At 38.5% G+C, this 144,179-nt stretch overlaps 9 protein-coding genes across 17 annotated transcripts in view; 4 read left to right on the top strand and 5 right to left on the bottom strand.

The window, feature by feature from the left end:
- LOC135466141 (serine/arginine-rich splicing factor 4-like) overlaps positions 1-1,570 on the bottom strand; it is a 5,435-nt gene extending 3,865 nt beyond the window's left edge. For all 4 annotated transcript variants that reach the window (XM_064743508.1, XM_064743509.1, XM_064743510.1 and 1 more), the window contains exons 1-3: positions 1,472-1,570; positions 581-723; positions 310-380 (exon numbers count right to left, since the gene is read on the bottom strand). In XM_064743508.1, the coding sequence (XP_064599578.1) occupies positions 310-380; positions 581-703 (194 nt within the window). In that variant the 5' untranslated portion in view covers positions 704-723; positions 1,472-1,570. The remainder of the gene's footprint in view (positions 1-309; positions 381-580; positions 724-1,471) is intronic.
- Positions 1,571-7,838: 6,268 nt separating this feature from the next.
- Positions 7,839-11,198, top strand: LOC135468633 (uncharacterized). Its single transcript, XM_064746997.1, has 2 exons — positions 7,839-8,573; positions 9,851-11,198. Exons 1-2 carry the CDS (start codon positions 8,296-8,298, stop codon positions 10,137-10,139), a joined length of 567 nt encoding a protein of 188 aa, XP_064603067.1. The 5' UTR covers positions 7,839-8,295; the 3' UTR covers positions 10,140-11,198.
- A 37,466-nt stretch (positions 11,199-48,664) lies between these two features.
- LOC135469243 (uncharacterized) lies at positions 48,665-67,707 on the bottom strand. Its single transcript, XM_064747840.1, has 4 exons — positions 67,617-67,707; positions 63,056-63,237; positions 51,030-51,167; positions 48,665-49,715 (listed from the first exon to the last, which is right to left on the bottom strand). The coding sequence occupies exons 1-4, from the start codon at positions 67,678-67,680 to the stop codon at positions 49,557-49,559; spliced, it is 543 nt and encodes a 180-aa protein (XP_064603910.1). The 5' UTR covers positions 67,681-67,707; the 3' UTR covers positions 48,665-49,556.
- A 3,976-nt stretch (positions 67,708-71,683) lies between these two features.
- Positions 71,684-88,997, top strand: LOC135466194 (glycogen [starch] synthase-like). 2 transcript variants are annotated; one of them, XM_064743581.1, is made up of 15 exons: positions 71,698-71,837; positions 72,741-72,922; positions 73,231-73,422; positions 73,720-73,905; positions 74,958-74,996; positions 77,112-77,256; positions 77,712-77,829; positions 78,437-78,557; positions 79,661-79,827; positions 81,261-81,453; positions 82,350-82,476; positions 83,008-83,165; positions 84,136-84,237; positions 84,956-85,027; positions 85,441-88,997. In XM_064743581.1, exons 1-15 carry the CDS (start codon positions 71,699-71,701, stop codon positions 85,603-85,605), a joined length of 2,106 nt encoding a protein of 701 aa, XP_064599651.1. In that variant the 5' UTR covers position 71,698; the 3' UTR covers positions 85,606-88,997. The 2 variants fall into 2 exon arrangements, with proteins under 2 accessions (XP_064599653.1, XP_064599651.1); XM_064743583.1 differs by lacking the exon at positions 74,958-74,996 and having other exon boundaries at positions 71,684-71,837.
- Positions 88,998-93,625: 4,628 nt separating this feature from the next.
- Positions 93,626-98,581, bottom strand: LOC135469093 (uncharacterized). Of its 2 annotated transcripts, none has more exons than XM_064747621.1 (6): positions 98,353-98,581; positions 98,103-98,185; positions 96,685-96,745; positions 95,873-95,919; positions 95,114-95,295; positions 93,626-94,333 (listed from the first exon to the last, which is right to left on the bottom strand). In XM_064747621.1, coding segments are annotated over exons 1-6 (471 nt in total). In that variant the 5' UTR covers positions 98,450-98,581; the 3' UTR covers positions 93,626-94,332. The 2 variants fall into 2 exon arrangements, with proteins under 2 accessions (XP_064603691.1, XP_064603692.1); XM_064747622.1 differs by having other exon boundaries at positions 96,685-96,709.
- A 5,636-nt stretch (positions 98,582-104,217) lies between these two features.
- LOC135469207 (APOBEC1 complementation factor-like) lies at positions 104,218-114,460 on the top strand. 4 transcript variants are annotated; one of them, XM_064747760.1, is made up of 12 exons: positions 104,218-104,940; positions 105,470-105,650; positions 106,683-106,789; positions 108,746-108,819; positions 109,845-109,989; positions 110,224-110,313; positions 110,856-110,963; positions 111,248-111,383; positions 112,150-112,329; positions 112,683-112,797; positions 113,292-113,320; positions 113,608-114,459. In XM_064747760.1, exons 1-10 carry the CDS (start codon positions 104,251-104,253, stop codon positions 112,775-112,777), a joined length of 1,806 nt encoding a protein of 601 aa, XP_064603830.1. In that variant the 5' UTR covers positions 104,218-104,250; the 3' UTR covers positions 112,778-112,797; positions 113,292-113,320; positions 113,608-114,459. The 4 variants fall into 4 exon arrangements, with proteins under 4 accessions (XP_064603830.1, XP_064603831.1, XP_064603829.1 ...); XM_064747761.1 differs by having other exon boundaries at positions 109,848-109,989; positions 112,683-114,459; XM_064747759.1 differs by having other exon boundaries at positions 112,683-114,459.
- A 3,495-nt stretch (positions 114,461-117,955) lies between these two features.
- LOC135469208 (zinc finger CCHC domain-containing protein 17-like) lies at positions 117,956-125,073 on the bottom strand. The gene is made up of 8 exons (XM_064747763.1): positions 124,738-125,073; positions 123,942-123,999; positions 123,265-123,363; positions 122,137-122,218; positions 121,101-121,201; positions 120,497-120,627; positions 120,003-120,113; positions 117,956-119,726 (listed from the first exon to the last, which is right to left on the bottom strand). Exons 1-8 carry the CDS (start codon positions 124,831-124,833, stop codon positions 119,664-119,666), a joined length of 741 nt encoding a protein of 246 aa, XP_064603833.1. The 5' UTR covers positions 124,834-125,073; the 3' UTR covers positions 117,956-119,663.
- An 800-nt stretch (positions 125,074-125,873) lies between these two features.
- Positions 125,874-132,301, bottom strand: LOC135468647 (integrator complex subunit 12-like). Its single transcript, XM_064747013.1, has 8 exons — positions 132,264-132,301; positions 131,272-131,451; positions 130,863-130,967; positions 130,130-130,464; positions 129,021-129,087; positions 128,552-128,644; positions 127,863-127,991; positions 125,874-126,986 (listed from the first exon to the last, which is right to left on the bottom strand). The coding sequence occupies exons 2-8, from the start codon at positions 131,404-131,406 to the stop codon at positions 126,597-126,599; spliced, it is 1,254 nt and encodes a 417-aa protein (XP_064603083.1). The 5' UTR covers positions 131,407-131,451; positions 132,264-132,301; the 3' UTR covers positions 125,874-126,596.
- A 71-nt stretch (positions 132,302-132,372) lies between these two features.
- Positions 132,373-135,227, top strand: LOC135468599 (protein OPI10 homolog). The gene is made up of 4 exons (XM_064746940.1): positions 132,373-132,501; positions 133,136-133,265; positions 133,858-133,968; positions 134,630-135,227. The coding sequence occupies exons 1-4, from the start codon at positions 132,472-132,474 to the stop codon at positions 134,968-134,970; spliced, it is 612 nt and encodes a 203-aa protein (XP_064603010.1). The 5' UTR covers positions 132,373-132,471; the 3' UTR covers positions 134,971-135,227.
- Positions 135,228-144,179: the final 8,952 nt, after the last annotated feature.

Raw genomic sequence — 144,179 nt, 5'->3', positions numbered from 1 at the left:
TGTGATGCAATATCCCCCACCCTGTACAGATTACCTCGTGTAATTTAATATTATACTGTAAATGTCCAAACAATCATGTTAAATGTGCTGTTATGGAAACGCTTTGCTGATTTTACCCTTATACAAATATGTACTTGTCAAAAAAAAGTCATGATGCTTCACTATGTATTTCAACACAACAGAGCTGACCAGTTTTTACAATATCAGTATCTAAAACAATTATTTCTCCTCTCTTAAAACAATACTCTTATGCACCATAAGGTTCAATTGGGTGTGGCTGTCAGTCTATCCATCTGCAGCCAAACTTACCTCTCCCCACACAACTCTTTTCCATTTAACTCGTACACAGCATCATCAGCATCTCTGTAATCTTCGAACTCCTGTAAAAATACAAATGCATCATTTGGAAAATTTACGGCATATTCTTTTTGTAAGAACATTACTTTGCTGGAAAAGACATTTGTTACCACTACAGCTTTAATATGTTTGGTCCATTTCCTGGTCTTGTGAAATTCACCATCCACACTTTGTGATTCACGTTTAATTTGTAACAATTTCAAGGATTCAGAATTACACTCACCACAAACCCATAACCATTTTTCAACATCAAATCACGGATCTTTCCGTAATGTCTGAAGAATCTTTCCACATCTTTCTCTCTGGCCTGATAAGGTATGCGACCTATATAAACTCTTGTTCCCATGATTTGTCAATATTCTGATCCTGCAAATACAAAAATAAAAGAAATTAATGTTAAAAAGAAAAAAAAAAATGATAGTAACATATTCCCAAAATATCACTTCAAACACCATGGGACAGGCTTCGGTCTGCAATATGAAGAAACTTATCTCTGTGTGACGCCTCTGAAACGCATGATGTACATGTAGGCCTACGTAAAATATTCGAAACAGATACTCTCGACCTCCAATTCAGTCTAATTCACTATGGTTTAAATGTTGCACATCCTTAAAGTTAAAGAGGTCGAAATATCACTGTTAATGTATATATAAATATACAAATAAATAATCCTGAACGAAAAAACGACCGTAAGTACGTGGACATGTCTGTTTCTAACAAAAGAGATGTCGGTACTCCGGCCACGTGATCAGACCAACGGCCAAGTCCACAAATTTTACATCAATATACGGCAACATCTGAATATGCAATTTTGTTAACTTCCACTGAGCATTTTATTTGGTAATTTCCTGGGGATAGTGTAACTCATCTTCCAGTCGTAAACTTCATCTGAAGGGCAGCATGTTAAAAAATTCGCTCCGATCCGACGCAGGGGGCTCAACTAAATTGGACTTCCCGATTGAGGCGTAGATTTTCGAAACACGCACCTCAAGTCCTTTCTGGGCATTAAAACAAGACGCACAAAGAACATCTGTACTAAAGAAGTATATTTTTCACATCTTAACAAGTTTATCAACATAATTTGTCCCACAAAAATAGCTCTTACAATACTTACGATGTAAATAGCACTGCTCCTTCGATGAGTGTGGGCTTCTACTCACAAATCTTTAAAATGGCGACGTAAGGGGTGCGTGACCAGACTCGCTCAGAATTCTCATTGGTTGAGACTCGTATCTTTCTCAATAGTAATTTATAATGACATCCGGAAGATCTGATGAGAACCAACCAACATACAATTTACCAATGGTCAATCAGACTATAAAGGCTATAGATATCTAGCCCAGGGCATAGAAAGTGTGGATAGTTATATCATTCACTGAATAAATAATCTCTCTACATTTCAGTCTTATGCAAAATGTTAATATATAACGGACCATTTTCCCCTGTTCACTTGCTTTGCCACCTTTGCTGAATCGGCTTATTCATTCCTTCAACTAATTAATCCACCAATCACCAATTAGCCGTAATCTGTTTACGCTCCAATCTCTCCAAGCTATATGATTGTCACGCTAAATATAAAAATAAAACTTACAATTAATAGCCAGATATGAACTTATTTTTATTTTTTGATTGATACATCGTGATTTAGAAGTTGAGTGTTGATCACGTTATTAAAACGAAAACCTTAAGCATACATTTTGAGTAAATTGGTAATTAAAGTAATTCGGGCCAAAACTATGCAGTGTACTGTTCATACCTGCCTTGGTGATGACGATTTGTGGACAAACTGATCAGGTAGTGTCCATCTACTCAGAATTGCACAAGAGAACATACAACCACCAGCTATGGCCCAGCTAGGACCAGAGTTGCCACTGCGCGGGAAAAAGTGTATATTTGTTTTTGGTATCGCTTAGCTCACATCGAATAAAGGCAGAAATTGTTAATCCATAAGTAATTTAAGCATGTCTTAGTATTATGTGATATAAATGTTCTTCTTGAAGACATTCGTTATGCATATATAGGCGTACCAGGTGGCATATCACTTAATTCAGGAAGTTAAAGTTAGAGAAAACATAAACATTACATATAAGTTCAGATGTGTGTTTCATATTTAATTGATATACTAGATTTTGATTTTTTTCAGCTAACAAATGTGTTCAGCCTGGATTTTGATCATATTTGTATTTTTATATATTAATAAATATTATCATAATTCAGATAAAATGCACATGTTAAGATATAAACATAAAATTTACATTCAAATAAATGTATTAGCCATGCACCACATCCTTATTTAGAACATTATTATGCAACGACGATAAGAACCAAAGGGTGGGCCCAAATACCCATCATACAAAAATATTTTCAAATAACCTTTTCTTCTGAGCAAAACATCAAAAAAATGTTAGACTATATTTGTAAATAAGTTTTGACGCTCTTTCAGCTGACTTTGGCTTCATCTTTATGTTTTCTTCTTCTTTAACTTTATACCTCCTTAATTCTGACATACCTGTACATGAAGGCTCTATGTCGAAAAGCTACGTAGATGTTGCATGATCGGGGAAGGAGATTTTCTCTCTGACAGTAAAGTAGCTCAGTTTTTTCAATATTTGCTACAAAGGTATCCAATATGTCCCTTCCCACCCCCCTACGTCTAGACTCTATGTCGAAAAGCTGTACAGATGCTCACTCCAACAGTAACGTGGCTCATCCGATCTCTGCTTTCCATTACTTGCTGCACAAGTACCCATATGCCCCCCAACCCCACCCCAACCCACCTCACCCCACCCTTACACACACACACATGCAGTGACATTTCCATCTGACTGACATGTCTAAACGAATCTGAGGATGAATTTTGATTAAGGCCATTAAGATCATTTCTTTATCTTTGGAAAAGATAAAAATTTCAAGAACCTAATTTCTTGGATAATTAATGCATGCCGTTCCTTAACACTAAAGGCATACTAAAAATGTTATGAAGATAATCTTGTACCATAATCTAAATAATTATAAACTACCTGTACCACAGTAGCTGATAAATAAGTATACTGAGTATTATGCGTTATACTACCATACAAGTACATGCATGGATTTTATTTAATCGAAGGTAATTAAAAGCATATGTGGGTTTTTTTAGTATATCTTATAATGAATGCAAATGTTTTAAAAAAAACTACCGGTACTAGGAAATAAACAATATATTTCAAACAACATTTTAAAATTTATCAAATGGTATCGCTAAGAAATACGCAAAGCATATATTTCAAAAATACCTAATTAATCGACAAAGTTCACATAAAGCAAATTATTTACAGATGTCGAGATTAAGTTATATTCTCATCAGGGTCTAAAACATACTTGCGTGAGTGTTTAAAAATGGTTTTTAAATAAATATAACCTCTATTTAATTACTTAAATATTTACAAAAAAGACATCATGAAAAGATCGTATTTTTCAGATACATCTCAATTGAAAAAAAAACATTGACGAAACGCAAATATATATATAGTACCAATCGATGCAGCACGTAACTGGGACTTCACTGTGGAGACTCATGGAGTTTCAACCTGGGACTGGTCGTCGCTTACACCAATCAAAAATCCGCGAAATATCACCTTTGTGTGCACAACTTCATATTAAAACGGTCGTTTTAATATGAAACAGCCACGGTCGAAAACAGTACGTAGTGTATATGTTACATATACAGCTATTGGGCAAATTGATTTATCATCTACATTTAGGCCTATAACAATACTAGCTGAAACAGCAGAGAAAGAATTTTTAATATAGGTCTCTATGTCTGTGTTACAGCATGTGGTGTGTAAATCTGGTATGTATTTAAGCGCTGTATGGATGAGTATAGGCCTAAGTACTGTCTCACACACTGGGTTCTATAGTAGGGATAATAGTAACGCATAATAATGTGGTGAACAGGGGAAAAATAGTAATTTACGAACAAAAATAAGTATTTTTTTTGTTGAACATCATTTATTGCGTTTAACAAGTACACGTTAAGTCGAAGGCTTATACTGTATACATATTCATGGTACAAATGACAACAAGTATCTTATGCAATTACCCTAAGCCCAAATTTTTGTCACATTTAATTATAAGTACATGTAATTTTTAAATCACTTTGTTGATGGTCGCCGAGTCCGCGCCAATATGGTTGTTGCTCTGCCGGAGAGTATATGGCGCCACAGCTACATCGAGGAGAATCAGAGACAAATTTGTTCAACAAATCATCATTTAGGCTACTGCAACCATTTCGTCAGCCACACAAACATGTAGGCCTACTAAAAAGTCTATTGCCTGTATAATGCCAGGTTCGGAGTCTGACTTTTTTAATTCAGTCTGATCAGTTATCTGTTTGATCGATTCGTGTAAGGTATTCCAGTCTCTGGTAGTTGAGAGCAAGAATGATTTGCTGAAAGCTGCGGTTTTGCACACGTATAAGAAGTTAGGGGATTACCTGAACGGAGGGTGTACGGATTTCTCGAGGAGGCTGTCTGGGACAGGATCTGGTGAAGAGAAGAATTTGACTGATCGTGGATAATTTTATGAAAGAAAAACAGACAGTGTATTCGACGACGTTGTCTTAGTTTGAGAAAACTGGACTCTTCATAAAGCAATCTGGTTGCAGTCTGTTCTGAGTAAGTCCTTTTGCAAAGATCCGATAGCAGCAACTTAATGTTGGTGGAGACTGTCCCGGACCACGTCTGGGAATTCTAAACTTGGGCAGATGAAATTTGTATGCATGTTTTCCAAGATTTTGCGCGGCTAAGACGATATATCAGACCGCGACACATTGATAACTTAAAGTATCTATGTGAGTGTTCCGATTCGCTTGTGTATTTAAGATTACACCTAGATGTTGATGTGTACTACAAGGTTCAATATAATTTCCCGAGAAGGATAGTCTCAGTTGGGAAAGTTGTCTTTACGCCGTGAACACAGTAATGATTTTGTTTTTTACAAATTAAAGTTTACAAGCCAGGGATGGGCCAATTGTTCTGTTGAGTATAAGTCAGATAATATTGACTGCGTCACAATGTCTCAAAGAATGTTTTCTGAGATTACATAAAAACACGTGTCGTCTGTAAATAATCTAACACCGTTAGTAAAGCTTGGCAGATCGTGTACCAGAAAGAGGAGGGTCTCAAAACGGAGCTCCGTGGAACCCCGGCAACACCTTGAGTAGGTCAGGCTGTTGTCCGTGAGTTACGACTCATTGTTGTCTATTTTCCAGATAACTCATGAACCGATTGAGTAGTTTTCCATTAATACCCCGGAACTGCAGTTTTGCGGGTAAGCCTACGAGTAAGTCTATCGAACGCTTTCGAAATATCAAAAAATATGCACAGTACCTATCTGGCAAAAAAAAAAAAAACCCCAAAAAGATGGTGGTATGAGATAATTAGTGTGTGTAAACAGTGAAAAACCGGCGTGAAGATCACATGCTCAAAAACCTTGCTCAGACATCTGAACAAAGAAACTGGTCTCCATAGTTTTTGTCATTGATGCATCTCCAGACTTGAAAAATGGCTGTGACATTGGCATGTTTCCAGGCAGAAGGGAAAAATTTTCGTTTATAACGAAAGGTTGAAAAGGCTAGTTAAAACTGGAGCGATCTGGTTTGTGGCTTCGTACAGGATATTGGGACTGATTCCTTCTGAACCTACAGTTTTATTTGTGTCTAAAGAATTGACTACGTTCAGCACACTAGAAGCTTCGATACTTATTGTGGACAGGTTTGGGCTGTTTTCAGCAGGAAGACGCGGGGGTTCAACATTTGTGTTGTTCATATTGCAGATGTAAGAAAAACATTCATTAAAATGGTTTGTTTTTTTTAATTTCGTCGTTTTCGAAGCCGTTGTTTTGAGTGTCTAAGAGAGTAGAGATGAACTTGTTGTGTATGAGGAAGGACTTACACAACTTCCACCAGAACTTGTTTCCCATATTACCAGAGTTTATTTCATTTGTATTTCTGTCGTTGTAATTCTGCTCTGTCGCCCTTATTAGTGAGCTAATTTGATTCCGTTTATTTTTGTATGCTTTAACATTACTTTCTGAGATTTTTACGAGATCTTTTAAACAGTCTATCTCTTTCATTTCTGTTTTTATTTTGCTAGTAATCCAGGCTTTGTCATCAGGGTGATTAATACAACTCAGTTAGGAATTCCCTTCTGTGCAGCTTGGATCAAATGACCGTGCACATATTTAGAAATAACGCCTACGTTATCGGTATATATTATAACATCCCAGCGTGAATTATGATACTGACATGAATCTCTCCACAGGCTTAGACCATATTAAAAGTATTATCCAAAACCATTTCTAAAAACCCCTAGGTTAGGCCTGGCAGATTCTTTGTTGGTAGGACTACGACATTTAAACCGCCTCGTCCATCGGGACAGGTATATACTACCGTGCGTATTTCCATAATTTTGCAGTCCACGGATAAATGTATCCTTTTTCCAAGATTTCCTCCCAGTTAACAACAAACTTAGCTCTCAAAAATGTCCACCTGTAACTTAACTTATGTTTAGGGGCTGACGTTTAGTTACAGTTTTATTACCGCCAGCATACAGTTGGGTGACATAGACATACATGTATGCTAGCTACAGCGCGGAAGGCTATAAGTTGAGTCTAGACCAAGATGGCATACAATATGTCAGAACCTAGCTAAGGCATCCATAGCATTCATAAAAAAAACATAAAATGAGCATTAGATACACCAAAAACTGTATAGCACAGTTTATAATATTAACACTTATCATAAAAAAGAAATAATGACAGCGCGATTTGGGGGCACTTTGGTTTGATGTTGGCGATAACCAGTCCCAGCGTGGAGTAGTCCCAGTGTGGAGGTGCACTATTGGATCGAGGGAAAGAGAGAATGAGGAAAGGTACAAGTCAATTCCGCGAAAGTCCATAACATACTAAATACTGACGCCGGCACGATGATGCCCCTACTATGTGCTCGGACTAGCTGCCGCATACACCAACCAAAATAACCCCAGAATGATCGTTTTACACAAATGAACAGGTAGTCTCACGATTTTGTTTCCATGAATTTGTTTCACAACTGAACTGGTTCAATTTATTCCTTCATCTGTGAAAAATATTACACGGGTACACATTGCTCAGCTCAATATTTACTTGTGACAGGAACAACAACTCTGGAAAAGTTACATGTACTTGGAAAAGCCTCATGGACATCATCAATCGCTGCAAGCCTTCCATCAAAAATGTGTACTTATCTTGTGTCAACCCTAGTTTATGTAATATTAAATGTGTGAGCAAATAAGAGTTATTATTATTATATTTAATAACCCATTGTTTTGGCTTGCCTTGGTTGATGTATGCGGTGAACAATCCTAGTCGGGCCCACAGTCCCCACTAACGCCGGTCCCACAGACGAAACGCAGCGCAGGACCCTTGATTTTTTTTTTTTTAACGGATTACGATTTAGAGAACATAACGTTCAAGGAACAATCTGTCAGTGCTCTCCATGATAACATCCGATATCCTGGTGAAATATTTACAAGTGCCGTTCACTCGTGAGATGACGCAAGAGTTAAAACTGTTGATACAGTCTTGGAGCGAACATCAGATTTGTTTCTACCCCTTTTGCGGTGGCGCGGGATATTTTTCTGACGATGTCTGAAAGTTGTTAGGCCTCTACCATGTAGACATCTTGCGAAAGATTGTATGTAAGAGGATGTTGTAGAAATAGAAGAAGACTAAGTTGTTGTACGCGCCTCCTGACCTGACTCACCCTGTTTATGACTTTACTAGCGTGATCAGGACAAAGCTCAAAGTGTTCAAGCCTGTGGTAACTTGTATACTGACCTGTTATGACCTTGATGAATTTCTTTAGTTGATATTTATAAACCATTTTGAACATCTGGGGTCTTTTGTTGTCGAACAAAGATGAGCGCAAGAGCATTGGTAGATGCTACCTCCTTGGTTCATTTGTGCCGAAAAAAGGGCATTGAACTGCTGGCCTGTGACTTTGACAGCACCTTGATCTCCATTCACACAGGTGGTATGTGGGGAGATGGTGCTAAAAAGCTGAGCGAGTTTTTCCGTCCATGTTTTAAGCAGCTGCTGTCTGCTGCTCTGTCAGGTGATATGAACGTTGCTGTGGTAACGTATTCATCCCAACCCTGGTTGATCAAAGAAGTGCTGAAGATAACTCTAAACAAATGGTAATAATTTAGTCATTCTGTCATTCAGAATATCATGGGTAACCATTAATATGTAGGTCATTTGTTTTATTTGGTTGGGGCTTTACACCCTAGTTAAGAATATTTCACTTGTATTAATCTGTTCAGATCAGTTGATCGAGGAAACCAGACTGACTCTGAGTCCAGAGACAAAGCTCAGGCCTACTGGATATTTTCATGAAGGCTGCATGTCTTTAATAAAGTCATGTCTTGCGCTGCATTTTATAGTATACTTATCCACTATCGCTTATGTATTGGTCTTATGTTTACATAAACGAGGTACGCAAACGAGGTTCCCCACACCCCACTCTAACTGAAGTTCGGTATACTGCCTTATAGGATTTCTGCTGTCGCAGGACGTGTCAAGTTTCACTAGTTCTTACTTTAGCTCTTTGTCAAAATGCATATCAGCATCAGAAGGAGAGCTGCAGTACTGTACCTACTGTTGAAGACTTTTGGCAAGAAAGTGGATGTATCATTATTTGTGGTTGAATTTTTATAAGGGGTAGCATGATTGACATCTGTAGCTGCTCATCAAAGATTTTTTTTTATAGAATGTTATGTATTCTACAGACCAGTTATATTTTACAAGAGACAGATTGAATTTTGTTTGCACCTGGTTGAATTAAATTATGTGGAAATGATGCCAAGTGCACCATTCTCTTCAGTACTGTTGCAACTGCATGTAGATATGTATGTTTGTGTATAAGTTATATACCCGTTCTCACATCCTTATTGATAATTCTTCGTGACCTTCCACAGTGGTACATAAATGAAGAAATCTGAAACCATGTAACCAGCAAGATTTCATAGTTATTTCTTACTGTCCTGTCCAAAGTAATAGTAAATGGCATTTTATTCCAGATCCAAAACTTGAAAATGTATTTGTTAGATACATTGCAAGAAACAAGTGGGGATAACTTTACAGATGATGACATGTAGACAAACAGAAATTCTCAGATTTTAACATTTGTTGGTTGTCTCCCCTTATTTCTTTACATTGGCATTTTTTGAAAAAGTCATGCTATTGTTTCTTTAACTTCAGTTGTAAACTGTTTTACTCTACATAAGAACACATTTATATTAGCCTTGAAATGGATGTAATACTATACTATCAGCAGAATTAGATTATGGCATACTGCTTTTTGTACCTTTTACAGCATATTTTACTGTAAAGAAAGAAAACTAGGAGCATGTTAGGATGGTTGTTGATACTTAAGGCTGAAGACTATTAAGTGAAGCCTTTTTTGTGATTTCAGTGACACCAGTAAAGTGATAATCCGTGGCAACACCCCCGAGTTCATGGAAAAGACCAGGTTCTCGGCCATGGGAAAAGAGGATCATATTGCATATGTCATCAACGAGCTGTATACAAAGATGAAGAAAGTTGTTCATCCCCAGGAAGTTCTTTTGTTGGATGATGATCGGGAAAACGTTGAGCTTGCAATTAAATTTGGCCACCGGGCTTTTGAAGTCAAGGACAATATAACGCTAGAAGATCTGCAAAGATTTTTGAACTCTTTACCAGACAAGCCCAAGGAAAGTTAAAAGTAAATTTACATGGAAATCCAATGAGTTATAAGGCTTCCTTTGAGATTTTGTATTTGTTAAGAGTTTTATTTAAAGCTGAAAGGCAGAAACTGGGCATATTGGGGAGTGAATGTCAGGGAATATGATACCAGCCTTAAGATGCGCACATTTTACCCCATATTAAGGTCATTGTTCAAGGTATAAATACTGTTGTTTTTTTTTTGTTCTTTCTTTTTTATTTTTTTGATCATTATTTATTTACTTCAAACATTTTAAAAATTTATCTGGGCATTTTTATGTACACCATATGAATGGTTTATCCATATGTAATAAAAGCTTAAGCTGTTAGACATTTTAGAAATAGAAAAGAAATAGCATTTACTGCTTTATGCATGGACATGTAACTTTATGTGGTCTTGGAATATACTGTGCAGATATTGCTTTTGTTACGTTTTTCCTTTATATTAATGTTTGTTTTAACTTTATGCTGTATTTGTAAAAGGATGAAATATTAAATTAGTTGATTTTCTGTTGAAAATTTTTTTATTTTAGCACTGTAACATTTGATTACACATAAGTTTATAATTTACCAGGCAGGAGTTCTTGGTTTTAGAGACTTAATATAGTGCTATGCAATTTTATTAAAAAAAAACAAGGTAGGAAAATAAGTTTAAAATGTTCACTGAAGTGGTGTCTTCTACTACATGTTGAAAAGTAGCTGTTTTTTTTTTTTTACATAATTAAACCCAAAACAATTTAAAGATTAAAACTTTCAATAGCGTACTAGTTAGTAAGGACAACACCGCCATTGTGGGCATATTCTCTCCAATCGTACTTGGGAAGGTCTGCTAGCAACCTGAGGATGGTCGTGGGTTTCTTCCCAGGCTTAGCATGGTTTCCACTCACCATAATGCTGGCTGCCGTCATGTAAATGAAATATTCTTAAGTGCAACGTAAAACACCAATGGAATAAATAAATGGATACATAAACTGTGGATGTATTCATATTCATGTGTATAAGTTAGACTCGTAAATGGCAGAACAAGCACATCACTGATGATTGATGTTGTCCTTGCCTGACAAAGGTACATTTTACTCTGTGTATACACACACACACACACACATATATATATATATATATATATATATATATATATATATATATATATATATATATATACAGAGTAAAATGTTTATATATTTATAAACATGTACTTGGCCTAGACAATTTGCATGTGATACCTGATATGGTTGTGTGTAAACCAAAGTGTACTTTGTTTTTGTGTTCTGATCAGATATTACTGTGGAAACAGTATTTTGTTTAAGTAAATTTTAATATGTTGTTAAACAAAAAAGTGTATATGTATAAAAACAAAACACAAAACCAAAAAAAAAAAAAACAATTCAGGAAAAGATGTTAACTCCAATGTTTTACCTACATTTATAATACACATGTATTTGTTACTTCATGCAAAACTGTGGTACTGTCTATTGTCTGAGTTAAGTTATTTGATTGGATGTGTAAAGATGTCTTTGACAATAAGTTGGCTTAAGTATTCCAGTGTTACATTCTAATGTCCAATGACCAAGTGGCAATGATGTCTTGAGGGTGGTAATCCATAGTTAACATCAGTATGAAATCACATTTCAGAGTAACCTTTTGCATTGTATTATGTTAAATTGAATAACAGATCTAATGAAGCCACCTTACTTGAGCATAGCTGGGTCAGATAGCTGCTTAACAACCCAATTTACAGACCATTCAAACATGGCCAGGTTATGATGGCATGCTGTGTTAAATGTATGGAATCTACTGGTATTAAGAGTTTTTGAAGAACTGAACGTCGGCCACCATTCACACCTTCAGCAGGAGACTTAAATTCAATAACAAATCACAATCTCAGGATATGGTTAATACATGTATTTTAACATTTGTAGTCTGGGTAGTACTTTTGTACTCTCTTTGTGTTCAGTTTAACAATATACTGGTAGGCCAACTAATGTTTTCCTTGGTAGTCATATACTGTTAAATGGGGAAGGTGTCTATTCTTATGTCTTTGACCTGATGGTCCAGTGAGGCAGCTCTGCTAATATGTCAGAGGTTACAAACAATGTTGAAAGCCATGTAAAAACAAACGTCCACCATTTTGATAATTTTGTAACACTGTTGCATGTCCATTGCTTACCCTAATTCTTCAGGTTTTTGGGACAACAGGCCTGCCCTTTGTAGCTAATATACATGAAATTGTAGCAGGAATGTTTAGTGAACAAGATATTCAAAACTGGGAGAAAAATACAGTTCTTTGTTTTCGGCACTACTTATATGTGTCATGAAAATTAGAAGAATTAGGGTAGGTATATCATGATGTATTTTGCCCAACTGGTCAGATATGTTACCTGTTCATTACTTTTTGTTGACTTTTAAACTGTGAATAACATAACCTAGGTTTTCATATACTCCTGTTAATTTGCAGTTATATAATTGAAATGTTTGTCAATCTTGTTTCTTCTTGCCGGCAGCGTTGTCACATTCAGCTCTATCAGATTGTCATGACTTGTCTATATTTATAAATTGATTTTCAAGAAATTGTGTATTTGTTGTTGAAATTATGGACTGCTCATAAGTCATAACAACTGAACAGACCAAACAGATTATCTGAACAAAGAGTTTACCCTTATTATCTGGCCTACCAGAACATATAGATGATCCTGTAACCACTGCTGGTCTTACCCTGAAGAAAGGACAGCGTTATGAAAAGCACGAGGTCATGCACAGAGTTTCCAACTTCAGCACCCAGTTGTTTGAAAGTCATATTTTCACTTCAAAATTTTAGCCAAACCCAGCAACTAATACAGTTGTCCAAAGTATAAGGGTAGTAGATTTACGTCATATTTAAAGTACTGTTAGCCTTTTATTTTTGGGCTGAGGACAAGGTTGAACACTTAAAGTTAAATCTGGTACTAAGTCTTCAAACAGTTTTGAACAACCGGGCTCTGAGCTCTTTAATTAGGATCAGTTATTTCTCTACAACCCTGTATGGAAGGTCACTTAGAGTGTGATGTAAGGACGGGTGTATTTCTGTATGTTCAACCAATCCGGTGTGTGAGGGTCCATCTTTCCATTAGATTGAGTAAATGAGCGATAGTGCCTTAATGTAAGGTCGGTAATACTTCAGCTTTCATATAGTGGCAAGACCATCTAAACAAGGGAACGGTCTTCCCAGTAGAAAAAGTCGATAACAATGAGCCTGTACTAGCGCTTCTTCAGATGTTAAGTGACAGGTATATGTAGGTATATGTATCATTCAGTGGCAGTTGTGCTTGTCGTAGTTAAGATGATTTTTATATTTAACCTTTTTAGGCTGGAGAGATTCACCTCATTCTGAGATTATTTTCAGAGAATGTTGACTTCGTAAAACCCTGAATTTTCACCCCCGAAGTATAAGGAAAAGAAGGTCAACTGAAAATATTTAGTATAAGTTGTGCTTTGATGGTGTATTCCGCATTTTTTCTAAAGCACTTGTGGACACAATTTCTCCAAAGATGCCATTTATCTATCAGAGACGAACTTATGTGTTTCACTTTCAGAAGAAGTTTTATTATTCAGTTATGCATTATTTTTTTCAAAATCATGTCGCTTTATACGGTTTTAACGAAGCCTGCATCATTTACGAAAAAAAGTAAAGGAAAAAAACAGAGACATGAGAGAAAATCTTCTAATATGTAATATCAGAAGGTATTTGAGCCTCCGAGCATGGAGAAACCTTGTATTCATATGTTCTGTTGTCACAATATCCTAGCTAGCATTGCGATCTCACAAGAGTGTATCAAAAAAGCTCTCCAAAATCTAGCGTCCTGCTCTTCCCAGGCCTCTGTCAGATCTGGTCCGGACGTGGTGTGGTGATCTGGATTGACTAGGTGGCATGATACCCTATCATTGGCTGAAATGCCCCAACTTAAACAAGGCAGTGTTCTGTGGAAACAATATTAGGTAGAGCTGTGCACGATTTATTTGCATCTTGTTTTTTTCCCGATTGTGTACTGCGTAAACAAATTTTTCTATAAACTAGAACCTGTTACATGTCTAGAACCTATCTGTAATATGTCCAACAGCTGATCTGATATATCTAATAAAGCCGTGCATTTTCCACGCTTTGTAAGTTGTGAATGGAACATAGGCCTAAACAATTTTATTTGAAATTCAAAGAAAATATAGGTTTGGAATGTGTTTAGGTTTTGTGAAAACATCTGCGGCTGTGTCCTTTGTAAATGGCAGCTGGACAACACATGTACGTGTTCGCAAGGTAAAATATGTTTTCTTGCCATACAAAGAGTTTTGTTTTCCTTGGTTAACGATTTATACACACTGTTGGTTGTGAAAACTGTGAATTTGTTGCACTGCCCCCTTATTACATATTTCTTGTCTCACAATGTTTGTTAAGGCTTATGCTCAAATTGTTTGTTTATTATTGTTATTATTATTCACCGGTACCATATGCTTATTACTATTATGACTTTATTTACGTTCTTGTCTACGCCTTGTGAAAATGGTGAATGCAATGAGGTTCGATTGAATTAAAAGCTTTTACAGTCACTGTTGTTCATGTTGTGAAATACTGTTCGTAATACAATATGTTTTTGTCCAGGCCATCTTTGTAATAGCAGTGTTTACGCGATAGTGAAATACACCACAGCACACTGAATGTTTACATTCTGGCATCGTACAGCTGAGTCAGTGCGAACCTCAGCATTGAGGCCTCCTTTGTTCGCAACACATCTTGGCTTGAAGATGAGAGTATTATTAAGTGTGGTCGTGGGATTATTGACATGGGACGACCATCTTTGTGATATACGAATGTGTCTTTCGACGCAAAGATTCTATGTAATTCTAATGTTGAAATAGCTTGGGTCTGTAACAAATGAATTACATGGCCCACTGAACATAATAAATGTGGAATTCTTTCGTAAGAGATCCAACATGGCCCCAAGGGCAGGTAATCTGTATGATCTTTGTGAAACTCGGGCCTTGCGTTGTTTGAAATGGTGCTTTATCTATGTTAATACGTGGGAAACGCGTCCGGTTTGCGTATGCCATTTAACTTCCAGTTAAAATGCCTTCAGGTGGTGAACGAAGCATCCCCATGGCTTGTTCCCTTTATATTGTTTCAATGCTTTTGTAATTTAAATGTGATCGTATTACAGTTGAGTAGTTTTAGACCAATGAGGTGTTATATATTGGAATTAACATAACGTTTTTTTTTTACCTAATTCAGCATGAGTCATGGTGCTAGTGTGTGTACATGAACTGTCAGAATAAAACCGGAACTAAGGTAAATTGACAAGAGGCCGTATTTCACTGATTACGTGTGACCATTTACAGCATATCACAATGTCTTCCCTGCACACCAGGTGTATGGTTTATAGGAAACCTGAGTACGCAGAGTAAACCACCGCACTTCCTCAGGTATACCCTGTATACCTCATGACTCACTACCAGAGAACTGAATTCGAGCATACCACCTCAATGGTTAGGGGCCGATCACTTCGAACAAACCAACGTCTTATTGTTGGAAGGAACCTGGCTTTAGTGGCATTTCGAGAGAACCAGGGAGCATCCCCACCCCCACGTATCCATTTATATCGGTGACCAAGAAAAGGCTAACAGAAACTCGAAAAATGTCTTTCATAATTTTCTTTGTCAAATAAACGAATCAAGAAAAGACCTGAGTGACCAGCGGTTATGTCCGTTTAGATGGTGAAAGGTCCAATACGAGAGAGCCTTTCTCGTGATATTTTCGGATTCCCTGGGCCGAGTGCGTTGGTACTGCGCCCCTCTGTTCTGCCAACCCATGGTGGATTTGTCTGCGGATTTCATCAAGCCTTCTGTCTAGGTGCCCGGAGTTATGGGGGCAGAACGAACTGGGTAGTCTTCCCTGCATACTTCTGGGTGGTCGGCAGTCAAAATAGTCGGTGACACGATGTGTGGAATGGCCGCGGAAGATGCCTGGATCGTGCGGCCTGGAGGAAACATTGTCTGCGATGACGTGACTAGTGACACTTCCATGTCTGTCTGCATCTACCTCAGGGTTGTCACGGGTCTGGAATGCGTTCTTGTGGTGAGATGTGCGGTGGATTGAATCGTACTCTATGGACAGAGATGTTTGCGGTGAACCGCTCATGTTATATCTTTGGTTGGTGTAGTCCGACGATGGTAGCCTGGATCTATTGGTATAACGTAAGACTCGTCTCAAATTGCAATCTGAAGTCAGATGGGCATGATCCTGAAGGTACTGGCGCGAGAAATCTCCGGTGACTCTGCCAGAGGATCTCTTTTTGCTGCCTTGTGTCCTGTGTGGGTGGCTGAAAAGTCGGAACGATCTACTGCTGGCATGACCATGTTTCCTGTGACAACTTTGCTCTGTTGTTTGCCTTTGTCTGGCTGGGGACCCTGGCACTGATGTAGGGGCCCCTGACTCCCATCTGAGAGCATCAGACAATTCCGAACTGCTGCTCATGGAAGGGTCGCTGATATATCTGAGGCTTTTGCGTCGATATTCTTTGTTCATTTCATCACTGTAATCATAGTAACTGGATCCATCTTGTTCATGGCACCGCCTTTCGTTGGACAAGGTTGTATGCATACCCAGGTTATACGGGTCCACCTGGTGGATCTCATCTTGAGTTGGTTCCCTTTCAGCTGTGTCGAATTCTCCGCTTAGCCAAGCAGTTTTTTGTGCTGGAGAAAGGAAGGTGTTATAATCCACTAGAAGAGATCCTCCGCAGTACTCTGAAATGGAAAATGCCGAGGGAATTTCCGTGAAAGTATTCTATTTCTATATACATAGTTATATATCGAGGTAAAAAGGTCATAGATAAATACCGCTGTGTCTTACCTGGCTGATGTTGGCTTGGAAGAGATGGACATGACCTGTTGTCGGTCTGATCTCTGAGACACGTCGCCTGGGAGTATCTTTCCTGAAATTTCTCGAAAAGCTTAGATCGTATTTTGTTCCTCTCTTGTTGAGCTGAGACTTCGGTGCTGGATAAGTCAGCACCAATGGAATATGGGCACTTTCTAGCCATAGCTACGATCTCCTCCTCCGCGTCTTCCATGGCCTTAATCGCTAGGGCTCTGCCCATGGCTTGTATTAGGTATTGTTTTTCGTCCTCGCTCCAGGATTGGCGACGCCTGCCCGTTGGCAGGTCGCTGTTCATGCCGTCCTCGCTGGTGGAAGGGGTGATAGTGATAAAACGAAAATCCCGGTCAACGATAGCATGAATGTCAATGTCCGTGAAGGACCATTCCCGATCTGGATGCAGTTGCTGGGAATTTGACTCTGCTGGTTGCATGTTCATGCTCATTATAGAAACCAGGGACAGGATGCTAGAATGATCAGAACGATATCCCGGCGAAGTTCTGCCGGAAGTATACCCTGATAAGGCATTGTCTGAGTCACAGCCTGGTGCAGAACTGCATGAGGTGTTCCGTGGTGAGGTTCTGCCTGAAGTGTGCTCTGGTGAGGCTCTTCCTAAAGAGTGCTCTGGTGACGCTCTTCCTGAGGTGTACCCTGACGAGGCTCTGTCTGATGTATACCCTGGGGAAATTCGACTTGAAGCATGTCTCGGTGATGTTCTGCCTGAGGTTATGTCCTGCCCTGGCGAGTTTCCGCCTCGAGTGCGCCCGCGTGAAGTTCTGCCTGAGATGTATTTTGATAAACTGTTTGTGAGGCAATCGAGTGAAGCTCTGTCTGTATTGCGCCGGTTATAACCCCGAGCCTGGCTCGAATCAGAGCCGGACAACAGAGGCCCGATGTGATTAGTCGCCGTGAATCTTTGAGCCCTAGGCCTGTTGGGTCGGGTGGTGACCAACCGGTGTGTAATAACCCCATTTTCTCCCAGGGATAGTATTTGATCAGCAGATGTGTACTCCGGGGATGGTCGGATTGGACCTACCCACGGGACAAAGCAAGACCTGCGCCGACCCGCCATTCCTCCTACAACACAGGCAACTATGCTGTCAAATTGGTGTAACAGGAAATATTCTATATATGAGGTATTGGGTGAGAGAAATGGTATGTGGATTTTAGAAAAGTTTTAGTCGAGGGGAATCTGATGTGTCATATATCGTTCAAAAAAGGATAGAGCATCCCAACATATTTAGTTATAAACATTTCACAAACGACACTGAGGCATCTGGTAAAAAAAAAGCGGTATAAGGAAAATGCTGACTTAACTTTAAATAGTTTTGATTGCGCCCCAACCAAATTCACATGCATATTATGCCCAACACTTCCATTGTGACCTGTCGTGCACGGCCTAAATGCATCTATTCCTTATTCATTAACATTTATACAATGGTATTTCTAGTTTGGAAATTTCATTACGAACCAGATCTACTGGATCTACCGCTCCTACCGGTCCTACTTTTGTTTTTTGAGCAGTAACGATTGTTTCCAGAATCCATATCCTAAGGATATCTCCTCCCGCGCGATAGCGACTTATTCCACTCCGGACATATACTGTTATTTTCTTGCAATATATGAGTACAGTGTTTTCAGTTTGTTCACAAACCATCATTGCAAAAGCAGAAAAGAACAATAGAATACACAGCCTAGACTCGAATTACTTCAGACGGGAAAGTTTCTAATTTGCCCAAATAACACAAGCTGTAAAGAGAACGCAATAGGTTTTACGGATATACTCACCTAAGAAAACTACTGGTTTAAATTTGCACCCGCCTGAAAGCTGGAAGCGACACGCCGTGAAAAGGGAGACCACCTTACAACTGGCGGCAAAAGACCATCTATTGTTACGTCAGGGATTTACGCGTGGCAACTGAACGGGAACACTCGAAAAACACCGGATTTTAACGAACGTCATTGATTATGACGTTCCGTTATTACCCGTGTATTGTGACGTTATGTAATAATGACCTAATGCCTGCGTGATGAATCCATTTTTATTTATATATGGTTACCAAAGAAACATAAGGATGTTTTTGAAATATACTCTGATCATGTCACTATACTGACATGATTTGATTATCTTTGCTCTCAGTGGTATTATGTGAAATTCGTCATGAAAAGAAGAGAGTCTAAGCCATAAAATAAAAGACACAGATACAAACAAAGTTATTATCGTTTGCCTGAAATATGTGCTCTTTATCGCTCCCTTATTTTCCGCTCTAAACAGTGGGCATTTAGAACGGATTTTATTTCCATCAGACCTGGCGGCCAATTTTATCGTCAACCAGCTATTTTTTGCGGCTTCGTCTGTTTCATCGTGACTACAGAGGGCATGCTTCGTCATTCCGCACAACGAAAGAAAGGGAACCAATTTTTATTAAAATCTCATGAAACCGCCATTTATAAAACCTTCCCGCCATTTGCAATGACCAGGACCATGTAGCTGGTGACCCGTCACTTTGGATGCTGGCTATTCTGTTAAAGTTTTCAGGGCGTATCGCACTTTACAGCAGACTTCACTGAACCATCAGGAACAAGTGGTTAATTCCTAAACAAAAGGCATATTGCTGATGTCTAACTTCTGATGAACGTGAACTACCTAATTTGCAGCTGATCTCACATAGCTGAATCCAGTGCAATTGTGACAAAAGGCTAGATTCCTATACTTCATCATTATGATTGCCCACGATATCATTAGTGAAAAAACGACATACTGATAGCAACCATATATGCAGGCTAAGTGGGTGAATTCCCCGAATGTTTGTCCGCATGTAACAGGGACGAGGCCAGATCTTAAGTTCAGGACTGAGAATTGCAGACACGCACTAAACACGATGACCAATACAAAGGCTATACTTACTGGACAGCACGTCGGTTCTCTGGGGGGGTCTACGTTAAGATAAATGAGGTTTGGAAACGACCGGTTTTGTAATCTGTACAAATCCAGGCTGACAGACATGGCTGGTGTTACATTATAATTATTCATCACATGGCCTCCACAGTAGATCTTATTGTTACTGTCCCCAGTCACACGTCCATAATTAGAGATGGGTCCAAGAACTATCGTCACTTCAGAGTTTATACATACTAATATCCCGGAATATATATGGATATTTTAAGGGAGGATCAAGAACTATCGTCACTTCAGAGTTGTTGCATACTAATATTCCGGAATATATATGGATATTTTAAGGGAGGATCAAGAACTATCGTCACTTCAGAGTTGTTACATACTAATATCCCGGAATATATATGGATATTTTAAGGGAGGATCAAGAGCTATCGTTACTTCAGAGTTTATACATACTAATATCCCAGAATATATATGGATATTTTAAGGGAGGATCAAGAACTATCTGCACTTCAGAGTTGTTACATACTAATATCCCGGAATATAAATGGATATTTTAAGGGAGGACCAAGAATTATCGTCACTTCAGATTTTATACATACTAATATCCCGGAATATAAATGGATATTTTAAGAAATGATCCTTTAATGATTGTATTAAAGTCATATAATATAATTATTATCAAGTTGGTTAGCGCGCTAGCGAAGCGTAATGGCCCAGAAGCCTCTCACCAATGCGGTCGCTGTGAGTTCAAGCCCATCTCATCCTGGCTTCCTCTCCGGTCGTAAGTGGGAAAGTCTGTCAGCAGCCTGTGGATGGTCGTGGGTTTTCCCCGGGCACTGCCCGGTTTCCTCCCACCATAATGTTGGCCGCCGTCGCATATGTCAAATATTCTTGAGTACGGCGTAAAACATCAATCAAATGAATAAATAATTATTATCAAGAAATATAATAAGTTATTTTTCTTGAATTCTGGCAGATTTGTAACCATGTGCGGTATCTGAGACTAGGAATTGTCTTACCTTTGGGAAGGTATGTGTTTCATTCGGGAAATGTTGAAAAAATTTGTGTAACACAAATGTAGTCTTGTAACGACGAGGCTCTGGCTGGTGTCCATGTGTTTGGTTGGTAAGGACACTTTATGGTTGCAATGATTGGTATGCAAATCTTTTCAATATCTTCACATATGTTGTCATGTTCAGCGCACTGTAATGTGGACCAGGATTCCGTCGACTGCTCTGGGCATCTTTCTTGCTTCTTTCTTGTTGTTTGTTAGATATCTCGTTTTAGATGTCGGTTGCCTGTCTCTTTAATGTCTTTGGTCGAATATGAAATTTACAAAACGTTCTCTAATGGGGGTACCATGTATCTTTACTCAAGATGTCTTTGCTTTCTTAATTTACTTATGTTAAGCCAGCTACAGCAGTTATTTACTGTGTACACATACCACTGTTTAAAAATATTATGTTTGTTTTAAAAGTTGGATTTTAGAAACCTTAATTAGTGTTTGTCTGGAGGTCTCGCCAATCTTTGTCTTTGCCTTTACCGTTGTCATATATGTATTAAACATCTTTAAACTGTACAAAGAAAACACACAAAGTTCGAAAATCACGATTTACAAACTTCCTCATTAGGCTGAAAGTGGAAAATCTTGAAACATGTTTGACGTAACTTTTGTTAATGTGTCAAACAAAGTCTTTAATAGAAAACGTTTTCCCCTGTGTAAAAACTTATATACACCGGACACTTCATGCTATCACTTGCTTCTGTAATGGTTTCACAATAAGCTCGTGCTCCATAAAGGGCACGTATTTTATTTCATTTCATTTCACCCATATTTTACTTATACAGTATATAAACGTATAATACGGCGTAAAACACCAATCGAATAAATAAATAAATTAAAGTACATAGCGGGAATAACACTCAAAAAGCTTGTTTTTCTCTGAAATAGTAATAACAGATATAATCCATGTATAAAGGTTGCTAGACAAGTCATTTCATCTGTCGTGATAAGAACAAGTTTAATTTTAAGTGCAGTGCCCGTGTAAAACGTCCCTTCCTTATGTAATATATGCCAGAAGATGTTTTACTCTCGCTAGGTCATATTTTGCCGGGCCCTCATCATACACGCGACAGTAAAGAAGATAGGATAAAGTAGATCGGATAAAAGATTGCCGAGAAAATCGAAAAAGAAATATACAGACAGAGAGGGATGGAGATTCCTTCAGATAGATATACGTGCGGTTTTGAGGCTTTGCTTTATTATTTCAAAACTCGAACTTTGCAACACAATGTTTTTTTTTATAGAAATGCTTGTCGCGAAATAGTTAAAAGTATTACTGTTTACAAAAACATCCTCTACCGGGGCGGCCACACAAAGCGAGAGGAAAGAAAGGCATTATCAATAATAGGGTGCACATGTTTTAATGGAAAACAGCTAAGTGGTGATTTTAACCCTCCCTCGGTCGCAAACAATTAGCCAATGGTTCCCAAGATGCGGCGACATTTTCGCTTTAACATGTTAGTGGGTGAAGACGGCTCAAGCTGCTTTGGGCAGCATTTGTGTTATATACATAAATGGTAATATCCCGCTCTACATCAAATTATAATTCAAATGCATAAGTGGAAATGTGTATATAGGTTCATTAATGGTGTCCGCTTATGGACAGACGACTTCAGAATGGAGGTACATTTTTTTCTCCTCATAATATATCTATACATGTGAGAAATGAATATCAGGGCAGCTCACGTAATCGTTCCAAAAACATTTGTATTGGTGATTGTAACTTTAACAAATGAGAACAGATGGAACATATGTCTGCAATATACGACCTCGTATTAAACTATACCTTTGCCACACAGGAAGGTCTATATATCCCAGGTTATGAAGTATATATGGTTTGACACCTGTTCAACGTGGCCGGCAGCCATTATATTTTTGTAACGTTATTCCAGTATCAACCTCATTTGCGCCACAGAGGACTTGATAAGGTGTATGTCTGTAACAATCGGGCCTTAGATGTACATATTTAAAGGAAAAAGGAACTTTTATATTGTTCATGTATAGTACGCGAATATGTGTCAGCTGGTACAATCAGACTCCATGTCCATTCCTTCGCTGCGTACTTCTTCTGTCCACATTGCATACCCTATGAGCATAGTTCCTAGACTTACATGAGGCAAGACACGAGTCACAATCTGTTTGAAATGATTCGCCAAATTCACAACATGGTTCCAATTCCGGTGACTCGTAATCAGCCGCACCTAGCGTGGCCGGTGTTGATTAGTTCTCACGTATTGGAGGCATGAGGATCACTTGTCCAGCACTGAATACAATCGATAAACAGCGCTAACGTGTTTCTTGTAAACAAAACCCCTTGATAAAGCTACGCGCACTTGCGACTTGTATCAACTTTAAGGGAGGAATAAATTATTGATGGAAAGCTCGAGAATGAAGGAGTTATCGTGGACTGCAGTAAGAAAAATCGGGAAGGGAAATTGCCGTATGACCAATGCAACCAGGTCACTTCCTTTGCGTACAAAGCCATATGCCTATTCATAAAAATGCATCAGTAATAAAAACCCTAAAGGAAAACATGTCGAGAATTGATCTCCTTGTTTATAAGTTAGATCGAGTTTCTTTTTGGCAAATCGTCCATTAACTGATGCATCTGTTGAATCTGAACAGTTTTTAACCTCCGAATGACGAATATACAATGATTATACATGTATCACCTACTGCTATTTCTGTAAATGGCCGCTGTGACTATGGCTTTATTGTCACATTTTGGGGTTGCGCAAAACGAATTTCCAAGAAATTATTATCATTGTCACATGTTTAACTATTACAGAGTTAAACTGATATCAGTTATTATTAATCATCGTTATATATATTGGCGTTTCATTCTAAGATAAGATCGGTTGTTTACCCCTGACACTGCACTTTCCCTCCACACATAAACGTGAACCCCTTCATCAGAGTGAGAAATTATTGAACACGGCGTTAAACTCCAATCAGTGAATCAATCCATCAATAAATCACAAAATTCACGACAGTTTAAATAATGATCGTGTTGTACAAAGCATTGTTATGTGCAGCCAAAACGGTGTGGCCTTTACGTGTAACTCTCACTCAACTGAATTTGCTTCTTACAAATACATAAGTAACAAAGCGTTTGTTCGCGGTTAACTGCATGTGACAAATGTTCAGCATGTTCATCTTAGTTGCATCCGCCATATACTGAAAGACAATGTTCAAGGCAACCCGAGAGCTGAGATCCCGGCTTCAGGCCCGGGGATAACGAAGTATTTCTAGACTTAAGTCAAAACTTCAACTATTAAATTTGGTATACTCCTTTCCTTTATATTAGCTGAAATTTGTTGTGCAATAACTTACCTGGAGTTTAAGTTGTCCAGCAATATTTTGACTTTGTTACGTAAGAAATAACAATTTTAAAGGGGTTTGAATCTTTGAATAAGTCTAGGATCGTTTCGTAATCCCGCGGCCTGGTCTAGTGCATCATGAAGAACACATGAACTATAAGGGAACATAGGAGTGCGCCAAAGAGTTGTCACAGACACACTTGTCTTGTCTATGTGCATCAGTATTACACCACACAGAACACAGAAATATGTGTCACAGGCAATGCTAACCGATGTATAATAGCCTTGTACTGACTGACTGATTGATTACTGCATGGTTTTAATGCTGGTGGTGCAATAAAGCACTGCTTTATATTAACCTTTACAAATGTATTACCGGCGTTTACAATATACGTCATGGATTTGCTTTTTTTCGGAGATTTAATACAATTAATGGCACTAAACTAAACGGCAACGGAATTAAACTCCCTTTTCCGTTTACCCGAAATTGTTCCTTGGAGTTAATTCTGAGAGCTTTGCTACGGACACCTAAAATGCGTCTGAAAACATATTCAGGCTATAACCTGAATGGGGTGCGAGCCGTTGTGGCAGATAAAGAATTTGTGGAAGTCAGACTCTATCGATGAAACATCTGTACGTCAGGCTATATAGCCATGGGCGACAGCGAACGGGCCAAAAGTTAATATGTTCCCGATAAAGTCATTAAACCTAGATTCAGTCCGGAAAGAAAGAGGATTGGCCAGTCATTAAGAAAGCTGTGAATAAATGAGATTGTGCGGAAATGGTCTTGTGAAGCTGACTTGGAGGAAAGTCCATGATTTCGATAAGGCGGGTGTTGGTCGGTGCTAAGCTGGGTACATCACTGAATCCTTATGTCCCTGTAAGGATTAACTCCGGCATAAGATACTGTAACAGTAAACTAAGTTAACACAGGTTTAGAATGCCAAGGTGATATCAGGTGAGTGTATCAGAAGCCATCAGTAGTGACCCACATTATCTAATAAATGGAATATAATTTAAGACAAAGAAGTTTGGGGCATCGATAAGTCTTCAGATTGTTACAGCGGTTTGTATAAGTTTACTTATAATAGACGCCGCCATTTTGTTCTCGATTGTTATTTAAAGACAGGAGACGTGTACGAACATCAGCTTATATATGCTCTTAGGAAACTAGATTTCTAGTTTACAAAGAAATAGTGCCGACGTCACCCTATATTGTGTTATAAAACTAGATTTCAGGAAGAAATGATTTGGATCTAGCGCCATATTGCCTTTAGCATCATTTCAGTCATATTGTGGTCAAATTGGATTCTAGTATCTGGGTTTAAATAGTAATGGTCCTGACGTCAACCTATATGTCTTTATAAAGCTATAGATTTGGGTATCCTGGTTGCTTTGTAAGTATAATTATACTGCCGGTTAAAAAACTTATATATAAGTCGAGACAATGCAAAGGCTGAAGCCATTTGAATAATATGGTTCGTGTGAAAAGATTAATCAAACTTTATATACATCGAGACTGTGAGTAGTTCGTGCGTTGAATGACTACGTAAGAAATGGTTTCTCAGCCGAGTTCACCAGGTGGCAGTCGAAGATGAGAAAAAAACCGAGCTAGCTGGTATGCGACATATAGGAATACACAAACTTCAAGCACTCAGAACAAGTTCAATATTGAAGGTTTATCGCAAAAAGTTCCTTTCGTTCGTTTAAGAGTGATTATGCGCTTGACTGATACAGAAGGTAGGATGTGTCGGGGAGAACGCCCTATAAATTCGATCTGATTTAATTAGCACAGTTTGTCTTAACATGGGTCAGTGCGAAGCGCCGAGGGGTTAATACAGAAACTAGTCAGCTATGCTAAAGTACTCCCATGTAGTAACACGTTCGCCGGATACATTGTCTTAAATCAATTGTATCAGTGCCGTGGACGTCAAGGTTGTATATGGTCTCCGGCCCTTGGGTGACTAACGATCCAAGCAGCTGAGATAAGGCCATCCTAGTTTACAGACCCATGGGCAAATCTTATCCTTTTATGACCATAGGTGATCGATAATTGGTTGGTTTGACATTTGTCTTGAACTCAATGCCGAGTCTCTGGCGACTTGCGTCTCTACTCGGAACCAGCTTTCCACAGTTGTTTCTATTTCTCAGGAGACGGCTCCTCTTTGGAAGCTTCATGATGTTAGGGGTCCTCGATGACGAGGCTCAAAACAAGACCTTCAGTCTTACGAAGGCAGAAATTTCAGAAGACAATTTGAAAATGAACATAGATTGTACTGGTTTGGGGATCAACGCTCAGCGTTAGATGAATGAAAACTAAAGAGTGCAGGGACGTACCAGGGGATTAGCGCACCAGATCGGCGCGATGACCCAGGAGTCTCCCACCAATATGGTCGCTGTGAGTTCAAGTCCAGTTCATGCTGGCTTCCTCTCCGGCCGTACATGAGAAGGTCTTGCAGCAATCTGCGGATGGCCATGGGTTCCCCCAGGCTATATCCGGTTTCCTCCCAACATAATACTAGCGGTTTTCGAATAAGTGAAATTTTCTTGAGTACGGCGTAATTCCGTTGAAATAAATCAATATATGTTATACTGTAACCAAATTGACATGATGTGATTCAAATTACTCTCAGTGTTATTATACAAGGTCATTTCATTTAGCTTTAGGAGTTCCCTACCACTGCGGTCGGTGTGAGTCCAGCTCATGCTGGCTTCCTCTCCGGTCGTACGTGATCATTTATTTCTGCCAGCAATCTGCTCTGTCTTTCGGTCTATTGCCATTCCTAGCATTGTGGTTGGGTTTTCTCCAGCATAATGCTGGCCGCCGTTGGGTAAGTAAAATAGTCTTGAGTATGGCGTAAAAAACAAATCAAATCAAATAAATAAATCATTTAACTTCAACTTCCAAAAGAGACAAAAATGTGCCTTCTTGCCAAAGGCATGGGTACAAACATATTCGGAGTGTGCGTCTATGAGTTAACAACAGACTTCATCCCTATCTGCTTATCCATGTGTAACTTAAATACGACCACTTTCGCCTTTATTAATCATATCGAAGGGTTTCCTTTCCCAAGGCTCTGTACAGTCGTTGATATTGCATATGCAGAATTTGGTCATGCTTATAATTATGGTTCTGTTTGATGTCGGCTAACCGCGAGCAGATTACAGGGCTAAATGGCTTCCATATGGAGAAAAAATGGACGACATCAAAAATTTTCAGTCTTGTTATCGTTTGCCGGAAAGACACGCCCTTTACCTCCCCTTATTTGTTGTTCTCAACAGGCGTATGTAGAAGGGTTTTATTTCCATCCCTCCTGGCGGCCAATTCTATCCTCAACCATCTCTTTATTGCGACATCATCTGTTATCGTTGTGACTATTGAGGGCTTGCCTTTTATTAACAGGGGCCTCGTCATTCCGCACAACGAAAGAAAGGGAAAAAAAATCGCATGAAACCTTTATTGATTATACCGTGAAATTTCTGGGGGGCGCCTTCCAGTCATTTGTAATAAGCTGGATCATGTCCCTAGCTTGAAGCCCGACCCGTCACTCTGGATGCTGGTCATTCTGCTAGGATTTTCAGCCTGTATGTCGCATTCCTCAGGAGACTTCATTGAACCATCAAGAACCGGTGGCTAATGGAGAAACAAAAGGCATATTGCTGATGTCTAACTCCTGATGAACGTGAACAACCCAATTCAGAACATGTGTACTTCTACGACACATCTGGCTCTCTAGTAAAAAATTGAAAAATATTCATCTGAACTGTTTTTTATATATATAACCATAAATTGATCTAGAACTCTAGCTATAACTTTGTAAAATTGTAAATTTTCCACATGAGATACACCTCATTATGCTCAGCCATAGTTTTCATAAACAACCATGTATTTGGAGTGAGCAGTTCATCTTTTACTAATTACCTAATTTGTGTGATGTGACATAACTGAATCCAATTGTGACAAAAGGCTAGATTCCTATACGGCACTATTATGATTGCCTTCGATATCATAAGTGAAAAGAACGGCATACTGATATGAACCATATAAAGAGGTGAATTCCCGGAATGTTTGTCCAGCATGTAACAGGGACGAGGCCAGATCTTGAGTTCAGGTCTGAGAATTGCAGACAGGCACTATACACGACGACCAATACTAAGGCCATACTTATTGCACAGCACGTCGACTCTCTGGGGTCTACGTTAAGATAAATGAGGTTTGGAAACGGCCGGTTTTGTAATCTGTACAAACCCAGGCTGTCAGACATGGCTGGTGTTAGTTGATAGCTAGTCGTCACATGGCCTTCTCGGTAGATCTTATAGTTACTGTCCGTACTCTCACGTCCATAATTAGAGATAGGACCAAGAACCTATTGTCACTTCAGATTAATATGTACTAATACACCGGAATGTAAATGGATATTTTAAGAAATAATCCTCTAATGATTGTATAAAAGTTTTCATTACTAATCATTATTAAGAAGTTATTTTTCTTGCATTCTGGTAGATTTGTAACCATATCTGGTATCTGAGAGTTAGGATTTGTCTTAGCTTTGGAAAGGTATGTATCTCATTCGGGAAATGTTGAAAAATTTTGTGCAACACAAATGTAGTCTGGTAACGACGAGGCTCTGGCTGGCGTCCATGTGTTCGGTTGGTAAGGACTCTTAATGGTTGCAGTGATTGGTATGCAAATGTTTGCAATATCTTCATATATGTTGTCATGTTCAGCGCACTGTACTGTGGACCAGGATTCCACCGACTGCTCTGGGCATCTTTCTATAGATGTCGCACTAACCAACATGACTTTCTACGCTGAGCTGGCTTCTGAAGCATCAGCATGTTTACCGGATGCCTGTTCCTTCAATGCCTTTGATGGAATATGAAATTTACAAAACTTTCTCCGATGGGTGTACCATGTATCCATGCTTAAAAAAGTCTTGGCTTTCTTACTTTGCTTGTGTTAAGCCAGCTACAGCAGTTATTTACTGTGTGCACATACCACTGTTTAAAAACATTATATTTGTTTTAAAAATTTGATTCCAGAAACCTTAATTAGTGTTTGTTTGGGGCCTCGCCAATCTTTTCCTTTTTATTTTACCGTTGTCATATATAAGTTAAACATTTCTACGAAGAAAGCACACAAGTTTATAATCTTCGTCATTAGGCGGAAAGCGGAAAGTCTTGAAACATGTTTGACGTAACTTTTGTTAATGTGGAATGCATGGAATGGCAGACACTTAGCCATTTGCTGTTTTTGGGGACAGCAGATCTATTGCCATTTTCTCAGAGGGCTTCAGTTTTGGTAACAGTTGTCATAGCGAACAATGGCTTGGCTCTATCACCTGGGGAGATAAGGCGACGATGGTTTCAACGTTTATGATATTCTCCGTGATAAACGTGCCAGTAGGAATTGTTTTCAAGTCTTGTGTTACACGAAGTGGTTCCTGTATTATCATATACTGTTTAATATGTACATAGGTAACCAATATATGACACTATTACGGGTTATCACTTGCTCCTACAATGATTTCACAATGAGCTTGTGCTCCATTAAGAGCCCAAATTTTATTTCATTTCTTTTCACCCATGTTTTGATTATACAATATGTAAATATATAATACGGCATAAAACAACAATCGAATAAATAAATATATAAAATAAAAAACATAGGCGGGAATAAACCTCAAGCATCTTTTGTCTTGTCTGAAATAGTGATAATAGATATAATCTCTATATAAAGGTTGCTAGAGAAGTCATTTCATCTGCTGTAATAAGAACAAGTTTAATTTGAAGTACAGTGCCCGTGTGAAAAATTCCATCCTTATGTAATATATGCCAGAAAATGTTTTACTGTCGCCAGGTCCTTCTCAAAGTTGGTAGGTGTAGGATTTGTTCACAAATCCAGCATGTCGAAAACAGTATCCGTTGAAAATATTTGGGATGTCATAATTGCCTAATGACCACGTGCACAGAATTTATCGATGTTCCCCCACTGCGCGTCTGTGGGTCCTCAGTACACAAGCGACAAACGTATAATGCAGATCGGATAAAAGATTGCCGAGAAAATCGAGGACGAAATATACAGACAAACAGGGAGTGAGATTCCTACAGTTAGAGTTAGATATAGTTGTGAGGCTTTACTTCATTATTTCCCAAATCGAACTTTACAAAATAATCGTTTCTTATGGGAATGATTGGCGAGAAATAGTTAAAAGGATTGCTGTTTACAAAAACATCCTTTGACGGGGCGGCTATACAAAGCGCGGGGAAAGAAAGGGATTGGGAACAATAGTGTGCACAGGTTTTAATGGAAAAGAGCTCAGTAGAAATTTTAACCTTACTTAGGTGGCGAACAATTAGCCAATGGTCCCCAAAGTGCGGCGAAATCTCCAGCTTAACATGAGTCAAGAGGCTCAGGGTGAGGACGATACAAGCTGCTTTGGGCAGCATTTATGTGGTATACATAAATACTAATATGCCGCTGTACATCAAATTATAATTCAAATGCATAAGTGGAAATGTGTATATAGGTTCATTAATAGAGTCCTGTTATGGACAGACGACTTCAGAATGGAGGTACATTATTTTCTCATGATAATATATCTATACATGTGGGAAATGGATATCAACCTATTTCACGCGGACAGAGGACTTGATAAGATGTAGATCTATAAAGATCGGGCGCTTAGATGTACATATCGCTATAATTAACAAGCTTATTCAGCATGGGTTCTAGGAAAAAGGAACCTTTATATTGTTTATGTATAGTACGCGAAGTCTTTTATTGGTAGCAACAGTATAACATGTAACATTTTGGCGGTATTTCTCTGTTAGATGGACAATAGAACGTGACACGTCCCATCTGATACATTCAGACTCCATGTCAATTCCTTCGCCGCGTATTTCTTCTGTCCACATAGCATACCCGATGAGCAGAGTTCCTCGACTTACATGAGCAAGACACGAGTCACAGGCTGTTTGAAATGATTTCATCAAATTCACAACGTGGATCCAATTCCGGTGACTCGTAATCAGCCGCACCTAGCGTGGCCGGTGTTGATTAGTTCTCACGTATTGGAGGCATGAGGATCATTTGTCCAGCACTACAGACAATCGGTGGACAGCTCTAACGTGTTTCCTGTAAACAAAACCCCTTGATAAAACGCCCCGCATTTGCGACTTGTATCAAATCCAGAGAGCCAATTTTAGCAAATAAATTATTGATGGGAAGCTCGAGAATGAAGAAGTTATCGTTGACTGCAGTAAGCAAAATGGAGAAAGGACAATTGCCGTATGTCCCAGTGAAAACCATTGGCATATGTCTTTTCTTAAAAATGAATCAGTAATAATAAATCGTTTTACATCGAGTTTGTTTTTGGCAAATCGTCCATTAACTGATGTATCTGTTTTATTTTAATTTTGTCTGTATTTTGCGCATTTTTTGAAGGAACAGTAATAGTTTAACTATTACAGAGTTACACTGATATCAGTTATTATTAATCATCGTTATATATATTGGCGTTTCATTCTAAGATAAGATCGGTTGTTTATTCCCGACATTGGGCATTACTCCACCCATAAATCTGACCCTAGTCATATAAGCGAGAAATTACTGAACACGGAGTTAAGCACCAATCAGTGAATCAGTGAATCAATAAATCTGACATTTGAAAATTACAAAATTCACGAAAGTTTAAATGATGGTCATCTTGTCAGAACTAAGTGCAAACCAAACAGTGTGGCCTTTACGTGTAAACTGTAACCCAGCTGAATTCGTTTTTTACAAATACACAAGTAAGAAGGCATATTTTCACAGATTAACTGCATATGACAAACGTTCAGTGTGTTGTTCTTAGTTGCATCCGCAGTATACTTAAACACAATGTTCAAGGCAATCCCAGAACAAAAGTCCCCTACCACCTTTGCTGTACGACTTGACATTTTGCATATTTTGTATGTGACATTGGTTTGACTTCACAGACTCCTCATCTATTTTGTTTGTTTGGGGAATTGTGTTGGCTCGGTTATCACCTCTCAATACACTAAATACCAGGTCTACTGCATCATGAAAAACACACAGAATATAAGAGTAACATAGGAGTGGGCCATAGAGTTCTCACAGACACACTTGTCTTGTCTATGTGCATCAGTATTACTTCACACAGAATAAAGATATATGTGTCACAGGCAATACTAAGCGATGTATAATAGTCTTGTACTGACTGACTGATTGATTACTGCATGGTTTTAAAGCTGGTGGTGCAATAGAGCACTGCTTTATATTAACCTTTACAAATGTATTACCGGCGTTTACCACATGCGTCATGCATTTGTTTACTTTCGGACATTTAATATATTTAATCGCACTAAACGAAACGGCAAAGCAATTAAATTTCCTTTTCCGTTTACCCGAAATAATTCCTTGGAGTTAATTCTGAGAGCTTTGCTACGGACACCTAAAATGCGTCTGAAAACATATTCAGGCTATAACCTAAATGGTGAGCAAGCTGTATTGGTAGATAAAGACCGTGAATTTGTGGAAGTCAGACTCTATTGATGAAACATCACGCTACACAGCCGTGGGCAACAGCAAACGGATCAAAAGTTAATATGTTCCCGATAAAGACTTAAAACCTAGATTCAGCCCAGGAAGAAAGAGGATTGGCTCGTCATTAAGAAAGCTGGGAATTAGTGAGATTGTGCGGAAATGGTCCTGTCAAGCTGACTTGGGGGAAATGTTGGTTGTGTCGAGCTGCCTACAACACTGAATCCTGATGTCTCTGTGAGGATTAATTCCGGGATCAGATACAGTATTTTATTTCTTTATTTGATTGGCGTTTTACGCCGTACTTAAGAATATTTCACTTTTACCACATCGGTCAGCATTATGTTAGGGGGAAACCGGGCAGAGCCCGGGGAAACTCACGACCATACGCAAGTTGCTGCAGACCTTCTCACTTACGGCCGGAGAGGAATCAGACAATAAAATAGGTTAACACAGGCTTAGAATGCCAAGGTGATATCAGATGAGTTTATCAGAAGTCATCAACAGAGATCCACATTATGTAATTAATGGAATATAGATTAAAACAAACAAGTTTGGGGCACCGATGGATCTTCAGATTGTTACAGCGGTTTGGATAAGTTCACTTATAATAGACGCCGCCATTTTACATAGCGGAAATTAAAGTCACTCATTGTTTTTAATTATGTTATATAAAGAAAGGATACGTTTAGAAACACGACCCCAATATATGCTATTATGAAACTAGATTTCACTACCCTGCTTAAAATGAAACAGTGTCGACGTCATTCTATAATTTGTTATAAAATCAGATTTCAGGAAGAATGATTTGGGTTTACGGCCAAATTGGCACCATTTCAGTCATGTTGTGGCCAAATTGGATTCTAGTATCTAGGTTTAAATAGTAATGGTGCCGACGTCAACCTGTATGCTTTTATAAAGCTATAGATTTCGGTATCGTGGTCAGTTTATAAGTAGAATTATACTGCTAGTTAAACAATTTATGTATAAGTTGAGACAATATAAACGCTGAAGCTATTTGAGTAATATGGTTTGTGTTAAAAAAACGTCTCGATGTCAAACGTTATAGACATGGAGAATGTGAGTAATTCATGCGATCAGTGACTACATAAGGAATGGTTTCTCAGCCGAGTTCACCAGGTGGCAATCGAAGATGAGAAAGTGGATAGCTGAGCATGACGTGCGTGACAGAGAGGAAATTTACCGAACTAGCTGTTATGTGACATATAGGAATACACAAACTTCAAGCACTCCCATGTAGTAACACTTGTTCGCCGGATACATTGTCTTAAACCAATTTTATCAGTGCCGTGGACGTCAAGGTTGTATATGGTCTCTGGCCCTTGGGTGACTAAGGCTCCAAGCAGCTGAGATAAGGCCATCCTAGTTTACAGACCCATGGGCAAATCTCAGGCTTTTATGACCATAGGTGATCGATAATTGGTTGGTTTGACATTTGTCTTGAACTCAATGCCGAGTCTCTGGCGACTTGCGTCTCTACTCGGAACCAGCTTTCCACAGTTGTTTCTTTTTCTCAGGAGACGGCTCCTCTTTGGAAGCTTCATGATGTCAGGGGTCCTCGATGACGAGGCTCAAGACAAGACCTTCAGCGCAGGCAGTACGGTCGCTGTGAGTTCAAGTCCAGCTCATGCTGGCTTCCTCTCCGGCCGTACATGAAAAGGTCTTGCAGCAATCTGCGGATGGTCGTGGGTCCGGTTTTCTTCCACCATAATGCCTGCCGTTTTCGTATAAGTGAAATTTCTTGGGTACGGCGTAAATTCCAATCAAATGAATAACTATATCTTATCATGTAACCAAATTGGCGCGATGTGATTCAAATTACTCTCAGTGTTATTATACTAGGTCATTTCATTTAACTTTAGGGGCTTCCTTGAGGGGGTTTGCACTCCAGCAGGGCGTAATGACTCAGGAGCCTCCTATCACTGCGGTCGCTGTGAGTTCAAGTCCAACTCATGCTGGCCCCCTCTCCAGTCGTACGTGGGAAGGTCCTACGGATGGTCGTGGGTTTCCCCCGGGCTCTGTCTTTCGGTCAATTGCCATTCCTAGCATTGTGGTTGGGTTTCCTCCCAGCATAATCGTATCGTGTAAGTGAAATAGTCTTGAGTATGGCGTAAAAAAAACAATCAAATAAATAACTAAATAAATATTTATTATAAGAAATCATTTAACTTCATCTACCAAAAGAGGCAAAAATGTGCCTTCTTGCCAAAGGCATGGATACAAATATATTCGTAGTGTGCGTCTATGTTTTGACAACAGACTTCATCTGCTTATCCATGTGTAACATTAATACGACCACTTTCGCCTTCGATAATCACATCGAAGGGTTTCCTTTCCCAAGGCTCTGTACAGTCGTCGAAATTGCATATGTAGAAATTGGTCATGCTTATAATTATGGTTCTGTTTGATGTTGGCTAACCGCGAGCAGATTACAGGGCTAAATGGCTTCCATATGGAGAAGAAATTTACGACATCAAACATTTTCAGTCTTGTTATCGCTTGCCGGAAAAACATGTCCTTTACCTCCCCTTATTTGTCCGTCTCAACAGGCGTATTTAGACGGGTTTTTATTTCCATCCCTCCTGGCGGCCAATTCTATCCTCAACCATCTCTTTATTGCGACATCATCTGTTTCGTTGTGACTATTGAGGGCTTGCCTTTTGTTAACACGAACCTCGTCATTCCGCACAACGAAAGAAAGGGGAAAAAATCGCATGAAACCTTTATTGATTATACCGTGAAATTTCTGGGGGGCGCCTTCCAGTCATTTGTAATAAGCTGGATCATGTCCCTAGCTTAAAGCACTCTGGATGCTGGTCATTCTGCTAGAATTTTCAGCCTGTATGTCGCATTCCTCAGGAGACTTCATTGAACCATCAAGAACCGGTGGCTAATGGAGAAACAAAAGGCATATTGCTGATGTCTAACTCCTGATGAACGTGAACAACCCAATTCAGAGCATGTGTACTTCTACGACACATCTGGCTCTCTAGTAAAAATTGTTGATCTTGATATTTATCTGAACTACGTTCTATGTATATAAACAGAAATTGTTGTCAGAAATATAGCTATAACTTTACAAAATTGTACATTATCCACATGAGATACACCCCATTATGCTCAGCCATAGTTTTCATAAACAACCATGTATTTGGAGTGAGCAGTTCATCTTTCAATAATTACCTAATTTGTCACTGATGTGACATAACTGAATTCAATTGTGACAAAAGGCTAGATTCCTATACTTCATCATTATGATTGCCTTCGATATCATAAGTGAAAAGAACGGCATACTGATATGAACCATATAAAGAGGTGAATTCCCGGAATGTTTGTCCAGCATGTAACAGGGACGAGGCCAGATCTTGAGTTCAGGTCTGAGAATTGCAGACAGGCACTATACACGACGACCAATACTAAGGCTATACTTATTGGACAGCACGTCGACTCTCTGGGGTCTACGTTAAGATAAATGAGGTTTGGAAACCACCGGGTTTGTAATCTGTACAAAGTGTGTCCACATACCACTGCTTAAAAACATTATATTTGTTTGAATTAAATTTGATTCCAAAAGCCTTAAATAGTGTTTGTTTGGAGACCTCGCCAATCTTTTCTTTTGCTTTTACCGTTGTCATATATAAGTTAAACATCTGTACACTCTACAAAGAAAGCACACAAAGTACGAAAATCACGATTAGGGCGAAAGCGGAAAACCTTGAAACACGTTTGACGCAACTTTTTTTAATGTGTCAAACAATGTCGTTAACAGGAAACGTTTTCCCCTGTGTAAAAACGTATACACTGGGCATTTTTTGATGCATGGAGTGGCGCACACTTTGTTATTTGCTGTCTTTGGGGACAGCAACAGAGTTGATATATTGCCATTTTCTCAGACAGCTTCAGTTCTGGTAACAGTTGCATAGCGAACAATGCCTTGGCTCTATTACCTGAGGAGATCACGCGACAATGGTTTATGATATTCTCCGTGATAAACGTGCCAGTTGTCAGCGACATTTGGAATTGCGTTCTAGTCTTAAACAATGTCCTTCCTATATTATTATATATTGTTTAATATGTACATAGGTAACCAATATATGACACTATTACGTGCTATCACATGCTTCTATAATGATTTCACAATGAGATTGTGCTCCTTTTGTGATGTCATCATGGCCTAATGACCACATACACACAATTTATCCATGTTTGCCACTGCTCGTCTCTGGGTACTCATTACACACGCGACACGGGTATAAAGTAGATCGGATAAAAGATTGCCAAGAAAATCGAAGAAGAAATATACAGACAGACAGACAGAGGCTGAGATTTACTGTTTACAAAAACATCCTTTATCGGGGCGGCTATACAAAGCGTTGGGAAAGTAAGGCATTATCAAGATTAGGGTGTACATGTTTTGATGGAAAAGAGCTCAGCCATGATTTTAACCCTCCCTAGGTCGCGAACAATTAGCCAATGGTTCCCAAGATGAGGAGACATTTTCGGCTTAACATGTTACTGAGTCAAGAGGCTCAGGATGAAGACGGTTCTAGCTGCTTTGGGCAGCATTTGTGTTATATACATAAATGGTAATATCCCGCTGTACATCAAATTATAATTCAAATGCATAAGTGGAAATGTGTATATAGGTTCTGTTATGTCCTGTTATGGACAGAAGATTTCAGAATGGAGGTACATAATTTTCTCATGATAATATATCTATACATGTGAGAAATGGATATCAGGTCAGCCCACAGAATTGTGCTAAGTCAGTTGTATAAGTGATTGTAACTTTAACATATTAAACTATACCTTTGTCACTCAGGAAGGTGTAAATATCCTAACTGATAAAGTCATATATGCCCTGAAGCCGGCAGTATAATTGTACGCTATTAATATACAGTGAAAGCTCTACTTACCGTCACCTGTATTTAACGTCCGACTGTTTTGATTTTCTCTGCCGCAACCGATCGATTTCCTATGTTAGAAGACCTGTTTTATGCGGACACCTGTCCAACGCGGCCAACGGCCACTATATTTTCATAACGAAAATCCAATATCAACTTCTTTCACGCGGCCAGAGAACTTGATAAGATGTAGATCTATAAAGATCGGGCGCTTAGATGTACATATCGCTATAATCAACACGCTTATTCAGCATGGGTTCTAGGAAAAAGGAACCTTTATATTGTTTATGTATAGTACGCGAAGTCTTTTATTGGTAGCAACAGTATAACATGTAACATTTTGGCGGTATTTCTCTGTTAGATGGACAATAGAACGTGACACGTCCCATCTGGTACAATCAGACTCTATGCCAATTCCTTCGCCGCGTATTTCTTCTGTCCACATAGCATACCAGATGATCATAGTTCCTAGACTTACATGAGCAAGACACGAGTCACAGGCTGTTTGAAATGATTTCATCAAATTCACAACGTGGATCCAATTCCGGTGACTCGTAATCAGCCGCACCTGGCGTGGCCGGTGTTGATTAGTTCTCACGTATTGGAGGCATGAGGATCATTTGTCCAGCACTACAGACAATCGGTGGACAGCTCTAGCGTGTTTCTTGTAAACAAAACCCCTTGATAAAACGCCCCGCATTTGCGACTTGTATCAATTCCAGAGAGCCACTTTTAAAAATAAATTATTGATGGCAGGCTCGAGAATGAAGAAGTTATCGTCGACTGCAGTCAGAAAAAAGGAGAAGGACAATTTACGTAGGTTGCAATGAAAACCATTGCCTTCTTTTGTGTGTATGTCTTTTCTTAAAAATGCATCAGTAATAATAGATCGTGTTAAATCGAGTTCCTTTTTGGCAAATCGTCCATTAACTCATGTATCTGTTGAATTTCATCTGTATTTTGCGCATTTTTTGAAGGAACAGAGTTTTTAGCCTCCGAATGACGAATATACAATGATTATACATGTATGATCTACCGTTATTTTTGTACATGGCCTCTGTGACTATGGCTTTATTGTCACATTTTGGGGTTGCGCAAAACGAATTTCCAAGAAATTATTATCATTGTTACATGTTTAAGTATTACAGAGTTGAACTGATATCAGTTATTATTAATCATCGTTATATATATTGTTATGTTTTATGATAAGACTGGTTTTTACTCCCGGGCATTGCGCATTACCCCACCCATAAATCTGACCCCTGTAAATCCCCGTCGCCCGCAAAGGTGAGAAGGATGAACAGACGCCGATATTTCCAGCAATAGTTCCTTTATTGATGGCTGGCAGTTGGTTCGCACCGGGAACGCTTAATGTTCCTGCAAGCTCTCGTCCAGGATAGATTTCTCTCTCTCTCTGCCCAGACTCTTTCACAAAGCGCTTATATCTGTGTTGTCCGCTATAATAGGAATTTTGGAATGTTCCCGGTGCGGCCAATCTTACCTTCTAGCCGTTAGAACAAATTACCATGTTTTCGATACATGTACTAAAAATGCATTGCCTCCAAGCCATCTACCAAAAACAGTACAGTTCTTAATGTAAACTAGTTCGGGGTGCATACATCATTGTTTGACTTTGGGCACGCAGCCCAAGCGCGAGTGGCATTTCTAGAATTGACAACAAACAACGCACTGAGCGTTTGTATATCTACAAACATAGCGAGGCATGCAATGAACCTTATGCAGCTATAACAGTCACCATACATTTACAGATAAAACATACAGGATTGACGTGACACGCAATCCACATATTTTACACTCTGTCATATAAGTCAAAAATTCTAGAACACGGCGTTAAGCATCAATCAGTGATCCAGTCAATCAATAAATCCGACATCTGAAAATCACAAAATTTACGGAAGCTTAAACGACGGTCGTCTTGTCAGAAATAATACTACGTACAACCAAACAGTGTGCCCTTTACGCGTTGACTGTAACTCAACTGAATTCGTTTTTTTACTAATACACAAGTAAGAAGGCATATTTTCACAGGTTAACTGAATATGACAAACGTTCAGTGTGTTGTTCTTAGTTGCATCCGCAGTATGCTTAAACACAATGTTCAAGACAATCCCAGAACTGAAGCCCCTTACCACCTCTCCTGTAAGACGTGACACGGCTTTATATTAACCTTTACAAATGTATTACCGGCGTTTACAACATACATCATGGATTTGGACACTTTCTGAGATTTAATACATTTAATGGCACTAAAGAAAACGGCAACGGAATTAAACTCCCTTTTGCGTTTGCCCGAAATTGTTCCTTGGCGTTAATTCTGAGAGCTTTGCTACTGACACCTAAAATGCGTCTGAAAGAATATTCAGGCTATAACCTGAATGGGGTGCAAGCTGTATTGGTAGATAAAGACCGTGAATTTGTGGAAGTAAGATTATATCGATGAAACATCTGTACGTTATGCTATATAACCATGGGCGACAGCGAACGAACCCAAAGTTAATACGTTCCCGATAAAGACTTAAAACCTAGAAATCAACCCAGGAAGAAAGAGGACTGGCCCATCATTAAGAAAGCTGGGAATTAGTTTGATTGTGCGGAAATGGTCCTGCCAAGCTAACGTGGGGGACAGTCCAGGATTTCGATAAGACGGGTGTTGAGTTGCGTACAACACTGAATCCTGATGTCTCTGTGATGATTAACCTCGGCATCAGATGCAGTAATATACGGTATATATTAACACGGGCTTAGAATTTTAAGGTCATATCAGGTCAGTGAATAAGAAGTTATCAGCCGAGTTTCACATTATCTAATAAATGGAATATACTATTAAATTAACACAAACAAGTTTGGGGCACCGATGAATCTTCAGATTGTTACACTCATGTGGATAAATTCACTTATAATAGACGCCGCCATTTTACACAATGGTAAATTAAATCACTCATTGTTCTTGCTTGTATTGTATAAAGGAAGGATACGTTTACAAACGTCACCCTATATATGCTATCATGAAAATTAGGTTTCACTACCCTGTTTAAAAAGAAACAGTGTCGACCTCAATCTATACTGTGTTATAAAACTGGATTTGGGTTTACGGCCAAAATTAGCAATAATTCAGTCATATTGTGGTCAAATTGGATTCCAGTATCTGGGTTTAAATAGTAATGGTGCCGATGGCAAACTGTATGCTTTAATAAAGTTATAGATTTGTGTACCCTGGTGGGTTTATAAGTATACTTATTTTTCAGTCATATGACGACGAAAGAGTCCTTAGAGTGTATGTAATTTGCCGGACGGATTTCCAACGCTCTTTTATCTAGTCCTGCTTCACTGCACTGAGGCCAGTTACCGAAGGCAAGTAAGACGCCACGCCTGAGCCATTATACTGATACGGATCAACCAATCTTCCTTTCATGCTGAACGCCAAGAATCTTACGTGTGACTCGAACCAGGATTGAGCCTGGATCTACAGCTTCCGCCGCGGACGCTCTACCAACTGTGCCATCTGTCTGTGCTGGTCTGTCGGTGAAACAATTTATGTGTAAGTCGAGACAATATAAACGCTGAAGCCATCTGGATAATATGGTTCGTGTGAAAAAAAACCCCCATTAATCAAACGTTTTAGACATCGAGACAGAGTAATTCGTGCCTTCAATGACTAAATAAGAAATGGTTTCTCAGCCGAGTCCACCAGGTGGCACTCGAAGATGAGAAGGTGGATAGCTGAGCATGACGTGCGTGACAGAGAGGAAATAAACCGACCTAGCTGTTATGCGACATATAGGAATATACAAACTTCAAGCACTCAGGACAAGTTCAGTATTGAAGGTTTATCGCAAAAAGTACCCTTGACGCTTGACTGATACAGGAGGTAGGATGCCCCCGAGAGAAGGCCCTATAAATTCGATCTGATTTAATTAGCACAGTTTGTCTTAACATGGGTCAGTACGAAGCGCCAATGCGTTAATACAGAAACCAGTCAGCTATGCTAAAGTACTCCCATGTAGTAACACTTGTTCACCAGATAAGGCTGAGATAAGGTCATCCTAGTGTACAGACCCATGGGCAAATCTCAGGCTTTCATGACCATAGGTGATCGATAATTCGTTGGTTTGACATTTGTCTTGAACTCAATACAGAGTCTCTGGCGACTTGCGTCTCTACTCGGAACCAGCTTTCCACAGCTGTTTCTATTTCTCAGGAGACGGCTCCTCTTTGGAAGCTTCATGATGTTAGGGGTCCTCGATGACGAGGCTCAAGATAAGACCTTCAGCGAAGGCAGACTTTAGCTTAGACCAATTTAAAGATGAACACAGATTGCAGTGGTTACGAGATCAAAGCTCAGCGTTAGATGAATGGAAACTAAAGAGTACATATACTTACCAGGGGATTAGCACGCCAGGGCGGCGCAATGACCCAGGAGCCTCCCAGCAATGCGGTCGCTGTGAGTTCAAGTCCAGCTCATGCTGACTTCCTTTCCTGCCGTACGTGGAAAGTCTTCCAGCAGTCTGCAGATGATCGTGGGTATTCCCCTGGGGTCGGCTCGGTTTCCTCCCATCATACTGCTAGCCACCGTCGCATAAGTGAAATATTCTTTAATACGGCGTAAAACCCCCAAAGAAATAAAAAAATAAATCTACACCAGAAGGAATAAATGAATACATGCCTTAACTTCACTTTGTTAATATTTTAGCCTTCTTATGGTGACCTTTACACCAGAGTTAATCATGAAACTATTTTGTTATTACACGTCGTCTGAAAACTCAATATGGCATTGTAACATCTACTGTAAATACAAAGTACAGTGTATACAGGTTGTCGTAAGGGCATTTCAAAATCCAAGGCACGTGTATTGCAACAGTCACGTACTCCTTTCACCGGTAAAGACAATGCAATGTCCAACATGCACCTCTTGCAACAGGTTAAGATATTGCGTTGGTCAGCGTATACAATATACATGTTGCCTTGAAACTCACATGTATCCAAGGTATTACAATATACACATTCACTTATGACTGCATGGTAAATATCTGTTAAACATATAGCCAAGACATTACAATGCTTCGTGCAAGTATACCCACAAAGACCCACAAAGACATGTAAAATACCCAATATATTAATATATTATATTTTAAAATACATACATATTTCCATGCGAAATGGCAAATCATATCGCAATATCCAGTGTAAGCCTATGACATATAAAATATCAAATAGCAATATGATGGCAAGAGGTCATCTGAAGTCATCAGTATTTAAGCCCATATACATATGCATGGTATATAGATTTCTTAAGACATATTATATGTTTTCGTTTCAGAAATGACTCCAAGAAATGTCAGGAGTTTTGGGGAAAGGGATTTAACATTACTATTTGATAACCTTCACTGTGTTCTTGTCCGAAATAACCTCTTTTCGGGCCTGATAAATGAGAAGGTGGGGGTTGGGGAAATAAGCCAAAAGGGTGGGGGTGGTGGAGTGGTGGGGGCATTCACCAGCTATAACCACGACTGGTACTTTCTGTATTACCCACAGACACCCAATCTTTCGTTCAGCTACGCCAGTATTTCCGGTCTTCAGTTCGAATTGGTCATTTCCGCATGCGCAATCCGAGCTGGACCCATCTGTGGTTAATTACATCTGAGATTCCTGTTCTCGTACTAATGCGTCTGGTCAGGCAGGCTGTGCCACACCCCCAGGCACCTGCTTTGTCCCTTGTGTTTGATAAACTGGTAGCTTGTTTGCTGATAAGGAGAAATATAGATAAACTTACATCAAAATAGATTATTAAACCTTAACTGTACATATTAATATAGTATTCCATTTTGCTATTCCTCTTCTGAGTGAAACGTTTCTTTTTTAAGCAATGAGAATGGCAAGAAGATAAGAACAGGCCATCTGGATACCAACTCGTTGCTTTCCAAACTTCGGACTGTGAATAAATATGTACTGTAGGTTTATAGCAAAGCATTTGGGTGTGGAAGCTTTAAGTAGTTATTCTTTCTGATGTCATAATGAGGTTTATGCTGGTTTTATTTATCGTGAACATTCATTTCTAGAAGATGACTGGTGAGAATGTAAGATTGTATTTATGCAAATTAGTTAGATGAATGAATTACACCCAAATCACGTGTTTCCATGGGTGGGTCCGTATTGTGTACATGTAGGTAAAGGTATCCCACTGAAACTGGGCGTTACTGTATAGTTATATGGTAGCTCTTCAGTGTGGAATGATTCAACGAAAGGAGATGTTTATGGCGTCATACAGGGCTTCTATAATTGGACATATATGGCGTCATACAGGGCTTCTATAATTGGACATATATGGCGTCATACAGGGCTTCTATAATTGGACATATATGGCGTCATACAGGGCTTCTATAATTGGACATATATGGCGTCATACAGGGCTTCTATAATTGGACATATATGGCGTCATACAGGGCTTTTATAATTGGACATATATGGCGTCATACAGGGCTTCTATAATTGGGCATATATGGCGTCATAAGGGCTTCTAGAATTGGATATATATGGCGTCATACAGGGCTTCTATAATTGGACATATATGGCGTCACACAGGGCTTCTGCAATTGGACATATATGGCGTCACACAGGGATTCTGCAATTGGACAAATGAATTGTATGAAAACTGTGTCCATGCTTCACGGTGCATGGATATCCACTATATACAGCATCGATTTGTTGTTTGGGTTTTATTGTCGGTGTGAAAAAATATTTCGTTAATATGACAACCGTGTCTACTTTAACAGGTCGCACCCAATGCGGACAGTGCGATATATTTTATTTATTTATTTGATTGGTGTTTTACTCAATGTTTCACTTAACCGACAGCGGTCAGCATTATTGTGGGAGGAAAGCGAGCAGATCTCGGGGGAAAACCCACGACCACAATGCAATATAGTGCTGTCTCACACATCGAAGACACCAGATAGACGCCTCACCCAGTTATGTTGCACTGAAGATTCTCTAATATCTGAAACTCGGGTCGATATTGAAACTCAGAGGTGTGTGGGTTACGAGAAAGACGTGGCATTAATTTGAAACACTTGTGATATGAGGATGATTTACATCATCAAATGCCTAGAAACGGTGTTATTCACGGAAATTCCCACATTAATCAGATTTTCGGCCATTACTTTGTGAGGCCGTACCTTTATAACAAACGCCGTTTTAAACTAACATTTTAAAATAGAACTCAATTAATGATTGGAAACTGAAAATTTGGTGATTTCAACAGTGGCTGTTGCTTTTTAAGTATTTTCCTTAACACTAAATACAAGAACAAGATGTTGGCGTCACGAAGATTCAAATCGCCACGAATCACGAAGATTCAAATTTAGTTTCGAATTAAAAGAAGGAACTGACAGAAATCAGATCAGGTATACTGGAAACGTCGAAAGACCAATCAATACACTGTGATACATTGCCCCTTCGTACAAGACAAATGTTTGGGTACACACAATCTAAAATCTTCCAAAAGATGAGTTGGTTTGTTCATTTTATTTTATCATGGCCAATATTCCATAACCAAGACGCAATCTGTGAAGTTCCCTGGTACATGGATGACTAATCTAGATATGTGTATACAATGCATTTTGAAAAAAAAAACATTCTGTCTAAAGTGCAGGAATGCGATCCATCATTACACACTGTGGAGAGCATGTAACATGTGTGAGTGGCATAAGAAACTGCTGGTATATTGATTTGCTGAATATTTCACATGGTCTTTATTCAGTGCTTCATACGTAGGCATCGTTCTTCGCCAAACCCAACGGAAATACATGTAACAGGCTATAATTATTCATGTTGCTGAATAATCCAGAGGAATACTGGTAGTAGCGTGCCTACGGATATAACATTAGCATCATTCACATTAGTTATCAACCGCGACGAACTGCACTATATTTATTTATTTGTTAAATTGGTGTTTTACTCCGTACTCCAGAATATTCCACTCCTACGACGGCGCCAGCACATTATGGTGGGAGGAAAGCGGACAGATCCGGGGAGGGGGGGACTTGAACTCACAGCGACCTCACCTGGGTCATTGCGCCGCGCTGGCAGGTAAACCACCTCTGTCAAGCTCTATATGAGAGGACGACGTTGATGTTGTTCTTGTTGGGAAAGGTGTAGGCCTACTTTTTGTTCCGCGGGGGTGAATTTTTGAAATGCGCATAGACTGCCGTTTATTCTTCTTTATTAATTTAGCACACAGGTTTTCAAGAGCACTGGCCGAACCTTTTTTTTTAATATCAGATTTGATAAGTGATTTCTGGACTAACTGTATAAATTTTATCAGGAACCCGATTAGAGATAAGACTACTTGTAATTTTGTGCTTTAATCGCGACATTTCACATCTATTTTAAGGCAATCAATACAGACCGAAATTTCTTGAAAAATAGCCTGAACAGAATGGTCGTTTATAACTCCTTCTCATCCCTCAAGAGGAAGATTCCTACAATGTTACTGGATGCATTACGCAAGGCGTGGCGAGCCTCAGAGCGGATGGACTGGTCGATATTTGAAATCATCCCTGATAAATGGTTTACAAAGAGCCGTAATGTGTTTTCTAATGATACGGGCAAAAAGGAACGATTGATAAACATCTAAGCAAATTATCTTCCCATAATTCATCACCATACCAAACGCGAGAATGGGCCAGACCACTTGTGTTTCTCTTCCATTTACGTTTGTAAAGAATTTGTTTATGTCAGTGTACAATAACAATGTCATTTTTTTCATAACTCGACCACGAGCAGTGGTATTAAAAAGTGATCTATACCATTAGAAAGTGACTACATTTATTTGGAACTGCCATTGGACTGCAATGAAATTTCGCTCCGTTTTCATTTTTTCAAAACTAATTTTTGAACGGAATTTCTCAATTTGTACAGTCGTGGCTGAAAGATTAAGCGCAATAACTTCCATCTAAAACATTTTTCTGCTGCATTCAGTCATTATCAAACAACAGGAAACTTTTTAAATACGATTTCCGTAACAATACATATCAAATACATCCATTAATTGCATTTAGCAAAAGGGTAATTTATTTTCATTTTTTTTTCAATATTTTCTTTCTTTTTATGCTTTTGTCCTTCCTTATATATATACAAATACAAACCACCTTCAGAACCTGTGTACACTCCTTTGATATTTCCTTTGGTCCACAAAGCACACAGCACACTCAATTGTGCTTAATTTATAAGCAATATATATATATATATATATATATATATATATATATATATATATATATATATATATATATATATATATATATATATATATATATATATATATATATTCAGCTGTTTCTCCGCAGTTAAGAAGCCGCTGATAAAGCTAGGGACTAAATAGGATATCGTCTGTGAATTATAAATTCTTCACATACATCAGTGAAAGCCGCAGACTGGTTAGTTTAACTAAAATGCTATAGCTCCTGGCAAAATGCGGCCAAAATTTGATCTACATTTCGCACGTAAAACCCAGACGTACGTAAAATATATGTCTTCCAAACAGAAATGTTCGCGCATGTGTATCTAAATAAATCAGTAGATACAAAAGTACGTGTATCTACTACACTGTTTTCTAGAAACTACATTTTGCGACACATTATACGTGTCTTAAGTTCAATCAGCCTGTGTACTGAGAATACGCACTTTAAACAATACGGAAATGAATTATGCGATGATTTCACTTTTCTGTGTACATACATGTTGATACGCTGAAGATACCCTGAATGGGTGGATATCGTAGAAACATGGGACAAAGTCAAAATTTCTAGATCCTACCAGAAGTCCATTACCGAGAAGTATGCAACTTCCCTATAGCTAGCCTCCACGGCACTTTAAACTTTTCTTCGATCTCTAACAAATTATGTGACGTATCTGCGCCTAAATGTATTTTCTTTCTCACTTTTGCGCAGCAAACGTTAGAGAAACGGCTGATGCATGATGGGTTCCAAACGCAGTCGTGTTGAAATAGTCCCCAAAAATTACGACAATGGATAGAAGTATGCAACTTCCCCTATAGCTAGCCTCCACGTTAGCCTCTTTTGCGCAGCAAACGTTTGAAAAACGGCCGATTCATGATGGGTTCCAAACGCGGTCGTGTTGAAATAGCTCCCAAAAAATTACGACAATGGATAGTTTTGTAAAAGGACATTTTGGTAGTAATTGTTTCGTGTTGCTTGGAAATATAAACATACTCAATGTGTTCTTAACCGCATAGCAACAAATGATCAGCGAAATCGTAGTTTTTAAATACGAAGTTTCGGTTTCAAGATGTGGCCAGTTTTTGTAGCAGCCGTTTACAATTAGATTTCCATGATTCAGTTTACGATTTCCGCCCAAGAGGTTGGCATATTTCTCCACCAGGTGGCTCGACAGATGACGTAACATGTGCACTGTACCGTGGAGACCAGATATAGGCAAGTACTTCTAGGTAATGGACTACTGATCCTTCCGATAGGGGAAATTTTTCACAATACGTAATAAAGCCTATGAGCCGTGTAGCCTATCGGTCATACATATCTTCGCAATGACGACGCGTGGGTAAACTGGTAATAACGTATTACACAAGCAGTCCATAATAATCATGATCAGTCATGCCTGGACCCGAGTTGTCATTGCGCAGGCAAAGATACTCATATTTTTTCACTCTTTTAAGAGAAAGCAAACATAGATATTGACATTTGGTTTAACCAATCTTTTGTACTTCAGGAATGTCGTAATATCGTTTTCTATTCCTTTGCCAATAGGCCTACTTCCATATAGAAATTTACTTTTTCCGAACTATTTTATGTCCTTAAGTCATGTAAATTGGGCGTATTTCACATCATTTATAAATTTCAACATTTTTAGCCAAAGTAACCGCGTAAAATATATGCATTATACTGTGTACTGCCAATAGAAAAATGACTGGGTCTGTCAGCTCAACATGAGCCACATTCACAAAACTTGTACCTTTTTCTCCTTAAATGACGGAACTAATCACAGACAGTATATAAATAAATATATATATCTATACACAGTTTTAACAAGTAACCCATTTTTGTCCATCTTTGGAAGCCCATCAGTTTATTTGTGTAGATATCGGAATAAGCTCATGGCTTGATAAGATGGGTTTTCCTGTATACAAAGTACCCTTCCTTTTTGGAATTTTTGTTTAATTTGTTCTTCAATTTAAGCAATAGTTCAGCTGTATATTACATAGTATATAATACGAAACGCTTCAGTCATGACGTTGACAGCTGACGCCAGCAGTTCGGATTGCAGCTTCATAGCACATATGTTTATGGTCGCGGGAGCTCCAGCAAGTGACGATGACATAATGGGTATATATAGATCCAATGTAGTACATCACAACTACAGGCCTATAATTCGTTTGGCGGTTGGAAGACAGCAGTTTGGCTATTCTCTGGCGGCCGATCACATCGGAGCATGGTGAAACATGCGTGAGCCAGTGGTTTTTCTGCCTCATCAGGTATAAATATGGCACACTTCATTTGTCACTATAACCAGCAGACTGTATCAGACCTCGGGCTGGCCAAGATAAGCTCAAAATGCTGTACACCTCCTCCAACTCCAACTCACACATCACTTCACAGTCAACACTCACGCCAACTTTCGCCAAAGGCCATCTTCACAAGACATTCAGCTCTCATGAATTTTCCATCCGGAACGCAGCCGGAATACAGACTAATGCGTTTAATAGGCGCATCATCCAAACGGGTCTTTAATATAGCCGTAAAGGCGCAGTAAGATAACGAACATGATGATGAGAAGGGAGGAGAGTAGACTGATGAAGACGAGCCAACAGCTGCAGCAGTTCAGACGTCGCGCACGGTCTAAGTCCCCGTTCTTTGCCGACCGGTAGGACTGCAAACAAACGGAAAGAAACAATCATACAACTGCTAATAAACAATCATATAAAACTGCTTCGCGATGGAATAGACTTTACACATGACAGAAGAATCGCTTATTACAGTGGAATATTAACTTTTTGAGCCTTGCCTAAATGACAATAGCAGCTTGGTGGCATGTCATCACGGAATGCGCTCTTAGAGGCATATTCTGACAATGGAATGGGCGCTTGGTGGCATATCCCGATAATGGAATGCGCTCTTGGAGGCATATTCTGACAATGGAATGGGTGTTTGGTGGCATATCCCGATAATGGAATGCGCTCTTGGAGACATATTCTGACAATGGAATGGGCGCTTGGTGGCATATCCCGATAATGGAACGCATTTTCGAACGCGTCGTCTGTGTCATAACCTCACCAACCTAGTTTTATTAGGTTAACAGCATGTGCAAGAGGTAAGATCTATATAGATAAGCTGATTTATAGCTGTCGTGAAATATGCCATCGATCTGCCAATTGCTTTCAGGTCAGTGTCACAAAAGAGATGCGTGGGAGGCTTGAAAGCCAATAATAAGTTGAACTAACCGATTTATCCGCTTATGTGCATTGTAAAATGACTGTTGAATATTCTTGCCTAACAATATACGACTAACGACAGCTGCCACTCATTTACAAGTAAAATAAAGAACTGATAAGATATGGATATAAACCATCAGTGAGTTTGCTATATACACACTGCCTCAGTATGTGACATAAAAATACACGCATGGGTGGCACATCTTCACAATTAACATCTGTGGAAAACGGAAAAATCAATAAAGATAACCCTGCTTAACAAGTGAAATGAGCAGCGGAATGCCAATACACGCGGAGCGGAATTAAGTGGTCCACAATTAAGCTTATCCTTAGATACTGTCTTCATGAAATATTAGCTGGGGTATTAAAGCTTGGAATTTGCTTGAAGGGCCAGAGGTAAGACTTTGTAACACTTGTCTTTACAGCAGCATATTTTAAGAGCAGTAAAATCATCCATGGGAATTCTTCTCCAGGTTCTTTCCCCAGTTAGTTCAGTCTTTTGCGCATCATGCATGTAATAAATGTTTTGTAATCTAGAAATTCTTTCTTATTCGATAAGTTGCGAATTTTTTTTGCAATGAAAGCAAATAAGTTCATGTCACACACGTCACATATTTGAAAACCAGGTTATGTTTTCAGTGTGTAATTAAACAGACAGTAAAAATGTATTACAAAAATACACTTTCTTTACGCCTATAGCGTTACAACTGCTAAAGTCAAAGTGAAAGTAAAAGTCGAAACGCTGTACTCACCAGACAGGCTAGTATCATGGCCACGAGTCCGGTAGGCGGGAAGATGAAGACGGTAAGAACAGCGGATCTCCTCCAGTCAGAGATTTCTTCCTTAAGCGCCACGCCCTGTTCCACATCTTCGGGATCGGGTGGGCCACTCTGTGGGTATCGAGGAATGTCACCAGATAGATTAAGGGGGATAAGATGGACTGATATTCGAAACAACAACACTTTACATGCTTGCATATCAAAAGAAACAACAGCTTGGTTGGATGAAGTTTCCCAAGGTGGAATAGTAATGTAAATAGCAGAACTCAAGATACAATCACGATATGAAATCTGCAAAAACAACAGTTGAAAATATCGTGCATATATGTTTTAAGAACGACACCTTTGTGTTATGCACGGAGTAAAACACCTAGCCTTGGATGGCCATGTCGGCTTTTTTGTATTTGTTCTGGCGCTCGCATTGTCATGGCGAGGTCTTATTCACCCTAGTAGGATGCTTTGTTAAGTTTCAGAGAACAGTCGCTAACCAAACTCCCCCGACCTGCAGTCACGAGGCCCTGGAACCAGAATAACCAGCATCACAGCAGACAGAAGAAGCGGCCATTTTGGGAACTTGCAATCAGTGGAGAGGTTGAACTTACTCCGATATGAGTGGATCTTTAGCTTTGGGATGATTGTCAGCTAGGTATTTTTTTTCAGTCTAGTGCTCTACAACCCTAGGCGTTATAAAGGAATGACTTGACAGGCCGGGGAGTTTAATAATCAACTGATTTCGCCCAGAAAACTTTACGAAGCATGACTAGGACCCAGAACAAATATAAAAAGCATCCAGGGCTAAAAATAACATCATCAAATAAATTTAAAAAAAAAACATCACATTAAAATATGATTCAGAAAGCGGCTGTAATTATTGTACTGAAACATTTGCCTGGTTGCATGAAGAAACAAGCAGAATCTGTGACGGTATAAATCTGTTTGAAAATGTGTATTCTCGAATTTTTGATAAACAGAAACGAGAATGATATTACAAACGTTGTTATATTTGACAGACTGTGTCAGGAAAAATGCCAGTGGAAAAAAAAACGATTAAATATATTATTATTCATGAATGTCGGTTGTATTGAGCTTCATCCTAGCTGGATGGACCTAATTGCTATACAAAAATATTAATCTTCAAAGCACTGGAATAATTTGTGCCTCGACACTCGCCAGATCACAGATTGAATAAAATCAATAACATATACAGGGAGTGGTTTTGTTTCGCAAGAAAGCGCCATTATATTCAAATTTGACGACATGGTCTTGATTTGGAGAAGAATAAAATTTTGTCCCATGTAGCGACAAACGCACTGAATTGAACTTTACGAAAACAGACAATTATTAACTATCACAACGATGTCTAAAAAGAGATCAAGAGAAAATTATTGTATTTATTTATTTGATTGGTGTTTTACGCCGTACTCAAGAATATTTTACTTATACGACGGCGGCCAGCATTATGGTGGGAGGAAACCGGGCAGAACCCGGGGGAAACCCACGACCACCCGCAGGTTACTGACAGATCTTCCCACGTCCGGCCGGAGAGGAAGCCAGCATGAGCTGAACTTGAACTCACAGCGACCGCATTGGTGAGAGGCTCCTGGGTTATTACTCTGCGCTAGGGCGCTAACCAACTGAGCCACGGAGGCCCCCAAAATTATTGTACGCACAGACATTACATATCTTTTAGCAGGTTATATCCTGGAAAAAGAAAACGAAGACCCGTTTTACAACAGCTCTACGCATTTCTTTAGTCACTATGACTGAGCAAGAGCACCTGCTCACAGCATCCTACGCGTTATGTATAAAACATGTGAAATCTTAATACTTTCTGACTGTTTTACAAGAACATAAAATGCGAAGGAAACACTGAACCTTGATACATTCGATATAAAAGTTATATTCTGTGCTCTGAATATTCCGTATCTGAAAAAACTAAGACGGAGAAAGGCTATGGGGGAATTCGCAGAAAAGCATAAAACAAGCTTCATTTACAACAATAACCGCATCAGATAGGCTTTTGGTGGCGGGTTTTTCATGGGATGAAAGAGCTGTAATCCTATCCGGCACGCAAACAGCAAGACAAAAAAAAGGATTCCCTCGGCGCGAAAGAAGACCTTTAATGGCAAGACAAAACTTTTTTCCCCCTTTAGATTTCAGAACAGCTCTTTGCTAGATACTTTCAAAATTTTGCTCTGAGGTGAACGCCATTTACATGACAGCAGGCAGGCATTACAGCCTACTTTGGGCTGGACAAAACAACTTTCGCGCACTTTCACCATACAGAAGTCTTTTAATAACGCAGACTCACATAACTTGGGCTTTAAAAACAAATCATGAACTATATGATTTGAAATAACTGACAACGATTTTGGATCTAGGGGAATATGTCAAAGTTATAGTCTCTCATATTCCAAAAACTACACCGTACGTATATGTTCTGAGTATACGGCTATTACTGTGTGTACACTTAATACACCTCAAAAGACCATTCCCGCACACATCCATTAACAGCCGACTACCCCTGACGGCAAAACTGAAGGGAATTTCGTGTTATTACGAGTCCATGGGTCCCTGATCGTAACCGTCTTACCGCCGACATCCGGACAGTTAGTCAGTGTGCCGCTTGAGGGAGCTGGTCGGAATCGTCTGTCCACTATGTAATTACACATCTGTGGCCACCTTGGTACTGTACCCGTACATAAGTACGGTCAGGAAACCGAGTGTAGCCTGTAAGTGTCAGGAAATAACCATATGTCTCCCTACCTCAAATAAAACCTCGATGTTTTGACAAATCTGCCAAGACTAATTAACCCCATTATCTTGCAACGTTTTTATAATACAACATCCGAGTGATCTGACCTTTTATGACAACTATGACTAGTGTACAGGGCTATATTTTCCGTCAATGGTTCAGGTTTTTTCTATATGAAGACTTCATAAATGTTTCTTTGAAATATTACGTCGCTGTGGGAGGGCGGGATAGAGCATTTGAGGCATTGGGACAAACATGACTGATTCCCAGTCGTAAAAAGGCGCTGTTGTGCGCATTGAAATAAGCTCGTTCTGCTTTATTTATTGGGCCTTTTGATTGCCAAGCTGTCAAAGCTTTGGAAAGAAACGTCTCTACTGGCTCTGCTAATTGGAATAAATCCCTTCGGCACACAAAAACGCAAGAGACTGATCGTATTACCTAAATGAAGGTAGCGGGTATAGAGTTTATGCACGATATGACGATTACAGTGGTTGGACACGAAGTGTTACCCAATAGTTAATACCCTTTACAGGCGATATATGAGGGAAATATTATATTTCGCAAAGAAAATAAATTTGGACAAACAAAACATTCTCGCATTCAAACGCTACATGTTGGTGGCTAATGGTAATGCTGCAAACAAATCAACAGCAACAAATGTAGCCATGTTCATTGTGCATGTTGAAATACTCGACTCATCAACCAAAGAACAAAAATCAGTTCAAAACCAAACAGGGCGAACTCGTGGGAACGGGGAACTGCATTTATTTAATGGGATAAAATAAAAATCTCGTAATAATACATACAATTTCGTTTGTGAACGATCAAATTTACAGATTTATAATTGCAGGCTGGTATTTTTACCATATATACTCTCAAATCATAACAAAGCAATGTAGGTTTTTCGCATAGGGATACTTTGTTATGCATAACAACAGCTTTAATACCAGCACGCATATGTTAGTGGGGTGGGGGGGGGGGGGGGAATGAGACGTCACTATATTGACCAAAACAACAATGGTGAAAAGAGCCCCGTATAAAAGCGGGCCAATGAAAACATATATCACTTGGTCTTCGGCAAAGTGATCACGGATCAAAATTGAACTCTAATATGGCCAATCTGGGACGTGAATTCTCAGAGTTAGAGGACATATTGTGAAACTAAAATTTGGGCAAAAATACGATAAAAATTATAATAATAATCATAATAATCACATTCTCCACCTCGAAAATCGAATTTTAGTACTAGGTGGGTTAACACAGTCAGAGATATTGCAGGTCTACTCTGACGTATACCAGACGTCCAGCTGTTAGAAACATGGTACAAGATTCATATATACTGCCAAGAACATTGAATATCACCATGTCACCTCAGAATATGGCAAAATACTGAGGACTTTAAACTCCTCAATCGTTCAAACTTCAGCAAATTCATGAAGTTATGTAGTTGGTATTGTTTTAAAAGACGCGAAATACTTTTGCAGAAGTAGACAATACTCACAAAATTATTTGCATGGTTATTATATGCAGGGCTCTAAAACTGACTTAGGTCCCATCAGTCAGATTGTATATCACACAAGAGAGGCAGTCTGTGAAACATGGTGGGGGAAATAATGGTCGAGGTCAACACCCAGAACACTGTCATGACAACGCCGAAGCATGTTAAGCACTCTACAGCCAGTCCACGTGGTAATGAGGTAGTCGCCGTCACGTTACATACTACACACGTGTGATGGATCACCTGGAGTCAGGTCAACGCCAAAGCAATTTTAACGACGTCTCTTTGAAGATTTCAGTGCGCCCCTGAGTTGCAGCATCATCAATTTGGAGAAGAAAGGCTGATTACTGTGCATGAAGGTTCAAACCTTTACGACTAAACGAATGACATAAGGAAGTTTTTCTGCAATTTCCAAACGACAAAAAAGAAAATAAATAACCACAAGTGCCGATGATTTTACCTTGCTCGATAGCTTTAAATTCATGGATCCATACAAAAAATATTTTCCTTACAGTTTCCACATGTTACTATCGTTGTAAAAAATGCTACTTAAATCAACACCTGCCACATGTACGGATTACGCTAATAATCATTTTAAAACATGCGTCTTATCAAATCTTCAGGCGCATTCGTATGTGCTATTGGTGTTACTCACCACAACTGGCCATTTGTCGTACTGACACCGAATAGTGGGGAAAGCCTCGATCATGTTAGCATAGGTGTCAAAGCGGCGCAGGCTCCCCATCTGGCCAGAAAGCTGCGTTGAGCGGTCTGGGGGTTGGGAGAGCGCGCGTCTCGTACAACTATCTCAGCGGCCCGCACCCAGATACCCGACATAAGGAGGCGCCAAGACCGCAACAAGCATTTGCAGGAATTGAACGTTGATGAATGACCAAAAAATCTCAATCCATTCCTACTTGAAGGATAATGAAACAGATCGCATGCAAGTCTTAACAGAATATTGGATTTTTAAAATAATAATGAACAGCTCACCTGCCTGTCAGAGTGTCTATCGGTTCTAGCATGCGAGCAGGGTCGGCTGTAGAAATAACCTGACCTTCGCCAACTTGGGGGGCGCTGCCATCGAAAAGACCGCCTCTGACTGTTCGATCGCGGCATTGCCTTTGATGATTAGAAGTACAAATTGCTTCCTCTGTCCCCTGAAGCCCTAGTTTGTTTGCTGGATGACAAAATAGCACTTTTAATATCCTCCAGTCTTGTCACCGGGGGCTGTGCTGATGGTTCAGGATGCAGTGGCAGAGCTGCCTGAAATCCTCCGCATGCCTTAATACAACTTTGCCAAGCCGATGACCATATGGCAAAGCTCAGGGCAAATGGGCACAGTTCTTAATACCTTGTTCAGGATGGTCCAAGTTTCACTCTCCACTTTTCGGCACACTTGCCATCAGCCAATACATTGACTGTTCGGTCTGTGTGCCTGGAAGACGGCTCCCAAGTGGGTGTTTAGCTTTTCTAGTCCCAGTGTGAGACTCGGCTGCAGAATTCCCTCAGCAGGAATCAAATGGCACTTTTTATCCGAGCATTGACCGTCTACTGACTTGTTGATAACCCCAAATGATACGCGGTACATCGGAACACCGCCGTCTAATGAGACAGGCATAATTTGCCTCCCCGGCGGAACAAGACTTCCACGGCCCTACTTTTCAAACACCATCCGTCGTCAATGTCTTCAAGTGAATTGAAAGCGAATATAAATGGCAGACGCGGCTTGGAAAGCGCGATGCTTTCGATACAGAAATGGTCGTTGAATCGATATAAGATAACCCATTCCGTCAGGGTACTAATAAAATTCTTGTGCAATCTTATCGCGAAGCATTAAACGTGTGGAAGGTAAGAGAAATGGAAAAAGAGAAGAACAGCCGTGGCAAAGTGCTCTATTAAGAGTCCCTAAACCCCTGGGCATGCGGTTAATGATATATGTATCGCCGTCTTCAGTCGACGATCTCGCTTCCCCTACGGCGTTCTTATAGGACGGTTGTTAAGCTCCGCTTGTATTTGCTGCTTGTCGGTGGCCTGTCCGGGCAAGGACGTGGTTCCTGGAGGGCTGCCGTACCAAATAACAGGCTGAAACTTCCATACATCGCCCAACATTCCAATGATCAACTCGTAGCAGACGGGGAAATAAATTACAAATGTATACCTACGGAGGCACTACACTTTTTTTTCTTCTTCTGATAACACACGAATTGCGTGCGAGCTCTGTCTATGTCTATACCTCGGTAACAGATTACCTGATTAACACAGTCGATTCCAACTCCTTGTTATTCAGATTCCATAAAAAAGTGTTAATCAATGCTGAAGCGCGAGAAAGTTTGAGTGCAAATCTTTTCTTCTGTGGGTTGTAAATTTCTATCCCAAAGAAAATTACCCTACTGCAAATTTTTCCAAGTATTTTATCACACTGAGAAATTATTTCCATTGTGGCTCGTGCACGAAGGTCTAAGGCTTAAGGCGCATTGTCTGATAGTTCCACGTTTGAAAGAAATTGTTTCACTAAATTTAGAATTTCCACGAGATATATTCTCAACCGATACTCTGTTGACACCTCATGTTAATTACATCCACTTACCTTGTGGTATGACTTTTAGAAAATCCTACACAACCGTATGGTTAATTTTAGTTTTGGGTGTAAATATTATTGCTCTTTTACAGATTGGTTTTTCACTTTCTTTGTAGACGTTATATATTGTTTCAAATATATTACTTCTTTATGTGAACCTTATACCTATAATTGACACTCGTCCTGGATTTTTGATGTGGAATAATTGTATTGAATCATTCACATATTACTTAGCTAAATGTGGATAATGACACAGACTCTGCAATGTCTCTTCCACCTCACAATACATTCTCTCATCTGCCATTCCATGATATTCCCTACATAACACCTACTTCATCGTCAATTGCTTCGTCTACCGTCCCAACATATAATCTTGATATTATTGACTAGGCGTGCTTCAATCCAATTGAACTGAATGACTGTGATGAATCTAAAACATATATTGATTACAACGAACATGACACTGCCTATTGAGATAATTTAGACTCTCACCTGTCCAACTACTATAGCCGTAAAAGTTTTACTCAACGCCTAGAATACCTCGATTATGACAATCAAAATCAATTTTCAGCCTTTCATTTAAATGTGCGTAGCTTAGCTAAAAATTTGGACAAAATTACAAGCTTTATCCATACTCTCAGTCTTAACTTTTTCACCACCTTGTATTTTCGGAAAGTTGGCTTAGCACATTAACCGAATGCTCATATTCCTTGCCAAGCTACACTTTATATTCTGCCTCCCGAGATAAACGGAAGGGAAGAGGCGTTGCACTCTATGTTAATAGCTCTTTTTGAGTCGTGCAAAATACGCTATGATCCTTCTTTTCCTGATGAAGATTGTGGATATGAGTCTTTATTTGTGGAGATTGTTGCTCCGTCAGAGGTCTATGTTGTTGGAATATTTATCGCCTTTCAGGTAAAAACGTGTGTCTTTTTAATAAAAAACTAAACACAGTCCTTCGTAATATACCCGCAAACAAAAATGTATCATCTTAGGTGACTTCAACACAGACTTATTCAAGTGTGACAGCCATTTACCATCAAAAGATTTTTTAAACTAATGAAGTGTCATTACCTTTTCCCGTCCATTACAAAACCTACTCGAGTATGTTCTCGCTCTGCTACCCTTATAGATAACATCTTTACAAACTTGCATGCTCCACGCAATTTCTCCATTATATTTTTAACAGATATATCTGACCACTTCCCTATATCCAATATCTTCTCGACTAATGCTTTTTAGAAAGAAACATCAACTTACTCTTTTCGAAAAAAGACTCCAGAACAAGTCAAACTGTTTAGAGAAAAAATGCTCAGAATATAGACTGGCATGACGTTCTATCATCTGATAGTGTTAATGAGGCTTTATCCTGTTTTACTGGGAAATTATCAACAGCTTATGACAAAAGCTTCCCTGTCGTGACCACAGGCAGCCCATAGAAATACATGTATACTCGCAAACCTTGGGTCACACGAGGTATTTTACAGTCTGTATTCGAGAAGAACAAACTTTATCGCAAGTATTTAAAATCTACTGGTATATCTACTTCCATTAATTTTTAGGAAGTACAGGAAAAAACTGAGCAACTTGGTCCGTTTTTCGCGAAAGGATTAAGTCGAAAAAAAAAATGATCAAAATCACAATATCAAAGGAACCTGCAAAGTGGTGAATGATCTAATGGGACGTGCAAGAACATGCATAATGTTTTAGTATTGGTGGGTTATCTGTTTCAGACAAAAGTGTCATTTCCAATAGATTTAATGACCTTTTTCGAATATTCCTTCCAGCCTTGATGCTAAGATACCCCCAAGCTCTAAACATTTTTCAGATTTTCTAGGTGAGCCTGTAGAGGAAAACTTTCAATTTTTTCCTGTCTCGCCCAGTCTTGTTGAAACCGTTATACAGTCTAAAGCCATTAGCTCCAGGCTTAGATGACATTTGCATGCCTGATCTCAGACTTGTTGCAAAAGATATTTCAACTCCCCTTGCACATGTAGTTAATTTGTCCCTTATGTTGGCTTGCATGCCGTCTTCGATGAAATCTGCAAAAATGACTCCCATCTTTAAATGTGGTGACGCCAATGACATCACAAACTATAGTCCTATCTCGGTATTACCTAGTCTGAGTAAAATAATGGAAAAAATAATTTTAAGCATGATCAATGATTTTCTGACAGCCAATGACATCACTGCGCCCAACCAATTTGATCCTAGAACTGGGCACCTACTACCCACGCGGAGTGCCCTCTATCTCTATACAACTACGTCGTAGCTGTCAAAGACGTGTCTATCCTTGACCTGTCAAAAGCTTTTGATACTATCGACCACAACATCCTTCTACAAAAACTCGAATACTATGGGTTTCGAGCTCACAGCCCTCAACTGTTCGAGAGCTATCTATCTGGGCGATTCCTACCAGTTCACTTTGAATGAAATATGTCAAGACCATAAGGTAGATTGTGGTCTTCTCAAGGGCTCAATTCTCGGTCCTAGATTATTTTTATTGTACATTAATGACATCACAGCATCATCAGATATTTTGGATTTTACATTATTTGCTGATGATACCAGTGTCTGCACTAATGCGCCTACAAGCGCCGAGGCTGTATCCACTATGTCTGTAGAGTTGCATAAAATATTCGATTGGCTAACAGCTAACCGCTTGTCCCTTAATAGTAGTAAAACAAAATGCATGCATGTAAATGTATCCAAAAATAAGGCACTTCCGCCACCGTTGTATCTGCGTTGAAACAGCCTGCCTGCAAGAACACAAGTTATCGGGGGTTTATTTTAATTTAAGGCTGTCTTGGACATCACATATTAACTTTATTAGTAAAAAAAGTATCCAGATATATTGGCATCATCACATTCGGACAAATGTCAACAACAAACACTGCTTATTTTGTACTACTCTCTGATATTCCCTTATCTTTCCTATGCAAATGTTTTATGGGGCAACGCATGCATGAGTCATCTCCATCACTTAGCAATTCTTCAGAAACGCATCACTCGCCTCATCACTTTCTCTCAAAGATGTGATCATGCGGCTCCAATATTTAAGAACCTCAAAATCCTCCCACTTGCACAAATACACAGATACTCATCCTTCCTACTCGGACATAAATTCATTCAACAAACAGTCTCTCTTCCTCACAAATTTACACAGCTGTTCAAAAGACAGTCTGACGTTCACAATTACCCAACCAATTCGTATTCTTTCAATCTCCATTTACCTTTTCGAACTTCAAATCTATCCACACATTTCATCAGATCATCAGCCCCAAGGGAGTGGAATAAACTTCTTCCAAACCTCAGAGTAATCAAGGTCAAGTCTATATTAAAATCCAGGTCAAAAGGTTTTTTAATTAACAATATTTAATCCATATTAGTCATAATCTAGGAGACATAAGGTCTTACACAAAATATTATTCACACTATTGTGATATAAACACTTAGGTGTTTATATTGCTCCATTTCTATGTGAGTTTTTTCTAAGTAACTTCGCTTTTGTTGATACAATTATTCACTAATTATCGCTCCTCACCAAGCATACATCATTCTTCTTTGATAATAAGGAATCAGGGATAGAACGAGTCCCTCAGACTTTATTCCCGCCATTTACGTGATATGTCATTGTACGTTTGCGTGATATGTCATTATGCGTATGGTGAATAAACATTCAATTCAATTAAAAAAAAAATAGAAAGGGTTACTCAGATAGGGAAACATGGTCAAGTCGCGTCATGCCTGAGACTTTATGTGATTGTATGTGAAATGTGATTTCAGTTTGATTAATTATAGACCAGTGACGTTTAGTTAATTGCAGTTAACATCACTGCAGTTTTTTTCCCTAATTCAGCTTAAAAACAAAACAAAACAAAAACAAAAAAAAAACAGGAGAAAACTGGTTTATGTGTACAGGAGTGGACTATGACGTTAACCAAATAAGATTGCTATGAAGAAATGTATATTAACCCTTTTTCTTTCACAGAGTCGCCCATATTCAGCTGTCCGTAAAATCAGTCATATTCACAACCAAAATTGCCTTCAGTCAGTGATACGTAACAATGAAGATCTACACACTGACACGTTGAACGTCCATGGTATTACAAAGAAAATGCAGTTAGAATACTTTTTCTAATTCGTAATGTTAAAATCCATTAGCTTAGTTTCGACACCAAAAACCGATTGCCTCGGGTGACGTCATAATTATTCAAAAGCAAGTTGCATGCTGGACAATGGGCGTGGAGCGTAATTTGTTTTACAATCGTTGAACCCACGCCACTGTGTCTGCGAAACGACTACATGGTTTTAATTTCCTCACATTCATCTCTAAATCCACACCGCCGTGAGATCATATACTATAAGAAATAAAATAACATTTATTTATAAAGATTATGTCGTATTAAAGCGTTTAAACGATTTCAAATATGGCAATGTCAGTAACAGGGCTTAATTTATTTATTTATTTGATTGATGTTTTACGCCGTACTCAAGAATACTTCACTTATACGACGGCGGCCAGCATTATCGTGGGTGAAAACCGGGCACAGCCCGGAGAAAACCCACGACCATCCGCAGGTTGCTGGAAGAGACGTACGGCCGGAGAGGAAGCCAGCATGAGCTGGACTTGAACTCACAGCGACCGCATTGGTGAGAGGCTCATGGGTCATTACGCTGCGCTAGCGCGCTAACCGACTGAGCCACGGAGGCCCCAACAGGGTTTAAAGTTAAGTCGATAACAGTTTAGGTAACTGGTGTCGCCCTCCGTCAAAATATGTTTCGGAGCTCCGCCCAATATCCAGCATGCCATTGTTTTTTTTAATAATTGTGAAGTCACACGAGGCAGTGGATTTTTGCCATCGAAACCGACTTTAATATTACGAGTTAAAAAAAGTGTTCTAGCTTTCAACATATGTAGAGCGTGGCACTGGTTAAAGGCAATTTTGGTAGCGAATATGACTGGTTTTACAGGGAGCTAAATTAGCAAGTGTGACTGATTTTACAGAGAGCTGAATTAGCGAGTATGACTGATTTTACAGAGAGCTGAACATAAGCGACTCCCTAAAAGAAATAGTCTATAACTCCATACGCATGTAGTGATGAAGTACGCAAGCTGTGATGAAGTAAAACTGAGTGAAACTGTTTCTTCTTCTTGATCATACCTTCATATCGGCGAGTATTGGTGCAAAATGTACGCCAGTATTACTGAGGTGATCTGGGGATCGCGTACTGCTCTGTCTGGAGGCGCTGTGGGTACCGTTAGACGGGGTGCGTGTGGAGAGGTTCCAAATGTCAGGGCTGCTGGGCGCACTAAGCAACAAGGTCTCTGAATCACAGAACGGTCCTGTGGCAACAAATGAAAACGGTGAAAGAAAAAATCAGATGAGACAAAATGTAAATGTGACCTAACTTCTTTAATAGACAGTGGATGTTATTGCCTTGCTATTCAGGAGAGGGTTATCATTATTTTTGGGGTTTGAAACTCTTTTGCTTTATTTTGCATACGCTACTTCTACTTCCGGGAAGCTTTGCTCGGAGCAATTCGGCCAAGCTTAAAGCGTGCGGTGGTCTACTTGATTGGATGCAATCTTCTCCCTTCAGGGCTTTGTCCAATTCCCCTCCTCTCCTCCCACTATGAACCTTTATAGCCGTCATTCAATTATAAATGTTTGAAATCGTACCAGTTTAATAAATAAAAAAGCATCAAATCCATAACAAAAAATCGAGAGCGAAAGATAACGTAAAAAACACAACACTAAAATCTTGAACGAGCGTTTTGTGCAACAGTTCCTTAAAGGTATGCTACTGCGCTGTTTTAGCACCTAATAGGTTTCAGAACTCAAAACTCGTTGAATAAACGCTATAATCAGAAAACATTTAGGATAGTACATACGATATACAGACTGTTAAAGTGAACATAAAATCAGCCATTAAAGCTGAATTAATTAATAACGTAGTATTCCAGGAATGTTCTAAAAATATTTTTAAAATTCTACACCGCTCATCAACAAAATAAATAACAAACAATCGTCAGTACCGAGCCACTCATTTAGTGAGGCCATTTTGCCGTGTTATAGCTATCTAGAGTGACGTCACAAAACCTAAGCGCTCTCCCGTAATATCGGTATTAAGTAATGTGTCAATAAGAAAATACAATCAAAAACACCTAACCAGAGTATCAGCTCTGTTCCGTTTTCAAGGGACTGATGTTTCTTTTAGTCTGGCGTTCAGTTTTAGGGCAATGTTCGTGGACACAAGCGCCATGTTTTAGCGGCCCTGCTTGTCCTCGTCCTACATAGGTGTAGGCATTTGGCCTGGCTGGCTGTACGGCTTCAGGGAATTTACCGAACATAGCAGGATCTTCTGACTGATAACAGACTCTTTCATTCAGATTTTGGAAAGATATTTTCGTTACAAATCTGACTTTGTCAATAAAAAATAATGCAAAGTCAGAATTTTTCTTCAAGCTATGACTCTCCAGAGGCGGTTTTCTTGCCAGCTCACCCTCACAAATTACTGCAGTATCCTGTCCAACATGTACGCATTGTGAACTAATCGTAAAATCAAATCTATTGCATCGATATCTGTTTATTTACTATAAGAAACCACCCTGACAATCGAGAGCTAATGGGGTTTTTGACGTGACAGCCAATTATCACGTGATACTTTCAGTGCTTTCAGTGATTGGTCAAGTCCATAAGTGATTCTCCAGCATGGCTACTCGGAGTGAATTGTTCGTCATATCCCCCGTGCTGAACCTCATCTTCTCTGCTTTCAAAACTTTATAGATTATTTTACACATTTTTCTCTGATAAATGTGTCCTATATCATTTATCATTTTTTCTGTGTATATATAGTGACAGACTTTATGTTCACTTTAACTGAAGAAATCAAGAAAAAGCAGAATAAAATCTAGCAGACAGACATTGAGCTTAACCCCGGGGATAGGGGATGTATACGCATCGTATAGAATAAAATCAACACTATTATATATCAACAGTTATAATCAATGCGCAGGTGAGGTACAACTTTTTTTTAAATTAACGACAGCTAAACCCGTGAAACCCTTAATAAACCAGGATTCTGCTGGTGGACCAATAAGGCCTGATCACTTTGCATTGTTTTAATGTTATTGAATCTTAATTGTGATGACAACACAGCATTTTGAGTAATTATTAGTATATTCTAGACCAGTGAGTCTAATAATTGCAATTCACATCAATGCATTTTTTAAAAAACTAATTCTGCTTAAGCCACGTTGCTGTGGGGGTGGGGGTGGTGGGTGTAATTTACTACTATTTATGCATTTAGATGCACAGTTAAAATAAAATCTTAACTGAGGTAAATTGACAAGAGACTGGGTTTCACCGGTTACGTGTGATCATTTGCCAACTATCTCACTGTTGTCGCTGATCTGGTTTTTCTCTCTATGCTGTACTTCTTAATTACATCATCTATTTAGGAAGGGCATCATCTGAGAAGCAATTTGAAAATAGTATTTTGGGAGATCATATTTAATAACTGTTATGTATTAAGAGAAACATGTTTCATTAATTGAGAGATTCTGTAGTTTCTTAGTATTATAAATGATCGAAACATTATCATCCCAAACTTGGTACCCTCACGCAGATATAAGTAAAGCAAAGAAGCCTATTTGTTTATTTATTTTGATTACTGTTACACTCATCAACTTTTCACTTGATACAATGACGACCATTGGTGAAAGAGACGTTAATGCCCGGAGAAAACCACCGATATTTGGTAAGTTACTGGCGAAACTTCAAACGTGTCTTTAGTACAGACATGAACGTCAAACTGATTCAAAACGAATGGAGGACTGCGCAAACCGTTCCACGGGCACCATCGATTGCTTATTGTCACCAAGGTCCCTTGAACGAGAGGGCGATCAATAGAAATTCCCTGCCCAAAACCGGAATGGGACCCGTGCCCCAAATATTTGTACAAAACATATGTATACCGTCATGGTAGAATCCCTTTTGTAGTTCTTGTCAGTTTAAAGGTTTAGGTGAAACTGGCATTGAAGGAGCAACTAGAACGCCGTACTTTCTATATTTCGACATTTATATTAAGGGTACATGAACTGTTTAAAGCATTTAAACTTATCTGACACTGCAATAGTGTGGCAAAATACATGTAACTGGCAAAATAACATACTTCTCTGTGAATTATCATTCACAGGGGTAACGATGTAGGGGTCTACTCTACTTACCGGGTCTGTTTTTTACTTTTGTAAGGGTGCCTTATTTTGGGTGTAGGATGCTCCACTGGCTTACATTTACCACATGCACACTATACCTTTTGTCACCTGTAAAGGCCTTAGGGCTAATTGGTGTACATGTACCTATTATAGTCTATCTTTTGACAAGAGGTCGTGAAGGTCACTACGGCTTCCTTTTCTTGAATTTGAAGCAGAGTTTATATTCTTGGAGTCTTTATTGTCAACTTTTAAATCATTAAATGCAAAGTGGAGTGTATGGCTCACGGGTATGCATATATGCACGATGTACAGGTAAGGTTTTACAGGTCTGAGCGCAGCCAGGTGTGTACAATGCGCCCCCGGGGGACATGCATGAGTAACAGTGGTGAAGCTAGCTATTCCAAAGCGGGTGACACACAGTAGTTCCCGCTCTATTGATCCTGTACTGCAACTGGTGCTGTAAGCAAAGGGGTCAGAGTAGGGACAGGCAACATACATACGTATACTACGACATGACATCGTAGATTTTGGCAACAACGCAAACTGGATTTTTACAGGAAACCTAAAGTGTAAATCGACGATCTATATATTCAGGAGAAATTGACCTATACCTGTCCCCATAGGACTATCGGGAGCTTTATTTATTTATTTGATTTATTTATTTGATTGGTGTTTTACGGCATACTCAAGAATATTTCATGTATACGACAACGGCCAACATTATGATGGGTGGAAACCGGGCAAAGTCCGGTGGAAAACCGCGACCACGCATACGCAAGTTGCTGTCTGACCTTCCCACCTGAGGGATATAAGGAACTTCGTAGCGCCATCATGGGCCACATTGTTACGATGCTGTAAGTAGTTACAGACAGTTTGATTACTACATTAACTACACCAGCAAATCTGTAATATCTTGTCCACCGTACAATCATGTGGATTTAGTGTATATTAAAGATAGCAGTACGTATATTTGAGCCTACACTGTGCTTATGAAGAAGACTTGTCTATATATTTACATAGAAATAGAGTCACCATGTAATTGTATACCTGCGCATATAAGTATCGCGTTACATCGGGAGACGAGATTGAGTTGGATCATGGAGGCATATCAACACACTTCCGTGGAGTGCACTCGAAATTCTGTGTATCTCATTGAAATGCAAGGCACACATCAAACACAAAGCCTGTGAATACCGCAGTTCATGTTTGTGTGCTTGCGGAACAGGGTTCAGCTGCAGTAGTTGTGTACAGAAAAGCACAGGTGTCTGGTTAAAATAATGAACTGCATATTCATGTGACGTAATGAATTGAATTGTAAAGCAACACACGGTCTTAGCTCAATGCTATTCTTATATATAATTTGTCTAGACGGATTTTTTTTTGTTTGTTTGTTTAGCTTTAGGCATTACAGAGATGCATTTCACCGTTTTCTGTGAAGTTTGAGTGCAGTCTACATGTGTATGTCTATGCGTATCAGTATGCTGTTTATAGTTCATGCACGTTACCTTCGGTTTCGGCCTCCTTATGTCGCCGCTCCATAGTCCGATAACCTGTTGTGAACTGCGACATGCTTTTTGCCTCTCCGATTCTCTTACTTGCCGTACCACTCAGCTGTGTCTAGCTTTGAACTTGCATCGACGGTCGGCTAAACACGGCAAATTTCGTCCGCACTATATATAACCCTGTTACCGGCCTCTGCTTGCCTGGAGTGACGCAGTTCTGAACCAGACATGTAACTGTAACGGGTCACATCACACAAGCAAACCTCTAAAGCCGGCTCCGATCGGTGGCATGGTGCACTTACAAAGTTGGGAGGGGTGGAGTTTTTTCATCCGTGACAATACCACAGCCCCCACCCCACCTCATCACCAGGGTGCAGGCGTCGATCTAAACCCCATTCGCCGGTTGTCCAATACTTTTAAAAGGAAAACAAAAACTGAATCAAAGAAGTCCCGCAGGAATATTCCTATACCAGGCTTGTCACAAACTTAACTGAGAATAAAATGAACCTCACCTAAGCCGATTTGTGCTACCTTGAGAATCAAGGCGTCTTATTGGTATATACGTATTGAATAAAGGGCACTCTATCCGGTTAAAAAACCCTGACAATTAATTAGGAAGAAATTCCCATCAGATTGTTATGTCACATATTTAAGGTTTGAAGGAGTAATGTCTTTAATAACGGTAAAGATAAAGTGGGTGTGCTAGACGTAAAATCAATACATGTAGTCAGATTTAAACCCACAGAGAAGTGATTGCTTTCATCGTCAAATAGAACTGCTATCTCAAAGTTTCCAATCAGTGACAGGGAGCGTCAGATAAATGCATGGGAATAGAATATGACATTTACGTCGATATGAAATCGCAGCAATTTAGCACAAACATAAGCAGGAAAGAACAATTTTGTATGCATGCTTAATATGACACTAGAGCCTCACACCATCTTGACAAGACTCATTCTATCTTTGTCATTCGGAAAGAAGATTAAAAATAATATAAATGTAAAAAAAAATGAGACAGGATGAAACTCACACTGATTCAGCGACTAATCGGTAAAGTAGGAAGGACTGATGATTTCAGCGGTCCTATAAAAACAGATATGGAGAACAGCTAGGTGAGACCCAAGGTGAGTGTATAATCTGCATGTCGTCTATATAGGAATACCGTTTTGCTATTTTTCTGCTCAATATCTTTTCCATTTTCAACACCCTTTCAATATACAGGCTACTAAGATCTATTCATAAGTGAACGATTTGAAATAGTCTGATACATTATAATTTGCGGAGTTATTTCGAAATGCCGTAAGTTAATTTTGATGCTTGAAGTCAAACAGTATTATTACACAAGTTTTTTTTAGATTCATTTGACTACCATTTAGAACAAAGTGGAACTTGCACATAAAAGGATACAGAATGGACTCTGACTAGCTGACAGGAGATAGGATTTCCTTGGTTAATTCCTGCAGTCTCAGTCACGCTGGAAAAAATATACAGTAGGCCTACCTAAAATTCAGCTTAGAGAAAGCTTAGCCTGGGCTCCCGATATAACACCAGCAAGTCAGTGACGATTATGTTTCCACCTTAACTTTGTAAGTCAAAGTTACGCTTGAAAAAAACGACGTCCAAAGAGGAGGAATTTTTTTTCGTAAACTGTAAAACAAAATCAACAAGGCACTGCGTGAACAGTTTGTCAGATTAAGTGAAAAGAGAAAAACCTTACTCACACATGCGACATACAATTTGATTAAACGAGTTGTCGTATGCAACTTGTCGAAACAGATTAGTACTTGTATAGACCTACTCTAATCCATCCAGTTTATACGATACTGCAATTGTATAGGACAGTTTACACACGTATATGGTGGTGGTTTAATTAACCTGCAACTTCCGCTAGGGGGGGGGGGGGGGGGGGGGGGGGGGCAACCCACGTCTTCCGATTCTATTAAAACCGCGCTCTCCGTAGGATCACTAAGTTGCTGAAGTCGTGGTCTAGATGGCCACTATCAGCCATCATACACAATACTATTTTGAACTTTGCATGCAAGTTCATACGAAAAATCGCGCTGTATTGGAACGGTTTTTAACGGGGCTGAAATACAACATATCGCACTATACTGGAACGGTATCTAGATTCGCACAGCAGTGGAGCACAACAGGTTCAAATACATCAGATACGCACCGCAGTCGAGCACAGTAGATGAAGGCTCCAGAGTAGCACAACAGTCGAGCACACCAGGTATCTCTAGACACGCTCGACCAACAGTTGAGCACTACAGACTCAAACTTCCACAATCGCATATCAGCCGAGCACAGTCTCAATACTCCAGATGCACACAACAGTCGAGCACAGCAGTCTAACCACTCGGGACACACACAACAGTCGAGCACGGCAGTTTAACCACTTCAGACACACACAACAGCAGAGCACAGCAGTCTTACCACTCCAGCAACACACAACAGTCGAGCACAGCAGTCTTACCACTCCAGCCACACACAACAGCCGAGTACAGCAGTCTTACCACTCCACCCACACACAACAGCAGAGCACAACAGTTTAACCAATCCATACACAACAGTCGAACACAGCAGTCTTACTACTCCAGCAACATACAACAGTTGAACACGACAGTCTAACCACTCCAGCGACATACAACAGCCGAGCACAACAGTCTAATCATCCCCGCCACACACAACACTCGAGCATATCAGTCTAACCACTCCAGCCACCCACAACGGCCGAGCACAGCAGCCGAACCACTCCAGACACACAGCCGAGCACAGCAGTCTAACCACTCCAGCCACACACAACAGTCGAGTACAGCAGTCTAACCACTCCAGCCACACACAACAGTCGAGCACCGCAGTCTTACCACTCCAGCCACACACAACAGCCGAGTACAGCAGTCTTACCACTCCAGCCACACACAACAGCCGAGCACAGCAGTTTAACCAATCCATACACAACAGTCGAACCCAGCAGTCTTATCACTCCAGCCACATACAACAGTCGAACACGACAGTCTAACCACTCCAGCGACATACAACAGCCGAGCACAACAGTCTAATCACTCCAGCCACACACAACACTCGAGCATAGAGGGCTAACCACTTCAGATACACACAACAGCCGAGCACAGCAGTCTCACCACTCCAGCCACACACAACAGCCAAGCACAGCAGTCTTACCACTCCACACACAACAGCCGAGAACAGCAGTCCTACCACTCCAGCCACACAAAACCTGTCGAGCACACAAAAGTTGAAATATCACGGTCCAGTGCAACAGGTTCTAACGCCATAAGCAGGTACAAAGGTTAGAATATATCTCGGTCCTGTTCAGAATCTTAAGGTACGGGGTCGTATAGGCCTATACGTGAAATATTTTTGAGCACGGCGTAAAACAGCAATCAAATCAATGACCATGAACAGTATATCGTTTTTTCACACAATTACGAGCTACGTAATATGACGAAATTACATTGTATAGCCCCCCACCCCCCAACCTATATAAGAATACTAAGGTACAGTGCCGTAATAAGTACATTGTTAGTACGATGAAGTACAATTACTACGGGGGACCTCCGTGGCTCAGTCGGTTAGCGCGCTAGCGCAGCGTAATGACCTAGGAGACTCTTACCAATGCGGCCGCTGTGAGTTCAAGTACAGCTCATGTTGGCTTCCTCTCCGGCCGTACGTGGGAAGATCTGCAGCGGCCTGCGGATGGTCGTGGGCTTTACCCGGGCTGTGCTCGGTTTCCACCCACCATAATGCTGGCCGCCGTCGTAAAAGTGAAATATTCTTGATAACGACGTAAAACACCATCAAAGAAATAAATAAATAAATTACTACGGTGTGTTATAATTACTATGTAGTAATTATGGACGACTCTCCCATTACTATGTAGCAAGTACGGGACATATATTGTAATTATCGGAAATTATGTCGTAATTACGAGGTTCATTTTTCGGAAAGTACTAACTGGCTTCCGTACATTCGGCAGCGAACTGATATACTGCACGCGTCCGAATCCCTCAACAAGGCACGTCTCGACCTTGACCTGATATAACCTGACCTCAGTCAAGATGGCGATGCGGAGACGGAACAGTTTCTTTCGATCTCTTAAAAATGTCGAGCCTGATCTGGACGACTGTCTCATGGACAGGGGTGCAACGGCCGCTGCAGAGAATCTGTGGGCTTTCGAAGTTGCATGGGAAGTGGCAAATAAAGGTACCGTGCTTCTGTTCATTTCGCTGACTGACAACACGGCTCACCTTGAACTGCCCGCAATGCTGACACAACAACAACAACACATGTTAAATATCTCTCCCGATTTCCACATCTGTTGACACATTTTTGGCTGGTTTTTATTAGACGACCGTCAATAACTTAACAAGAAAGCACGGTTAATGATTTGAAAATGTACATTTTTTTCACATAAGCAATTCTATGTTTTATGATAGACCAGCCCCAAAAGACTCCAACTCCTTTTCTTATATTGGCCTAGCGTCGTTGGAGTCTCGACGCTAACAGTGTTAATTTCGTACTTAACGAAGGTCCAGGCCGATTCTCTTTGTTATCCAATAAATCTTATAAAGCAAGTAAGAACATATGGTGGCGGTGCGGTGGATGCGGAAAGCAGGTCTTTAGGTTGGTGTCTGTTATTTCCACGAGACTTGTTCGATAACAAAGAGAATCAGTCTGGACCTTTGTTGAGTGCAGAATTGAGTACTGTTAGCGTCAAGACTCCAAAGACGCTAAGCCAATATAAGGAAAGGAGTTTGAGTCATTTTGGGGCTGAAGATAGACTATTTATTTATCATTTGATCAGTGAGTAGACATTCCAGTTGTGACCAAATCAAGGACCAGATGAATGCATGTATATTATCGCTGGCAGCAATTCAGGAACAGGCATTTTCCTATGCTGTAACATCAGGGGTACAATTCTTGCATTGTTAGATGCATGCTTTGTATCTAAATTTGTTTTCCTAAAGCTGATAGTATACTCTCACACAAATGGAAATGAACTCAAGAGGGTGAAAATATCATTATATCATTTAATATCAGATTATTTCAGAAAAGAAGATGCAAAGGCTGTTCAGGTGTGTAATTCGATCATTCCTTCTTTTACAGTTGGAGGCATCTACCAGGTGATCAAGTCCAAAGCACCAATAACAGTAGAAGAACTAGGAGAACAGTACTGCTTGTTGGGACCTTACAACGAGTCTTGTGTCAGGACAGAGGTGGATATCCTCGAGCCTCATCACTATGTCTTTCAGGAAAGCATTCAGCAGATGAGAGATGCAGGAATCAAGGTAACCAGATTTACTCCCACATCAATGCGAAAAGAAGGATGTATTTCCTGTGGATAAATGGGAAGAGTTATGTCCCCTCATTAACCTTAATAGTTGTGTGCACAGCGCATGTTTGCCATGTAGTTTTAAACCATTTTTACTCACCAAAAGCAAAGTGTTTTTTTGTACTTAAAATACATTAAGCCACCAGTAAAACAAGAAAGCAGTTTATGTCTCCTTCAATAATAGTGGTGAGAGTTGATGTACATATTGTCTGTTTATTTTTACTTATATATCTGATTTGACCTGTTTGTATTGTCTTCCCATAGGTTGTATTTGGTAGATGGTTGATAGATGGCTACCCCAAGGTCATCCTGTTTGACATTGGATCGGCAGCCTGGAAATTGGATGAGTTTAAGCATGAGTTGTGGGAGGCGGCAAACATTGGTATACCCTGGCATGACAGAGAATCTAACGATGCTGTCATTTTTGGAGCCCTGGTGGCTTGGTTTTTAGGGGAGGTGAGTACTGCTGTACAGGTCAGCAAAAATTGCTCTTGGTGAATACTGTTTTCATGCTGCATTTGCATATTGGGCGTGTAGGTAGCCATGTCATGTGTCGTTAAGTTGTACTTGAGCATTTCAACCAGATTCTGACAATTCTTTCCGACAACAGATATATGTATTTTTTTGTTGTACTGTAAAAAGAAGAAACTACTTTTCCTGGCAAGTGGGAACGTCTGACATGCAACCTGACATTAGTAATCAGGCACATTTTAGTAAAGCCATTTTAAAAGTTGTCTAAATTTTTTCTTTCAGTTTCGCAAAAATTTAGATGGCACACCGCTGATTGTTACAAATTTCCATGAATGGCTGGCTGGTGTTGGGTTGATATATGCAAGGACACGCAAACTTGACATCAGTACCATCTTTACGACACACGCCACACTGCTGGGACGTTACCTGTGTGCAGGCTCCTGTGATTTCTATAACAACCTTGATAAGGTCAGTTTCAGGACGGTTTTTAAGTTTAGGCAGGTTGCATGTGGATGCTATTATTGGTGTAAGGATTACATGTCAGGAATTTCAGGCCATATAAAAGTGTTATTTTTTTGGGGGGGGTATGTTTATCTTTAACCCACACTCCCATTGTATTATTGATACAGAAATGTTGATATTCATGGTAAAACACTTATTTTTACAGTGAAGTTAAAATGCTTGAGAAAGTTGTCTTGTGAAATGACCTTCATGAAGGTTGCACTTCATGGGTTTCATTTAACCAACATCTGATGGGAGTTATGCTTCTATGGGCAATTTCTTCTGTACATATGTCAAGGAAATTGGCCACTTCAGTACCCTCAGGGCAGTTGAAATGCTGTCAGTCATACAAGTCATCTCAGGATGATTTACTCGACTGACCTCTTCGTACATCAGTAATTTTAAGAAAATGCTTTTAAAAGTGACAAGAAATCAACGTGTGATGTGCGAGATGATGTGCCCTGATGGGCCAGAAAGGTCAATCATGGGTGCACGTGCGTTCGTGTAAGTTTTGGCATGTATTTTTGTTCTGCTGACTTGCTCATCGGAAGGCTCTGATACAACGTGGAATTTTACTTTAGATATCATGATTTACACCTTATCAAAAGCCCCAAAACTGAGGGGGGTAATATAAGCTTGAAAATGCAGTCTAAGGATGATTCATATTTACTGATGTGCGAAGAGCGCTGTCATCCTTAGCCCCGATGACATGTGTACCTGATTATTACATTGTATCTGTAATCAGCTACATACACCATACTTAACATCCAGATCCACTTTATACACGGTCTGTCCACAAACTAAGACATTTATGCACCTTTTGCAACCATTGACACTGACCTTTATTTGATATTTCCTCAAATTCGAAAAATAAATGGCAATTTAGTCGAACTCAGCTGTATACATATACATGTAGACTTGTAAAGGGCCCAGATAGTACATGAAAAATCTGTATAATCTATGTTTTATTGTGACTGCTATACTTGTATATTTGGTGTTTTCAATTCCATCATAAACAGGCCAAAGAATATGCAGACTCTGGTTCATCTATATCTTTGGTGAGACAGACTTAGTGAATGATTTGTTTGCCCTTTATAGACTTGCGGCAGATCATACTAGCCCATCACAAATAACCTTAAACACCTCATTTAGAGAATGAAGAATGTACTTCATGTACCATTGCATGAGCAGTTTGGTCCCGCCCTTTTTATCCAGTGCTGGCATTAAACATTGGGTTAGACTGTTCTGTTGATTGGAATTATCATCAGGTATAATTCTAAAAGCACAGGCTTGTAGTATTGAACATTATTGGGATAATGATGTACTGAATTAAGTTTATTTGATGGGATCTTTATCAGGTTGTCTCATGTCCAAAGGTTAGCTGACCTTTCTTTTTTATAACCCTTACTTGTAATTGTGCTGTACTATGGATCATTTATAATATTAGTTTAGTAAACCATCCTGGTATTTACTGTAATAAGGCAGCCTAGTTTTGTGTTGTATGGGTTATAAAAGTACACATAATTGGAAGTGTGGCAGTGTAGCTTGGTGTTGAATTTGCCAGTTATGGTTTTAGGTTGTACATGTATTTGACAGTTTGACAGTAGTGCTATTAATGGGAGACTGCAATACTTGTTGGTCTAAACTTTGTTGGTACTGTATTAGTTTTGTATATCTTAATTTTGTACATGTACAGCTTTTCTTTTTGGCCATGTTGTATTTCTCTGTTAAGGCATATTTTTCAACATATGACGCATATTATGTAATATGCGTCATGATCTTTAGTTTGTACCTTGACCCTCAACATACAAGTAGTAAGCAGTATTTGCAACTGATGGCAGATGCTGGCTTTATTTGTCATCTCTGTTGAATGCTGTAAAAATGTTTTAAGTTGTATGTCTTTGATTTGATGTGCCAGTAGTATGCTTTATTTGACATTCCAGTTGTAGCCTTTGTTTGACATTACAGTTGTATCCTTTGTTTGACATTCCAGTTGTAGCCTTTATTTGACCATCCAGTTGTATCCTTTATTTGACATTCCATTTTTATCCTGTATTTGACATCCAAGTTTTATTCTGTATTTGAAATCCTAGTTTTATCTTGCATTTGAAATCCCAGTTATTTCCTGTATTTGATATCCTAGTTTTGTCCTGCATTTGAAATCCCAGTTATTTCCTGTATTTGAAATCCCAGTTATTTCCTGTATTTGACATCTGTGTGCAACACAACGACTTGTGACCCTCTCATCAGTGCGACCCATTGGGATCGTAAAGATCTCTTCCTATGATAATATATGCAAATACTGTCATATATGTTAAAAAGTACAGCACAAAACACTGATCCAACAAATAAATATTTCTGATCCAAATTATGTCATGTCTAAATAATATTCTGGTTGTTATTTGTAAACTGGAACATAGTGTAAAAACATGTTCATTATATTACAGAATTTATCACAGTTTATCATATCTTCTTTCAAAAGACTCCAGTCAGCATGACACTTGCAGCGGACTTGCAACAACATAGATAGGACTTTGATCTATGATTTGCATACGTCAATTTTTTGTGAAAACAATTTCCAAAATTATTGCATGTGATTGTATTGTTTATGGATTAACACACTACCTTAGGATGCCTGTGTTATAGCAGATGTTGAGATGTTGATTTTATAGGTGATTTTGGTTAAAATTTGATGAATCATTCTACATTCGGTTCATGCACTGCCACTGTAGAGACAGCCTGACCTCTGTCTCCAAATATTCTATGTGATTGGTGGAATTGGTAATGACCTCCAGAGCAGAACAGGTTGGGTTAGCACAGGTCCACTTTTCTTATTGCAGTAACTTGTATTTTTGTGCCTTATACTACTTACAGTGGTAAGTGGAAAAGACACTGGGTTTACATAAAAGTAAATGTATAACTTGAAAAAAAGAAGGAATTAATATCATGAAATGTCATGGTCTCACAAATTGTCAGGCATTTCTCGGTGTTTGGTGCTTTTCTCTGGAGAATTCTCATGAATGTCTCTTGTTGGACATGCACATATACAAAGCTAATAAATGTAGGAGTAAGCCATTTGAAAAACAAATTCCAAAAATTTGGAACAAATCTAAACCCTCAGTTGTGAGCTGCATACTGATTGTGTTGAATGTGTTTGTGGTTGTGTTGTACAGTTCAACCTGGATAAAGAGGCAGGTGATAGGCAGATCTACCACAGGTACTGCATGGAAAGGTCAGCTGTCCACTGTGCTCATGTCTTCACCACGGTGTCAGAGATCACAGGTGTGGAGGCAGAAAGTCTCCTGATGAGGAAACCTGGTTAGTAAACAGTCCGCAGTGCAGCAGAAATGACGGCAGCTTTATTGTGAAATGTGTGTTTAAATGAACTGTCAGATTTGCATTTCAAGCTGTACTGATTGCTGGAAAACATATAATGCAAAGGTCCACGTGAGGTGGGGAGTTCAGTTACCGGCGTTGGACAGAGAATTTGTTGGATTTCCCCACTCACACTACTTGTGTGACAGTAAGCTTTATATCATTTGGGGATTTAAACTGAGAACATCCTTACCTCCTATCTTGTTTATAATTACATTATCCAGTCTCCCTCTCTAAGAACAAAACAAAAACAGCTGCATGATAGGCGTTATATATTGAAAGATTAAGAAATTAGGTCATTTGCCAACTTCTGTCTTTTCACACTGCAGTGATTAGTGATGAATCTTAAGTATAGACAGATAATTTTAAGAATACATTTACTGCTCCTTATTTTGCAGATGTTATTACACCGAATGGGTTAAATGTGATCAAGTTCAGCGCCCTTCACGAGTTCCAAAACCTTCATGCTAAAGCTAAAGAAAGAATCCATGATTTTGTACGAGGACATTTTCATGGGTAAGGGATGGCAGATCTGAAATCACTGTGCACAGTCATATGCATGTAGTACACTGTTAAATAATTTCATAAACTCAACTAATTACAAAGGTAATAAACTTGTAAACACGTTTCTAATCAGTATGTTAATAACTAGCAGCCTCGTATTGAGAAGTCAGACCAGCACCACCGCGTTCTGCTTTTTAATGAAGATAATTGAAACTATTTGAAATGGTATTACCTGGATATTCATTCGAAAATCTTCATGCCAAGACAGGCTGCCCGTATGTTGTAAAGCAATAATCATTCATTCATTCATTCAGTTGATAATCACTCATTCATTCCAAGTTTTTGATGTCTATTTCACTGTTATTTACAAGCATGTACTAATGATTACACTGGGTAGCCACCAAGCTGTATTCTCATTGTTTCTATTTTAAATGGTACACAAGTCATGTACACATCAATATATATATATATATATATATATATATATATATATATATTGCTTTATTATTTTACTGAACCCAGAAGAGAAATAAATGATTAATGTTGTCTGAATAATTCTCTTTAAATAAAGACAGCTGAACTGATTAATCCTAATTAATTTTACATTTGTATGTTACAGACATTACGATTTTGATTTGGACAAAACCCTCTATTTCTTCACTGCTGGCAGATATGAGTTTTCCAATAAAGGGGCAGATATGTTTATAGAGTCCTTAGCTAGACTAAATCATTATTTAAAGGTAAGCAATAATAATGATTACTAAAACTGAAATAGTCATGGTTTAAAAGCCTACAAGCCATGCTGAAAGTTTCAGCAGGCACCCCAGTAACCAGTAACTAGCATTCAAGTAGTAGATTGCTAGTCGGGTTGGCAGCATTTTGAATGTGAAATACTTGTGGAATGCTGACAAAATATGGCAAACATTAATGATGAGACCAAGTTGTTGCCATTCAAAGTGCCTGGAAAACTGTCCCCAAAGCTGTGGGCCATACAAATCAAGTAAAGATAAAATATGGTGGGCTTTTTGTGCCACATTTATAAAGTCATCTGAGTTTTGTCATAAGAATTTTACTTATTTGTATATGAAACAGTGATTAAGTTTTGTGAATTATGTCCAATAAACTCCTTTAAGATTGTAATAAGTTTCAATGGATTTTCAGACAGTGACAATAATGTAAAAATCCATGAAAAAATGTGGTCTCCAAAACTCACCATACAATATAATTACATGTTGCCATGTTTGGCTTAGAAACACATGTAAAAAATAATTTGAAGCATTTCTTGACACAGTTTGCTATTTCCTTTCATTTGTGGCGCACATTATATTTGACTTAATTTACCTTTTAAAGCTGGTTGAATACCTTAACCACCACAGTATGTCCACATCCACAGCAGATGATGGCTTGGTGAATGGTAGCAGGATGCCAGAAGCCTGTTACTAAAGGGGTAGTGGTTGGTACGATATAAATTTCAGAAATCCTTTAAAATGCCATTAAACTTAATGAAAACTGAACCCTATATTTGCTAACTAACTTGTAGTGACTCTCTGTCTGTATCTACAAGAAACATGTACAATGAAACCTGGAGTTACAACCATTTACGCCTTAATTGTCAGCCCTTGTGTATGGAAGTGTTTTAGATTGTTGGATATACAGGCTTGAAGAAAAGGTTATCTCCTCCTCAATTTTTATTTGATTGGTGTTTATCACCATACTCAAGAATATTTCGCTTATACGACGACGGACGGCATTGGTGAGAGGAAACCAGGCAGAGTCCTCCTCAATAATAGAGGATAGCAGTAGCCATATACTTACTTGTATACTTTCCTTGTCTCTGTTGTAGTCTATACACTCTGAAATGACAGTGGTAGCCTTTCTGATCTTCCCAGCACGAACAAATAACTTCAACATCGAGTCTCTCAGGGGTCAGGCTATAGCCAAACAACTTAAGGATACAGTGGCCACAGTCCAGAAGGACATAGGGCGGAGGCTGTTTGAGACTTGCCTACGGTCAGTTTGTCTTTGTCATGAAGGGCTTCAAATGTCTACAAAGTAGCATATTGTCTTTGCTAGGTGAATTCATTTTGTGTTTAACTGCAGGGAAAGTGATACAGTTTTTATGATTGTATGTTGAATAAATGAGCCCTACATGCATCAGATGTGATCAAGTTTGATTTTACCATTTGATAACAAATTTCAGGTGAGGTCTACTGTGAATAGTAGTGTATAAGCTTTTAACTTGAATAGGGCAGTTTCAAGTTGGAACTCTTTTGTTGTATAAGGTAAAAACAGTCCTACTTTGTCATGTGAGTTGTAAAAAAATGTTAGGTAACCATTGATGACATTAATTTACCTATCACCTATCTCACCTTTTTCCAGAAGCACAAAGTTCAAAAACGTTTCGCACCAATTTTCTCCATTATTCGTCTAGTCTAAATTACTTTGTATGAAATATTTTTTCCGATGCCCATGTTATAGTATATGTGATCAAAAATAGTTGCCTAACATATTTGACAGGTCACATGATACAATTGGACTTTGGACTTTTTCTACCTGTATTGATAAAAGAGTTCGAACTCGAAACTCCCCTATTGTATTCCACATAAGCTGGTTGCTGCTATTTATCTGGAGTGTAGAATGTCACACAGATCTCCAAATCAATCAACTGGAAGAAAGGTGTGCAAAAATTGTGTGTTCTAAAATGTTGTGCTGTTGACTTGTGAGCTTATAAAGACCTTGAACAACCCTGGTGTTTAATATGTGTTCTCTATCCTGAGAAGGAGAATTATTGTGTGTTAGGCAGAGGTATCATGTCAGATGTCATATCAGCATGGTATTACTTTGAGACAACACTCTTAAGTGTAATGGAATTCAAGCCATCTTGCTATCAGAAGCCAAGATTTTAGTGGAAGTGACATAGAAGTTGAAACCTCAAACATTCAAAGAAATTTCTAGTTGGTTGTAATTAATATTACTGAAATTGTAATATAGTGTGCTACATAGGTTTAGACTGAAAATACTCACATGCACAACTGTCAGCAAAATGGTATTCAGACCATCCTGTAACAAGTGGACATTGTCATACCACTGATACAGTATATGTGTATAAGATGACATAACACCCAAAACAAATAAGGAGAACAGATGTTTGTCTTGATGTTACATTTTAAAGAGAGTAACATTTCATAGCTGTGGATCACACACCGTGAACCACATTCACTAAGCTTTAATCTTTCTTCAGTTTTTTTCTTTTCTGACGACGTCTAGGGTATAGTGTGCAGTGGCTGTAATGAAAAATGGAAATTAGGACAAATTATGTCCAATCACAGCTATGATGCTAGGAGATGAATATAAATATCTATTTAGAGAGAATTGTTAACTAAAGTTTGATCTTGTGTAATCTGTTTGACCTTTACCTGCATATATTGTCTGCTCCATTGTAGAGGAGAAATTCCAACTGGTGATGATATTATCAAACAAGAGGACATTGTGAAGTTAAAGAGGTGTATATACTCAGCCCATAGGAGTAGTCTTCCCCCAGTCTGTACTCACAATGTAGTCAATGACCAAGAGGATCCAGTCCTAAACACTATCCGCAGATGTCAGCTCTTCAACAACAGGCATGACAGGGTCAAGGTGAGTAATGTCAAATCAAGGCCACATTAGGGGAGATTTGGGATTGAACTCTTTTGTTGCAAAAGTCCCATTAGTGTCATGTGACTGGTCAAAAATGGAACCTAACTTTTGTTGACATTACCTTACCAATCACCGATGTCACAATGTTCTGGAGATACAAATGATACACCATTTCTTCAGGAACTTCTTAAATTCACAAATGTTCAACTCCTCACTTTTCTCCATCATCTGTCTACTCTAAATAGCTATGTGTGAAACTTTCTTCAGATGCCCATGTCCTAGTGAATGTTATCAATTTAGTTACCTAACATTTCTGACATATCACATGGTACAGTAGGACTTCTTTTGCGTAGTGCATGCAGTACAAGAGTTGGAACTCAGTACTACCCTGTTAGAAAGTAACATAGTTTTTCACGATCAATGTCAGTAGTGCCACACCAAGGTGAAGGTCAGAAAGTATTCATCACCACCATAGTCAAGGCCAAAGTCAGTGACACACCAAGGTGAGGATCAGGTGATAACACCATTATTGTCAGGGTGGGTAGTGCGACTCTGATGTGAAGGTCAGATAATAATTGTTAGGGCCAAAGTTAGAAATGCAACACAGTGGTTTGAGTCATATTAATAAAACCATTGTTAGCATGGTCAAGGACATTAAGGTGATACAAGTGTGTAGGTTATAAAAAAAGAGGAAGAAGAGAGTATTTCAAGATCACGGTGAGGCAGTTCAATAATTGTCACATTGTCAAGGCACATTCAGTGTATGAAATATATGGCTAGCAATATGTTATTGTTTGTCTTTGGTCAGATTAAGAAAATCAGTGGTTAATTACTACGGCTGGCCATACAAGTCATAGCACTGCTGCATGGTACTAATTTTAAATCTTATTTTACAGGTAATATTTCACCCAGAGTTCCTCAATTCCACCAACCCTCTCCTGGGTATGGACTACGATGAGTTTGTCAGAGGGTGCCATCTGGGTGTCTTCCCTTCATACTATGAACCCTGGGGCTATACTCCTGGTAAAGACTTTTTTATTCCCTTGTTTTGACACATCAGGCGTGTAGCTTAGACAGAGTTTAGTCGCTGTGTTTATCTGAAAATTGTTTCATTTCATCACCACTTGAATTATTTGCAAGACTATGAACTGTTTTTAGGAATATTTGCAGAAGACAGTGATTATTCAATAGCCTCTTACTCTGTACACAAATATGTGGTCGCATAGTTATGAAGAAAGCCAAGTTAATTTAAGCTGAATTGGCTTTGACAAGAAAGCTAAAATTTTGATTGTTCTGATTGTTAAGCACCACTGTATATTTTTCACTTTGTCACACGAGTGAGCAGCATTGCCAATAACAGAATAGGACACAGTTTGTTATAATGAACATTAATTTTGAAAGCTCAGACTATTCAGCAGCTTAATCTTTATGCATGTATATGAAAGGTATTTGTTGACACATATGTAAATATGGTAAATGAGGTAGAAAAAAAGGTTGATGTACCGGGTAATACTTGGTGTTTGAGATTTAATCGTAATTGCCCTTTATTTTCAGCGGAGTGTACAGTGATGGGTATCCCCAGCATCACCACTAACCTCTCCGGCTTTGGATGCTTTATGGATGAGCATGTGTCAGACACAAAGTCATACGGCATATACATCGTAGACAGGCGTAAGAAGAGTGCAGAGGAATCTGTACAGCAACTGGCTCAGGTAAACACTTTAAATATATGTCAGCTGGCCTTGGATTGGGATTTACTTTACATTACTCACACTAAGCGTGTGAGTTTGGCCTAAGTGACAATAAGCAGTCAGTGTCACTTGCAGGGCTGTTTGTACACTAGCATAGTTCGACTTGTGTCAAGCAGCATGCTGTCACATATTGGACAGTTTGTTGTTGACTTGCCATAAGTCAATAGCTGACCTTAATAGACATTCTGGTTTTCTGCACCCATAAAAGTGACCCCCGATGTGTACTTGTTAAAGTCTTGATTATTGCTTTAAACGACAATCAAATAAATAAATGAACAAACAAACATTTCAGCACAGCAAATGGTTCAGGTAATTTCCCTGTACTCAGCACATCAGCTGACACACATCAGCAAACCAGCGGGTACTCGGTACAGGAAATTGCAAAATAGGAACTCGAAACACTGCATTTTGTCTGTCTGGGGTAACTTCAGAGTTTGATCAGTTTTTTTATGAGAAAAAACATAAGTGTTTGCATCAAAAGTATCATTTTAAGATCTTTATGTGCTTCTGAAAGGGCATTTTTACATACTGTAAATCTTTAGCCTTTTCAACAACTCGAATGCTTTTTTCAGTGGAATTTATGCATATAACATATATTGAAAATGATGTTCGAAAGATTGGTTTGTGTCACAGTAGAATGCAAGCTTCATAAAACTGTGCTGAATATTTGAGAATATTGATTGCAGAGGCAGTTGAAAAGGGTTGAAGGATTAGGGTGCCAAACCTTACGTGAAATACAGTGCAGAAACCGTACAAGTGCTCTGATCAGGAACCTTTGATACACTATCCTGTACATTTATACAGTACAAGAACTTGCAGTTAGCAGTGATGTGTGGATGGATAACTCACAGGTAAATGACGTAATGATTAGGAAAGTCATGTTCCATTTGTGAAATTAATTCCATATTGATTCTTCTTTTTCTGTTTCTAGTATATGTTTGATTTTTCCTGCCTCTCAAGACGACAAAGGATCATTCAGAGAAACAGGACAGAGCGCCTAAGCGAGTTGCTAGATTGGAGAAACTTAGGTGTGGTAAGTATTTTTCTTTTGTGTTTCTTTATGTAAAACAACAGGTAAGGAATACTTCTGTAGCAACAGGTAAGGCCTGCACATGAGTTTTATGTTATATTTGAGGAATATTTCACGTCATGTTAATAATCTTGGACCACTTCAGGTGATTCCTTAAATGCTATTAAAAGGTTGTCAAGACTTAAAATGTGTTTGAAAAGGAGTATGTTTTGGGATAAAGTCAGTGAAAGTAACATGATTTTTTTTTAATCTTGCATATCATATTGCATTGTGTAGGAAATGGATCAATAAATAAACCCTAATGTGGTGTCCATTAATCTCCAGATGAAAGTTTGTATTTTGTCTTAATTTGAAAGTCTTGTAAAACACGGGATATTAGATCCATGAAAGTCCTGTCTTACCTCTTCACCACCTGATGGCTTAAATATTTGTTATTAGGCCATATTGATTCATTCAGATTATTGCAGGAGTAAGTTTATTGACACATGAGAATGTCACCATGCACATTTCATAGTAGTAATTTATACGTGTGACTTGATAGTGAATACATGGACTGTTTTAACTTATCAAAGCAGCTTACCTGAGCATAAAATCTAATGGACACAACAGTGTGGAATTTATACAAAGAAATTTCTCATTTTCTCGCCCTTTGTAGCATAGTTTTGTTGATGAGCAGTTGTTCTTGATGTAATGTTTATTGTGTATTGTTTGTTGTGTTCAGTATTATAGAAAAGCTCGTCAGCTGGCTCTGACAAAAACCCATCCAGAGCGCTTCTCAGAGGACAGCAGTACGGTAGGTTTAGAGTGTTGTCCCTTTGTTGGAACTTATCTTGGGCTTAAGATCTAAAGCATTACATTGTAGCAGGTACATATACCAAAAAATAGATACTTATTTCATGAGAGAGTTTTTTTTTTTTTTACGGAGGTCAGTTGCCTTCCAGTTTATTTGAAAAAAAATTATTCACTCTACGAGACTTATCCTTTCATATCATCTGTTAAATTAGAAGTAACTTTTATCATTGTTGTGGTGGTAAACATTGTGCAGCTGTATCGGACCAAATGTGTAAAAAGTCTGATGCTTTTATCTGCAATATAATACCAAGGTTTAGATAAGACCTGTAAATACCTCAGATAGGTAATGCTGTAATGTTGTGGTTTTATATACATACAAGGCTTAAAACTAAATCCCTGATTTTACTCTTACAGGCTAAGAAGTTCCGGTACCCTCGTCCTGCATCTGAGCCGTCGTCACCGTCTGCATCACGCTCAGCCACCCCCCAGCCATCAGACGATGAGGGCGACCCGTCTGGTCACAGTGAGGAGGACGAGGAGTTTGAGATACAGGAGATGGAGCGTACTGGGGAGCCATGAACATGTGGGGAACTGTAGACAGCTGGGAACACGAGGGGTACTGTAGACTGGTGAGGAACTGAGGTCAGAGGGGTGCTGTGGAGGAACCATACACAGGTGGAGAACTCTGCATGTGATGTCCAGCCACTGCAGTATTCATACTGAAACAATCTTATGTCTATTTATCTTTAAGGATTTAGTAAAGCCGCTCTCTTTGTACCACTCTGAACCAATCTTCTAAATAACTACATAAAGTGAGTATATATAAATCAAGCATAAACAGTTGTACCGCTGTGATGGTTTGTTGAAGGGTCAAATGTGGTTACATTGTGGATTGTTAGAGATAATATATTTTTTTTCTCAGCAATTGTGTCTAAAGTGAAAATGATTTTGTCATACCTGACACCATAAAATATTGTACACTATCCTGACATTTTGCCAATTGAAATGATATTAACTGAGTCTACTGTTTATTTCTGTTTAACATCCAGAAATTGATGCACATGTATTTACACTAAGGTTATGCTTGAAGTGTAACGATCTAGTTATGTTTCACACGTCATGTGTTTGGAAAGGTGTTAAGAATAGAACTACATTGTCATTAAATTTAGAAACTACAAGAAGTCTTGTAGATGGAGAAATCCCCTCAGTAAACTTACCTTTTTAAGAAGTGAGGATACATGTACTAGAGCTGCCCTAGTTGCTGGTGACTGAGTGGTGTGGCCTTGTTTTATATACGCGTTTGTCTAGTTTTTAATTACACACAGACGCAATCTTCCCAGTGTCATATTGGACCAGTAGTAAAAAAGAACAATATGTAGGGAATCAGTCAATGAAAAACCTTAAAATATCAGGGGTTTTTTTATTATTATTTTTATTGGAAATATTCACCTGTGCTTTTTTTGTGGCTTGATGCATATTTTAAATACTGGGTTTGTTTGGTTTTATGGATTGTGAATTAACAAAAAAAAAGAACAACACACATTGGATGCTACTTTTCTTGCTTTTCTCATAAGCTTTTATTAATACTAACATTTGTGTACATGTAACATTATACGGTAATTATACATTGTAAGACTGCTTCATGTTTGTTATTAAGGTCAAGCATATTTCAATGTTATAGTACGAACACTGCACTTTTGTTACATTACCCACCAATAGAAGCTTTGTTGTATACATGTATCTATTTAGGATAGCCTATATACATTATAAAATACATGAATAGTAATTGTGTACTGCTATTGGAAATTAAAATGTTTTTTCATAAAGTAAAATCTAACCCTGCTAACATTTCTAACAGTCAGATCTTCTGATCAGTCATTAGCTGACCTGAAGCACCAATTGCCATATAACCCTTTGTAGTTTGAAGTCTTTTTATATGTAAATGTTTCACATTTGTTTCATCAACCATGATGTTATTTACAGCAACACCGTGGAGACCACTTACTGCTGATCATTATCACATACTGTATTTTTGGTCCCTCCGCATTTACATCTACTGCCACAAAAAGAGATGATAGTCCTAAAAAGAAATAATTTCTTCTAATTATTTTATTTTGTAGAGATCTTATGTTTTGAAACTTGTTTTTGTTTTATGAACTTGTGATAAAAATTGTTGTTTTGTTTTTCTTCAAAATGTACAATTTACTTCTTATTCTTAGACTAGAAGTTCCAGTATTACTGTCCCTCAATCAGACATATGGGACACACTCCATGCAGTGCATGCATCGCTCTCTACCTTTTGCTGTACATCACTGCCACCACTGGCAAATTTTGTACAGAAATCTTGAACAATGCCGAGGTTAATGGGGTCAAGGTGATGAGGCAGGAAGTGATGTCAGAATACTTTAAAACTCTGCCTCAATCTTGATTTCTAATAATGTTTCATACACATGCATTCTCTTTATCTGAAGTATGCACAGCATGTTTTTAACGATCACCTGAAACAGTTTTGTCGATGAATTAAGTAGTTCCGTGAGGGGACACCATTGGTCTAAGTGCATTGCACTGACTGATCCCAAGGTCAAGCTTGTCTAGTGGTGCCAGTGATGCAAAACAAGGGTAGAGCGCTGTAAGGAGTATGAATGTGAGTGTGTATTATCATGCAGACTTTTTAGTCAAGATACCTCAGTTACAATTTCCCCACCATTTATTGGTTGGTTGGTAACTATTTCTGTTTGGTTATTCATTGCGTGACAAGCAGCCCAACAGTCTCAGTGTATAATGAAGAGCATATGGTGACTTTTAACAACAGCCTTCATCTTCGATGCATAGTGAACAGAATAAATGAGGGCAAAGTCCGCTGCTGATCAATATGCAAGTGTTTTATGGTGACATCAGTGTCTGATCAATATTAAGTTAATATCTTTGTTCCAGTCCAATCAGGCACTGTGAGAAATGTTATGATCAGATATTAGCCAAAGGTGTATGTGAACGTAACAATGCTCATTGCATTTTTCATGATTTGAGAATAGTACAAAAGTCCATGCAATCTTAATGTGATGTTTTTGGGTGGAACATCGTGTCCAGTATGTCACATTTACATCACAGATACATTGTTAGTTGTATTAAGGGCAACTTTTTGCAAGAGATACAGGTATGTTTTTGTATTTCTTCCTAGTCCTTAAAGCGTTGTTGTTGTTGTTGGCCTGTACTATAGTCTGAAGTCAGCAGCTGTACAGTGGTTGTGAGATAACCTCATTCTCAGCACAGCATATACCGCAATAGTATACAAGGTGGTGTGAAATTGTATGTGCAAGTGGCAGTGTTGGAATGACTGTGTTGCTATGTATGTATATTGATTTACACCTAGCCCTGTAAAGACCTCAGTAAATTTGATTTAACTTTGATAATGTAGGGCATAGTTGATCAGTGATATCATACATGATTCAAGTAAAAGTGACCTCGCTAGTATTACAAGCTATGAGATTTCATAAGTACTGTAACACTTATTGGTGCTGAACTGGAAATTACCACAGCCTTAATAGTCTTCGTTTGAGTGCTTTGGTGATGAAATTAAAATTTCTCTGTAAAGAGACGTAGGCCTATACTGATTTCTTGATGGCAGAACCATACTTGCATGTATCCTCATTGATTAGTATGGATAATCACAGAATAAGCCGAGCCAAAACTTGGTTATTAAGTATACCATTGTAATAATAGATGAAATATGTTTCAAGTAGTTTTTAATGATTTTTTTTTCGTCACAGCAGAAACTGTTAATTTTAAAAGATCACAGTTCACAAGTCATTTTGTGAAACTCATTGTTATTGTGAAACCTATCATTATTGTTATGCAATACATATTTCTGTATCAGTATAGCTGTTTAAGCATGTATAAACCTTGTCTGTGCGCCTTGGTTTTATTTTAGAGTCGCAAGATATATTGCCAAATAAATGTTTTATATATATACAAGATGAAAAAGAAGTGTTTGTGCATATATTCAGCATCGCCAACCCAGATCTGTCCGTGGGTGTACCATTCCTCATGTGGTAAGTAGCTAGGAGTATTTTTTTTTTCATGTCCAGTAGACAGCGGATCATCAGACAAAATGAAATGGTTGGCTTGTTTTTGAGAAATATACGTGGAAGACTACAAACGTCTTATTGACAGGATGGAACAAAAACCAAATCGTCTACATTTGTCATGTTTGTCATTTAGTGTAAAACTTCTAACCACTGGCGATTGGATTGATTGATATCTCACATGATCACTTTTTTTACTTTAATGATTTTTATTTTGGTGTTTTTCTCCCCGGCCGTATGCGAGGTCTTCCAGCAACCTGCTGATGAACCATCGTGGGTTTCTCTCTAGACCCCGGTTTCTTGTGGCTAAAATGCTGGCGGCTGTCGTATAAGTGAAGTATTCTTGAGTACAGCGCAAAACACGAAGAAAATAAATAAAATATATTGGTGTTCTAATCTAACTCTCTCGTTCACTTTTATGAGATCGGTTTGGAGAGTTTTGGTCAGATACTTGGCTGAAAAACATGCGATGAGGTGTTTTCTTTTTCATCCATTCCATTTCCAGAACGATCGTTACAACTAACTCCACTATGGAGATATAACGTTGTAGATCCACCTGTTTCGACATAATTGTTTCAGTGTCGCAGAATTATACATTTTGGTTAACATAATTCAGTAACAGGTAAGGCTATTAAAAGCCATAACCATTGCACTTCTGAGAAGTTGAGTGACTTCACTGATGTACAACTTTATATATTCAACCATTTCATGATGGTTGTTTCAGTGTTGCAAATTATACACTGAGAAAAAAATGGTGCTATTTAGAACCATTAAAGGTTCTTCAGAGTTAACCGCATACGGAACCTTTTGGGTTCTTTGAAGAAGCTTTTCTAAATGGTTCCTTAAAGAACCCTTAACATATGGTTCATCAAAGAATGTTCTTTCGCTTTATGTACAATTCACAGTTGTTTGCAGCACTGTAATCACTTTTAAATATTAAAAAAATAGCATTTAAATGAACCTCACCGTCTTACACGGTTTTAATGTTGTACCTTCTGAATGGTAGACCTCTTTCTCTGGTCTATTTTTAATACTGTTCCATTGATACAAGATTTGTACCCTTTTAGGGCAAGGCTATTTATATCACTGCAATTATCGGTTGCAGAAGCTCTGAAACTATTTAAATGTTAAAACCAACATTATACATGACTTAATATTTTACGAACACAAATTTGCCATGCGGACTTTTTTTTGTTATTTTATTATGCACTTAATTGCATGCAGAAAACATTGAAAGCAGTACATGCACACGCATCCACGTATATGTTACTGTAACCAAATCAATTTAACCAATCATCGATCGGTTCGTCGCATCAATCTCTTGTAAGGTGAGCCCCACAAAGGATTACCTTTAAGAGGCTTTACTTGACGATGAGGCTTTAACAGACTAAATGGAACAGTCCAGTACAGTTTAATTTTTAATACTTTAATATCACTGTGATTAATTTTAAGATCGTTAAATCCAAAATGGAGGTTGGCCATTAAAGCGAAACACCAGACCAGGTACCAAACTCTGCAACTCCTGTGAACCAACAAGCTGTAGGATGTTACCTACAGATACACACGATCCAGTCACCATGTTTCTGGTAGATCAAGCACTGTCCAGGATGCCGCCATAGTAGCAAATTTCACCACTGTACTCAAGGCTCGCTCTTGTAGGCAATGACAGCATTTTGTCCTTTGGCACAGGCCGGAACAGGTCAGAATTAACAAATACTGAAATAAAAAAATAAAAAAACAGACAAAAATTAAATTCCACAAAATTGCCAACTTCAACAATACAACTACATGTATATATATAACCGCCAAATACATAGGGATACATGTAAGTATACCAACTCCAACAATGCGTGTATGTATTTAACACAATACACTGGGTTAGTGGTATTCGAAAGACAGTCGAGATTGGTACAGCAAAATAACGCTGAGAACAGAACTGAATTAAAAATATGCCCAAGCTTGAGTGACTGCACCAGAATTTTTTTGATACTAGGTTTAAATCACTGTATCAATGTTTATTATCGAAAACTCCTCATTCTGATTTGTTGCCGAATTACAGATAGTAAATGGTTATGGTTAAAGGGAACATGCAGAAATAAAAGATGTCGTTTAGACAGTAACTAAGAATGCAACTGCTTCATACAGGATTCAGTTTTGATTTACGTTAGGTACTTATTTTAAGAAGCATCATTTGAGTTGTGATCCGAAGGCACAAATACAGCAAGACTTTGCAACATGCATATGCTCCACATCAAGGTATGCAGTTTTATTTGTAACTTATGGGAGTTAGAGGAAACTAGCTCTCAAAAGTTTTACCTATTTCCATTTCAGTCTTTGTAACTTGTGCAATAGTTACAAATTATACAGGCCTTGCGCTGTCAGGTACCTGAAAATATAGATTCAGGAATAAATATTGAAATACATGTATTTGGCAAATTAAAAAAAGAGAACAAACAAGAATACAGATCAAACGAAAAATGCATTACATTAGCAGAATAATGTATTTTTTTCAAATGTAATTTTAAATTTTTTTTGCCAGTTTTTAGTATTAAAAGAAGTAACACAGCGGCATTGTTTTTCTTTGGTCATGTGTTTTATGGCAGATACAGGGAACTTTCCTGAAATATTTACCCATTTCCCATTTGGTTTATAATATGGAACTCCTGAAATTGTCATAAATTATATCAGTAAGGCCTCATCCTGCCTGTTCTGTCCGGTACCTGCCCACTTAAAGAGTCTTTATTTACATGTCTAAACACCAAAAAACTGAACATTCCCTCAACAAATCAAACCGCATTTGTCACTGTTCATTTTGTACAATGACTAGCTCTGCATTAACAATGTGAACAATTTCCACACAACGAAAACAGTAAAGATACGATATAAGATATCCCCCCTCCACTCGGGGCATTTATGAGCGAAAATCCCATTTCAATTTTTTAGTAAGATAATCGCGTCCTCGACTCGGATAAAAATTCTGATGCAATAACAATAACAAATGTTGTGGAATGACCCACTTAGGGTAAAGTTACAGGAAAACATGTACCTTTTGGCCCGAGAAAACAGCCTAAAGAAATAGGTCTGCAAATGCGCGAAAAGTGTTTCATCCCATAAAGCATAAAGGGAGATAATAGCTCAGGGGCAGTAACTGAATTAAAGTATACATTTTCTAAGGTACGTGTAGACCTATGTACACACTGTGAAACAATTTTCTTCTCAGAATTATTTTTACACAATCATTACCTCAAATGTATCTCTTTATACGATGTGGTCGCATCAAATTTAAGCAGAATCACATAGTGTTTGATTCGCAAATTATTGCACTACACTACAGACAACCGGAGATGAATATTTAGCACTAAGATTATCCGCGTTACTGAAGCAGTTAAAACAAGGATCAGCATGAAATGTGTGAAGATGTAACACAATTATATTACACTTACCGATCAGAAAATAATTAGTCGTCTTCTAATAAAGATGAGGCAGGTAAAAGCCGCGCGGCGTTTCAAATATTTCGTTCGATAATGGCTGTCTTCAGCAGAAATGGTAGGTTACGATGCAGACGATCATGCACAGTCACGTGAAAAAAATGAGATTCGTTTTCATTCGTTCGAAGAACCTTTAGCTTCGATAAAGAACCTTTAGCTTCGATAAAGAACCTTTAGCTACAACGTAGAACCTTTGCACTGGCCAAAAGCGTTATTTTCTTAAAAAGGTTCTCCTACCACAAAGAACCTTTGAAACACCCTTTTTTTAAGCGTGGACATTTTCCCTGATAATGATCCAGTAACGGGTAAGACTTTTCTAAGCTATAACGACTGAACTTCTGAGAGCTACAGTGATATCCATGATAAATGAATCTTAACGAAGTCTGCACACTCAATGCCTCAAAATTGCTGGGTTTTTTTCGTAGCAGGCAATGTCGTATGTCTTGTTTGATGATACTAAAAGAGACCTGCAGCCGGTTCCACAAAGCTCATTTTTAAAAGTCAAAATTTAAAATCTTGTCACAATATACTTAATTTTTAACAATGGAATTTTGACACATTTATCGTATGATAACAATGGCGAAGTGGTCAAACTTTTAATTCCTAGAATATACTCCAAAAGCGAATTTCAAATTTTCACTAAGTCAAGACTGGTTTTGTTAAATGTTTCTGTGTGTCGGGAATAATGGTGCCCTTTTACATCCAGACACCATTTTTCGTAAATATTTTTTTAAAAGTACACGTATATGTACACAGATATCTGATCGTGGACAAGCCATAGGCCTACCTTACAGAATATATTTAAGGTAGGGTATATAATACGGAGAAGAACACTGGCCACTGGTCACCCGACATGATTTGTCTGCATGGAAGAAACATTTTATCGCGTGCAGCTAGCGAGGTTAAGGATCTGCTCCAGTTTTATAAGAGAAATATCATTAAGTACGGTGTAAAATGCCAATCAATCACATGCATAAATAAATCTTATAAGGCGTTAAAAAGCAGTTATAAAGACGATGTCAATCATCTTCGGCTTTATTTCCAGAACAGACACGTGACCAGCTTTAAAGTGCGAACCACTGTTCATAACATGATAGATAATGTTGCCTCTCTGGTTGCCGAGATTCTATAAAGCTGTCAGCTCTTTGGCTTCCTATGTCTTTGCGTTGTAAGAGTCATGATAGGCAGCGAAAATTGAACTCTTTCTGCTTTTAAAGACACTTGACAACATTTACAAAATAATGTAATTAGGCAAGATTTTCCGTTTCTGCGCCAAGTGCCTGCCATTTAAAATCACTGGCCCTGGAAGAATATGTTTTGCCACAAATTTCAGTTTCATTTATGTATGTAATAGAATATGATATTTTCTCCAAGACTTACCATCACTACTAATAAGGCATATCTTCACATTTCTACACAGGAAATGATGTACAGTAAAATGCACAAAATACGTGTCTTAAATTCGTCAATCAATGAACTTTCGACACGATCGCTGCCTATATTATACATGTAGCATTAATCCATACTTCCAAGTGTATGTTCTATATCACCCCATTGTTCACGAGCTTCACATGCTTCATATATATCTCAGTATTAAATACTGTAACTCAGCCATTTGACGATGATATCAAATATGTCCATATAAACGACCAGTACATCCACGGACTCGGCTTGCCTTGTACACTGAGGGGCTCTTCACCCTGTTCACGTCACTTCAGCGACATTCCAGAGAGTTTTCTGGAAAGATATTTGAGACAGAGGTGGATGTCCGGAATTATACATTTCTTGTAACCTTAAAGTAAGCACTGCAACAGAAAGCTTACGGGTATCATTCATTACCAATAACCCTTTGTGTATATATACATATGTAAAGCGGCGTTCACAGCGTTCCGATTTGCTGTATCCACTCGTTAAGTTTTACTAGTTGAATGAAAATAGTCTTCTTCATAAACCGCGATCAAACAATCTGATTTGTCGAATGCTATACTGAATCGCATGAAATGGCGCATTTACCTTCGACTATAGTCAAATTTGACCATCACGCCGTATGAACGGGGATTATGGGATACATAAACAGGAACTCTAAAACACAGACTTTCATTTTTAGGGAAATTAAGAAATTTACGCCAAAACATTATTGTTTAATATTTCATTTTTTGAGGCATATTTTATACTTCTTAATTACCCCTCTATTTTACGCATATTTTTCTTCAGTGGTCGATGAACATCAGATTAGCCAAGCCAACATAGCGCTCCCCATGCATGTGAACCATTTTGTACAGAGCTGTTTTGGATGTTGTCTTTCAGCAGTGACGCCAAGACTGTAGGCTATTTCCGGACTGACGACTGACCCACCATTAGAACACTGTAGTCTAAGCAATTTATACGCCCGAAGAAGAAAACTAAATAGCGTTTTTGTTTCTATATGTGTCTTCCGACAAATCCTAAACTGCACGTTAGGAAATAGAAACCAAACGTTTCAGGTATCCTTTAACAGAACGAAAACGAAGATCGTACCAATATCTGATTGCCTGGACGGATTCTGATGATACCGTGTGGTAAAACCTCATAGGTGGGGCTGATCTCGCCCTCTTTATCCGCTCCCTGTGTGCCAATTGGCGAGATGACGACGGGTCAGCACTCTGTTCAATGGTGCTAGGTGTGTTGAACAGACGTCTGCGTGGGGTCCTGGCCGACGTCTGTGTATAAATGAACAGGAATAAAAAGTATACATATATGTCAATGTACAAGGATCCACGCAGGCGAAGTTAATGCACTGGGTTTACGTGAGGCTTTTAAAGCGTTAAAAAAAACCTTTAAAAGTTCGGATGGATAAATTTATACTGTTTACATCTACAGCTGAGCATTTAAAAGTGAAATTGCATGTATATTATTTAAATATACGCCTTGTTCACTATGGTAGTGGGGCCTCCGTGGCTCAGTCGGTTAAAGCGCTAGCGCAGCGTAATGACCCAGGAGTCTCTCACCAATGCGGTCGCTGTAGGTTGAAGCCCAGCTCATGCTGGCTTCCTCTCCGGTCGTACGTGGGAAAGTCTGTCAGCAACCTGCGGATGGTCGTGGGTTTCCCCCGGGCTCTGCCCAGTTTCCACCCACCATAATGCTGGCCGCCGTCGTATAAGTGAAATATTCTTGAGTACGACGTAAAACACCAATCAAATAAATAAATAAATAACACTATGGTAGTAACACCGTAGGTCAGAACGATTAGACGTATCATTCCAAGAAAATCTTTAGGTGAAATATACGTATACTTACACAATGCATTTGTCTAAAAGCTTTATTTTCACAACGCCATGCATTTCCTGCAACATCAGAGGAAACGAACTGTAAGCACAATAATGTGATCATATATCTAGGCAGCTTACATAACAAAACGTGCCGTTTAAAAGACGTTCCATTAATTCGAAAAGCGATTCAGTGGTCGCCATCATCCGATGTCCAACTAAGATTCAATTTAGCCACCGTTATGCGTGTAAAATTGATTCATTGGTGGTCATCATCAGATGTCCAAAAGCGATTCAACAGGGGTCATCGTCATTCAGCTCAATGATGGCTATTATCAGATGTCCACGCGGGATTCTCCAGTGTTCACGAACTCATATCTATACGTGATCTTCTGCATAAACTAAAACTACCGTCAGATATTAAAAAAAAACCTTCAATAGCCATCGTCAACATAACCTATTACAACCTATTATATCCCCTATAATATAGATATTCAAAAAATCAACCATGTGGTTGTCGTTAGTTACTGCCTTACATGATGTCTTCATAACGACATGCCACAAAGTGTTTTAGGTTATCCACAAAATCTGAATAAGATGTTAAATATTTTTGACTATGAAAGAGTGTCAAAAGTCATGAGTTATGAGTGTACAGATTTACCCTGAATTCATTCACTCTAAAGGCGTTCGTTTTGCCATTATTATGATTACGAATTAGCTGGTTTCATGGCATGCTGACTCAATATAAAAAGCTAATGCATGTATAAGACTGAACATGCATGTATACTTAATACATGTATAGGTGTAGAAAGATATTTCCATACTGAATTCCAATGGACGTACCAAGCTTTGATGTTTCGTGGCCAACCTGCAGTCGTGGAGGACGTGGAAAGGAAAATGGAAACTGTCAACAAAATGTTGATGTTGAGTTATGTAAAAAAGAGAATCAAAGAAAAAACTGTCCATTTAAAATAACACGTGAATCCATGCACTGTTTAACATGTATGCTAATGCACAGGGTGCCAAAAAGAAACGAATACACTGTAGGTTGAATCATATTACCCTTAAAAGTTTGCTTCAGTTCAGAGTTGGATTATTAATTTCATACGATGTTATCTTCAAGCAAGTCATACACAACGAGAAAGTCAAAATATCAGCAATAATAAAACAAGCAGCGGAACTTCATCCAGCGATGACACCAGGTCAGAACTGGGTGTTATTTTTATCTCAGCATTTGGTGGAACATGCTCCAACCATACATTTGGAAAGGGGGGGGGGGGGGGGGTGAGAATAAAAGCTCTACAGATTTTACGTAAATCAACAAATGTACACTAAATTCATCCACGTTTAGTGCTGATTTCTTCAAGTCGCAGTTGTATCAACAGTTTTTTTTTCACCTGAGGAAGTAGACAGAACCTTCACGTGATCACTATAGATTTGCCTCATTGAGGTGTATTTGAAAATGACAACCCACGTTTTTGTTAGTGTAAGCCCAAGGCTGTATAATAATCTTTATTCAATATTCTTTTTACTTTTTGACATGTTATATGCCTGTGTATATGTATCACAGAAGCGACTGCTCATTGCTCTGTAAATTGTGGCGTTAGCAGATATACATTTGCATGGTTATAATAGCCTTTCTAAGTCATTCAGACGATAAGGTTACAAAAACTTCTATAGTGCATACCGTGTAAGGCCAGACTCTGTGTATGTACGGAATACACATAAATGAGAGCAACACCTGTACAGATAAAATACCACCAAATATCACAGGTTTCTGAACTTTTTTTCTGAAAGATTAACCCGGTTCCACTTGACCAAACATATCGGTCTAAGCGCAAGCTTCGTAAAGCTTGGATGAGCTTATTAACAGTTGGCACCAAGGAAAGCCAATGCTTAATTGTGTTGTGACATTCGATATCCGCACGTCTAGTCATCATAAATACACAAACACCAAGGTTCTACTCAACACTTGTGCAATTTACTTGGACAATGAGTTTTTTTGCTCTATTAGGCCAGAGTGAGTCGGTGCACTCAGTATACATGCCAGCCATGGAGCGCCGTTAGGTCTAACAGTTGGTCATGTTTTACAGATGACAGCATATTGTTAGCTATACATGCATTTGCACGTTTGTACTCGATTTTATGCTATATGTAAGTGGACGTCACCTAGATTTATAAAACAGTAAATTCGGCTAAATCATTTATGGATACAACGAGAAAAACTTAATTATAACAGAGGCCAATCGGTATGCACATACCTGTTCCAACTGTCGACCATGTTTAAACATCAGTTCATATAACACATTGTTGTGGTCTTGTTGAAGGTCAGTCTTAATAACATCTGCAAAAATAAACAAATGCTACATCTAAATATAAATTTTGTGACATAAAATATGTAGCTAAAACTGTTGTACCTAGATTATAATCATAATACTGTGTACGCCCAAATGCTTATATCAGGTTTTAACAGTAGGGTTGTTGATGCAAGACTGAGTTTGATATACTCACTCCAGGAGTTTGGAAACGCAGACATCGGACGGCAATTTTTGGGAGGTACCGAAAACTGATTTCTGGAAAAGTTGTGAACTAGTATTGGCCTTTCCATTGTAATGTCCAAGTGTACAAGCACGTTCAGATTAAAGAGTATATCAGAGAAGAACACATGTCAGTCACATGCAGTCTGTAAGGAAATGTGCTGTGGGCCTGTAGTGTTTGGACTGCGCAGTTAACCCGTTATGTGACGTGATTTGGCCTGAACAAGTTCACCCAGTCGGTAAGAGAAATTAAATCGACAAGAGCCAGTGTGAGCCTCATATATTCCTTATCCTCTAAGCAGAAGCAAACTTCACCCCCTAATTGACACCTCACCTCTAAAGGGGCTAAAAGCCGATTATATTTCCCGCACGGGGATAGAATGCGCCCAAAACCATAAAGTAGTGTCTGAACCCTATATACAGAGAGTGTGAATTCACACCACTTATATATATATAGGCGGCGTACTCAAGCATGTGTACGGTAACAGCTCCAATCATGCAGACATGGGCAATGTGCACGGTAACAGCTCCAGTCATGCAGACATGGGCAATATAGGCTAAATAATATTGAAAGAAGTAATAGCCCTTGCAGAAAGCCACTGTGGCACCAATAGGCTTCACACAAGATAATCCAACTTCGGTTGATAGCGCAATGGTAAAACATGGATCTGGTAGTTTTACGGTTAAAATAGGCGCCAGTATAAATCGTGCGAATCGATTGTATGAAAATAATCCAATGGATATTAAACATGTGCGAGTAACACTGTCCGAGATAATCACCATTGTAGGCCTATATAGTACAGCCAAGCTATGTTTCTGTCTCCATTCATGTTTTGGGTAGATTTACTCTATATAAGCTGTAAATAATTGTCATGGTTGAGTGTTACCGTTGCGTTCGTTTGTTATGTAGTCCTGCTTGTGACCGAATGTAAAACTTGTACATAGGAAACGAGTTGTAGGCGTACTGGCAACATTAGATCAGGTATATAGTTCATATACTGTGAAGTGATCATTAATCCCATTAGATATCTTGAATCCTGTGTAAGAAAAGGACGACAAAGTGATACAGGATGATCTTAATTTTTTTCGTTTTGGATTGAATGAAAAAAAGCTTAATATATACATGCTTCTTTGTTAGCTTTTTGTTACCGCCTTCAGGGTTAGAAAGTGAACGTATTCATACAACTTCAGTATGTCTGCATTCATATATTGTTTTGTTCCAGTTTGGAACATAACTGAATACTGGCACTACGAACGTGCGAGCACTACCCATTCATTTACATATACCACATTTGATGTCTCCTCTATTTCTGACAACAAGGTTACTAAATTTAAGTATTAGGCCTGCATCTGACTCCAGATTGAACTTGATTTTCTCATCAATGTAAGCTTTTAATTTCCCTTTTTTTAAAAATGTTTTTCAGTGCCAAGTACTCGCGAATTTCACATTTTCGATGACGGACAATCTTTTGGGTGACGAAACAGGAGTACCCGGAGTGAATTAACTGGGTGAATTATTGGCGAATTCTCTCACGTTTGAGGTACATGAATTGCCGCAAGGCCTCCAACAAACTTCATTTTAATAAGAAGTTATTAGATAAGAAGTTGGCTTATGGTCAACAAGGCAGAGACATGAGAGAAAACAGAGGAATTTGAGTAAACACCGGTCCGAGAATGGGATTGAACGCACGTCTACTGTGATCTGGCGATTGAATTTAAAGCAAAACCGCTAATTTTCTTTGGTGGATACGGTTCTAGTCTGTGTGAAAACATTTCCACTCCAGCGAAAACCATTTCACCCAGCTGAAAAAAGATTTCACACAGCTGCAAAAAGATTTCTCACAGCTGAGAACTGTTTTCAGCGCCCAAGTGAAAACCAAGAGAAAGTTACAGAACTGAAAGAAAAAAAAAACCAAATATGAAAGTGGTGGTGCGCCATCGTAGCATCAAATGTTTCACGCTGATAAAGTCAGTTGCACCTCCAAGGAAAAAGGGAACGGTAGTTGGTAAACTGGGTTAAATCATGCTTTGATTGATGGGAAAAAGCAGCCAATGAGCTCAGATTGAGAAAATCTTGATTGATAAGGTGTTTTACATCGTGCCCTTGCTTACAAGTTGGAGATTTGAACCTGTGATCTCTGGAGTTTGGAGTCCACGCTTCTACCACTATACATTTGGGGGCCTCCGTGTGGCTCATTTGGTTAGCGCGCTAGCACAGCGTAATGACCCAGGAGTCCCTCACCAATGCGGTCGCTGTGAGTTCAAGTCCAGCTCATGCTGGCTTCCTTCAGCAACCTGCGGATGGTCGTGCTGGCCGCCGTCGTATAAGTGAAATATTCTTGAGTACGGCGTAAAACACCAATCAAATAAATAAATAAATCTCTATACTGTCCCGCAGATGATTGGTTCAACCTCCGACTGGGTCACCACATTACAGTTGGCGCTACGAGCAGGGTTACTGCATGGGGTAGCTTACACAGCAGACTGTAATGGTGGACCCCGGGGATAAAAAGAATTTGCCTTTAGCCTAGTGGTGGAAGTGTGGATTCGAAATACAGTTTGCCAGTTAAAGCCCAATGTGGTATCACTGCCGCATCATTTTGCAATCAGTGTGATAACTTTTAAGTTTATCAAGTTTTTAAGCTATCCTTTGCAGGCCAAACTCAGCAAAGGAGCAGTTGGCGACTTTATTGTACAACGTAATTTTTTTTTACTTCGCTACTATGTCACGCCGCACACAAGAATATTTTACTTTCAAGAAGGCGGCCAGCATTTGGTGGGAGGAAAGTGGACAGAGCCAGGGGGAAACCAGAAGTGGTAATACATACAGATCGCAGAAACCTCATGTCAGATTACAGGGGAAACGACAGCATCCAACAAAAGTGCAAGTTCTTCCTATCTACATAATTTCTTTTATAAGAGCACAATGGCTGATCAACACAATAGCGTCAATATAGTCCACTTTCCTTCCCGCACTATTTTGTATTTGATTTGGTTGTTATGATCGGAATTTTAGGCTTAAATATGAAGAGTATTTCACTGATATGATGGTGATCAGGCGATTTGAATCTGAAATGGAGCGTTTTGTTGAGAATTGGCTCTGATACAGATGTTATTGTTGGATTTTGATTCTGAGACCAAGGCTGTTTCTATTTTGATTGATTGATTTATTTGAATGGTATTTTACGCCGTACTCAAAAATATTTCACTTATACGACTTCGGTCAGCATTATAGTGGGTGGAAACCGGCAGAGCCCTTGGGAAACTCACGACCAAAGGCTGTTTTTAAGATTTGATTGTAAGAATGGGGCTGTTATTGGTATGTCATTCTGAAATAAACTCTTCTTGGGGTTTCTTTCTCTTGTTGAGATTTAATTGCATTATAAAGGCTCAGAAAAAAATGCTGTTGTTGGCGAATTTGTCACACTGCCGATATGTGGGGAAATGAAGAAGAGTCCATGATATAAGGGCGAATTCCCGGAAAGAATTGTTTTGTTCTTTTGCTGAATGCCTTCAGATGTGATTTGATTAGAACAGGTTAATTATTATGATCAGCGATCTACCCGATGCTGCCTTCTTATACACAGAATATAAATCTTTTCACAAGAGCAACCAGACGTTACACCGGCCCATTTGCAAATGATATACATTTTGCTCAACACGATTTCCAGAGAATGTATAGACAACCATTTGCTGCATGTGTATAGGCTGCTGTAAGCATTCACATAAGCAATGTGATTTATCTCCCCTGAGTTGTACCTGTATAGGCCTACTTATGGAGATGAAATACAAGCTGGTACAGCTATGCAGGATGGTTTTCCCGTGTTGATTGTTGCCCCGTGTATATGTGGCCTACTGGACATTCACATGATGCTCGACATGACCTCTCAAAATTCTTAATTTTTCAATTCAGGCAACCAGCTAAGCGGATATAGTACGTTCTACAGTGAGATTCATCTTCTTCTGATCCACTTTATTGGGCATCCATTAACGTCCCAACGCCTTATATGCATGGTGATCACTGATTAATATGTGTTTAGGCTATATGCCTTACACAAGATTATTTCTTTTTCTATACACGAGGCTATGTGTATATGCGGCGATCAGTTTTCACGGAACCAACTACACACACGGGGTAATCCATTGGCCTTTATCATGTGACTGGCAGACTTTCACACATATACGTGACGTGCTCTGGTTTATCATTGATATGTGAAGATGTTTCTGGGAAACTGAAACTTGGTTGGTACCACACATTAAAAGGGCTATACTTAAGCCTATTTATTTATCTATTTATTTGTTTAGTATTTCACGCCGTACTCAAGAATATTTCACTTATATGACAACGTCATGTTGGCTTCCTCTCCGGCCATAAGTGGGTAGGTCTGTTAGCAACCCGCGGATGGTCGTGGGTTTCCCCCAGGCTCTGCCCGCTTTCCTCCCACCATAATGCTGACCGCCGTCGCACAAGTGAAATATTCTTGAGTACGGCGTAAAACACCAATCTAATAAATAAATAAATATATGACAGCCACCAGCATGATGGTGAGAGGCCAGCATTATGGTTGGAGGAAACAGCTAGGGCAGAGCGCGGGGGAAAACCTTGACCACCCGCTGGTTGCTGAAGAGGAAACCAACATGAGCTGGACTTGAAGTGACAGCGACCGCAATGGTCAGAGGCCCCTGAGTCATTGTGCCGCGCTGGCGCGCGAAACGGTCGTCCACGGACACCCCCATAGGCACATGTGAATGTACGTTTACAAATAAACCGCGCAATGTTCACAGCATACCGGTATCTATGGGTAAGCTGTACGGTATTGAGCAGGTACAAATTATTACATGCCCCAGACCTATATAGACGGCACTTTATATTATAACAGATTCACACGTAGGCTTGTTGGTAAACAGTTCACATGATCACATGGTACCGATTTAACTATAGTAATCCGTAATTTAAACACAACTAGCCGCTAAAAACCGTCTCTTGACGTAAATGATTTATGTGTATTCTGTCACAGATATGAATCAGGCCAGACACGAACCGTCGACTGTATGAGAAGGCATAGGTACCCTACAATAACATGTTGGTCTATGTCCTATGAAGAGAATCTGAAAACGCACAGGACGCGTAGGCCTAGGGTGTGGACCTATTTACAACATTGTATCTATATGTAGGCCTAGACACATGATGTGAAGTAAATTCCTCGGCCTTTGACAATACAGCTCAGTTGTCATAACTTCCATTAAACTGACTTCAAATAAGAAACCTGTAGATCAAATGGTAGTCATTTCGATAGTAATCTTAGCATTATCATATCTGATCTTGCTTTGAACATCAGACAGCAACGGAAAAGTAACTTTTAAAGCAAACGTCGAAACTCTTTCCGAAAGTATTTGATCAACAACGGTACACATCCCCTTCTCTTGGTTTTCAACTGCTCGTTCTACCATTCATAAGAAATCTAACGTAAGCGTACAACGAAATATACATTACTGACGAATATTAACAACTGTGTTATCTCATAATCAGTATAGTAATGTATTATAAAGTCCCAATAAATGTAGGCTACATGCAGGCCAACCGGTATGATGAGTAATTTCAAGTCGAAAATACTACTTTCAACTTTTTTGAAACTTCCTCGTATAAAGAAAGTAGTTTTTATTCTACGGTTTAAACGCTATCCAACGTGCGCGCTGTTTTAAATGTGACCTCTTTGTTTTACACCTTCTCTGGAGTAGTCATAAATTAGCATTTTTTAAACGAGACCCACGGTGGGACGCATGCGCATCTATACGTCTCTCACATGCGTGTCAAAGTCCACTTTGCCTACCCCTATTTCGTCAGCAGTGAGGCCAACAGCAAGGTGTAGGTATGGCATCCGCGGAGAAGGCTTTGCCGCATGGTGTGGCCGGGGCGCCAAACGAAGAAGCCTTGCTGAAACTTATGGAAAGAACGGGATACACCATGCTACAAGAAAATGGGCAAAGAAAGTACGGCGGTCCACCTCCCGACTGGGAAGGCCCGGCTCCCTTAAGGGGTTGCGAAATTTTCGTCGGAAAGATTCCAAGAGACTGTTACGAAGACGAGCTTGTTCCAATATTTGAGAAAATAGGGAAGATTTACGAACTGAGACTCATGATGGACTTCTCTGGATCCAATAGAGGATATGGATTCGTTATGTACACTAACAAAGAACACGCGAAACAAGCGGTAAAGGAGCTTAACAACTACGAAATTCGTAAAGGCCGGCTCTTGGGTGTTTGCAAATCCGTCGACAACTGTCGATTGTTCGTTGGAGGTATTCCAAAGAACAAACAGAGGGATGAAATTTTGCAGGAGATGAAAAAAGTAACGGATGGTGTAACTGATGTCATTGTATATCCATCAGCCATTGACAAAGCAAAGAACCGTGGATTTGCGTTTGTGGAATATGAATCGCATCGGGCAGCCGCCATGGCAAGAAGGAAGCTCATTCCCGGCAGAATTCAGTTATGGGGCCATCAAATTGCAGTTGATTGGGCTGAACCAGAACAAGATGTTGATGAAGACGTTATGTCAACTGTAAGTCATGTAATTTCCACTATAGGAGCGTTTTTGGTTGTCTCTTCGTTGCAAATTAAAACACATTTAATTGCCAATGTAAACAGCACTTGTCAGTATCCGTGTGTGTGACGTAACGATGAGTTTGACAGATGTCGGAAATATCGGTTGGTTAGTTGTAAAATTGACGAGTAGGTATCACAGTCCAAACAAATTTGACCTTTATGTAAGCCGTTATTTGAAAAGTTATAATTGAACTAAAGTTTTGTATCAAAGGGGTATTTTGTGTGGATATATTTGTGTAAAATGTCGCGCAACTTCTTGAAATTGATTATCGTCTGCTCTTTCATTTTCCGTCACGAGAGGCTGGTGTGTGCGCGCGCGCAGCATTTGTTGCAACAAGTCATTTCTTTTGTATGGGAGGCTGCGGTAATAATTAATACAGTCACTTATGGCTTAAGAGGACTGATGCATCGCCTGCTTGTGCATTAATATTGTGTATATTTGTATTACTGGAATAATATTTATATTGTGCATATTTGTATTACAGGTGAGAATTTTGTACATGAGGAACCTTATGTTGACAACTACAGAAGACAAAATTAGAGAGCTGTGCAATCAAGTTGTGGGAAGAGACAATGCTGTGGAAAGAGTAAAGAAGATCAGAGATTACGCATTCATTCATTTTAGAGACAGAGATGATGCTATTATGGCCATGACTAAACTTAATGGTGAGAAAAATTGAGCTTTATTTTTGAGCTGTGTTGATTGGTTTTGGATAAATACAAAATGCATTAGTGGAAGTATATTTCTACGATTGGTAGGTGAATGTAGTTTTTGTGTGCATTTATAAAGTGTGATGTATTTCCATTCTGATAATTCTGTTTCTGATAATTAAAGTTGATTTTCATTTGTCAGTGGCATGTGGCACATTCTTAACTTAATTTAATTTTCTTAATTTTTTTAAACTAGTTTTTCACTTGATTGATGTTTACAGTAAATTACATGATAGAATATCCCCCAACATCTAAGGGAGAGTATTTGGAAAACATGCTAACTCAAGTAATTAAGATTAAACGGTGAATAACTGACACATTGCTTGCCTATAGGATGTTTGATACTCCTGCTACGCACAGGAAATGGCACACAATTATGGGGCAGACTTACATTTACAGAAGAGCACATACAGTATAAATTCACACTTCGAAGCATAAGCTGTGGGCAGTCTCTAGAATATTTTTTTTGGGATATATTTCTGTATAAATTGGATTTTATGTTAGCTTATTATTAACTTAATATCGTCCCTCATTCAACATGGATGGGAAGGTCTGGCAGCAACCTGTGGATGGTTGTGGGTTTCCAACGTGTTCTGCCAGGTTTCCTCCCACTATAATGCTGGCTGCGGTCGTATAAGAGAAATATTCTTGAGTATTAAATAAAAACACCAATCATTAAATCATTCAACATGAAAAGAGGCTGTTGAACATTAAATGATTAAATGTTTAAAGGTTTAAAGAGGGAAGTTGTTTCAACAGTTACATGTAATAGGCTGAATATTGAACCCAAGCTCTCAGGACCATTTGCCAGAAATTTTTGAGAAAATAAGAAGTTTTCTTAGGGAGAAACGCTAGGTAGACTCTATCTGGAACATTTTTTAACTGATGTAGCATTTGTACTAGGCCCTCCTTCTTTCAAGAAATACAAATAAAGAAAGATCAAGATGAAAAGGCATTATATAATAAGTCATATATATTTCTCTCTAGGAATGAATGTTGAAGGCACTTACGTTGAGGTTGTCTTGGCAAAGCCTGTGGACAAAACAGATTACGTGAGATATACCAGAATTGGGACAAGGGGATCTTTGTCTCAGGTGAGTTCCCAGCCTTAAAGCCTAGCACACATGGACAATTTTGTTGTTGAAAATCTGATTTACAGATGCGGGTGTAAAATGATCCAGAATATCGCTTACCTGCACATGGGCAACATTTGTTGGCCATTTTTGAAGATTCCAGCGGTGAAAGACAGTGAAATGATAAGTTTAAGGTCATGTGATCCCAAAAGTTGCTTCAATTTTTAAAGAACTCATATGACCATTCCATAGGCGCTGGTTGGTTGATGTAGATGCCAATAATCTCACAAGATCTAGATTGTCCACACAAAAGCAAAATCTTTTGCCCAGCTCACTTGTTTCTGGATTTTTTGTAGCCCAAAATTGAACAAGCGGAGTCTTTGGATCAAACATTCCAGACTCAAGAATCCTTGTTGTGGTTACCCGCACACAAGTAAATTGTGAGGATTTTTTGTTGTCTGGATCAAGTAATCTTGTTTTCGACAACAAATGTTGTCCGTGTGCTGGGTTTTATGTTGTTTATATTTCCATATTTTAAAAATTGAACTTAATAGTCTAATAAAATTTGGTGCATGTTACACATGTTTGTATATGTATAATGTATGAGCAATTGTCAGCAGTGATGGAGGCATTGATTGGGAAGCAGCTGTGAAGGTGCTTTTGTGGTTGAACAAACTGCACCTTCTTATAGTCTCCTACTGGTACCACAGGAGATTGGTATTCGTCTTGTCTGTCAGTCTATACCAAATCAGTTTTGGACTTTTTTTCAAAACAGTTCATCATATTGAATTTAAACCTGGTGCATGACTTCAACATAAAGACTTACAGATCTATTAAGTTCAAGTTTTGGCTTGTTCCATCAATTTTCAAAAAAAATTATATGGCCTTTCTTATGCTGCTTTTGAACTTTTAAAAATGACTTTGACAATTTCTGGATCTGTTTTAAAAATGATTCGTCTTTTTGAATTGAAACTTGGTACATGGCTTCAAGATGACAAGTTACAGACAAAGTTCAGCACTGGGGCCACTTTGTTTATTTGCAACAAAGTTATGGCCTTTTATATCCAGCTTTTGAACTTTTTGAACAATTTTCCAGACTTGTTTTCAGACCTCTTTCTCATTATATCACATTTCCTGACAACACATCATTCAATATAACTTGGTCACAATTGTATGCCCGAAAATATTTCACAATGTTGTGGTTTCACAACCGTATATACTTTCAAAAGATTCACTAAAGAAAACCTTTAGATTTAATACATTCTTTGCACTCAGAAGCTTGATTGTCCTGTAATTATTCAAATGAAAACCATGATACTATGCTGATTTGAGTTACAGTTAACCCTCTGCATTAAACAGTGTCTTTTCCTAGTTTGAAAGTTTTTTGTTTTAACGAAAACTTTTTTTTAAAAATGTTTTTGCCCTGTTTTATGACTTAGGAGAGTAATCTGTACAGTTCATTGTATTGAATTGAAACTTACTACATAGTTACACCATGTCAGGTGACAGATCAAGTTAGAGTTTCAATCCATTTTATCCAGTTTCAGCAAGGTCACAGAATTGTATTGAATTGAAACATGGTTTCATCAAGATGAGTTGTAGTCAGAAGTTTGGTTTTGAGCGGTTTTGATCATTTTCACCAAAATTAAGGTCATCTTTGTTTTGCTGTGAACTTTGTCATTGCCATTAATAGTCTGATGGTTCAAAGGGTGAGGAGAATACTTTTTTGTTTTATACATTTTATTCTATGATTTCTGTTTGGCACTGATGGCTTATGATGTTGAAATTTTCCAGTGTTTAGAAATATTGAAGGCCTCCTATTTATGCTGTAATTCCTTTAAATTACTATGATTAGAAATTATAGGTCAAGTTCCTACAGTGGAAGCAAGTCAGCTGTTCAACTGTCTGAGCCAATCTGCTTTTATGCATGCTTTGGTTGTATGACAAGTATACTTGATACTGTGACAAATTTTTCAGGGCTATGGCTATGATTTTGATCCTAGTTACTCTCCACCATCATATTACAACCCGATGTCTCCACCACCCGCAAGGTAAGAACTATTTTGGTCTGAAATCCACAACTCTGTTCACTCACTGTAAGAATACAGATGAGAATCCAGCAAAGCAGATGATCTTGCAGTCAGAATTGAGTTGTATTCTTGAAATTTTTATAAAAAATTGGTTAGTTTAGAACAATATTTGCAGAATTAGGAGCATAGGTTGTCATATTCCACCGTGGGTGTCCAGTTTGTCTGTTCAATATCAGCGTTCTCAAAACCGTCAGATGCTCTGTCATTTGTGTACTTCAGACCAGGGACAGGATATTTGACTTTGGTTTTAAATCATTTAAGTTATGATAATCCAAGAGAAATCTTAGATAATCTAAGATTAAATTTACCTTATGATTTGTCTGTAATAACTGTAACTGTAAATAAGCATATGTAAGTGGGTTTTACAAAGTACAGTATTGTAGCTCTCCTGCTGATATGTTAATAGATACAGGGCACAGAGTGAGAACTAGAAAAATGACATGGGCAGGCCTACTTTGGCAACTGAAATCCAAAATGAGGTAAAGACGGATTTCAGTTGGAAGGTGTTTCGCATGGAGCAGAAATATTTGCAAGACTGTGCAAGGCATAGCTTTATTCAAAACAGGCGATTTTATTGAATGGTAGGGGCTTGCTTTTTGCCAAGAATTAATGTGAACTTAGTACCACCTGTGACCTATATTCTTTAATTGTCACTCTGTAGCTTTCCATTAATCAGCATACATGTAGGAAAGGTACAGTACCATATTTAGTGGTTTTGCCAGAGTGGCTGATGAGTCATTTGACATAAAAGAAGTTGCATTTATGTGTTATCCATGCAATGTCCTCAAAAAAAGTTGTATCAACTTCTTACATGTAATTATACAAAGAAGCGTTAAGTTTCATTGACCGAGCCTTAATAGCTTAATATATTTGATTTTATGCGAACATCTCAGGAGGAAAAGCAGGAAGAAGAAACTTTAAGAAGGCTCAGTCACATAATTTTTACCATGAAATAGCTTGAATATTTGTACTTTTTGTACTGTTAGCAGGGGGTTGGCAGAGCGAGGTCATATGGGCATCAGAAGCCCTGTGCGTGGCCGAGGGCGGGGGGCCGGGGGCTCCAGAGGTATAGGTGTGGGGCGAGGAGGAGGGATGATGAGGGGATGGGGCTTCAGGAAGCATCCAGCAGAGGTGTGTATCGTTGTCAGTACAGAAGGTTTCTGGTCCCATATCCTATTAAAAAGTTACACATTGCACGAGGATACACTGTATATGTGTCTTGATTCTACAATTGCTAAACGTAAATGCACACGTAGATTTGCATAGACTTGCTTCATCATAAACAAGAGTTTAAATTTGTGGCGCTATGATTGAGGAAGTCATTGTCTGAAGTTACACTTTAACAGTTATTTCTTTCTGCTCTAGGAACGTCTGTTTGACATTTTGCCTGGCATGGAATTGACTCCCACTAACCCTGTAACTCTCAAACCACAATCCATGAAAACTCCAACACAGGTAGTGTGATGATGACTACTAATCTTGTGTTCTGTTTTGCTAATGCTAATGCAGTATTACCAAGAATTTTGCTTGTGTCATCCTATTAACTTTGCTTTTTCTATGCACTTATTCTGAAGCATGCTTAAAGGATACACAGTCTTAAAATCTATAATCTGCCTACGCTGTACTAAAAGACATGAACTGATTGTGCAATTAACCAGAAGGTCCACTTTCGTCGAAGATGGGTGTTTGTTTAAACTTTGAAGTAACAGGTAACATGCTTAGAAACTAATTCTTATCTAATATTTCCTATACATGTAATGAGTTTTGAATTAAATTTCGTTTAATCAGATGTGTTAATAGCTAAAAATATTGGCTGTTTTGTTATCATTGAAAATTGTCATAACACAAGGCTCTGTGTTTAACCTTTGACCATGATTTTGTTTTGTGGAAGAATTTTTGTTTTACTAATTACCTTTAATTTATAGTCTGATTGCCCCAGTTAGGCTTCAGTAAATCAAGATGTCAAAAGTGTATGCATGTAACCACGTTCACTATAGGTGCTCGATGACCTTTGCCAGAAGAATGGATGGGGAAGTCCTGTATACCAGCTTCATTCTGCCATGAGAAGGGATGGAAGTGGTGACCAGCAGCTCTTTTTGTACAAGGTACTACCATAGGTTTCAACAAAATGTTGATAAGAAACTTGTTTGAAGAGATAACAATCAAGTTCTTTTGCTGGAATGTATCGTTTTTAATTTATTTATACAATTAATCACATCCATGTGTACCAGAAAGAATAAGAAGTAAGTTATCTTGTGAAAATAATTGATCTGAAGTAAATCGAAAAAAGAATTAAATGGTTGTGATTTATACATGTAAAAGTGTCAGGTAGCAGTTGATGTTAGGCATTTACATTATTAATCTATGTTAAAGTACATTTGTCTTTCAGATCACCATACCAGCTCTCAATGCTCAGTTTCCAAATCATAACCCATTTACCCCAAATAAACTCTGTTCTACTGTTGAGGAGGCAAAGGTTTTTGCAGCAGAGTACACTTTGATGCAGTTAGGTGTGCCTCTTGAAGGTAAAGTTAGTGTTCAAAGGAAAGACAAACAAATGCTTAACTGCCCAAACTCTACCCTTTTTTACTTATTATACATGATTCAATAAGTGGCCATTGTATGCTTTGATTTCTTTTTTCTTTCCTGAACCAGCTTTGCTTCTTGAAAGTTAATTTAAGAAAGTAAGAGCTGTCTCATTTTACATGTTTATAACAGTTTATGAAAAGTATAAAAACTTCTTTTCTGGATAATATGTAATAAGACATGCTGCAAAAACTTAATTGCTGAGTGAAAAGAAAATGTGTAAATATGACAGCTCTAAAAGTATGCTTCATCCTCACCCTCTCTGCCTTATAATGTGCATAGTGCTTCCACAGGCTCACTTCAAAATGCCAACCCAGTTCAAACCCAGAGGGCTGTTTTTCAGAGTAGTTATAGGCCTAGTCAGAATTAAGCTACCCTCAGTCTATAAATTGAGTGTTATAAATTGACATGGCCATTAGACCACATGTGTAGTGTTATGACTGCTTTGAAAAACAACTCCCAGTTGCCCATTGTATAACCAAGCTTTAAGTATAACTTTGACTTGCATGTTTACAAATCAATATACAAAGAAGACTGAAGGAAAGAAGGTCTCCTTTCTTTAACTTTGTATTTTACATGCACTGAAGTAAGGGGATTTTCTGTTTATATGTTTTTAAACATTTATTTGACATGATTCAAAATTTGTTGTTTCCATTTTTGGACTTCAACTGGGTGGTATAAATTTGTGGGTCTGTTTGTCCTTAGGTGGTGAAGTGCCTGTAAGTACTATGGTTGCCCCATCCAGTCCATATCAGGCGGGACGTTCCATTGCTCCTGCCTATTCCCTGACAAATGGTGCTCGCTCTGATCATTTGACTTATACCTCTTCCGTGCCTGTAATGTCAAGCGCTTCTTACGGAGTTTCTCCGGGGAAAATGCCTTCCAGTAAGACATCAGCTTATTGCTTCCCTTCAACTGTTTTCTGATCTTTGCACTGGAGAGTTTTCTCTATAGTTTTAACAGTTTTAACTGTACATTTGAATTATTGCCGACTAAAATGCATCTGTAATATGAAGTAAATCCTTTTATTGTGGGATTTCCTTGTTTGACCGTTATGTAAACACTTGTGACATGCATCAGGTATTCCATTTCTTAGCAACTCGTTTGAAGAATGAATGGTTAAAAACTCACATACATACATGCATGCGGTTACCCAAGTATGTTTTGACTGAATATTAGCTAGGAAAGTAACTATTTGCATAACTAGAATTGTCAGAGTTAATTGTTTTGTGCTGCAGCCCCAGAGTACAGTAGCCCACCATATCCTTACACCCAGCCGAGCTATGCCAGCCACCCCGGCCCACCTGTGGAACTCTTCCAACAGATCATGTGAAAAGCCATTGATGACCTAAGGTACATGTATATTGTGTGCATATCCTTGCCTGAACGTCTTTTAGATTTATTTAGATATTGGTTGTCTGTTAGTTGCCTTGGTGCACTATTGAGCACTTTATATTTAAAGTTTTAACCAAGTGAATATACATAATCTTACAGTGCTTTGTGTGATAGCTAGTGTGTTAGAGTCCTTTGGCTGACATGTAGTGTCTATTGGCACTACATACCTTGCTTGCTATTTGATAGGGACACAAGAGGTTAATTTTTGAGTTTGTTAATGAACAGGGTCTTTCAACTATAGTTTCTTGTATTTATGGTATTCAGTAGTAGAAAATTGAACTCTTATACGCCTGTTGGATTTTTAATTTTGACTGTTTGGCATAATGGCTGCTGCATGATTATGTCACTCAGTATGTATGTTGTTAAATATGAGCAATGACCTTAGAGTTTTATGAAGTTTTATTAAATACATTTTACTAGCTGTGCATAACTGGACAGATATTGTCTTTGAGAATTGTTACAGTGTGTACCATGACCTAAGGTAAAGTTCTGTTTTGTATTATTTCTAGATGCTTGTTTTCCTTGAAAAAGTGCTTTAAATAGATATGTGCAATGCATATTGTTCGTACTTCATAGAAAACAAATGTGTTGTTTCTTTCTATGGCATTTCTTTTGGTTGTTTTAACAATTTGTCAATGACATTTTAATGGCTTGAAATCGTCAGATACGTATGTTTTGTTCCTCTCATTACAATGTGACAATATCATGCAATGTGGTGGTTTTCAACAGCTTTTTTGATTTAAATTTTTCTATTTTTCTTGTGAAAAGGAAAATTTGTTCACTGGCATTCATAAAGTTGTATTCAAGATATAACGAGTGTGCTGTGTGAAGCTTGGTGAAAGTGTGTCTGCAGGTAAGCATGTTTGTTGTCAAATTTTGAGGAGGGGAATGAGTATCCTGTATTCCATCTGCAAGGAGTGTGATTGTAACCGTTATAGTTGTTTGATCCTGTTATGAGTTAGACTGAAATTTTTAGATCTTGTTTTAGTTTATTATTTGTTTTAAGTATTAAATAGTCATTCATGTTGTTGAACATGAGATTCTTAGCCATTTTCAGAAGGATTTTCCTCTTCTGTTTGCAAGAGAGTGGTCTAGTTTTACTTTTAGGAAGTATTTTTTTCTATTTGTCTTCTAAACTTGTATGCTGAATGCAGTGCCAAAGATAAACTGCTTAAGTCATGTAAGTTTCAAAATAGACTGTAAATGTCTCAAGTATTTTGTTGGGTTCTCTTTATGTTTGTTTTTGTTGTTGTATATGCAGAATGTCATTTTATATAGCACATATCAAATACCTTCTAGCTCTTCCTGGTGGCAGTTTTGCCAATATCGTGCCACATACTTCTACATAGCCAGGTTTAGAATGAAACCACATTTTCATGATTGGTTTTATTGCTGTTCTTGCCAGTTTATAAACACACAATATAAATATCTATACACAGAAACTTTTTAGCTCTTAGTTGATACAGTATGTTATGCAGAAATAATAGCATTTAAAACCTAGTCCGCAGATCTATCTATTGTGTTGTATCTCGTCTCCAGAGGTATAATCTTCCTTTCTTTTCATTTGCAGCCATGTAATTACATTCATGTACTGTAGGCAAGCCAGCAAAAACACTTGTGTATTAACATTATATATATATTTTTTTTTTTCATTTGTGTTGACAGGCTTGTTAAGGTATTATTTTTAGTGGAGAGTTAAGACAGATAGATGCCTTATTTCTTTCTAAAGAGTGAGACACTGGTCATTTTGTTCAACATTTATATTTTCTTCCCCTGCTATGTTTTGAAAGCGTTTTCCGGTTTTTGGAGCTCAGGATATTATCTACTTTTACATCTCTATGGGCAATAACCTGTCATGCCACATGCTCTGTGATATTAACAAGCATTGGTATGTTTGATTTGAGGCCATCCAAAATTCAGATAACAACTATCAGCTGACTGGAGAGCAACAGGACAAGTAGTGATAATTACATTTGAAAAAATGCCTGAAAAATTTCCATGATCCTTGACCAGAGTTCTTACTAACCACAGTTGAATGCAACACTTTAACGATTGGTTTTTGATCACTGTTATAACACATGTTAAATGTGTTAAAATTGCCGTGAATTGCACAATGAGAAAGTTTCAGGATAATGATGAAAATCATTGTTTAATCACCGTTGACAACAAGGATGTATTTAAATATATATACGACTGTTGATGCTGCATGATCACCATCTGGATGGCAGAGTGTGATAAAACCGATCACTTTATTTCATATTGCTACTATTTATACTTCATGTTTTGGAGTTTTACAAGCATGCTTATGTACACACAGCTTCTCATTCAGTAAAGTTGTGTGTGTAACCCATTCTTTTGTTTGTCATTCTTTCTTCTTTGGAATTTTGTAGTGCATAAGATTGTCCATTTTATGAAAAATGCATGTACACTGTGAATTGTTAAAAAGACAGCATGTACACAGTCATTATCAGTGATAGCTGATAAGTTGATTCTAAAGTCTAGTTAGTAAGTTTTAATCAGGTGGCTATCTGCATCATCACAATGGCAGATTAAAGACAATGAGTAATCTTTGTCCTTTGGTGATTTAGCTACTATCATAGATAATATCTGCACTGTGCCCTCTGATAGACCCTGAGATTGGTTGAAGTAAACTATTAACCAACAGCTCAGTCATGGGATGCATTAATATTAATATGTTAATAAATCATGGATTTTATTTTAAACCTTAAATACTGTTTCCTTAGCAAAAAGAAAGTGCAGAATGATACTCAGTCCTATTCAGCTGTATGTACATGCTGAATCAGTTTTCTGCAGGTTATTGTTTTGTTAAGATTAAATAAACAAGGATGTACAAACATTAAAACATATGACATCTAGCTTGTTGTGGGATTCAAGAAATTAGAATTGAAAAAAAAAAAAAAGAAAGCCTCAAGCCAGACATGAGAGGGTGCTTTGGGAAGAGAAATGTGTCCTATCTCAGTAGGCCTGGAGGTGTGCTGGTTTTTGACTGGGCATACCTGACAACTCACTTCTAAGCTTGGTATGTTAGGTGAAGCATATATACAAACATGAAGGTCAAGTCGAGAAAAATCCTGAGTTCTCCTCAAATTAACTTTGGTCATGGTCAGCTTGTCTGGTCTACTCTATACTTTTGGCAGTAATTGTGGTTAGACATGGCCTCCATGGTTATGAATTGGCACACATGACTTGACATAAATGTAACTCTTGACTGCTGACTTCCATGAATTTCATTAGTTTATTAGCATCCTAAGTAGATGTACATACAGACCTCGGAAACTCCAACAAACTTCTAATACTGTATCTGTTGGGATCATAGACCAAAATATAGTGATTTTACATAAGTTATCTTTGTTTAATTGCTCTAAAGAGCAAATCACATCATCTGACCTTAAAAGCAAATATGTTTGATTTTTTTGTGTGTGTCTGGACTGCCTGGCACAAGCAGGGCGTTGACTGATTTATTATCATGGAGTGGTGAATGCAGACAAGCCAGTCATAGTCATTGATAGCCCAGGCTGAAACATGGTTTATTAGCCATATAAGACCATGGTGATCTGACATGTGTCAGTCTTGTTCACATGCATTAAATTCTGTTGTCATCACATGTATGTACATGTACATGTACATTAGTTAACTAAGTGCTGGCTAAGTGGCCTAAGTCTGACTGAGGGGAGAACCATTGATTGTGTACTAATGCTAAAACTGAAAAATGTGAACACCTTAACAAAGGTAGAAATTATTGACTATCTGCTGAGTGAGTCAGTATGCACTACAAACTGTAAAGGCTTCAGAGACATTATTTTAGTTTTCCTAAAATAAGGTCATAGGAATTATGCTTTGAATAATATAGAAGATCATTACATTTTCTTCTTAATCATCATTCAAGTTGCATTTCATATCTACTTAATGAAGAAACTGCTACTTAGGTGAATGCTATGGTGCCATTATTGAAGCAACAGTATTAAAGACTTTATAGCATTAGCAAGCATATGGAGGAGGCAGCTGGCAAGTAATGTGAACTGTCTGCGCATATCTTATCAGTTCTCAACTGAGACAGCATATCTTATTGCAAGCCTTCTGGCATACTGCAGAACTGTAACAATGTCACCATAAAGCCCAAAATAGGTCAGCCAGATAACAAGTGTACACAGTGGCAAAACTGAGCCATGAGATAAAGTAGTGTGGGGTTTGTCTGGCAAGTCTGGATTGTCTTATGTGGTGTAATCTCCTGCAATACTTCATTCCTATGATCTCTTTATCAATGCTCTGCACAGATAACACTATCTACAGCCAACACACCAGTGGACAAACTCCAATTTTAAATATAGTGACAGATGTCAAATTACCTGACCAAAGAACAGCATTCCATTACATTCTTTACTCAGTTTATTTTAATAATGAGCACAGATATTGCTTAATGTTCTAACCTTAATTAAAATGTGTGGGTAAAGCACAGACAAAAGAGGGGATGGGGAAGGGAAGGCATTAAGAGCTACAGAGTCTTTGCTAGAATGTTTTCATTTTCAGCACTTGTACCTTCAAGGCCACAAATATATAAAATTACTTCCTAGGTTTCCTTGTAATTCAACCTGTTAGTGAAGCCATCTTGACTTACAATTTCAAGTCGTCTGTTTGCTCAGTACAACAGCCTACGACTTTACACTGTAGGCTAATTTCATGATCTTTAGGATCTATTTTCTTTGAAGAATGAGGAAGCAGGGTTTTTTGTTCCTTTGTTTTCATTTTTTGATTATTTTTTAATTTTACAAGCTCAGTAGCTGACTGGCCAGGCCATTGTTGTAATAATTTTGTGAGAATGTTCCATTCTTTACAATAGTATGTGTCAACATCTTATTGAGAAAGGCGTGATGGCCAATCAAACATCTCTTTGCTGACCTCAAGCTGTTGTGAACGTAGAAACCTGTAAAGTGTTCAACATATCTTGTTAACAAGATGGCCCACCTTAGCCATACTGGATGGTGAAAATCCATGATGGCAGACTTCATTTATTTATTTATTTTTGATGCATGTTTTATGCTGTGCTCCAGAATATTTCACTTATATGACGGTGGCCAGCATTAGGGTGGAAGGAAAAAGATGACTGACAGCAGCCATACTGGATTACAGTGTGGCGAAAAAATCAATTCCTAAAATCCTGTTTCTGATTTGCAGCCATTGTGTAAAAATGACCTTGATTGAAAACTTCAAAATATCTGGGAAACACAAAGAATCCAGGATAGTCTGTAGCAGACATACTGGATTACATAGTGACGAAAATCAGCAAAAAAGATCCTCTTATTGTCTTATTGCAGATGCACGCATTTCACTGTTCTCTCACTGCTTTTGTAGAAAGAAACAATTATTCGACTGAAAACTAAAATTGGAGACTATTTTCTTCACATGTTAGTGGTCAGCTTTTGTGAGTGAAGAAAGCAGAACAGAGGAATCATACTTATTCAAAATTGCTGGGTTAAGTAGTTCAACTAAAAAACTTTCCTACAAAACATTAATCTTAAATTTTTCCAAGCGAAAGCAGACATTGTACTGTAATAGGAATCACTCTGTGTACGTATGTATGCTTTGGGTTTAACATCATACTTAACAATTTTTCATTTGTACGACCACAAGGAGTAATTAGGTGTGTGTACACAAACTATGCGTTCTTGTGGTAGGGTTTCCAGGCTGCCAATGCGCTGCAGACACCCAACTTTGAATGCTCTGACCTTGAGGTGACGAAAGTGGTCCTGTGCTGTTATAATGACATAACTAAAAAAAAAACATTGGTATTCAGATTTAAGGGTAGAAAACTCCAATTAAAGGGCATTGGAACATGGTACCTAACACTCGTCCTGAGGTAAAGTGGCAATGAAGACCCCAATAACTGACCAAGGAAATGCTGTACTAGTATTTTTATTGCAGGAAAACGCACTTTGTTAGTTCTGTTGATAGACAATCCTATTATTCTTTCATGCTTCTGCTCAAAGAGATATTAATCACTACAATTACAACAATTATTCTTGCATAACTTTGATTTAAAATCCAAAAACATGACAGTGGCATAAATAATAAAACATAAAGCAATAAAGCAATACTAATAGATCACCGACAAATCTGACCAACTGCAGTGCATGATTCGGATCCTTTTCCTTGATATGGAAGATCATAAAGTGAATGTTATTATCAATTACTCAACATAAAGTAAATGAAGTAAGGATGCTTGATGAAGTAAATATTTTCTCTCTTTAAGAAACCATTCATCAATACAAAACAAATCTAGAAAACATTTGGAAAACAAAACCTTAATTGTGACGTACAAAGCTGTTTATATGACTTCCCAACATTAACAATACCTGTGACAGAAAGGCTTAAATGGAAGTCAGGTACAAAACTGATACATACAAAGGTAATGATGAGCGTCATCATATTGTTACAATACGTGAAAAGTGAAAAACCCAAAATTTAAAGCACCTAAATCCAATAAAGCTCTGAACCATTCCATCTGAAAGCAAACACTGAGAAACTCGCGAGTTATCGCCCTTGAGTCTGCATAGAACGTCTACTTATCCCCCTTGATTTGAATTCTTCCAGTTATGGTTGAGCATGGTCAATGCAACCTCATAAACAAAAATTGTTTATGATCTGTAGTACAGTATACACAAAAACTCAAATTTTATACAGTGAATGATGATTCTCCCAAACACTACTGGTTTCATACAAACATGTTTCACGAGGAAATCTGTGTTCACTGTCACTTCTAGATAAGTTACTCTATTAGTCATGTGATAATTTTACTCTGTTAAAGGTCACCTGCATTCAGACCTTGATCTGTGATGATGCTGTTTCTTGGATTTGTGGGATTTGTATTTCTGAAAAGAGAAAAAATAAAAAAGGAAATAAAGACAGTATATTTATAGAAGAGTTATATGACAGAAACTGCTTAAAAAAATATATCAGCCTTTCAAACATTTACCCAGATTCTATCACAAAAATTATGACCTCGAAACATTTTTAAAAGCAGATCCCATCACTGTGACAAAAATTAGTTAGCACTAAAAATAATACCGTTAGCATAGAACTAAAACAAATAATTGTTAAATGAGATTGACATTTTTTTCCAGGTTTCATGTCATCAAAACCCTTACCCTGGCTGAACGTTCATGACTTGACGAATCACTGTCACTAGACTCTTTCCTCCTCTTCTGTTTCTCCTCTTTCTTCTCTTTAGACTTATGCTTTTTGTGCTTCTTCTTTTCCTATATAATTGATATTAATTAAAAAATGAAATGACATTCTGAAGTCATAAAATACTGTAGAGAGATAAAGAAGGCAATACACACAATGGCAATGCAGTACAACTTGACAATATGCTCAAATTCTGTGTACATGGTTCAACATCCTAAGAGAATGACAGCTGGATGCATATTTTAGGGATGATTCAGCACAAACAATGATAGACATTCAACTACAAATATACAATGCATATATGATAGTTTTCATGATCTGCTGTTTAAGCCATGAGTAGCGCAAAAACAGAAGGTCACTAGTAATGTGTTGACAAGTTTACAGAAGCTGGCAAACACGGACACGACAAGATAAAATGAGCTAAAAAAGATTCTACCTAAGTGAGGATATTTACCTTCTTTCTCTTCTTTGGTGGGGATGACCCCTCCTCCGTACCCTCGTTTATCTCTATCATTTCATCTATATCTGGAACCAGCTCGTAAGCCTTCCCTCCTGCCACGTGGAAACAGTCCTGAGTGAAGTGACCTACATCAAATCATTTGTTTCCATCACTTTTAAGGTTAGAATAGTTCTATAGCAAAAATATTGCTCCAGTTACCATGATGTATGGCGATGCAAATATCTGATTACTGCACATCACTTTAACCATGGGCCATTCACTTACAAGGGTCCTTATTGCAAGGTAACATGAAATTATTTGTGGTATGTTGCAACTAATGTGTATTAGTGCATATTTGATTTACCAAATTTACACTCTTAATAGGTGTTCTTCAAATTTAACATGTCAAAGATTTCACCAACCAACTGACGGACAGATGGGGCGACCGACTTTATAATTAGCTAATAATGACTTGCTTCCTAGCCAAACTGACCCAAGCTATGTTATGAAATATATTTTGCCTCCAGATCAAAAAAAATTTTTCCTGGATTGTGTAATCAGTCAGTCAAAATTAACGGATAAAATCAATGAGAGATTGACCCCCATGTGAGATGCTTACCTTTGGCCCCACACTTCTTGCACATAGTGTTAAGAAAAGCTCCTAATTCAATTTTCTGGATCTCCCTCTTGTGACCAGTTCTCCGTCTTTGTTCGTCCTGGCTAAAGAAAATCATCATGTTCAATAACTGTCAGTAGAAAATGGAACATACCTGTATTTGAGGCTTTTCCCCAATGGATATGTTTTATTACAGCAACTTTGGTGCAATGTTTTTTTTGGGCCACATATTTTAAATACTGTCAACAATTTCACCAAGTTCTGAAAATATTAAATTGTTATTAAAGCAATACTTTAAAATTTGGTTTTACTGTGTGGTTTCATGTATTTCTTCATTTTCTTCAACAGAAAAGGCAGCACTAGACCACATGTATATGTGTATCGATATAGAGTCACATTTAAAGTCCCAAAAAAAAAGTCTCTTTATTTTTGTGAGGTATGACAACCGAGAAATCGCAGTTGAAAGTAAGCAAAAATGCTCACATACGGAAAATCGAACGGGCCACCATCCTCTGTATTAACCAATCAAGCGCAAGATACATGTATTTCTACCCCTTGTGAAGGAGTTCCGATGTGATGTCACCTGTTGATAGTTCACCACTTTACCATGTAAAAGTAGTGCTGTTCTCCTGATTACAAGACAATTCTGATATCCTTTACAGGCAGTTTCAATGAGAATGTGGGAGTGGAGGCCTTTGGTCGTAATAATAAGGCAGACAAACTTCTCACCACAAAGTAGTGTCTTGCTTCTAATACTTAAGTGCGGTTCCAAATGTTAAAAATTTGTAATGTAATTTATACGTCTTTACGGACCCCTCTTCTGAAATATCTTGGGTTATATCTTTTGTTGTCTTTTCTTTGAAATATAAAGTTAAATACACATACAGCTGATGTCTCACTTGGTTGAAACATTCATTTGCACTGGGTTATATGAGAAGTAGAATATAGAGCATTTTTGATTTTTCTTGCTTAAAAGGCAACAGGGACAGACTAGGAGTGTCTCCTTACCCTATATACATGAATCTTTAAAGCCACTTACACCAATTCCACATTATTCACATCCAAGTCAGCACCTGTGGTTTGATTGACAACTTTCATAGACAGTCCTATTTTGCTTCCATCTTTCCTATAACACAAACAAAATCTGCAGAATATGGATTGTACAAACAAAATACTAAAAGCAAATATGTATATCTATTCAAATATCTGAATTATTTTCATACACAAGATAATGAGCTGGCAGGTAACCGAATCCATGAAATGAATATTAGTATATATATATGTATTTATTTATTTGGCTGGTGTTTTACGCCAACCTCAAGAAAATTTTACTTACACGCCGGCAGCCAGATTATGGAGAGAGGAAAATGGGCAGAGCATGGGGAAAACCAACAATCACCTGCAAGTTGCTGACAGACCTTTCCATGTGCGGCCAGAGAATATTATTACACATGTACATATTATATGTGTATAGGTAAGAGTTTCAAACAGATTTTCTTTTAAATTTTCATTTCATATCTGCACATTTAGCTGCTGAATGAACATGTCTAGGATAAACAAATTCTTACAAGAATGTGTACACTACAGCTTACACATGTATGCAGCCAGCTGAAATAACTTGCCCAAAAATGCTAAAAAAAACCCTGCAAGAAAATGGTTTCTTTTCAGTAGTTTGTGAATAGAGACAAAACCATTTACTCTCTCTCTCTTCCTCTGTGGATCACAAATATTATTAGTTACATGGTTACTCAGTGATAGGATACGCAAATATATGATGTCAATAATCCTCAGCGAGGTGTCAGCCAATCCCAATATCATGATTATTCACACCATATATTTGCGTATCCTTTCACTGAGTAACCATGTAACGAATTTATTCTGCAAAACCCATCAATTCTATGCAGAAGACCAATGTATGGTTGAATTGCTGAATACAACCATTGTATGCACCACCAAACAAAGGGAGATAACCGACTTACCAGACACATTTGATGTCTGGAGAATTTGAGAATACATCTGTACCCCACATGAATGTTATTGCCCTTTGAAAAGCAGAGTATTTTGTTTGATGTGGGATAATAATTAATTATTAAGGAATAACACTGCCTTCCCCGCTCCACACCCCAAACAACAACACAGCAAGCTGTGTTGATACATGTGCTTACACCGTGTGAGATCACTTTACAGTAAACCATTTCTCCTTTACTCAGCATCTCTGATGGGTCATCCACTCGTGTCCTAGACATTTGAGACTTGTGAACCAGACCTGTCAACAATAAAAACAAAACAGCGGCGGATACTCGATTTTATTTTTATCCACCAGAGTATATTAAGGAATAAAAAAGAACGATAAATATCTGATAAAGACATGGTTTCAATGTTGCTGACTAAAATGGAATAAACACATTCTTTTGGCAGCATGAAAATTCCAGTGGGATTGGTCTATCCATGAACACAAGTAGAGTATCTATTTTGCTGCAAGAAAATAACAGAATTTGTTGAAACTAACCTACAGCTATTAAACAAAATTTAACAAGATTAACATCGACACGAGCTTATAGCATCTCATGGGCACATGATAATGTGGGGTGAGGAAATGGTGTGACTAAACTAGAAATCTAAAATTGTTAGCCTTATGTAAGTAAACTGAAGTGTTTCCACAGACTGCACAGATTTACTACATGGAGCACATAGTATGTCTATTGGGATGTCAACACATGGGGTTTGGAAACAGATTAGTATAAAATTCTTCAAGTATTTACATGCACTATCCCAAACACATATTTATGCAAATACAACTACATAATACATGTATCTAATTTCACAAATGCTATATTTTCTAACCTTGTCGTCTGCTACCTGGAATTCTGACAAACACACCATATTGTTGAATGGCAGCCACCTGAAATTCGATATAAAGATAAGTTTTATATGAAACAGATGTGCTCACCACAATGTGAAATGGTGACTTGATTCGCTTAATTAGACTATACAAGATTTCAGCAAACTGTGGATCACAGAAACGCCAACTGACAAACATTAAATTACTGGTGGAAACAAGTGATCTTCATGAATTCATGTGAATTCAAATATAAACTTCATGTCAGACCCGGCAAAAAGCAGTTAACATTTTAGGGGCCCTTGTTGGCTGAGACAATAAAAGTGCTGGCTTAAAACAATTGTCAGGCTCTTGACCACTGAGGCTGTGTGTTAGAATCCAGTTCCTCTTGCTCTGGTTTTACGTCAGAAGGTTGTGGTTTACTATGGGCATTCCGGTTTCCTCCAACCTGTCTCATAAAGTTGATCTTCGTCATCAGTGATTGATTGATGTTTAACACTGTACTCAAGAACGTTTCACCAACGTCTTACTTTAGTTCTATACAATATGACTGTGTTTTATATAATTCTGACTTGACACACTGACTTGAGTTATACAGATGACTACGGCATGGTAAGGTTTATGGGTGTAACAGACACTGATACCCTAGGCTACACTGGGAGTGGGAGTGACAGGGCGTAATGCCACCTTGCTTGGGCTAGGGTTTATGTGACAGTGAAAGACGTCTTTTATCTTTCTATACATTAAAATATGACCACAGTAAAGATTAAAATTCGATTAAGGCTCAGGCATGACTAGTACCTCTCCCTGGAATACACTGTAAAGTTCTGGCGGCGGTCCGAAGTCACCGGACTGTCGCCTCTCCCCTCGGTTAGAATCTGGACACCTTCTTGACATCGTTCAACCTTCGCAGATACGGTAACCAAACTTATTCCAATTACATGGGTGCAAGGATTGCAAAAAACGTTTTCGAAAGAAAATCAATTTTCTCGCCACATATGATACTGAAGTAAATTCAAACTAGCCACGTTAAAGTGAAGCTATCGATCTTTGATGCAGGTCCAACAATCTTAAATTTTGCAGCGACAATTCGCGCGCCTCTACACGCGATCTAGTAAAATCCGGACTAAATGGGAAAACGAAGGAACACTATTTCCAAAATCAGGACTAAATACATAGACGAACAAACATTATATGATATACATTATGCGTTTGTCGCCAAAAAAATAAATATGGCTTTCAGGCCCTTGATGAGATATGCGATCAAAGGATGGACTCGCTGCGACTGTCCAGACCTTGATGTAGGTTGTGGGAAGTTCGAATCCAGTTCTGACGGTTGGTTGCCATCTCAGTATGCCTATGGAGGTAGAATTGATTCTGCCTCCATCGTCATCACAAGGCTGTATCAGCGCTTTGTCCATGGAAATTTTGTGCCTATATCTTGATAAATTCTCTAATCGTCTAAGATGATTGAGCTTATTTAAATGTTTTTCACCAAAGCTTTACTCAATCATTATAAATCACCTATTCATATTTTCACATACGTTTGCATGAGCTTATCAATATACTGTACACAGCTCAGTCCTGCACAAAAGCACAATTGCCTTGTGCTTAATCCTGTAACGTCTCTCGTGAAAGCCATTAAGTATGTGGAATTTTCTGTCATATTCTATATAAATGTATCAATCTGCATAATTTCGGTCAACTTTTGCTTAAATTTTTGTTATACCTCCATGTCATCAGATTACACCGTAGTAGGACATGCTGGGTAGCAAATTACTGTAAATTGGAAATACGGTGTAGTATGACATCCAACACCAATCTATTAATATCAATGATTATTGGCCAGTGATTGCTGAATTACCAATGGAGAGCAACAGTTCAGGCTTTGTACTACAAGAATCTGTGCCACACTGTAAACCTTGCCTAATACTGTTCTGTTGCGATACATGCATACAAAGTGAAATATTCTGGAATTCTGGAACAACTAAACACCAGGTCAGCCCATCAATTTGTCAATTTTTTTTGTATCAATCAATATTTCTGCATGTCAGCACATGCTCTTCCTATCATGCATGTACACAAAATGAAGAGAGAAGACAAAAAGCAACACTGACAACAGATTACATTTTTAAGAAAATGCTATATAGGCCTATTAACCGATGTCCACTTGCCCAATTTGTGAAGAAGACGTATCTTCATTAAGGACACAGCCTCCATGTGTTAGGTTTAATAATGAAACTGAGGGCAATGATGGCCACAAGGCCATGTGTATATCTCAAAATAATGAGCCACCTATTCAAAACTTCTATGCATTCTATGATGTAATTCATAGAAATATATTTTCTTCCTCCCAGAGAGCGTACATTTAGTAAAATAGACACTAAAATCCAATAGGGTGAGGAGAAAATTTTACTGGAACTCCATTACTAAATTTTGCTGTTGTAGAAGAAATATGCATAAACATGTCACAAGCTGTAATTTTACTGAAAATAACAATATATTGATTTTAAATTTAGTGTTGGATGAATCCTGCTAGTGCAAATAACAAAACCTGTTAAAAATTTCATCCCTGTGCTTTAGAATTGTGTACAATTACAAATTTTCAAATGAAACCCACAAGTCTGGTTCGGGAATTTTTTTTGTTCTGCAAAACGGGATCATTTGCTACTTTTCATTTGCTTGGCAGCAGCCTTCTTCTTCATCATCTGTAGACGTTTATCAGCATTCATCACAGACACGGCACCTCCAGAGCTCGATGACTTGTGTGGCCCTCCCGAAGACTTTCCACTCTGTTTGGACCCATGACCTGAGCTGGAACTGCGTTCTGACTGGTCAAGTTTTGGAGCTGAGCTAGTGGACAATCTGTGCTGTTCTATCTTTGAGCTGGTGGACTTGACTGGGTCTGGCTTGACAGAGCTCTGTCTGGAGCTATCCGCCTTGGCCTTGGTACTGTCGGAGGAGGCCTTTCCAGAAAGATTGGCAGCTAAACTGGCTAGGCCGCTCAATGGCTTGGCAGCGGATGCTGCGGTATCCCTGGACGATGAGGGCTGGAAAAAGCAGACAAGAAAACAAGTGGGATAACTTAACATTTATTTATTTGATTAGTATTTTAGACCGTACTCAAGAATATTTCACTTATATGAAACTGGTCAGAGCCCTGGGAAACCCACGACCATCTGCAGGCTGCTAACAGACCTTCCCACGTACGTCAGGAGAGGAAGTCAACATGAGCTTGACTCGAACTCACAGCAACTGCATTGGTTTGAGGCTCCCGAATCACTGCACCCTGCTGGCGTTCTAACCCCCTCAGCCATTGAGGCCTCCTATACTTTTACAGACTGTAAAAATAACAAGGTCTGATGATATAAAGACTGGGGAGAATACGGCAAACATCTGTGATGAGATCTGATGTATGGACTGAGCAATAACAGCAAACTAGTGTGACAAGGTCTGGTAAAATGGCTGAAAATACAACAACAAAGAAGTGTGGTGAAGTCTGATGTAAAGATTTGAAAGATAACAGCAAACATCGAAGACAAGATCTGATGCAAGGACTGAAGAGAAAACAGCTAACAAGTGTGACAAGGTCTAATGTAAAGACAGAAAGATGACAGAGAACAAGTGTGACAAGGTCCAATGTAAGGACTGGAAAGATAACAGCTGTAACAATGCATTATATGTAAATATTGTTGTTGTTGTTTTTTTGTTTTTTTTTTGAGCTGAAATGATCTCTCATTCAATTCTACTGATTGATTTTTCATAATGAACACATTTTTTTTTTTTTATCTAAAGTTACTAAGTACTAACCACACTGCAGAATTTACTCATACTCCAAGAACACACATTTCAGATACTGAGAATGGCAGCTGTCTATCTCTGGATTAGAGAAAAAGTTCTCATAAGATTTGATTAAGAACAAATACCTTTAAAGGCTCTGTTCTTCGGAATGGGAAAAGTCCTGTTTGTTCACTTTTCACTGATTTACTGCCACTGCCAGGATCTTTGGGTCCACTAGATAATGCAGACTTCTGCTTGGAGGACTTGACAGCCACCTAAGGGCACAAACAACATAATGATAAACAGTTCAACAAAGTCTTTAAAAGCATATCTCTTTTCGATAATAGTGAGTGAGTGCTTGGGGTTTAACGTCGTACTTAACAACGTTTCAGTCTTATGATGATGAAGGAGTCCTTACAGTGCATGTAATGTTCCTCCTTGTTGCAGGATGGATTTCCACCGGTCTTTAACTTAGTGCTGCTTCACTGAGACGCCTTACCGAAGGCAACTAAGCCACCCTGCTGATTATACTGATTACCACTGATTATCATTATACTGATACGGGTCAACCAGTCTGCACTTCATCCCTTCATGCTGAACGCCAAGCAAGGAAGTTACAACTTCCTCTTTTGAAGTCTTAGGTGTAACTCGACCCAGGATTGACCCTTAATCTAGCGAAGTGGACGCTCTACCAACTGTGCTATTGGGGCAGGTCCTTTCGATAATAAGAGAGTTGGAGAAAAATGTACAGAAGAATTTCTGTTGATAAGACACTATTTAACAGTATTATTTTCTGACAAAGGTTTACATAATGATATCATGGATTGTTACCTACCATTTTCTTGAATGTCTTGGCACACCTGGAACAATACCAGACAAAACGGGGGTCAGTGACGTCTTGCTCAGTGACCGGGGGGCGGTGGCAGTCCTAGGGACACACAACATCACACACTTCAGAAAATCACCCGAATGTAAGATACATTAGATAAGACTAACTCGTTGAACAAACTGAAAACAATGCTGACTGCATTACTGCAGAAGAATAAATTGGCAAAAGAAATGAAAACAACCTTGCAGACTTTGGTAATATCCAGTGATTCAGCTTAGGGATAGTAGCCAAATTCTGTGCAAGAACCAATTGTTCACGATCTGAGGACTTCACGTCTGGTGAATTTTGAAAGAGATTGGGAGGCCAGCCCAATAATTTCACTAAGATGTACACTGGGAAAGTAAGACAGAATTAATGAGTCACACAAATACACCTTTACTGTTGCACACCAGGCATACATTGACACATTCCCTACCTGATGATAAAGACTGTGACACTCCTGACATTCCACCAGCTGATTTCCAGATGTCAAATCAAAGGATCTGCCAGGGAAAAGAAAGATAAAAGCTTTACATATGAAGGGGACAGAATACAGACACAATCACTGAACATATAGTGTAATCATTATTTTGGATTTATAGGTGTTTTTATTACAATACGTCTACCAGCTATTTAAGGAAGGCTCCCTTATACAGTATGATTGCGGTTAGGTTTATGGGTGGAAGAAGACAAGAAGAGTCAGGTAGTAGCACCATTCAACTCGTGATACCTGAGTAACCTGACAAAGCTCAAGACTTAACCTGGCACAGAATCAGCAAAGTATAATTATACCTGTAGGGAGTCAAAATTTTACCAGGTTTAGGCAGTGGCTAAATTGAGTTTAAAAAAAAATTACCAACCAATGTGGAATCTTTTTTAGAAAACAAGGCAAATTTCATGTTACACTGTGTAATTATCTATAGATTTCTGTAAATATTCACTTCACAGTTTCACTTGTTAACTGATTTTGAGAAAAACAGAAATGACTTTTTCCAATAAAAACTGATAGCTTGCAAAATACATTTACAGGTTTGGGCAAGAATAAAAAGAACTTAGTTAAAAGTAAATCTAGAATCTCAAAAATGCTAACAATGTCCTCTATACAATACATTTACATATAGAATTTCAGCCCATTAATTAGGAAAATTCCCAAAAGAATTTAAAATGCTGACCCATATTCATTGGTGACAGCGCTTAAGTCAGCAGATTTCTTGGCAACAATTTAACATGTAATAAACTTCTTATTCTGATCTAAGTTTAACAGGTTGTTGCCTCATAAAGTTATAGTGGATATTCCTTTTTTGCCTTATTGGCTCATGGTTTTATTATGTTCCGTGTCTTCATTGACTGTCGATATATTTAATGTAAACAGCACACTACAATTTCAATCAATTTCAAAAGCCACAGCCAAAAAAAAACAAAAAAGAACACACACATAATGCTTTGGCAATCAGGACGGCTTTCGCAGAGTTCCGTCGCTAATTACTAGGGCTGCCATTAGTGATTATGGTGGACAAAATCTCACCCGGAGTTTGCTACTCTTACCTGCACACAATGCATGCTATCCCTAAATCAAAGGCAAAGTCATCAGCATCCAGACTTTTATTGTCCTCTGAGTCAGAGCTGATTACTGTCACCTCAGCTTTGGCTTTCTTCTCTTGTTCCTTTTTGTCCAGTTCTCTTTCTTTCTTCTCCTTTTCCTTAGCGTCTCTTTCCTTCTCACGTCTTTCCTTTTCTCTTTCCTTCTCTTTCTCTCTCTCTTTCTCCCTGCTCTTCTCCTTCTCTCTTGATTTTGACTTCTCCTCTTTCCCGTCTTTGCCTCCATCCAGCCTTGGTTTCTTCCCACCTTGAGAGGTAAGATCTGATAAGTCCTGCTTTACCTGTTGTTATTATATATGTAAGAAAAGACATACTTAGAGTCAAATTATCTTTCATCTACATGCACATGAATATTCATTGCATTATATACATGTATTATTTGCCTATAAATATTTTTGAAGTTGTTTATCAAGGACACCCACTGCTCCACTCCTAAGCGAACTGATTATATCTGACAATAAACTTATCAATTTGACAACAATGATAAATACAAGAAATCAAGAATTTACCAGGAGAAAGCTACAGTAGACATACATGTATGAAAAGGAGTATGCATTAGTTTGTGATGCCAGCATGACATTTTCACATACTACATTTAAAATTCAGAAGAAACAACAATCAAATACATAAGCTGACTTAAACAGAACAGCTTGATGTACTTGTTGTACATTGTACGAACTTTTTCAAAGGTTCTTTTCTCTGCTTCCCTTTTCTTTTCTTCCTCTATTTTGTTGCTGTGGCGAGAAGACGATGAATTGGGCTTATCACCATCTTTGCCATCTTTCTGTAAAATCATAATTAAATATTAACATGAAACTCACTAGCCACAAATCTAATAAACATGAATCAAAGAAAATGGTACAATCAAATATATCTCAGAATACATTATCGTAAATAACTGAACACATTTAAGGAACATCAAACAGTGTGATATATTTGTCAATATTTATCAAATATAAAAACAGACTTGAAATTTATAAATTTAACCCAACACTACATGAAGTAAGTGAAACTGCCGCATTAAAATTACACAAAACTTTAACAAAAATTATATCTGAAAGAAGTTATATAACATTTTTCTCACAAACCTTAGAAGTCTGCCCTTTCCTCTGGGCTATTACATCATCTAGTAACTGTTTCAGCTGATCAGCTGAGTCTTTACTCTTTGAGTGAAGCAGTTTTAATGCTTTAACAAATAACGGGTCCAGTTCAAAGGTGGTCATGGCTAGTACTGGAAACAGCACTAGTCTGTCACAGGCCTTCTGTTCCTAGAAGAAAAATGAAGGAATAAATCATATTATTATAAATAAGAGGAGTCACAGTAAATTCTCACCTTTTAGACAGTAAAAGCCTGCCTTATCCCATCTGAGTCCCATAACAAAGTACTCTATTTATTTCTTCGATAGTTGCTTTACACCCACTCAAGAATATTTCACTTATATGAAGGCAGCCAGCATTATGTTGGGAGGAAACCAGACAAGAGACTGGTGGAAACCCACGACCATCTACTGGTTGCTGATAAACCTTCCCACTTACAAGCCAGCCAAAGTTTTCTAAGTAAGATGGCGCTATGTTTGTTTTATAATATATGACTCTCCTGAACTCTAGATTACATTCGATATTTATGCAATCAATCCATAATCAGCTTATTCAACATTCGAACATTATCCCGCTATCCTTGACGATAACTTTGCTACAATAATTTGATGTCAGAGTTATTCAGGCTTGTCAGATAGGCACATTGGGTAAGGGGAAAAAAGTGAAAGAACAGCTCTCTACTGCTTAGCTGATTTCGATATAGTTGTAGTTCAACATACACTCAGTCTACAGGTGATGTAGACCAAGTGTGACTAGTCTCACTTTTCCGCTATTATACACGACCGCTTTGAAAACTGAATTTGAACTGTTTTAATTAAGCATAAGTCAGTCAATAACACACGCTGACAACAGAGATCTTTCCCTACAGGTTATCTAAGTTCTGCCTTCTATGCCGGTACATCATTTATACATCACAGTATGGTACATTATTCTTATAACTTTTGCACCATCAACAACACAATTTTAAGGCTAAAATACATACAAGTACAAACAGATTTCGTGCTGCCCTGTTCGGTTTTCTTTTTTTTTTCTCAAGCTTTTACGACATGTCGTTAAGCCCCACTTTACGGCAAGGAATTCCCAGACACTTACAGGGATTCCCCCAGTTTAGCAGAAATTTCTGGAACAAAAGTGTTTTGATCAGATTTTCAGCGAAATAGCGAGAGTAGTCTGGGTTACAAGCTCATGTCATGTTCGGGGTGATTGTTTCTGGACGATTAGTAAGTGATTTCGCAAGAACAAGTCATTACAAACCACAAAGCAGAAGCAATTCTTTCTGTTTCATAAATTAGTCTAGTAAGAACACTTGTAGTTGTATTTGAATTGGGCTGTGTTCTTTGTAAACAACCTGCATGGTGAAAGAGGGACAAATGGAGTTACTTAATTGGACGAGTGGTATAGTCTGCTGATCTAAATGGACGCAGTGCCTGTACTATAATTTTTAAAATTCTGATACAGTATATCCCAGGTTAAAGCCTGGAGATTTATGAGGTGTCACCCGGGCCTTCATTATATAGACGGGTGTAGTTTTCCCTGGGTGCATCTACGTTTCCTCCACCATGTCCACCCACAAACATAATTATCGTCATAGTTAAGAACTCTGAATTGAAACAAGTACATTCAGAAATGGAAGTATTTACATATATCTACAAACTTAAATGAAATAAATAAATTTCTTACTAGAAGACATTTGAAAAGATAAGACTATACTGTAAGCATACACTATGCGGTTTATAGTCTTTAGACAAAAGCCTGAATATGTATATATACTTGCATATTATTATTGCCATATTGTTAATGTGGCACACTTAATATATTATGATTCTTGTGTGGTATATCTGTAATTGTTTTCAGGTGCAGACAGAATTCCAGCAGGTAGGGGAGACCCAGTTCCTCTTTACCATACCAGATGCGGATAGCATAAACCACATTGTCGTGTTTATGACAGGTCAGACCCCATTTCCAGATGGACTGGGTGGGGCAGGTATGTTCTTCAGCTATATAGTGCGTACATGTACATATTTAAACCCAGAATCAACGTACTGAATCAGGCCAAGCTTGAAAATTCTTTCATGGACAAAACAGAACTGGCTGATTTAAAAAGATACTTTAATGAAGCTAACATTGAGAGAAAACACAGTTTCTGTCAGAATCCCTGAAAAAAATTTCAAGTGAAAAGCCATTCTTGAACACCAAACAAACATATTTTTAATGATGGCCTTAGAAAATTTTGTTTTATGAAAACACATGGTAGGAAAGTGTCACTGTTCCGTCAAACAGGAGAGCAGGTTTTTATTGAGTACAGCTTTGTGTGATGCTTTTTTGCAGCGGGTTTATCGTGGTAATTGAATTAAAACAAAAGCATGTATTGATCATTGTACATGAACATGTATTTTTTCTTTGATGAGTATAGTGTAGTTTAATGTTATCATATGCTTGCTTGAATCTCTGGTCAGTTGATTTCTGTGGGCTTTTCTAGTTTCCTCCACCTATTTTAAAAGAAAGACATTAAACACCAATGAGATAAACATCTAAATTTTGTTGTTATAATGTTTGTTTCTTTATTTCTTTTTCAGTTTACTTCTCCTGGCCAAATTCAAAGGACTCTAGTCAAACCTGGCAGCTCCTTGGACATATCACCAATACAAAGCCAAGTGCTATTTTTAAAATATCAAAGTTAAAATCAGGTGAGATACTTTCAAAACCCGTCTAGATGTATCTCTTTATTGATTGAATCATTTTCTTTGACAGTGTCTTGAAAATTTTACAGAAAATGAGGTCAAACTGATAAAGCCAAATAATGTATATTGATATGGTCTTACCTGACAGCATACATCAAAATATAATCAACATCTATAAAGAACATCATACAGACATTTAATAATAATATTCAATATATCCAGTACTCAGCTTTTACCTTGTTATGTATAATGTTGTGACTTAACAGTTGTGGTGAATGATATAATTGATAATATATATTTATAAGTTGTAATCTGTGTGTAATGTTGCCATTAAAAAACTGTTAAGAGACAGGGTAGTATGAATTGAACCATTTGGTGCATACAATTGGCCATTTTGTTGTGGTTTACAAATTCAAAAGAAGCGCATATCACAAGGCACTAAAGGGTGGTTACTTGATGAAAAACAGTGTGAAGCTGTATGTGATTTACTGTTAATCTCTTTAAATTTCATTAGGTTTTTCACCAATTTGCAACACCAGAGGGATTAGTTGGTGAAAAATTCCATGAAAGTAAGGGTGATACTGTGCCTGAGATATTCTTCAGTTATATATAGAAGTCCTTTAAGGAAGGCATAACAGTGATCAAGATATTGCTTATTCTGTTTCAGGTGCTTCTGGCAGTGATGCCGCAGTCAGTAACATGTTTAACAGTGGGATAGGAGTGCAGAACGTCAATGCTCAGATTGGGATATCTGTAGAACCGCTGACTCAACTAGCTCAGCAGTCTCCCGACTCAGCAACAGCAGCTACAAACACACTACCCATGATGGAGGAGTTCATTCAGAAAATGGTGGAGAACTTTGTGAACTACGCTTCCTCATTTTGTATCACACAAGCAGACATGACACCCAACCCCTCAGAGACATACGTGCCTCTCAGTAGCCTGTCAAAGTGGTTTGAAAACTTTAAGAGACGATTGCAGCAAAACCCGTATTTCTGGAAATCTTGAGATGGTGTATGGCATTTTACTATTTAATTACGCACTGAAACAGTGACAATACATGTACACTCTAGGGGATGTAAGCTGTGCCTTCTAGAGGTGTTTTATACTTTGATATGGTGGGACTGAAAACAGACCACACGTGAAGATGTACGTGTGGTTTCACTGTACTTTGTGTTGTTTTTAAGAAGTTTGTGAAGCTGGACAGCTGTTGTGAGACAATCCATTTACTGTCAATAAAAGTTGCTGAACTAACTTTTAACCTGGTTTTACAGATATAATATTTGGTTAAAGGGTTCAAACAATTATATCTGTCAGATTCTCCACTTTTGGAATGCAGTTGTTTCATATCAAATATCTTACAGGATGGCTGGCAAGATGTTTTTGCTGTGCATTACAGGTCATATAAATTTGAAGCCACTGGAACTTTAGCCAATCATAATTAATGCGTGCTGCTGAAATTATGGTCTAAGGTTTTAGTTTAAAATTAATAAATGTCAGGCCACTGAGAATACGTTCATTCATGGATGCATTTTAACATGTGACTTTGTTACTACAATAGTACAGTAAAATTATTACTGTATATCTAAAAACAAATTTTTAGTCAATGGATAAGGGCTGAGGTGGATAGCATGCCAAGGTGGCATAATGGCCCATGAGCCTCTAACCAATGTGGTCACTGTGAGTCCAAGTTCAGCTCATGCTGGCTTCCTCCCCAGCCATACATGAGAAGGTCTGCCAGTAACCTGCAGATGGTCCTGGTTTCCTCCCGCCCTAATGCTAGGCATAAAATACAAATCAAAAAAAAAAAAAAATCAGTCAATAAGAGCTAGCAATATGATCAGCTGCATGACACTATCAACAAGCTGCAGAGGCTTACACTGAGAGGCCACTCTTGATTTTCTGTGGCATCCTTGAATCTACAGAACTGAGAATCTACTGACTCCACAAAACATAATAAAGTAACAAGTGCAGTCACCACTGAAAAAATTCCTTCCTTATGAAATATATGCCACAAACTGATTTTCTGCCTCTAAGCCCTTTTGGAGAACTGATGGATGTATGGTTTGTGTCACTAACTATGAGAAACTGTCTCACTGTCACAAGTTGTTTTGGAGATGTGAATGATATAGCTACCATTTGTTTACCAGCTGTCACTAAGCATAGCTGGCTTTGCCCGTTAATCCTTAAAGCGGCTATTCATGCAGATTTTATCTAAGAGGAACAAATGTTCTGTATTTACCAAGGATAGCTCAAATGATTGCATTTCAGTAAATATCACTCTCGTATCTGTACTATTTATGGTGTATAAATCATTCTAAAGTTTGAGAACGTTATGTGACCAGCATTATTCATTTTTGGAACTTTATTACTGTTTTAACGTGAGTGCATTGACGAGACTGATATTTTATGGAAGGTAATTATTTGGGCTGTATTCTGAAAAAATAGTAAACTTTCATTGGACTTGCTCTGATCGAATTCTTTTGCCTCCGGTTTGTCAAACTGCTGATGGATATGAGCTTTGTTCAGGGGCTGTGGATCCGAGGGTGAGTGGAGTGAATTATTAAAAAAAAAAGAAAAAAAGATTTGGGTCTACGAATGACTGACACTCCCTTCCACTCCCCACCCCACCACACCCCTTCACACGCACGCTTGGGATCTGGCTCTGTTGCCATTGTCGCATGAATGGCCACCAAAGCGTTGTCGAAATAGGGGCAGACAAAATCATATCCGGAGATTCCGTCAATTCAACTTATATTGAGATAAGGCTGGTAAACGGTGCGAAGCACCAGCTCGCCCTAAGAGGTGGCTTTGAAACCTCCTGGACTAAATTTATTTCAACATCTACAGTACAGCAATAACTTCAAATTGCTATGAGAAAAATGTATGTTGTCACCCCATTCACTGGGCCAAAATTTATTTTCATGTAACATGCAATGGGTTTCCGGCAAAATGTCCAATTGCAATTCTTCAGGAACTGAAAGAGAACGCCAGGTCATTCCTTTCGTCTGACGGTAGGCCCCCTGTTCAGGGAGCCTACAGATGATCGTGGGCTTCCCCCGTTCTGTACGGTTTCTTCCATCATATAATGCTGGCCGCCGTCGTGAAATTCAAATAAACTTGAGTACGGAGTGAAACGAAACAATCACTTACGTCGTGCACAGTACAGACCCTCCGTTGTTTGCTCGATAAAGCCTGCTGTTAGTTATCTCGAATCTTCTATCCGTCACGTTTGCCTTTGGCACACCAGCCTCTGGTCAAGACAGCTGTCCTTTCCAGTATCTGGCAACAAGGGCAGTGGAAGTAAATTAAGATTGCCCAGACTATCTCAGCCCAATAGGCGAGGGTACAGGGGCCGCCTAGACCCCGGAAGCTATGGACCGCTAGACGGCCGCAGAGACGTTGAAAGCGATTTCTGGCGTCTGAAATTAGGAACTATAGTAAGATATATGAAGTGCTAAATTCTTATTATTGACGCACATATCGGTGCCGAGTAGTGCACCGATTTTAGTAAGGCAAATTAGTGAGAGTACATCGGAGAACATTTCTAACGTGAATTTGTAACGACTTTCGGACAGTATTTTGTCTTCAGACTGGTACGTATGGGTAATTCTAAGTCCTTATGGGTAATTCTTACATGTGGTTCTTATGGGTAGGCGTACCTAGATAGAAATTAGAAAAGAAAAACAAAATAACTTATAAATTAGTTGGTGATACATACACACACACACACACACACACACACACACACACACACACACACACAGATACATACATATATATATATATATATATATATATATGTTCGGAGAACATTTCCAAAGTGAATTTAACAACTTTTAGGCAGTATTTTGTCTTCAGACTGGTAATGATGGGTAATTCTAAGTCCTTACGGGTACTTATGGGTAATCCTTACATGTGGTCCTTATGGGTAGGTGTACCTAGGTAGAAATTAGACAGGCTGGCTGGTACCTGCCAGCATATAGCAGCTGTGCTGTTAATGCTTTACGATTTCATCCAGACAGGAGAAGTGCAAGTGGAGAGATGTTGCACAGACAGCGTGCAAACATTTCAGCAAACATTTTATCGACTAAAGAACAAGTACAGTGGTAAATTTTATGTCACAGCTTGAGAGGATTGCTACTTTGTCAGTTAGCTGGGGAAAGTGACCTGGATTGTTCAGAAACTAATATTTGGCTTTTATGATATAGGTATATTTTTATTTTATATATTTATAAGTTTATATGATATGTTAATGTTGAGAAATTTGACTGATTAAATATAATTGGATTTCAAGTGACTACAGTAGCAGATGTAATTAATTTTTTTCTAATCTGGAGAATTGCTCAGATAGTACGATTGCTTTATTTATTTGATTGGTGTTTAAAGCTGTATTAAAGAACATTTAAATGCAGAAAGCCAAAATTATGAGGAGTAAACCGTTGTAATACGTGACATACCAACTGTCTTAAAGCCACACCCAAAGCAGGGATTGTTGGCTTTAAACAGGCAACGTTATTGGTTATCAGGGCCATGACTGTTGAAGTAAACTAGTGCCTTTGTACAACTAGGTGCAGGTACTCCCTGAACTCCTAAAGGCGACGAGTCATTTTATTTTGCAGGATCTCCAGTTAAGGCAGAGAAATTGTCTAGCAAAAGGAAGTTCTCAGGCAGAATGCTGGAGGACCCAAGACCTGTAAAATACAGGGACATGAGAGGATTTAATGATCATGTGAGAAACATGATGATTAACTACTGCTCCATCTCATCTGTAGATATCACCATGAGATATCTTTATTCTAGAGCACACCTGCAGGCTTCAGCTGCTGACCATGATTACCTCCCTTTGCCGTACACAGCGTATTGAGTGGATATAGCATCCTTCGTAATTTTTTTTAGAAATTACTTGAATCTTTGAGTGAACCACCAGAACAGAAAGCCCTCCGCAACATGGTTTTGTCCAGCCAGTTTGAACTCTAGATTAGATAACATTATTATATGCTGTAGGCATTTGAAAAATTGATTTATTCCAGGTGCTGACAAAACTGTTTAAACACCAGTTTTACAATGAAACATTTCCGCTTTTCTAGATAACCACCTCGCAGGCCGAGATTGTGGAATATAATACAAGAAAACAAAGTGCGAGCAAGGCCTGGTAAAGGGAAAAGAGATGGCGTCTTACAGTGTCACGTTTTGGAGAGATCGTCAAAATGACAAGCCGCAGAAACAAACTTTGTGTGCCTCCTTACAAGACAGCGATGCACAACAAAAGCAATGCTTCATGGGAAACAGTATGAACAAAAAGCCATTTCTCAGTTTGAGAAAAATTAGGTGTGAGAACCCGTAGAGCAGGGTTATTTATTTGTGTTGATTTGCCTTACCTGGCAGCTACAACAGATGCTGTCTTAGATAGTAGTACCTTGGTGGAAGTTAAATGCCCATACGCTGGACGTAATGAGAAAATCTCCCGAGGTAGATATTTTCCTTTTCTCACACATGATACAGATGGTAATATCACCCTTTCTTATTCTTGTCAAGTTCAGGCACAACTGAACATTTCTAAACGATCATTTTGTTATTTTGTTGTATATACTTTTTGTTATCTGTGCATTCAAAAAATTGAAATTGATGACACATTCTGTAACCATTCACTACTTCCAAAGCTTGACCTGTTTTACATCAATCATTTCAGAACATACATATTATCTATATTGTAAATTCATGAACTCAAGTGTGATAAAAAACATAAAATGCTCATAATCCTGAAATCCAATGTAATAGCAGACCGCCTTAGGGTTAGTAACATATTGTTCTATTGACTTCCTTCCTAACAGTTCACACTGTACCCCATCATCTAATGGGCTATCTGAAGTGCTAGCCACAGGGTCCACATTCTCTAATTCATTGCCAGAAGAGGAGTGACGAGTGACCTCTGACCCAATCTCCAATCCAAAATCTGATTTAAGATAACAGTTCTCGTCTGCTTTCTGTCTGCGCAGAGGACGTGACAGCACCTTCTTTTTCATACTGAAAGAGAATACAGAGGAGACAGCATCCCTCTTTAGACGGCTTCGCATACCTATGGAAATATTTTAGAAAAAAAATCAAACATTTTTTTTACTTTCACCTCTAGTCCTATTGACTAGATAAAAATGATATGTGCATTTCTATGACACGAATTTCTTATTACTGATGAAAATAAACTTTTGGTTGGATACTTATTTCATTGTTATACTATTGTATATTTATACACCCTGAGATTTACTGATTTTAAGATTGGTGTTCACAATCACAACATTTGCCAGTTATCAACACAATGTTCTTTTCATGATTAAGAACATTATTATGACAGGTTTTTAAGGACTAAAAAAGAATATTTCACTTAGTAATGGTACTGGGGCTCAACAAGACAACAGACTGACAGCAGCACTATCTGGAAAGAATTGAGTAAGGGTACTGGGGCTCAACAAGACAACAGACTGACAGCAGCACTATCTGGAAAGAAAAAGGGAAAGAAACCACAAAGCAACAGGAACAAACGCAAGAGCAAAATAACAGTTTTTCATGTTTCGGGGAGCTAATGGCGAATTGACTATCACAGCCAAACTATGCGAGGGCCCAGGGGTCGCCTAGGTCCCAGAATTAAGCTCCAGGGTCTAGATGGCTGGAGATACAACCTGACAACTGACAGAGCGACTAAAATTCTATTGCCAAAAGGCATCTTTTATCACACCGTGCGTGTGTTTTCTCTTGGAAAAAAAAATCAAGTTCAGTGGACTTTTTGTAATTAACGTTGTACTAAGTCAACTCAGCATTTTTTCTTTTTTTCTTTTTCCACATGGGTACAAATCATTAAAATTTAGGTGTTCAGCTCAGCAAACACCAGGTATCAACTGCTCAGATCAGGATCGTCCGGAAAACACTGACTGCCGACTTGTGTCTCTACCAATGAATTCAGTGGCTGTTTCTTCCAGACCCAGCTCATTAGTATCGTCTCGGTGGACATGTTATACAACTGTATCAATATTACAAACAATGTTATCCACCTTATGTAAATAGTCTATCATATATTGTGTATCGTTTATCTTTTTTCTAAATAATTGCTCGACTGTTTGCACTTTATGTGCAGTTAAAAGTAACGGCTTATAATCTTGTTAATTTCATTAAATTCTTGTACACTGAAATTGTTTTAACTTTGCCCTGAAATCTTTCAATCATTCTTTAATCAACATTCGTTTCTGCATTCGTATGGCTAATCGTAGATTCTTTATAAATCTTAAAAATTGTTTAAATAAAACTAAAATATTGAATCATGTATCACCTAGCGTCAGTTTTGAAGTTGCTGCTTATGGCTCAGTCGGTTAGCGCGCTAGCGCAGCGTAATGACCCAGAAGCCTCTCACCACTGCGGTCGCTGTGTGTTCAAGTCCAGCTCATGCTGGCTTCCTCTCCGGCCGTAAGTGGGAAGGTCTGCCAGCAACCTGCGGATGGTCGTGGGTTTCCCCCGGTGAAATATTCTTGAGTACGGCGTAAAACACCAATCAAATAAATAAATATTTTTTTAGGGGGGGGGGGGGGAATATTAAAGCAGCATGTTCCAATAAAAAAAGACGGCGGTCCGCGAATTTTCGGTTTTGCTACAGATCCGATGTTTGACATTTAATTTAGTGTTACCGTCTGCTACGTTAGCTGAAGATCGCTGCTCAATTATTATATTTACGAAAACGATAATGGCTTCGCCATGTATACATCATGATTCTAAGTACACAATAAGTCATGCACAAAAGTGCATAACTCACTACTTGCAACCAGTGCAAAGTATACTTACGCTGTGTACCACAAGAGCAAAGCAGGTGCACGCAGACGATGAACGATTCTACCAGGGTGCATAAAAAAGTAAAGAACATAAAAAAGTTGAAAAAGACTAAAATTAAATTTGATTAAAATTAAAAGTTTTGGTTTGTCTGACCCTGTGTCAAAGTTCTGTTTATTCAAGTGATAAATATTTTCTCCAGATCTCCACAAAGTCTTGCCAAAATTGGGAAGAAATCAAATGAAAGTTGTTCACACACTGTTATGGCCACTCAATAAACCTTGCGTGCAACGACGCCATTAAAGAGGTACAAAAAGCTACTAAAGACGCTTTGGAAGTTACTCACGAAATTTGTAAATTGATCAAATAATCACTCAGGCGTGAATCATTGTTTGATAACCTGAAAACTAATATTCAACCCGATACACCTGGAGTTAGAGTACTTTGTCCTACGCGCTGGACTGTTCAATGCAAATTCAATGGAGAGCATTCGTAATAACTAAAAGGTTTTATTTAATATGTGGGAAGAGACACTACAATGTGCAACAGACAGTGAAGTGAAAGGTAGGGTTATTGGAGTACAGTCACAAATGAGAAAATCTGATCTTTTCTGGGGAATATCACTCTAGCACCTTATTCTTAAGCATTCCGATAATCTTAGTAAAACATTACAAAGTCCAAATTTATTAGCAGCAGTAGGTCAAGAAATTGCTTCTTTGACTGTTAAAACCCTTCAGAAAATAAGGCAAAAGCGACATTTTGATCTGTGTTACGAGAAGATTCTCCAAAACGCAAAATCACTTGATGTAAAAGATGCCGTGTTACCGTGCAAACTATTGATAGCCTAAATGGATCGGCAAGCAATTATACCAGCGTAATTATTTCAACTAATTGTGTGACACTCACGTGTCCACTCAATGCAAACCTGTGTCAGAAAAGAGCCAGTTTCTGACGGGCGAATACCAGCCCTCACAAGTCCGGTTCTCCGACTCGTTCTGTCTTTTCAATATACTACTATTACTATTATATAGTAATATAGTTGCCAATGAAGCAGGCTGTTGCTTCATGGGCAACAGCCTGCACGCCAAGCTTCAAAATATAGTAGGCGTACCACAACGCCATAGCCATAAATACGCAGTGGAAGTTATTGACTTGATACGCATTTGGAGTAAAAGAAAACACAATCTCTATTTATCTATAGGTGCTGGATAATTTTCCTTCACTCTTGTTCTGCTGTTTCTTTTTAAATTTTTTTTTTGGGGGGAGGGGGGGGGATTATTGTCGCGACCATGGTCGGGGTGGTCGCTGTCCATGATTTTAGCTAAGAATGTGCTGAGTTTGGTGGTCGTGGGTGGTGGTGGTCTAAGGTGGAGTCATTTTATTGGTTTGGGCATGGAACGCCTTATTTCAGCATCAACGTGTCCCCCTGCTCACCCAGAACTGTATCTGATTACATAAGCATTGAGTGAATGCGGTGAAGTCTTACATCAAGACTCCTGACCAGACACAGCTCAGGAAAGCGTATTGTGCATATAGTTCCCGATTCCTCGGCAGACAAACAAGATGAAACAAAAGAAATATAGATTGATACGATGCCATCGATTAAAATGACATTGTATTACATACACATGAATCAACACCTCTTGTTTCTCTCCGGATAGGGACGATTATATAATGATATTAACTTTGGCATTCCTGGCATTGTATGCACAATGGAGTCCACTATACATGTGCATAACCTATGAAATGTAACCAGCTGCAGTCCTATATCAGCGATCTATTCTTGATAACCTCGCCAACCGGTGTGAGTTCAAGGAATGAATCATTCAGGTGAAATACAGATTCTGCATGCATTGCGGAATTTGTTTTTAAAGTTTTTTTCTTTCAGAAACGAACCTTTCCGAAAGGAAATATAACGTTTTAGAATTTGTAAGACAAATCTAGTTTAAAAAGGTATACCGGAGATTTTTGGCAAAAAATTTTGTCGCTTATCAAATAAAAATTTCTAGACAACCTTCTAGAATAAACATAGGATTTGTATATCGCTTGTGTTTCACAGCTTTATTGTCTTTAAACAATCATTCATTGTTATATGATCATGACGTTGTGTGTTAAATGTGATGACAACAGAGCATTTTGGGTAATTCTAGACCAGCTAGAGACGTCAAATAAATTGCACTTAACATCACTGTATTTTTTAAAACCTAATTCTGCTTAAGCCATGGTGCCATGGGACGTGTAAATTGTTACTACATGTATTTATGCATTTACATGAACACTTGAAATAAAACCGTGACTGAGGTAAATTCTTAAAGCAAAGAAACATGACTGGTTGGCCCGGTGTCAGTATAATGTGACTAGGTGGGATGTCATTTAGCATGTTGCTTCAGTGACTTCTCGTCGTG

Source organism: Liolophura sinensis, chromosome 6, assembly GCF_032854445.1.
Source record: "Liolophura sinensis isolate JHLJ2023 chromosome 6, CUHK_Ljap_v2, whole genome shotgun sequence".
Classification (NCBI taxonomy): Eukaryota; Metazoa; Mollusca; class Polyplacophora; order Chitonida; family Chitonidae; genus Liolophura; species Liolophura sinensis.
Note: the sequence above shows the minus strand (reverse complement) of the source record. Positions and strands in the feature narration are given on the sequence as shown.

What these genes read in the sequence shown, in the direction of transcription:
- LOC135468633 (XM_064746997.1), top strand. Translation starts at nt 8,296, where the DNA reads ATGAGCGCAAGAGCATTGGTAGATGCTACCTCCTTGGTTCATTTGTGC. An exon ending in AAGATAACTCTAAACAAATG is followed by an intron (nt 8,574 to 9,850) that starts GTAATAATTTAG and finishes TTGTGATTTCAG; the next exon opens with TGACACCAGTAAAGTGATAA.
- LOC135469243 (XM_064747840.1), bottom strand. Translation starts at nt 67,680, where the DNA reads ATGTCGCAGTTCACAACAGGTTATCGGACTATGGAGCGGCGACATAAG. An exon ending in CAATACTCGCCGATATGAAG is followed by an intron (nt 51,168 to 63,055) that starts GTATGATCAAGA and finishes CGATACCCACAG; the next exon opens with AGTGGCCCACCCGATCCCGA. An exon ending in CCATGATACTAGCCTGTCTG is followed by an intron (nt 49,716 to 51,029) that starts GTGAGTACAGCG and finishes GTTTGTTTGCAG; the next exon opens with TCCTACCGGTCGGCAAAGAA.
- LOC135466194 (XM_064743581.1), top strand. Translation starts at nt 71,699, where the DNA reads ATGCGGAGACGGAACAGTTTCTTTCGATCTCTTAAAAATGTCGAGCCT. An exon ending in TCTCCTGATGAGGAAACCTG is followed by an intron (nt 77,257 to 77,711) that starts GTTAGTAAACAG and finishes CTTATTTTGCAG; the next exon opens with ATGTTATTACACCGAATGGG. An exon ending in ACAGGCATGACAGGGTCAAG is followed by an intron (nt 81,454 to 82,349) that starts GTGAGTAATGTC and finishes CTTATTTTACAG; the next exon opens with GTAATATTTCACCCAGAGTT.
- LOC135469093 (XM_064747621.1), bottom strand. Translation starts at nt 98,449, where the DNA reads ATGGAAAGGCCAATACTAGTTCACAACTTTTCCAGAAATCAGTTTTCG. An exon ending in CCACGAAACATCAAAGCTTG is followed by an intron (nt 95,920 to 96,684) that starts GTACGTCCATTG and finishes CTGATGTTGCAG; the next exon opens with GAAATGCATGGCGTTGTGAA. An exon ending in CTTTTAGACAAATGCATTGT is followed by an intron (nt 95,296 to 95,872) that starts GTAAGTATACGT and finishes ATTTATACACAG; the next exon opens with ACGTCGGCCAGGACCCCACG.
- LOC135469207 (XM_064747760.1), top strand. Translation starts at nt 104,251, where the DNA reads ATGGCATCCGCGGAGAAGGCTTTGCCGCATGGTGTGGCCGGGGCGCCA. An exon ending in ATGAAGACGTTATGTCAACT is followed by an intron (nt 104,941 to 105,469) that starts GTAAGTCATGTA and finishes TTTGTATTACAG; the next exon opens with GTGAGAATTTTGTACATGAG. An exon ending in GGCCATGACTAAACTTAATG is followed by an intron (nt 105,651 to 106,682) that starts GTGAGAAAAATT and finishes ATTTCTCTCTAG; the next exon opens with GAATGAATGTTGAAGGCACT.
- LOC135469208 (XM_064747763.1), bottom strand. Translation starts at nt 124,833, where the DNA reads ATGTCAAGAAGGTGTCCAGATTCTAACCGAGGGGAGAGGCGACAGTCC. An exon ending in ACAGTGTATTCCAGGGAGAG is followed by an intron (nt 124,000 to 124,737) that starts GTACTAGTCATG and finishes ATCGAATTTCAG; the next exon opens with GTGGCTGCCATTCAACAATA. An exon ending in GTGAATAATGTGGAATTGGT is followed by an intron (nt 121,202 to 122,136) that starts GTAAGTGGCTTT and finishes GATTTTCTTTAG; the next exon opens with CCAGGACGAACAAAGACGGA.
- LOC135468647 (XM_064747013.1), bottom strand. Translation starts at nt 131,406, where the DNA reads ATGACCACCTTTGAACTGGACCCGTTATTTGTTAAAGCATTAAAACTG. An exon ending in GGAAAGGGCAGACTTCTAAG is followed by an intron (nt 130,968 to 131,271) that starts GTTTGTGAGAAA and finishes ATGATTTTACAG; the next exon opens with AAAGATGGCAAAGATGGTGA. An exon ending in GTCACAGTCTTTATCATCAG is followed by an intron (nt 128,645 to 129,020) that starts GTAGGGAATGTG and finishes GTGTGTCCCTAG; the next exon opens with GACTGCCACCGCCCCCCGGT.
- LOC135468599 (XM_064746940.1), top strand. Translation starts at nt 132,472, where the DNA reads ATGTTCGGGGTGATTGTTTCTGGACGATTA. An exon ending in TGATTGTTTCTGGACGATTA is followed by an intron (nt 132,502 to 133,135) that starts GTAAGTGATTTC and finishes AATTGTTTTCAG; the next exon opens with GTGCAGACAGAATTCCAGCA. An exon ending in AGATGGACTGGGTGGGGCAG is followed by an intron (nt 133,266 to 133,857) that starts GTATGTTCTTCA and finishes TTTCTTTTTCAG; the next exon opens with TTTACTTCTCCTGGCCAAAT.